General features: G+C 39.5%; 1 protein-coding gene across 1 annotated transcript; it reads left to right on the top strand.

The window, feature by feature from the left end:
- The first annotated feature begins 21,479 nt into the window (after positions 1 to 21,479).
- On the top strand, positions 21,480 to 107,965 carry epb41l4a (erythrocyte membrane protein band 4.1 like 4A). The gene is made up of 7 exons (XM_052019712.1): positions 21,480 to 21,673; positions 22,125 to 22,561; positions 79,556 to 79,660; positions 81,870 to 81,921; positions 99,957 to 100,035; positions 105,445 to 105,542; positions 107,841 to 107,965. Exons 2-7 carry the CDS (start codon positions 22,463 to 22,465, stop codon positions 107,963 to 107,965), a joined length of 558 nt encoding a protein of 185 aa, XP_051875672.1. The 5' UTR covers positions 21,480 to 21,673; positions 22,125 to 22,462.
- Positions 107,966 to 136,303: the final 28,338 nt, after the last annotated feature.

A 136,303-nucleotide genomic window follows, 5' to 3' on the forward strand; every position in this document is an offset into this window, starting at 1 on the left:
CAATCTTAATCAACTTTTTAAATATATGAAAGTACTAAAAAAGAATAGAACATGCAAATGATTAAGGTAGAAGTTGATATATTATAAATAAACATTTTTTAAAAATCCATTATATTTTGAAATACTTACCTGAGGGAATTTCAATACAGATGCATAAAATAAGTTATTTAAGAGCAGAGAGTTTGCAAACCACAGTCATGTCTTAATATACCATAGAAAACTCACTTAGTCCTCATGAACAAACTATGAGTTTTTCGGGTTATCTTACACAAGACCAGTTCACTTAAAGTTATTTTTCTAGATTCTGGTGGAGAAGACTGAGAACTTTGCAGTAGGGCTGAATAAATTTTGGGATTTTGCATTAAAATTATATATTTGTAGAAATCGCAAAGTTGCTGTCAATTTCATGGAGCAACGACAGTGAATGCTGATGGAATTATTGTCATATTCCCTGCAAAGTCTGGACCTTTATAAATAGCCTATTGGGACGTCAGAAGTTTTCTTCAAGAAAGACGTGTTTTTAAATCCTCTTTTTATCTCCATAATTCGTCCAGCCCTATAACCCTCCACAAAAGATGCACACCTTTAATTCTTCCTGTGTGCTCATCTCGAAATTACTGACCCATTGATGACAGTGCCTTTAGCTGCCAAGGCCCTCAGCCTCTCTGCCTTTCTATCCCTTTCCTCCTTTAAGACATTCCTTAATGCCTACTGCTTTAACTGAGCTTATGATAATTTGCTTATTATCTCGTTATGTGGCTCAATTTTCATTTGCTATTGCTCCTGTAAAGTCCCTTGGGATATTTCTGCTATGTTATTGGCAAAACATAAAAGTAAGTTTTTGTTTTTGTTGATTTTTGGCTGGAAAGGAGGAATGCCTCTGAAGCTCCCGAAGCCTGCCAAAGACATTAAAAGTCTGGACCTCCACTGACCAAAAAACAACCAGAAGACGAGTCTCACAATGGGCCCCTCCAAGCACCTAACCTGCAATGTGTCAACCTGCAGATTTTCAGTATTTGTAGCCCAGGATCTCCTCCAGTTTTTAAATAAACCATACCATAGTAACCTCCATCTGGAGTTTAAAATGAATTTTCTGTATCTTCTGTTTTGAATACACATGACGAACAACCCCCCCCCCCACTGCACCTACAATTTAAAATTCTTATCTTTGCATTTGAAACTTCATTGGCTTTCTGTAATTATCTCCAATCTCCAAACCCTTTTGCCATAACCCTTTGCTCATCTGACTTTAATATCTTGTTGATCACTGCCTCCTTTTGGCTCACTATTGGCAAATGCTTTTAGCCAGCTAAACATCATGTTCTAGATTTCGCTCCTAAACTTTGCTGGAACTAGTTGTAACTGGGAATAAACAGTCCGGAACTTTGGTACAGGCTTTGAAAAGACATTTCTGCCCACACTTAAGCCACAAAGGAAACATTCCTGGAGGACATTAGAGGATATGAATACTGCTAAATTTTCATTGCTAGGATGGGACTTGTTTTCTTCTTATTAATGCTTTTTATATTTGACTTATTTTGTATTTTTGTTTTAGAAATACAGAGTACAAAATATATTTCTAAATTAATGTACAATATTGGATGAGAAATTATTCTTTGATCATCTGGCTGAACAAACATTTAAATATTGGCTGCCATTTGTACTTTTCTATATTTGACTCCATTGAGTTGGATGGAACTGAAAAGGTCCAGCATTTCTTACTCACACTTGTGGACAAAGATTACTTTTTCCTCAATAAACATACATATTTCCTGGAGGAATTCATACACTCTGGTGGTAGATTCTAAATGCATTACCTCAAAGGATACAACCTACAAAATAAACAGTACAACTCACCAAGTCTACTTCCACAGTACTTCACAAAACCTTGATCTGTATCACCCAGAAGGAAAATGGCAGCAGGTGCAGGGGATTGCTGCTGTTTGCAAATTTTTCTTTGAATCTCAGAACATCTTGACCTGGGAGATTCATCATTCTAAAGGGTCTGCCAATCCTCCAACAGCCGTCTAAACATGATGTTCTGAAATTTTTTTGCTTTTTCACTACTGTCCTTTAAGATGATCCTTAAAGCCTACCTCTTTGACTAACTTTCTTCTTCGACTCACCTTCCATCTTTGTCTGAATATATCTCAGTGAATGTCACAGGATACTTTTCTACTTTATATTATGTAAATGCTGGTCCTTCCCAATGTTTAAAAACTGATGAAGCAAATGTTTGAAATACTTTGGTGAAAATTTTACAAAGGCTGCAAGATACCATTGGATAATCTAATTAGACTTCATTACAATATATCATTAAATATGCTGAAACAGCATGGCCAATGCTTCAAGAAGTCATCCAGGAGATTCTAAATTTTGCAATGCAACTATTCACGTTGGTCATATCAAGTTCTTTGATTACATCTTAAGTGTATATCCATCTTCTACAGCAAAAAAATTAAGAATACAATAAAATTAAACATTTGCTGAACATGTGCCGCTCTATAAATTAATGTAGATTCTTTTTTTTATTCTTTCGTTCTTTGCATTTTTATCGCTTTCAAAGATGCTAAATCTATTAGTACTTTCTATTTTACTCTGGTTAGCCAGTTCAATAGTTTGTATTTACCAGCAACCCATCCCTCTTTTGTGAAGAAAGCTTCCAAGTGTTCATTAGGAACCTTACTCACATCCTCTACCTTCATGAATATGTTAAACTTTTTTGGTCACTAATAGCCCTACTTTTTCCCTAATTATCCATCTGCTCTTATGTACTTATAAGACATTTTTTTTGATTCCTTTAAATTTTTCTTACCAGTATTTTAATATATCCTCTTGTTGCTTTCATAGTTTCGCTCATAATTTCACTTCTACACTTAAAGTAGCTGTTTTATGTCCCCTTTTGCTAATTCACTTCTCAGTCTAGTTAATTTAGCCTTACCCGAGTTTAGCCCCTTCCTTCCCATTTTATCTCTGTCCTTTTCCTTAACCACATTAAAATTAATCAAATAATGACCACAATCACAAAAATGCTCTCCCATCGATACTCCTCCATCTGCCCAGTTTCATTCTCTGAAACTAAATCCAGATTTGCTTCATCCTCTAATTGGGCTTGCTGCATGCTGGCTAAGAAATTCTCCTGAATGCAGTTTTGGAATTCTATGCCGTCTATACCTTTCACACTGACTGTATCCCATTTAATAACAGAGTAATTGAAATCCATCATTATTACTACCCTACTGCTTTTTCAGTTGTCTGAAATTTGCTCTTCTAGTTCCCTCAGACTTCTTAGAGGCCCACAGTATACACTCAACAGTGTGCTTGCCCCATTTTTGTTCTTTGGTTCAACCCAGAATACCTCATTTGATGATCCTTCTAACATATCTCTTCCACAGATAAGATTATATATTAACCAATATTGCCACTAACCCCTTTGCCTGAAAACCAGGTTCAGTTCGGTTCAATTCCTGTAAGGAGTTTGTACATTCTCCCCATGACTGCGTGGGTTTCCTCCGGGTGCTCCGGTTTCCTCTCACATTCCAAAGGCGTACGGGTTAGTAGTTCAACATGGGTGTAATTGGGCAGCACGGGCTTGTTGGGCCAGAAGGGCCTGTTACCGTGCTGTATAAATAAAGTTTAATAAAGTTTAAAATATTAAATTAGTAATTGCCAGTCCTCCTTTTGAACTTGCGTTTCAGAAATAGCTAAAATATTATATTTCGAAGTGTCTATATGGATTCTGCTAACCTGCTCTGTTCAAAACTTTCTGCATTTAGATATTTCTGCACAGCCAGATGCCTTTCTTCTGAGTAATTTTTTAAATATTGTTGCTCTGCCTCCCAAGCTCCTTCACTCATTTTAACCTTGCATTACCATTTCTGCTTTCCTCCCTTCTGGGTGAATGCTCAGCTTCACATTCCCTACCCAAGCTTCTTTAAACTTTTACAGCAGCACCAGCAAACTGACCTGTGCAGATAGCAGCCTGTTACCATGCAAACTATCTGATCTGTATGGTCTTATAACAGATCCCAATGCCCCAAGAATCTAAAGCTCTTCCACCTGCATCATCTTTTCAGGAATCCCTATAACTATTGTTCTCCTGACCTTTCTCCTCACTCCCTGTACAGTGGTGCCATTCACGATACTGTGTTCAGAATTCTGGCTGCACTCCCCAGTAGAAACCTCCCCCCTATCAATATTCAGAACTGATTACTGACTAGAGAGCAAGTTGCCCTCAGGGATCTCCTGAACGAGCTCCCTTTTTTGTGTATTTGGCACTTACTCAGTTGCTGTCTGCCTGCACTGGCTTTCTGGAGCCGCTAAGTGAAACTTGCTATTTATAAAACACTCAGCCTCACGGATGAGAGCTGCAGCGATGCCATTTGTCACTCAGTTCCAAAACTTGGAGCTCTGTCTCCTCCAGCTGATGATACTTTCTGCATCTTTGGCAGTCTGGGGCACAGGCAGTATCCTGAGATTCTCACATGACACTGGATATGTATTCCATGCATCTGAGATGGTTTGCCACACCTCTATTTATTAGAATGATTTGCCAAGCAGATAAAAGTATCAGAGCAGCACGTCTTCCCCTCGCTGCACCAAATTTCTGCACTAATCAAATTCCTGAATTGTGTTCTCTGTAGAAGCAGTACTCCATGGAACAGGACTCTGTTTCACTCTCCATGTCATTCCTCTTGCCTCTGAGAAATGTAAATCATAGGGATTCCCTCCCACAGATACAGTGGATGCAAATTCATTAAGCACATTCAAACAGAGGTAGATTGAGTTTTAGACTTCGGGGAAATCAAGGATTATATGGATTAGACAGGAAAGTAGAGTTGAGGCCAAAGATCAGGTCAGTTCTATTGAATGGCAAAACGGGCTCGAGAGGCTGCATGGCTGCTCCTGCTCCTATTTCTTATCTTCTGTTCTTAAATGATTTCTTTATGCCTTAGGTATAGGATCTGATAATAATCTTGAAGGTTCAGTCTAACCAATGTAGTATATGGTTTCATTATTTTATCATTTCAAGTTTTCATTCAAGTGGCAATATAAATTTCATAATTCTGTTTGTGATGTCAATTACAGCTTTTCAGTGATTGAACATGTTAAATCTTGAGTCTCTTCCCTTTTGTGCCTCTCCCAACCCTGCCCTAACCAGTTTCAAGCTGTCATGTCAAAGTCAGCGGTGGTGAGTTTCATCTGTTGTTAGACATAAGCTATTGCTAACTTGCAGAATGGAAAGTTTGATGGATATGTAATTTTGGATCTCTGACAAGCATATAAATTTTGGAGATTTCCAATGGGCAAAAAGTAGTGCAAAAGAAAATTAAGGTGAAGCCTGAATACAATGGGTTCAGTATTCCCAGTCAGGAGCTGGAGGAAATTCAGGGTTAACAATATTTGATCTCAGACAAGCGCTCAAGTATCAAAGAGGCTGTCAGTGGATTATCAGAAATGTTAAAGAAGTAGAGCTAGTTTCCTTGGCATGCATGTCAAAGTAGATCTACATGTGTACATCATGCTGCAGAGACACAATAAGTAAATCAGAAAATGGAGAAATTAAATCCAAACCCTTGGGGAACACAGGAGGTGAAAGTATGAGAACAGGAAGAGAGGTTCTGGCTGTGTACAGCAGGTAGCAATTGAACCATGAAATATAATGCTAAAGTTTAAAATAAGCAGCATTGAGAAAGAATTGGATGGTGAAATGTATTGCATTATATGTGTGATTTGTGGACATTGTGGATATCCCACACAATGGTTGAAACTATTTTGATGCTGTGAGGGGGCGGACTGCTTATACCAGATTGAAGAGACTCAAATAAGGATTTTGAGAAAAAGATGAACATTGACTTAGGAGCTAATGATGTACTTGAGGCACTTAAAAAAATAAGGGAAGTTCTGGGTGGGCAGTCGTTTGGTGTGAGCAAAGAGCCATGGCTGTTCTTGAATGAATGGTTCAATGAAACTTTACAAGGATAGTGGATAGTGCCTGGGGAGAGGGAACGATTGATAATACTCATTTATACTGAGGTCAGGGAGGAAAAAAGCATGGTCAGGAGCTGGATGAAAAGAGGATCAAGAAATTCAAATGAGCTGGACTTGGGTCTTATTGGCAAGATAACTTAGAAGTTTGCAATGACTGACAGAGAGAGAGAGGGAGAGAGAGAGAGAGACGAGGGACCACACAGACTGGATGTCAAAGGAGGAATGATGGAGGAATGGTTTGGTGTTGAATATTATTGAGTTTTTATGTGATGCAGAGGATATGGAGTTAGAAGCTCAGCCTGCATTCAGTTAGGATGTTGCAGTTGGAAACAGCCACGTTCGATCTGAGTTTGTTAGAGGGATGAAATTGATGGCAAAGCTAGAGTTTGTGCCATGATCCAAAGTTAATTCTTTCAGTCTTCCAATACTGAATTATAAAATCTTCAGCTTTTTCAAGTCTTTATATTGAACAAGCAAGATGACAACACTGATACAGTAGAAAAGTCAAGTGGTGTGATGGTGAGATAGAGCTGGTTATGATCAGTATATATATGGAAGCCATCAAAACAAAAGCAACCAATAATAAATTCTTAAGGATCTCCTTTAGTTAAGGTCTGTTATCTTTCTCGACATCTCCAATTCATCTTGGCAGCAGCCACATTCAGATTTTAAATCCTTTGGGTATGCTAAATTGATATGATGTTGATTCAAATTTCTCATGGGTATGACTCTTCTATTGGCCCATACATTCTATATTGCTAAAATAATGTACACCATTGTCCTGGTGTTCCTCAATACATCATTTATTGTGCATATCCTGGCCTTATTAATCCTCCCAAATCTGTCATTTCACACTTTTCAAGATTAAATTCCATCTGCCGTCTTTCTGGCCATCTTAACAACTGATCAGTATCACTTTATACCCAAAGACCACCTTCCTCGTTACCAACAAAACTAACAATCTTGTGTCATCTGCGAAGTTACTAATCATACCTCCTACATTCACATCCAGATCATTAAAGGTCAAATCACCAATTCCAATGGTGCATCACTGCCACAGACTAAAACAACCTTTCAATAAACCATTTTTGGATCCAATTTGCCAAATTGCCCTGAATCCCATGGGTTCTTATTTTTTGGACCAGTCTCCCAGATGGGACCTTGTCAAAGGCCTTACTGAAGTCCATTGGACTATATCAACTGGTCTGTTCTCATCAATGCATTTAGTCACCTCCTCATAAATTTCATTTAAATTAATCAGCGAGAACCTCCCCTTAGCAAGCTATGCTGACTATCCCTGATCAATCTCTGCCTCTCAAAGTATAGATTAATCCTGTCCCTCAGAATTTTTTCAGACATCAGCATGTAATTATCTATTGTATTCCTACAGCCCTCATTTAATAAAGGTGTAATACTCATTGTTATCTAGTCATTTGGTAGCTCTTCTGTGACTAGAAAAGATTGATTCATGGAGATAGAGGATGAGGATGGGTTGGGTAAGATTGGCCAGTACTTGCTGGTGTTTAGAAGACTGAGAAATTCAAGATTCTGAGGGCAACTTATCAAGTGGATGCTCGGTGGGAGCATAAACTCAGGATGAGAGGTCAGCTGTTTGAGACTAAGGAGAAATATCACTGTTCAAGTGTTTATAAATCTTTGGAATTCTCTACCCCAGAAAGCTTTAAATTAAAGGAATGAAGAAATATGGGAATCAAGCAGGAAAGAAGATGAGATATAAGATTGGTATTGGTTTATTATTGTCACTTGTACCGAGGTACAGTGAAAAACTTGTCTTGCATACCGATCGTACAGGTCAATTCATTACACATTGCAGTTACATTGGGTTAGTACAGAGTGCATTGATGTAGTACAGGTAAAAACAACAGTACAGAGTAAAGTGTCACAGCTACAGAGAAAGTGCAGTGCAATAAGGTGCAAGGTCACAACAAGGTAGATCGTGAGGTCATAGTCCATCTGATTGTATAAAGGAACCGTTCAACAGTCTTATCACAGTGGGGTAGAAGCTGTCCTTAAGTCTGGTGGTACATGCCCTCAGGGTCTTGTATCTTCTCCCCGATGAAAGAGGAGAGAAGAGAGAATGACTCGGGTGGGTGGGGCCTTCGACTATGCTGGCTGCTTCACCAAGGCAGCGAGAGGTAAATACAGAGTCCAAGGAGGGGAGGCTGGTGTCCGTGATGCGCTGGGCAGTGTCCACAACTCTCTGCAGTTTCTTGCGGTCCTGGGCAGAGCAGTTGCCATACCAATCTGTGATGCATCCAGATAGGGTGTTTTCTATGGTGCATTGATAAAAGTTGGCGAGAGTCAAAGGGGACAAACCGAATTTCTTTAGTCTCCTGAGGAAGTAGAGGCGCTGGTGAGCTTTCTTGGCTGTGGCATCTACGTGATTTGACCAGGACAGGCTGTTGCTGATGTTCACTCCCAGGAACTTGAAGCTCTCAACCCTCTCGACCTCAGCACCGTTGATGTAGACAGGTGCATGTACATCGCCCCCTTTCCTGATCAGCTATGATCTTGTTGAATGATAGACAAAACTCGAGGAACAGTAAAGCATTGTTCTGCTTCTATTTCCGACAGAAGTCTTTTCAAAACCTCTTATATTTCTTATCTTTGCTTCCTTTGCAATACCAGTCCTATTGGGTGCTCAACCAATGACCTTACTGTACCCAACCAAACTATTTCTAATAAATAAAACAAATTCACCTCATAAATTGCCCACTCTGTTCTTCGGGAACAATTTGAAGTTTGCACATTGTAATTACCTCCATCTTTAAGGGTTAACGATGTTTCTGAAATTCTTATTACCTTAGAGTTTCCAATTGCCTTAACAAGCTCAAGCTCAGTCATCGTGTTACAAATGCTCCTGGCATTCATACAGATGCATCTGATATAGTTAAGGTAATCCTTCTTAACATTCCATTCTTAATTGATCTTTCTGCTTTTGATGCCAAATCTAATTTCCTTTCAATTTGGTGTGCTTTGTTTGCCATCACACTTCACCCCATGCCCAAAAGGAGGTGATTTAGAAGGAGCCTCACAGAAGTGCTCATTTTACATGCACATGCATTCCAGCAGGAACACTGGCTATTCTTCCCAATCTGAGGAAATCGTGGGCTATAGTGACTTTCCTATGCCGTCCTGTCAATAACTGAGCATGTAACTCCAGACTTGCATGGATCAACAACCCAGTGCTTTAAGTTGCTTAGCCAGCTGGGCATCCTTATTTAAAACATCTGATTTGATAGCTGGTTCCAAAACAAAGGTTTGATATTTTTCTTGCAAGGAATTACTAATTATTTAAAATGATAGGCTGTGTCCCAGTGACTCAGAAGCACACCTTCTATCTCTAGGGCTACCAAGATCAGGAAAATGCCCTTATAGCCTCTAAGGTATGGAAGAGGTAATACACCCAAGGTCCCACTCCTAAGTACTATACAGTGACTGAAACTGTTTATTTGAACACCTTTGTTGAAGATATGACAATGTCTTCTATAGCTGGATAGCCAAAATATATAGAAGAGGAATTGTCAGTTGGGAAAAGGTACTGGAATAGGGTCACTGCTCATCAAATTGTACATCACTGTGGAAATTCATGCCTATGCAGAGGACAAAAGTACAAAGTCATTAATGTAGTAAAGCTCATGGCAGAGGCAGTACTGAGCAGGTGTGTATCATTCAAAAGGCACGGTTTTAAGTGAACAAACTTGTGTCACTATAATATCCAAATAATGCTGAACATGATTAAATAAGTAATTTATTTCAATTTCTAATAATTTTCATTGTTGAACAAGCAACTCTAGTTATAATTACATTCTGAACATATTTGCTTCTGATAAAAAATGCATATGACTCACTATTGTCAGTTGCGTTTTCATAATTTTCGTTCAAATTTCGAATATATGTTATATAACCTTTTCAAAGGCATATGAATAGGACTTTGTACTGACTGTTGTTAAAGTCCAGGCATCAAATAATTCAAAGCTTGGATATGCATCAGCATATAATTTAAGCATTGGTATGTTGAAATTATTAACTAGTGTTTTATAGCAGCGGTTCCACCTTTAGAAAGTTTTGTTACTGAGTACTGTCTATGATGTCATTAGTGTATTGAAGGAAAGAAATACTTTGAGATTGTTGCTAGGGTTTGTATTCTAATAAACACCTGAAAATCATTTGAGCCATTAAAGCAGAGCTCCCAGCTTGACAGGTCAAGATGATGCAGTGTGATTGTTAAGGCTGTAGCCTTTTCAGAATTTTGTGCCTAGGGATAAGGGACATTTACAAGTAAAATGCAACCTTTCAAAGGCTTGCCATGGACACCAAAAGATTTAACAAAATATGTCACATACAGAGAAAAGATGCTTGGGTAGTTGCTAGTGAGAAGGTCAGAGAGGTCTAGAGGTTGTATTGAGTTCTGTCTGAAAGGTTAATGTAATCATAAAGTACTGTGTAATAAAACTCTAACATGGAATTTTATTGCAAGCAATTTCTATTACACATTCATTATTAATGAATATTTAAAGATTTTTTTTCATCCACGTCATGGTAAATAAAATTTCCCACACATTTCTAAACACATTAGGAAAGATATTGCAGTTTAGATCTGTTCATGAAACTGGATACACTTTTATTTGGATAAATGCCACTCATCAATACTTTGTTCAAACTGCAGCTGAAAATTAGCAATTGGGCAGAATTTATTGATGATCTACAATTAAATTGTCCGTTTGGAATTGAATTTCTCTTTTCTTGATGGATGTAGAGAAGCAGCTGTGAAATGGTGTGATTTGAATCTCCATGACATAAATTACCTCCTTCCTTCCTGCCTCCTTTTCTGTTTTGGACAAACCACAACATTTTATCAGGATGGTATACTGAACTGAACTGAACTGTAAATGAAATTCATGAAAAGACAAAGGATTAAAGCAACTTTCAATTAATTTGATGTTATCAAATTAACGTAACATTTCTGTTAGCATGCAGGATGCTGCGGAGTCTGACGGAGACCAACTCCAGAACAGAAGCTTCTTCAGAGGTCACTTGAATGTGCCATAGAAACTAATGTTGATGCCTGAACATATGTGCCAGAGCGTAAGATCAACTTTTTGAATAGTGGCATATATCGAAGTAAGGTAGGTGAAAATCCCATCTTCAGTGAAATACATTGATAATACATTTGGGAATTTCCCAGTTGTTACTTTGAAAGATAAGCACAGATAGGGAAAAAGGCTAAAAACAATACACTCAATTAACACTAAAATAAATTGATGAGGGTTTTTGAGTGGTCAGGTATATAAAATCTGAAGATATCTCCTAATATACTTACTGAGATTTCAGTGTTTGCTGCAACTCTGATATAGAATATAATTACCAGCTATGGAGGCAGTTTGGTGATACAACATGTTGAAACACAAAACATGCCAGTATGGCTAATAGACTGAAGGGCAAAAACATAAGAAAACAATAAAATGAAATCAGATGACATTTCTGCCTTCTAAATATAATTATAGGCTTGAAATCCACTTCAATCTATGCTATAGTCTATTAAAGATATGATTTGTTTGCAACTTACTTCCAGGGAGATTTTTTAGTTTTACACTGAGTCCGAAAGCCATGGGTCAAGCTCTACTCCAGAGACTTAAGCATAAACTGGATGGACACTTCAGTGTTTTGCTGAGAGAGTAATGATTTGTCGGAGAAGCCATTTGTCAGCCAGGATGTTAAACAGAAGGCCTGTCTATCCACTAAGACATACAAAAGAGATCCCAGGGCCTAATATGAGGAAAGTAGGAATACTTCCAGTGTTCTGGCCAGCAATTTTCCTTCATAAAAAGATAAGTGATTAATTAATTACATTTGCCTTTGGGACTTTGCTGCATTGGATTTAGTTACTATGCCTACAAAATAACAGCGAGTACATTTCAGATCTTTTAATTAAGGGTGGAATATTTGACATGTTTTTAGGACTTGAAAGGAACTGTATAAATGGAAACTCTTTTCTATCTTATACCAGTAGTGGATATCACAAAGTAATGTGTCAATAAGCTTTCTCTTTTAAGGATACAGTTGGGACAAAACCTACTATTGTGCTACATGATTTGAACATGAGTGTTCATTCAGTAACCTGAACAGTAATTATGTTATATTATATTTTTCTTCTTGTTGCATGCCACATTGTATTTTGTACATGCAGTATAGCAGTAGATTAAAAATAGGCTATTACTGGCTATATTGAAATGGAATGTTAACATTGTTAAAATTAATTTGGTTTGAATGGTAGTAAAGAAACAAAAAATGCTGGAAATCAGTCAGTAGCTAGAGAGAAGAAAACAATTTAACATTTCAAGCACAACCCTTCAACAGAGCTGAAAGCAGAAAAATAAGCAAGCATTTTAGATAAATTGAAAAAAAGTATAAATAACTTATAATTCAATTACATAGAAGTAAATATTTTGAATAGCTTGCAATAGATGGTCCCAGTAAGCCAAAGTAAAAGCATGAAAGAAACAAAATAATACATAATCAATGAAAATACAAGGGACAGACAACTTCTGACACCAAGGTTTAGTTCCAAATGTTAAGGGTTTCTTAAGGTTTGCAGTGAACTTGGCTGAAGATTTGTAGATTATATGAGACTGCAGTTGGTATGGGAATGAAAGGAGGAATTAATATGATAAACTGCAAATGATGAAATTCATATTTGGAACAAAAGAAAATAAAACAATCAGTCTGAGTTTGGGTTCCTGACTGTCAAGATCATATTGTGAGCAAGAATACAAAATACATACAGCTTGAATCTTTTGCTTTTTTAAAAATTCTTGGCTCTGTTGGATTTTTTCATATTACTTTTGTTTGGCAAGATTGGATACATTTAATGATTAAAAGGAAAATTCAGTGAAGGATACATTACCTATGTTTATATAATGTGTAACTAAATTGGCAATAATGATCACACATGCATATTAAGAGTTATGTCTAATTCATTGCTTGCACCCTGGCATCTTTTTTTTTGCTATTACTTCCTATTAAAATATACACATAATAATGTCAACAGCAAATAAAATATACACATGATAAAATACTTTTAATAGGTCATATCATATGTTTTGAATGTGTCTGCAGATAATGATGTTACTTGTGGTCACTAATGATGTGAATTTGAAAGAATATGCAGAATCAGAATCACAACATGATTACAGCATGGAAGGAGACCATTTGGCCTGTAGAGTCCATACTATCAAAAAAGTCCATACTATCTCTCTGTAAGTATAAAGCAGCTAGACCCACTCTTCCTGCGCTCCATATTTGCACTGGCTATGGGTGGTGCCAACCACATTAAGAGTTATTATCTAATCCAGACTATTGTGCTCACTGTCCTTTCGAGTACACTGGTAGTGTAACATCTAGAAATGTAGGGGTTGGAGTGAGCATGTATTCCACGTACTGGATCTGTGGCATTTCATGATCTTCTTCCAATGCAAAACAGTTAGAGATCAAACTGTAAATATCAAAAGTTCAGGAAAATTGCCTCCAACAAGAAGGAGATTAACCTAAAACAAATCTTCTTTCTGAAATTGCAACGCTTTGTCTTATTCCAGCTTGCCCCTTGTAAACATTGAACAGAAAATGACTTAAAAGACATCCAAGCCTTTGAAAAATATTAAATGGTTGGGAATTTGGCAGAACAAAGTTTCAAATCCAATAAAACTATTTAAAGATTTCTGTTGAAGTATGTTTTTATATTAACTCTTATTATGGCATAAGCCTGATGAATGTGGGTTACTTTCAAGGCTTTGATTGATTTTGGTTAGAGGCTTTTGCCACAAACATAAGCTGGAAGAATAAAAAAAATTCACTTGTACAGTCTGAGAGAACTTGCTCCAGAGGCTGTATCGCCTGCCAGGTATTTCACAAAAGGTACCCAGTTTTCACCCCAACAATTTACAGCCTTGGTAAAGGAAAACCAGCAAGTCATTGTAACTGGCAGGATCATTTTCAGTTCTTAGCTTGTTTGCAGATACAAAATAGAATCACTTCAGCTTGGGTGCATTTTTAAATAAACCACCGGTATAATCAATGTAATCCATTATCCCTTTGAAACAAGCAAAATTATTTTTTAGCCTTTTTTCATTGTCAAACAAGTGGCAGGGTACATGAATTAACCTAAAATCAGAGTAAGTAGGTTTCAAATTATGGAACTACTTTCTGATAGTCACATCTGTACTGTTCCAGAAATTGAAGGTAGAGGTTTCAATTTATGCTAAAAATATTGCAATCGTTCAATGAGATCTTACGTGATAATTTTTCTGGAAACCACTAAAATGGCAACTCTCCATTATTTTCCTTCACATAATTGTAAATACCTTTCATTTTTTTTGCATTATTTCTGCTTAACTCTTTAGTCTGCTGACTTTTTTCCCCAAGTTACCATGGTCAGGTCACTTTTCAACATACCCTGCAAACAAATGGGATTGGTCAGAAGTCCATTTATTGCAATATCCACATTTGGGAAGCCGTATGAAGTAAACTTTTAAAAAAATGTATGAAAATCTAAATTCTGCAAGGTTGACATTTATTGTTGGTTGAGAGTTTTATCAGTGAAAAAAAGTGATTTTCCTAAGTAGCTCTTCTGGGATGTATTTTTATTTTTTGTTTAAAAATGAAAAATTAAAGCTTTAAATATATTAGAAATGGGCCCTGGCTGAAGATTTATGCTCTAAAACCAGCTTTGGCTCTACCTAAACTGTTCCAGCACAGATAAAATGTTGGCACCTGCCTAACAAAATTAAAAATTTCCTGAACATGTCATCTCCACAAAAATAAGGATGAATCCATCCAAAGTAATTATCGTCCCATCAACATACACTCGTTCTTTTGCAAAATAATGGACAGGGTCATTGAGAGTGCTAACAAGTGGCACTTATCAACAATCTGTTCACCAATACTAAATTTCAGCTCCATTAAAAGCAGCTGTCTCCAGACATCATTATATCCTTGTAACAAAAAAAAACAAAAGAGCCACATTCCAGGGGAAAAAAAAAACAAAGTGCTGGGGGAACTCAACAGGTCAAGCAGCAACCATGGAGGCAAAGGGATGATCAACATTTCAGGTCGAGAGTGTGCATCAGGACTGAGAGTGAACACTAGTACTCAATAGTAATTCTGCTCAGTTCAGGAGGGACCACAGGTTCGGACATTTGATATATGTACTTGGCTGAGGAGCCAATGGTGTGAAGCTACCATTCACGGGATTATGACCGAACACCTCTAAGTCAGAATCTCACCTAAACGTGATGATACGTACACTCTGTCCTGATGCACTGTCTCGACCCAAAACATCAACCATCTCTTTGCCTCCACAGATGCTGCTTGACCCGTTGAACTTTTCCAGTAGTTTGTTTTTTTGCTCCAGACTCTAGCAGCTGCAGTCTCTTGTGTCTCCAACCACATTCTAGAGGTGGGTTGAGAATGACTGCCTCCATATTAAGGCAGGATTTGTCTGAGTGTGACACTGAGAAGAAGTGTTGGTAAAGTTAAAGGGAACTGGGGAAAAATCTCCAATGACAAGGTCATACTCAGCACAAAGGAAGATGGCTTTGAATTTTGGAAAAGAATCACCTCAATTCCAGGCCATTGTTGCAGGATTGTCCTAATCCAAGCATCTTCAGCTGAGCTTTCCTCTATCACAAAAAGTTGGAATGCTCTCTGATGTTCTCACCTCCTGACACCCTCAAACCCTTTCCACCATCTATAAGTCAGGAGCACGATGACATTCTCTCTAACTGTTTAGAAGAGTGCAGCTCCAACAACTCAAGAAGCTCAACACCATCCAGGACAAAGCAGGCCTCTTGACTGGCACCACATTCATTAAATATTCATTCCCTCCACTACTGCCCTATTGTGTCTACAGGGTCTATCAGCTAGGCCATCCTGATGGTACTTCCCAAGCCTGAAAGCTCTACCATTCAAGAAGGACATGGATTTTAGGTACATGGGAATAGTGGGCGACACGGTAGCGTAGAGTGGGTGGCATGGTAGCGTAGCAGTTAGTGCGACATTATTACAGCGCCAGCGATCGGGGTTCGATTCCTGTCGCTGTCTGTAAGGAGTTTGTACATTCTCCCGTGTCTGTGTGGGTTTTCTCCGGGTGCTCCGGTTTCGTCCCACATTCCACAGACGTACGGGTAGGTTAATGTGGGTTTAAGATGGGCGGCGTGGACTCATTGGGCCGGAAGGGCCTGTTACCATGCAGTAAATAAAAAAAAAATTTAAAACTACCTTCAGGTTCCCTTTCAGATCCTGGTGTAGAAGTATTTCACTGGTCTTTTATCATTACTCAGTAAATCATGGATCTCCCTACCCAATGGCACTGTGGGAGTACTTTCACCAGGTGAACTACAGAAGTTCAAGAAAGAGGCTCATCACCATTTTATCAATGCCAGTTAGGATAGGTAATATTTTCTGGTCTTGGTAACAATGCCCAGATCTCAACCACTGAACAATGTGTAGTTTCATTCATAATTCTTCAACCCGCAGCAGAGCCTAGAAAACATTCAGAATTTATGTTCCTGCTGCACATCTGCCAGGCAGTGTCAACTCGAAGGAAAGTAAGTTTAACTGTCACCTTTGACATTCAGTGACATTACTATTGCTGAATCCTAACTATTACCATTTACCATGAAGCGACCAGCCAGCCACATACCTTCCCCATCTCCCCCGGCTCCATTTCCTCCTGTTTTTTTGTCTGCCTCCATCTACCATGTCTCCCTACTCCACCCCTCCCCCTCCCCTACATGGATCAATCTGCCCACCCCCCCTCAGTCCACCAATCACCTCTGGCCTCTGTCTCACCACTCTCCTCCTCTTTGTACTAGGTATCTCCCCTCTCCACTCTCAGACCTGATGCAGGGTTTTGACCTGAAACCAACGATTCCTTTCCTTCCCAGAGATGGTTGAGTTCCTCCAGCAGATTGTTTGTTGCTCCAGATTCCAGCATCTGCAGTCTTTTGTGTCTCCAGCCACATAAATGCTGGAGCTACAAAAACAGGCCAGAGGCTGAGAAATCGGTGATGGGTGACTCATCTTCTGACTTCCCATTTCCTCTCCATCTTTGTACAAGTCAAGAGTGTGATGGAATATTCACCTCGTAGTGAATCTCCAACACCCTGCAACAAACACCTGAGAAATTTGACACTATCTAGGAAAAAGCAGCCTGCTTGATTGCCACCAACTTTCATTACCCTAAGTATTATTTCCTTCCACTGCAACCCACCATGTTTGCAATTTATAACATTTACAATACATCCAGCAGTAACTCACCAGGATCCTTCAACAGAACTTCACAAACCCATGACCTACCACCAAGAAGGACATGGGTAGCAGAATATGGGCCTGCTACTTCCAATAAATTCCCCTACAATTCACACTCAATGTTTTAAGGCCAGGACAAATATCCTCATGTATGTATACATAAAATTATAAAAATAAATGGGATAAAATACTTTTAAATTGGTGTCTTAGAAGGCAGCTGTGTGGTGTGATGATATGGGAAAAGATTTATAAGCAGTTTATGCTTCTCAAATTACATTTTATAAAATTATTTGGGGTTTTACAGAAGTAAATCATCTAGTCCAACTCAACAATGCCCCTCTCTGTGCTCTACCAAGCTTACTCTTACTTCATTTAATGGAATAATAGAAATTTATGGCACTGAAAGAGACCATTTGGCCTATTGTGTCCAGTTGTATGTTTGCATGAGTTACTTTAATGAAAGCAGACATTCTTGCATTTTGATCTGAAGAAAGCGCAATTTACACTATGAAAAGAACTGACAGCTGATACAGTTGACGTCAAGCTCATGGAATGTAGGAAACTATATACATACAGTATATACATAGGAGTGTGCTGCAGGTTCTACTTTGAATCATGTTCTTCTTTAATCCCTATTTACACCCCACTGCATTTTATGTTTAATTTACAGATAAATAATGAAGTGAATTTAAATGTATTCTGAATTTATCTTCAGCAAACCTTTCATTTCATATTTAATTTGGTTCTAGATGAAACAGCTGCCCTTCATCACCCGACCTACTGGTCCATTGATACCGTCTCTTCTGTACTCATAACAATATTAGATAAGAAACACCAAGGGTGCAGTCTTATCCCTGCATAAACTATTAGCATGCATCAGGCACTCTTGCTGAACTACTTTCTGTGGGGTTTTGCTTTATTTAAGATAAGATATTTTTATTAGTCACATGTACATTGAAACACAGTGAAATGCATCTTTTGCGTAGAGTGTTCTGGGGGCAGTCTGCAAGTGATGCCACACTTCCGGCGGCAACATAACATGCCCACAACTTCCTAACCCATACGTCTTTGGAAGGTGGGAGGAAACTGGAGCACCCGGAGGAAACCCACGCAGTCAAGGGGAGAACGTACAAACTCCTTACAGTCAGCGGCTGGAATTGAACCCGGGTCGCTGGTGCTGTAATAGCGTTAATTACAGCTTTGTGGTATACTGAGCCATACCATATAATTTCTCCATTGCAAAATAATCCGTTTACCTTGGAAATAAAGTATGTAAATGTTTTAGCACCTTTTGCATTGTAAGAATTTGTTTGAATGATCTTGCCAAATTATTTTATCCATGAGCTGTACAATTCCTTTAAGAATTCCAGCATTAAGACCTTGTCAGTTGCCTCTGGTGCAATCTTTGCATCCATCCCCCACCCCCATACACTCCATTTGACTAAGCCAAAGCCTTACCATGACTTCACCTGGGCCAGTTCCCCAAACTGGAATTTTCTACAGTTTCTTTATAACTCCCCTTGATCCCTTTCAGAGACCATCCTGTCTGTGAGAGCCAACTCCAACAGCTGTGTCCTCAATCACACCTCATCAATCACACAATTTATCTTTGCTGGCCCATCTGCAAGCTGTCATTGTTGTCCCTCTCAATGTTGTGTCCAACAAGAGACTGCAGATGCTGAAATCCGGAGCAACAAACAATCTGCTGGAGAAACTGATGCAGTGTTTTGACCCGAAATATCGACAATTCCTTTCCTTCCACAGATGCTGCTCGGCCCACTGGCTTCCTCCAGCAGATTGTGTGTGCCCAACTATCCCAAAACTCCATATCTGGATTTCTCCTATCAAATCCTTGCCCTGTTATTGCATGGAAGTGGTTTAAATAAAATTCAGAAGTAACATCCTCTGTGACTGGGATAGTGACTTTGTCCCTCATAACGGCACAATATCACATTCAACCAATTATTCTTCTGTCTATTTGCAGTCAGAGCATCTCCAACTAAGGTCTTCTTTCCCATGCAAACTACCTATTCTTAACCCCCTTCTCTTTCTCAGCTGTATACTATCCTTGAACAATATGATTTGAAGACATGGTGTTAAATTCTACATATACGGTAGTTGAACCAACTGCCACCCTCTTCACTACTCTCAATCTTCTTACTGCTCTCTGTTGGCAGATTGCGAAGAAACATGGAATAGACAATTCAATCTATTGAGTCTGTTTCACCTTTCAATTGTTTCACGTCTGATTGTTTCAACATCCAGTTTTAGATGAGCTATAATTCCTTCCAGATAAACACAGGGAAGGCCAAACTCATCACTCTTCAGTCACAAACTCCATATCCTCACTATGGATTTCGTCACCATTCCTTTTGGATGAACCAGACAATTTGCAATGTTGCCACACTCCCGGATGGATGTGGAGGACAAGAGGGTGCAGAAGAGGTTCGCCAGGATGTTGCCTGAATTGGACTGTATTAACTATAAGGAGAGGTTGGACAAACTTGGATTGTCTTCTCTGGAGTGTCTGTAGCTGAGTGAGTGACCTGATAGAAGCATATAAAATGACGAGAGGGTAGATAGAGTTTTTTTCCCAGGGTGGAAATGTCAAATACTAGATAGCATAGCTTTAAGGTGGGGGGAGGGGGAAAGAGGGTAACTGGAGATTTATGAAGTAAGTTTTTTTACGCAGAGAGTGGAGGGTGCCTGAAGCATGCTGCCGGGGGAAGGAGATGAGCAGATATGATGGCAATGTTTAAGGGGCATTTAGACAGGTACGTGAAGAGGCAGGCGATGGAGGGATATGGACCATGTGCAGGCAGTTGGGATTAGTTTGGATTGGCATCATAGGTGGCACAGACACCTCGGGCCGAAAGGCCTGTTCCTATGCTGTACTGTTCTATGTTCTACTTATGTAATGTTGCCCATCTGCCTTTGAAACTTTCATTCATATTCTTTTCTCCTCAGACATGATAATCCCAAAACTCTCTTCGTCAGTCTCCTTCCATAAATCCATCCAAAACTTTGCTCTTTGTTTCCTATTCTGGACCAAGTTCCCATTCGCTGACATAAGTTGGCTCCAAGCTGCACAATAGTTCATTCTTGAGTAAACCCACCTAAAAAGCTCCTTGTCTGACGTGTTTGATTTCAACATTAATACTCATGTGAATCACAGGAAGATGTTTTTGAATGTAAAACTGTCACATAACAGGACGTGGTTGCCGTCAGTTTAAATAAACCGAAAACAAATACAATATTGTCTCCAGCTCCCCCTCAGCACTTCAAACACGTTACACATATCCAGTGTTTGTTTTCTCTAATACACGGAATCCATCAGAGTTTCGAGTCAGTTTTTCGAGGGCACTGTTCTGTTACGAACCATCAATGTGGATCAGGCTAGTTTACCATCAGCACATCACCTTGAGACTATTGCCGCTAAATAAGCGTTGCAGTTCCTACCTGCAGTAAGTGCTCCTCCATGTTTGTTTTGTTTTCAATGCCTAGATTTTCTCATTCAAATGTTGACGTACTTATGTTTGATTCTCATCAATATTAATGAAGGAAAACTGGGCATTGAATAGGTTGGCAAGTTCATCACAAATCCCGTGGTGTTTTTGAAGGACAGTGGCTTACAATCAGACTCGTTCTCCGGCTGTCAACGTTTTAAACGCTGTTGGTTATTTTTATTTGTAGATTGAAAAGTATGACGGCCCCCAAAGTTGAAATGTTAAGAAACTACCGCCTCACATCAATCAGAATGTAATTATTGTGCGGTGAGGGTAACGGTGAAGGTTGAAAGAAATGCTTGCAAGCTGCAGGTCGGAAGCACCCATCCTGAAAGGATCACCTTTCGCCCCGCGGAAGATTGTTTTGCAGTTGTCACATCTGCAAAGTTTTTGCTGCCGTATCCGCCGACGATACCTTCTGCATGCAATAAAAAAATAACGCAGGGGTAATTGATGACCGATGATAAGCAGCAGCCTTTTGTCTAACAAAGGCTGCGAGCTCCGGGCTGCCGAGCGGTGCCGGGGCGCGCCCCCGCGGCTGCGGGTGAAAGGTGAAGGGTGGCGGCGTCTCCCCGGTTACCGGAGCAGCGCTGGGGTCAGGCGGGAGGAGGAGACAGTGCGGGCGGCGCAGGGAGGCGGGGGCAGCAGCGAGCCATCGCCCACGGCCCAGGGGAAAGGAATCGACCGAGGGCGCGGGGCGGGCTCTCCAAACATGTGAGAAGTGGGGGCAGAAAGCGCCCGGGAGACGCCGTCCGGCCGCCGACCCCGAGCTCCGGGACCATGGGCGGGATGTTGGCTGCCTCCCCGGCTGGTGTTTGAAGCCGCACTTCCACCGAAGGAGGTGGAAGGTGAGGTCCTGCCGAACGGTACAAGTCGGGCAGGACCGGGCTAGACATCCCCTGCGGTTCACCATCTGTTGTCTCAAGGACAGCGACGGTCGCGGGGCAGGTTAATGTCCCGGAGTGGTGTTTAAAAAATTATCAGCGACGTTAAATAACGTGTTAACGATCGGTGTTTGCGGTCGCTGTCTATACAAACGTGTTTGTTTCTTTACGAGCAAACATTAAATTTACGCTTTTGCTATTGTGAAGAAGGGGCGTCTGCGGATCGTGGCTCAGTCGTAAATTCAGACAATTGAATAATTTGTATGAAATTATCTATCTATACCCGTAACGACCTGGAAAAGATCGTGATTTGCTTTTGGTCCTTGTACTGTTCACGAAAACTCTAGAATATTATACTTGTGGTATGTAAAGTGTGGAATTATTTAACTAAAGGCTGCTTTTGTTCTTCTTTCAGATCACCCACCCCATCGTTCCACTTCCAAGAACCAGCTCGCCGAACTTATCTGTTGCCGGGCTTTACTTTTGCAGCATTCATTTTGAAGGATACAACAGTTTGTATTGTATTTGTTGTGGTTTTTTCATCAGAAGAGAGGGAGGATATTCTGCACCTGGTGTTTCATATTACCAGTTGGTACATTTTCTCTTGTTTAGATATGACGAAGCGGCACAGTGCAATGGTATCCTCATCAATGCTCGCTTAACTGGACTTTCAACTCGATGTTTTAAAATCACGGGCATTCAGTGGACTTTATATCAGATTTCATCTCCACTTATCCTGGTTTCAATGCAGCAATGGGTTGCTTCTGCACTACACAGGAAGAATTTTATTGCGAGGTATTACTTTTGGATGAAACCAAGCTTACCCTAACCACTCAACAACAAGGAATAAAAGTAAGTTGATCCCAACACAGTCTTCATGGCACCTGCTGATTTACTCTAATACATTAATATTTGCAGCTTGATTAATTTATTGTGTTAAATTCTTTCTTAATGTGATTCTATTTATAATATTCATACTCGCTTTACTGGAGATCCAGGGATATGGTAGGAAATGGTTGACCGTCTTTATATGTGTTGTATGTATATTTGAAGACTCTTGTACACGATTGTTACATTTTCTGAACCAGGATAGAAATCACTTGGTGTTATCTTGCTTTTTATCACCTAGGGAATAGATTATGAATAAAACATTTCTTTGTTTATGACAGTTTTCATGCAAAGAACTTGTAACCATGGCTGACTTGTGGGCAGTTAATCATGATTAGTGACTGGGTGCATACTTTGCATTAATTAAAGCTTTTTACTTATTGCCCCTTTACCTATGTTTTCAGCAAAGTTTTGTAGGTAGTGACATCTCTGTATGTTAAAGTGATTATTTCTAACAATGCAGCAAGAGTATTATTGCCCTATTTGCACTGAATTGATCTAGGGAAAAATACTCCTGGATTTATAAAAATATATCCCATCCTCATGGAAACGAATTTCATGCAAGTCAGTTTGCATATTAGCACCAGCAGAGTGTAACCAAGTACACCTCGTCTTAGATACGATCAAGGTAACTGATCTCTCTTTCATTTGTTTCCAAGCAGCCGGATATACCAGTGTGGTAACTTTGAGTCATGCTAATGATCCTATTCCATATCTGTGCTATGATATGAATGCATATTTTGTGGTATTGCTTAGAGTAAGGTTGCTGCTTATGAATTAAAATAAGATGCTAATTGATTGTGATTTTTTTTTAAAACAAAATAATTTGTGGGATGTATGTGCTGTGGCAATTCCTAATTTCCCTTTAACCAATGGAGTCCACGTGGTCTAAGTACTCCCATGGTGCTGTCAGGTTTGTAATTCTAGTATTCTGACCCAGCAACTGTGGAGGAATAGTGAAATATTTCTAAGTCAGGATGGTGAGTTTTGTAAGCCAGCAGTGCACAGAGTAAACGTTGATAGGGTTCCAATTACACATGTTGCATTTTCCCGGAGGGTATTGAGCTTTTTTCAAGTTTTTGGAATAGAATGTGTCTGGAGATGGGGAGTATTGTTGGAGATGAGGCCAAGTCTCTGTTATTCAGATCTTGCTGCCTATAGACATAAACTATTGTATTATCTGAAGATTTATAACGGGAACTGTCCAATCATAATGGAACACTCCCACTTCTGACCAAGGCTGTTAATGAAGCCCTGAAGATGATTGTCCAAGGGCTGAGGTGCCATCCAACAACCACAACCATCTTACTTTGAGGAAAGTGTGACCAAGAATTTTCTCCTTGATTACCATATACTTTGATTTTGTTCACAAATGGCAGCCACTAACTTTGATAAACTTTCAGGGCAATTAAAAAGGAAAGGATATGAAAATAGCACACCATCCTAATCACTGTGAAATCAGGGTTCTTTTCAGTTGTTATGATTATTTGCCTGCTCAGACCATGTTGTGCTGTTCCTTATTTTGCATTGCTTTTGTTCTATGAAAATAATAATGTTCATATCATTGGAGTATTATTAGTGTACAACAATATAAGCACTCTGTGTATTATGTTAAAGCATGATAGTGCATCTCAATTTGGTATAAATTAAGAATTAAATCTAAAATAAAGTAAAATGGTTCAGGAATTCTTGTTGTTGATAAGGAAGCAGAATCTGCAAAGATTGGTATTGATTTAGTTATGTATCACCTGGCTGAACATGGGAAATCATGCAATATTTTTACCACAAGGAATCATTTAATTTGTTGGCCTGAAGTACATTTTTGGATTAAGCAATTGACATAATATCTTGTGAGAAACTAAATAAGGTAAAGATTACTGTTGCCAATATTGTCATAGAATTGCTTCCTGGATTGATATCAGCGTAAATTTTATGCTTGTAGGGGATTTGCTCAGTTGGAACATGAATCAGAGAATCAGGCATGCAGGTTTGTGCATTTAATTCATTGATTGTGGTTTCCAGTAATTAAGACTAATAATCTAGAGAATTGGGATGGGCACAGATTGGGTTGTCTAATTGGTGTGCCCAGTTCTCTGAGCAATACTTTTGTCAAATGAGATTGTACACCAGAGCATAAGCTTCCTGAATTTAGCCTCAAATTCCTCTTCACTTGTTTAACAGATGAACGATTCTATTATGAGTAGAATTTGGTGTGAGTGTAATTAAGTGTTTATGCACAATGTGGTTGTCAGTTTACATCCTGTTATGCGCTGAATCCATCATTAGGGTGAGTTTTGTACAAACAGAGGTTTTATTTTGAGAAAAGAACTTTGTACACATGTTGGAATTTTGCACCTTTTAAAATACATAAAACATTTATTTACCTATTGTTTTTTATTCACCCAATGCTGTTGATCACTTGCCACTAAAATATTATGGACATTCTGTTTCCGCACCTCCTCTTCTGTCTTGTAATTGGTGTCTAAAAGTTTTATGAAAATAGGTTGGACAGAAGGCTCATTTTCTTTTCTCATTATGGTATGCATGGTATCTGTTCACTGTACCCTTCTTGATGTGATAAGACCAAATACTATAGAAAGTCAGCAGTATTGTTTCTTTATGTACAGTAGCATAGAGTGATCCGGACCATGTGCTTAGATTTTGTTTTATTCTACCCTCTTCAAATGTCAAAGAATTCATTAGCTATTGTAACAACCCTATAGTGGTTGAAAGAAAACTATACTAACCAGTGTGTTTTAACATGATTCCAATTTTATAGAGTTGTAGTAATACAGCACAGAAACAGGCCCTTTGGCCCAACTTGTCCATGCCGACCAAGATGCCCATCTATGCCTGTCCCGTGTTTGGCCCGTATACCTCTAAACCTTTCTTGTCCGTGTACCTGTCCAAATGTATATATTAAATTTTGTTTTGTCTCACTCAATTATTCCAAATATATCTTGGATGAGTAGGATCCACTGATGTTCCCAATAGAAATAGTGGTCTGAATTTGTTAAATCTATATACTGGTGGATCTCCTCAGCCATTACTTGCAGTAAGGCAGAGAAACACTGCATCAAAGCAGGAATTTTGTTACAAGTACTGTGTTCTATATTGCTTAAGGTTGTTCAGTGCTGAGAGGCTTTCAGTGATAGTCAATTCTGCTGGAGAATCAGGGCTATGGTGTTGAGGTACTTTTAAACTCAGTGAAGCAGCGGTTACTCATTTGGCGTATGGGAGGTGGAATTAACCTCTACAAATTTTTCAATCAAATTCTTTGTGATTTTTTTTTTTTGCACTGGTTTTGAAGAGAAAAATGATAAATACTGGTGGCATTTCGTAAGGTGAATAATTGCATAAATACAGGGATTTAATACCGCTGTAAGGTGAGAATGGAACAAACATAATGAGAATGTATACAACTCTAGCAAAGTATTAAAGGGCAGTGAAATGTATATTGCTGACTGACAGAGAGGCTAACAAAAAGGGCATTATATAATTCACAGTTGTTGATGTTAAGATTTGAAGGAACAGCTGATATTAGGTGAAGCTTGTGGAAAGAGAGTTGTTAGGCATTTAAATAGACAATTGCTCCACTGTTTTACGGGGATGTACAATCTCATAAATTGGTATTCAAGAAAGTGCAGTATTACAGTAATCTGGTGCTGCTGATACTAAATTTATCACTTTTTTTTCATCTATTTTGTTGAGACATCATGGTGATTCCCTTTTGCATGCAATGTGATTTTTCTTCCCAGAATTTGTGTTCCAGGAATTGCTTACGCTGAGAGAATTAGTAGCATCAAAAACCAGTGGAAAATCAATCATCTGAGGATTGAATTATTTGTGAGTGTCAGTTCTCCAATCATTGTAATGTTTCTTCTGTTGCTGACTGTGGTGGTGAAATGGAGGACTTGCAGCAGAGGTCAAAACATTTTCCTGAAGTTACTTGGGTACTAATGGAAAGTAAAGGCTGTATTTTGAATGTATGCACTCCTTAAAACACAGAAGACTAACAAGATTTTATAGACATTTTAAAATTATGAAAAATGTAAAAAGTTTTCCTTTATTTACCCAAATACCAGTAACTAAGCCCTCTGGTTAATGTAATTGGCAAAATAACCAGAGATATATGAGGAAATGTTTTTCCTCACCTGTTTAGGTTTTAGAATGCATTCCCCTATGGGACAGGATATAAATGTTCTATCCCAGCTATCAGGTGGAAATTAAATAAATGCCTTCCCATTTATTTATTTATTTCCCATCTGATGGGTAGTGTAGAATATTTGTCTCCTGCACTATGAGGCAATACATTCCAAAGTGAAATGGGAAAGGAAGATGGAATTGGGACCATTTAGATAGTTTTTCAACAAAGCTGACACTGACTTGCTGAATAACTTCCTTCAGTAGTAAAATAAAAATGCTGGAAGTACTTAGCAGATTAGGAAACATCTGTGGAAGAGAGAAACAGAGTTAACATTTCAGATTGATGAACTTTCAACATCTTGCACTTGGTGTCCTTTAGTGCCATGTTTTTGTATGATTTTTGTTTTATAATCCTCTGGTTAGGACTGGTGAAATGTGATGTTTGATCTGGTTTAATGTACATTTTAAAAAAAACAAAGAAAGTTGCTGCTTTTCTGTCATTCAGATACTTCCATCCTATGATGATTGCATGCTTACATATAAAATGGCTTTTTTATAATACCTATAATTTTTTTTGTAGCTTAGGATGTGTAATATTTGACAGAGTTAAAATTGCATACAGAAAGGGAAATGATAAAAACAGACATCTGAAAAGGTTCAGGAAAAGTTTGTGACCGTTGAGAATGAAGCAATCAAGCAACAAGTTTTTTTTTGCAATCATATTACTGATAGCAACAAGGTAGGCAAACTGATTCATATTTCACATTTGGTAGAGCCAAGTCTTTCAGCACAATTTCCCTTTCCAAACATGTTTGAAAATTACAGTCAGAGTATCTTTCACTACTTTTGTCAAAACCCTTAATTGTATGATTACATTGACAAATTAGTTTATGACATATGTCTTAGTGTGTTGGGCTTGGGATTCGGTCATCTATTTGTATTGTCACCTTTAATAACCTACGCACACTGATGATGATGGAATGGCAAAGATACTAAATGAGTGCATTGTTACACTTCGCAGAGGGGGTGGATCATAGAAACAACAGAAGTGTGTGTATAATGGACAATGGGTTTCACAATCAAAAAGGAAATTGTACGCAAGATAGTTAACTTTAAAAGAGATAAACCAGAGGGACATTAAGTTACAACCGACAATCCTAAGGGAAAGAAAGGAAGCAATTAAGCTCTGTGCTCTGTCTGCAATGGCCATCTCAAGCTTCAGGTTGCTTGTCATTTTAACTCTTCTTTCCACTCCCACACTGACCTGTCTGTCCTCAGCTGCCTTCATTGCAAATTGGAAGAACAACATCTCGTATTCAATTTGGATAGTTTGCAACCCAATGGTATGAATATTGAAATGTCCAGTTTCGGGTAACCCACAATGCCAGTGCTCCCCTCCCATACACGCTCACTTGTCCATTTAGTTTTCTTCTCCCCTTTGTTCATCCCTCCCCCTCCCTGGTTTTCCCCTTGAAACTTTATCAGGAGACCAGATCCAGTTCTCTCTACCACATTGAGTACAAGCCAAGTGTGATGTTTGAGGTCATCCTCAATTGAATATTTTATATCAATGGACTCTGTCCTGGGGTCAGCTCAAGTCTAGTGACAAGCTATAAATGAGGGCTCTGGTGTAATTGGCTGATGTGCATTTGAAGAATTGAGGCTTCCTTGCCCTGCCTGCTTCAGGCACTGAGCTACCAATTGCAAAAAATAAGATTTTATTTGGAAAGGACAATAAAGAGTTAAATAGCCATAAGAAATGCTGTTCAAATTTGCCTCTGTTTCATGGTCAGTCTTTCAAATCCCAGGAAATCCTTGCAAAGTTTGGAGCCAAGTCAAAAATAATTTAAGGAGTGTTTTAAACTCTCCTAAGGACATTAATTGCACAAGTAAGTACTTGTCCACATTCAACTATTAGTTTCTCAACTTAGGCGTTTTGGTTATTCGCTGGCATCCAAAAAGAGCTTTGTTAAACTTGGAATTGGGGCTTTGGAGCAGGGTTGTGAACCCACTCCAAAAATCCCAGAATTTCACCTACTCCCCAACCCATGAGTTCTTGAGGATTGGAATTCTGACCTATGTTACCTGAATTTTCAATTCATCAAATCATATAGCACATAAGGAAACCACATATATTTTACCACTTTGAAAGAGTTATCCAATGCTTCCTTTTTGCATACTCTTTCTCCATGTCCCACAATTCTTTCTTTTTATAGGATATATCCAATTGGCTTTTTGATAGTTACTGTTGAATCGTTTTCCACGTACTTCTGAGGCAGATTATTTGAAATTGTAGCAACTCATTCATTTTGTTTCTAAAAACATTTTGGTTCTTTTCCTTATAACCTTAATTTTCTGTTCTCTGTTTATTGACCCTCTTATCTCTATCTACTCTGTGGGGAAAGAAAATCAGAGAAGGTTTCTGGTTGAAGATACTTTGTCTCTTTGTTTCTCTTTCCATAGATGCTGCTTTACCTCAGAATCAGGTTTAATATCACTGGTACATATCGTGAAATTTGTTTTGCGGCAACAGTACTGTGCAAGACATAATGACATAAAAATTACTATAAGTTATAAAATAGTACAAAAGAGGAATAATGAGGTAGTGTTCATGGACCATTCGGAAATCTGATGGCAGAGGGGAAGAAGCTGTTCCTGAAATGATGAGTGTGGGTCTTCAGGCTCCTGTACCACCTCCCTGAAGGTAGTAACATGAAGAGGGCATACCCTGGGAGGTGAGGGTTCTTAATGATGGATACTGCCTCCTTGAGGCACTGCCTCTTGAAGATATCCTCAATGGCAGGGAGGGTTGTGCCTGTCATGAAGCTGGTTGAATCTACAACCCTCTGCAGCCTCTTTCAATCCTGCACATTGGAGCCACCATACCAGGCGGTGATGCAACTAGTTAGAATGCTCTCCACTGTACATCTGTAGAAATTTGCAAGAATCTTTGACATACCAAATCTCCTTAAACTCCTAATGAAGTAGAGCTGCTGGCGCGCCTTCTTCGTGATTGCATCAATGTGTTGGGTCCAAGCTAGATCCTCTGAGATGTTCACGCCCAGGAACTTGAAGCTGTTCACTCTTTTGGCTGACTCCTCAATGAAGACTGGTATGTGTTCTCCCAACTTCCCCCTTCTTGAAGTCCATGAAGTTGTTGTTGTGACACCACTCAACCAGCTGATCTATCTCACTCCTGTATGCCTGCTGAATGTTTCCAGCATGTTCTGTGTTTGTTGGTATATCCTGCTTTGTTGTAATATTACAATTGTAATGAAAATGTAGCTAGAATTCTTGAATTCATTGAACCTTAACTGAAATGTATAAACATTTTAGAACTGCTGATATATATTAGTAGTTAAACAATGATGAAAGCATACAAAAAAAATTTGAGGAACCTGTAAGTATATATCCACTTTGATCAATACAAAACAAAGCCATAAATTTGCAAAGTGTTTAGTCAGTAACTTGATATCGTATAAAATAAATTTTAGAATTGTAAAACGTAGTTATTTTTGTGGGACCAAATGGTGCTTCAGCATCACTTATGTCTACATCTGGTGAGAGGAAACAACATTGAAAGATAAATTGTGATTCAGAATGTAATCTGAGCACAATCCCTAATATAACAAAGATTTTCTTTGCTTTGTGCTTTAAGAATTATACACTATAGATTGTTATCATTTATCTTCCATCTTGAGGCAGGTAATTTTCAGGTTTGGAGATATATGATCTTGGTTTTGACACAGCACATGAATTCTTCTATCCTTTGTTTTACCAACAGTCACTTTGGTCTTTTATTCTAAACATCTATGAGTTCTTACTATCATTTTTTTTATCAGTCGTGTTTTTCAGATTGAATGTGCTCCCTTCAATAACAAACTGTGACTACTTTTTGTCCAAAATAAGTTATTTTTATTGATTGGTGAACAGATGTATGTTTCATATGCATCCTAACTATCAATGCATTCCAAAGTTTGTTACGAAAAATTATATTTTTCTTATTTAATTTCTGAGGTGGTTCCTTTTCTTTGCCCTAATGTACATCGTCATTTGGTCAAGTGCAATATCACATTTAACTTGTTTTGAGTTTGTAACCTTACTTATAATTCTTGAACAGTGTGGCTGGTTAATGATGAAAGGGAGTGAGATTTAAATACAGGACTAGTGATTCAGAGGCCCGCATCGATGATCTCTAGGTATGGGTTTGAATGGAGTCTTGGCAGCAGGACTTCTAAATTCAGTTAATTTTATAATTTTGAATAAAAAAGGTGGTATAAGCAATAGTGAGGAATCTCTTTGAGAAGAAATTTACAATCCTGTCATTCCTAAGTGGCATACTCCTAATTTTGAGACTGTGACCCCTTGTTCTAGACTCCTGAACCAGTGGAATCCCCCAGCATCTACCCCATAGACACTTCTATGAATTTTTTTTCACTGAGGTCTCTCATTCTTTTGAACTCCAGAGAATAGAAGCCCTGCTAATTTCATCTCTCCTCGTGACAGATCTCTGGGACCAGTCTAGTGTATCTTTGTTGCACTTCTTTATGGCTGATCTTCCCCAGGCCTCAACTCCCTGCTGTGCCAGTTCCATATAGTCCTCAAATCTCTGATCTTTTAAAGGTGTATCCACCTTCATTTTAAATGCCTCCAATGATCTAGCCTACAAACCCTCTGGGGGAGAGAATTCCAGCGATTTGCCACACTCTATAAGAAGAAATTCCCACACACCTCAGTTTCAAATGACTGTCTTTATTTGTGACTTTGTGCCTTGTTTAAGACTCTCATACTAGTTGAAACACCTATCCTGCAATGCCCCCTATATGTTTGAAAAGAGTTCTAAACTCCAAAGAATAAAGTTTTTAGCTGTTTGTGAAATGACAACCCTCTAGTCCCAGGGAATAGCTTAGTAAATCTTTTCTGGATTACCTCCAGTGCTATTATAGGAGAAGTTTGTTGGTATACCAAACATATTTTCTTCACTCTTCCCTTTTCCAGTGATCCATAGAGACTGTCCCCTTTTGTGATACACCTTTACACTTCCCAAACATCACCAGCACCTTTTTGTTTATTAACTCACCTTCCAGTATAATTGTAGAAGATATAACACCTGCCCTTTTCTGTTCCCAATGGGCAGAGCACTTGATTTAGTATACTGTATTTGCTGCTGGTTGTGCAGTAATACAGTAGTATACTGTATTTGCTGCAAAACCTTTTGCAGCACTTTATTGAACACAAACTCAAGAAGCTAGGAGCAGGAGTAAGCTACCTGGCTCTGTGGGCTTCCTTCCCCCACCATTCGGTATGATCATGGTTGATCTGTTCTAGACCTCAACTTTATTAAGCTAGGTCCCCATAGTCCTCAATTACCTGATCTTTCAAAAATTTATCTACCTCCCCTTTAAAATACCTCCTGTGTACTAGCATCCACAATCTTCTGGGCTAGACTATTCCAGAGATTCATGATCCTCAGAAGAAATTTCCACACAGCTCAATTTTACATGACCATCCCCTGACCTGGTAATCTCATTTGAGACTCTCCCAACAGCAGGAAGATCTCTGTGTACCTTGTCATCCCCCCTTACGACCTCGCATGTTTTAATAAGATCACCCCTCATTCTAACTGTTTTAACCATTTATGATAGGACAACTCTTTATCCCAAGAATTAGGCTAGTGAATCTCTTCTTGACTGCCTCCATTGTCAATTCATTCATTCTTAAATCTCGAGGTGCAGCCTCACAAGTGCAATAGTATTTTAAAAATCCAACACCATGGCAATAAATGCCAATATGCCATTTGTCTTCCTACTACTTGTTGCAACTGCACGCTAATATTTTGTGTTTCATGCATAAAAACACCGAGATCTCTCTGTATTCCACCCATTTGCAATCTCTCAATTTTGATAATAGTCTGCATTTGGTTCAACCTACGAAAGTGCATGACCTCACACAATCCTTCATTAAACTCCATTTGCCAAGTTTTTGTCCACTCACTCAACCTATCCATAATCTGTTGCAGAGTGTAAATACCCTCACTGCAGCATATCCTCCTACCTATTTTCATGTCGTTAGCAAACCTAGATGCCCTGCTCCTACCCCAATTCCTTAGTATAGACAGTACATGATTGAGGGCCAAGAACTGATCCTTGCAGCACTCTACTAGTCACATTCTTCCAGTCTGATATAGATACTTTCATTCTGATTCTGTCTTCTGTGTGATAATCTGGCTTTAATCCATGTGAACGCACTTTCCCCTAATACAGTGAGCTTTTATCTTGTGCATTGGCTTTTTACTTGGTACCTTATCAAATGCCTTCTGGAAATACAAATAAACTATATCTACAGAGTTCTTTCTATTGATGCTGTTTGTTACATCTTCGAAGAATTATGGCAAATTTGTCCAATATGATTTTCCTTTCATAACATCCTGTTAACTTGGTTTGATGGCATTAAATTTCTCCAAATGATTAGTTATCACTTCCTTACTTATTGACTCCAGCATCTTCCCAACAACAGTTATTGAGCTAACTGACCTGTAATTTCCCATTATTTGTCTCCCTCCCTTCTTGAACAAGGATATTCTTCTGGAACTCATTAAGTTTTGAAGAACTTCAACCAATGGCTCTACTAACTGCAGCCACTTCCTTTGAAACCCTTGGATGCAGATCAGTTGGCCCTGGTGACTTATCTGCTTTTAGTCCCCTTAATTTTTCCAATATCTTTTCCCTCCTGATTGGGACTACTTCAAGTTCTTCCATGCTGTTGGAAACTGGCCCATCTGTTATCTCTGGAATATTTGAAGTGTCCTCCACTGAAAAGTGATGGAAAATATTGGTTTAAATTATCTGCCATTTCCCTGTTTCCTCTTGCAATTCCCCATTCTCTCTCTCCAGGTGTCCTGCACTTCCATTATCTATCCTCTTGCTTTTTATATATCCATAGAACCCTTGTTGCTTTCTTGACATTATTTGCCACTTTCCTCTCATGATCAACTTTGTCCTTCATTATTAGCTCTTTAGGTTTTAGCTGCTGATTCCTGAAAAATCCCAATCTTTTGCTACTTTGTATGCACTAGTGTTTGAATTAATATTTTCCTTAACCACAGAAGGTTCATCATTCTTATTGAGCCCCTCTTTCTGATTGGGATAAACTTCTAGTGAGCATTATGAAATAGCTGCTTAAATATCTTCCACTGCTTGTCCACTGACCTTTAATCCAAATTCTCAGTCCTTGCTAGACAATTCTTCCTTTGTACTTTTGTAATTGCCCTTATTTAAATTCAGGACACTGATTTTGCACCTAAGGTGTTCACTTTAAACTGTGTCTGGAATTCTACCATGCTGTGATTACTACTCCTTAACTACAAGATCTTTTCTTAATTCTGTCTGATCACACATGACCAAATCAAAAATAGCATGTTCCCAGTTAGGTTCTGTTACACCTGGCTCAAAGAAACAATCCCTGATGTACCCCATAAAGTACGCTTCCAGAGTACGTTTGCCAGTTTGATTAGTCCAATCAATGTTCTGATTTTTAAAATGCCCATGATAATTCAACTCCCTTCTTACATGCCTTTTCATATTTCCCTCTTTATGCTTTGTCTTATCATGAGGCAGCATTTTGGGTGCCAGTAGACCATTCCCACACCTGTCTTTTTTCCCTTGCTATTCCTAATTTCTACCCAAATCCATTCACAATCACGTTCCACTGCATCTATATCAATACTCGCTACTGTATTGACGCCTTCCTTGATTAACAATGCTGCCCCACTTCCTTCCCCTTTCTTGTTTATTCTTCTGGAACATCAGATAACCTGGAATATTGAGTTGGCATTCCTGGTTACCCTGCAACCGTCTCCATAATAACTATTAATTCAAACTCCGTTTGTTTCTATTTGTGCTGTCAACTCATCTATCTTGTAACAAATGCAGTGTGCATTCAAATAAAAAGCCTTTGATTTTCGACACATTACGATTTTTACTTGTTCCAGTTGCATTTTCTGCCACACTCTTTTGCTTATATTTTCTGTCCCTTGTCACATTTGATTTTCATCCTCCCCTTCATTATCCTGTGCCGCTGCTGTCTCGTTTGTTTTTATTTATTAACCTTCCTGTGACTCAAACCCTCCACTTCTAGTGAACTTAAAGACCCGTCTCTGACCCTATTTATGCAGTTTGCCTGGACGTTGATCCCAGCATGGTGCAAATGAAGCCTGTTCTAATGGAACAGCTCTCTCTTTCACCAGTATTTGTATCAGTTCACCATGAATCAGAACCCATTTCTCCTCCACAAATCTTTAGGCCAGACATGTGCTTCTCTAATCTTATTTGCCCTCTGCCAATTTGCACATGACTCATGTTATTTGGAGGTTATCACTCTTGTGCTTCTTTCTAATTTTGCCCCAAATGGTTCATAGTCCCTCAACAGAACCTCCATTTCAGTCCTACCTATGCCTACTCAGGCCATGACAACTGGATTGTCCCACTCCCATTCCAGTTTTATTGTCCTGCCCACGAGATGCTCGTCGGCCCAGCACCAGCCAGGCAATGCAATATATAGGACTCTTTTTTTTCTGCAGAGTGTTAGTGCCTGTTCCCCTAATGATATTGTCCCCTTTGACTACTATTTTTGTCTTTTCTCCCTTCATTTGAATGGCTTCCTGTGGCATGGACAGCTTGCACTTCCTCCCTCTAGACCCCACTCTCATCCACACAAGGAGTAAGAACCACATGCAGGTTAGACAGGGGTAGGGCTGAGGCTCCTCCAGAATTACCCCCTGGATCCCTCTGACTGCACTTTTTTTTTGACAGTCACACCATCCTATCACTGATCAAATTTGAGATAATTAACCTAAGGGGTATGACTACCTTGGACTCTGGCTCATTGAACCTGATCTGAAGTTCCTCGAACAGTCAACATTTGCTGCAAATATGGTCACTACAAACAACAATGGAGTTCACCATTTCCCACATGTTGCAGCTACAGTACATCTCTGTTCTATTTAATTAACTAGATTTGATTTAATTCTTTTAAACATGCACTCTTTAGCTATACTGATGTCCGCTGATTTAAATCTCTTGGCCAATCAGAAGACACTTTCCCACAGGTTTTCCTTCTTTTTGAATTTGGGAATACCAAGGCCAAAAGATTACCCAAGCATATCAATAACATCAATATTGTTTTGTAAATGGTTCAGAATGGAGTTTATTGTTTAAAATTGCCCTCAATAAAAAGGTGATACTTTAAAGAAACTGCATCCTTTGTATGGTTCTCACCTCCTTGAATTCAACTTGCCACATTGTTCCTTCTTAATCATTTCTGATATAGGTGAAGCCTCTGTGCAGACATTCAGGAAGCTTATCTTCAAATTAACCCAGCCTACACCGAATGTGCAGATTAAATCATGTCATGTATGGATGTGTGCTTAGAATACATGGAAACAGAAAATAAACATTGAAATTAGTTTATCACAAACAAATTCAAAAAACATAACTTTTAAGATGGACACATCTACTTGATACTGTGGTATTTCCAACATCAGCTCAATTGGAGTGACAGGCTTTTGCAACTAGTAGAGCTATTGCCTTCTAGCTCCAGTGACTTGGTTTCAACCCTGATCTTTGGTATTGCCCGTCTGGAGTTTGCACATTCTTCCTGTGATTGAGTGGGTTTCCTCTGGGTGCTCCCAACATCGCAAAGATGTAGGTTGGTAGATTAATTAGTCACTGTAAATTGCCCCTAGTGGTGGTAGAATCTGGGGAAGTTGTTGGGAATGTGGGGAGGACTAAATGGGATTAGTGTAGGATTAATATGGGCAAGTATTTGGTTGGTATGGACTCAATGGTATATCTCTGTGATTTTTAATTCTAATCGACTACTGATGCGGGAGAAGGTGGAGCTTATGCTATCCCAACATATGTATTTTTCCTCTTCTATTTTGTAATTGCAGATGGTTTTCTATGATTTATAAGACTTCCATTCACTTATGTGGACAGCAATGTTAACTGTATATATGTAATGCTATTATTTTACTCTTAGCATCATATTAAATATTCTGGTTAAATGTGGTTATTGCCAGCTTCTGATAGGCCATTCACTTTTGGTTTGAAATCCCAAAATATTTAATGCTGTTGATCAAGTAACTAACTGCCAATATTTATCCAGGTCAATGTTACTGAAAGCAGTAACTGGAAATGAGAACCTTTGCTGTTTGTGGGAATGTGCTATGTACAAGTTGTTTCCTGCAGTATGACAGGGAACCAAAAAAATACAGCATCCTCTATAAAGTCCTTAGGGATTTAATCAAAGGGATGTGAAAGATGCTTCATAAATGCATGTCTTGTCATTAACGATGAATTGTCATATTTACTTAACCCAATTAAAGATTTGACAGTACAATGGCTGCATTGCAAGCAATATCCCCTTCCTTTGACTCAGAAGTTGATGTAACTTATTTAATCCTCCCTGATGATCTTGGGTCTTTGGTGCAACACAACAAAATGAATTGAGCAAACTTAGTAAATGAGGAAGAAGTAAGGGTTCAATTCTGGCCGCTGTCTGTAAGGAGTTTGTATGTTCTCCCCGTGTCTGATGGGTTTTCTCTGAGTGTTCTGGTTTCCTCCCACATTCCAAAGATGTACGGGTTAGGAAGTTGTGGGCATGCTATGTTGGCGCCGGAAGAGTGTCAACACTTGCGGGCTGCCCCCAGAACACTCTACACAAAAGATGCATTTCACTGTGTGTTCTGATGTACATGTGACTAATAAGAGTGCTTGTAAGATACCTTTAAGTTGTTTTTTCCAGTGAGATCAGAATATAGTCTATTAAGGAAGGGTTAGAAGATTACCGGAAGAAACTGTGAGGGATAAATTAGTCAGAGTTCTTTCAGGGTTAAATGATAAAAGAAGTTGTTTTGTAAAGGCTTCAAAAGTTACCAGTTGTTTGCCTAGAAATTCCAAGTTTCACAATGATTTCACGTACACTTCTGGAATTTGGGAAAAGATTGTTCATCAACAGAATATAAATCAGTGGTTGACAACATGATGTGTTTATAACAATGCTGCCTTCATAAATAACTGGGGGCATTTTAAAAGTAAATATTTCGGCTTGCACCTAAATCAGATAGGAATGAGAGAACATACGAAAGGCATTGAGTTAGGAGTTGAGAATAATGTAAGAGAGATGAAAACTGGACCTTGGATGCAAAGAAATTGAATAGCAAAAAATGGCAGATGCTGGATATCTGGAAAAAAGCAAAGTTCTGGAAATACTCCTTGGGTCAGGCAGTATCTATGGAGAGACTTCAAGTCAATGTTTCAGGTTCTGATAAAGGAACATTGACCAGAAACATTAACTCTGTTTCTCTCTCCACAGATGTTGCCTGACCTGCTGAGTATTTCCAGTATTTTCTGTTTTATCCAAGAGGAAAATTGCATGAGAGAAAGAAGTTGATTGTGGATAAATAGGAGGTGTCAGTATATTTGAATGCCAAAACATTAGAAATAAGATTTCACAATTTGTTGCTTTTTGGCAGAAGAGAAAATTGAATTAATAGGAAAAATAGAAGGATGCCTCAATCCAGAGGATGGAAAGTAATTTTACATTCCAGGTGTGCACTTTTCAGAAAATAGAGCAATTAAAGAAAGTTGTGTAATCCTATGTGTCAGGTGTTGTGACTGTGAATGAGCCACACAGAAACTGGAGCTGTAGTTTGTAAAAAGTCTTCATTCAGCACAAGCAGACATTCAGGGTGAGACCTGGTGAAAGATTCTCTCCTGGAAGAAACTCTGTAGAATCTCCCTAAACTCGTTGAGGTTTTTATACACCTGAGGACAAAGATAACAGCAGGTGATGAATTTTAATTTCAATAGTTACAGTTGTAGAGTTTTCTGCAATGCTTCGAGTAAAGACAAGAGTTTTTTTAAATTGAATTAACTTTTAAAAAAAAAATACTTTTTCCTTGCATTGGGAGCACTCTAACTGACAAGACACGTCTGAATATTCATATACCTTTACTGAGATACAGTAATTCACATGGACAGTCTAAAAGTTTCTGAAGAAACATACCCCAGGCACTCGAAATTAATGTTATGGGGGCTGATTCTCTGGATATACAAATGCTCCTAATTATTGATTGATGGAATAAATATCCCTATGGCCATGTTTTGATATAAGTGGTCTCAGTCACAGTGGTGCAAGATAATTCAGCTGAAGATGCCTGATGCCTGGTTTGATGTAGGCCAATTAACATTGCCCCATTTTCTTGCATTTGGCCAGTGCATATCAGGATATCTCAAGGTCATGTCTGTTTACAAATCATTTCTCTTAAGCAGCCTTCTGCTGTGAGCCCATAGCCAGCTCTCTTCAGATAGTGGTGCTTAGTCATGCAGTTGTGCTCTTAATTTCAAAACTTAGTACTGCTTGTAGTTTATATTTTGAAATAGTTCATGAAGACTGGTTCTCATTTGTATTAATGGCTACTATATCCTAAAGTTTATACTTTGACTGTGGTTGCTATGCCTGAATATCTGGTTGATTCTATGGGAAGAGCACAAAAAATTAATTTGGTTAGCTGTGTCATAGACAAAAAAATTCAAGTTTGCACTATGAATACCCTTGATTGTCAATATAAGTAATAGTTTGCTCTACCACACAAGAAATTGGGTATGTGAAATCAAGATTATCTTGATGAAAAACTTTAATTAACTAAAATGGGAAAACTCCTATTGGTTTAGATTCAGAACAGGTAAATCAAAGCACAACTGCTTCATGGTCCAGCATGCCAATGAAGTCACAAGAAGCAGACTCATTTTGACTTTATATTTATTGAAGGCCCAGTTAACAAAAAATAATAAAGGCACAGTGACCACAGAATGTTCTCAATCAGCATTATCTAGGAACCCAAAATACCCTGTTAGAAAAGACCAAAAGGCCAAATTCAAAAGAATGGAACAATAAAACAAATGGATTGTGATATTTTCAGACAAGAATTTGCTGCAGGATAAATGGAATAATACACAGAAAGGAAACATTTGAGAGATGATTGAGATCTGTAAAAGAGATGAAAAATGTAAATATGCAGTACTTTAAGAGCATAAGGCAAGGGGACATTGGTGCAAGGTGAATGTAAGTGGTCACTGGGTGATGATCAGGAATGAGAATGCTGTATGACTTATTGCTCCAGGGTGCCAATTGTAGCATCCCCAAATGCCACACAACTGAAGTTGGCTAACTTGGCAGACACTGGGGATAAAAACTCTAACATAATGATCTGCAGGGGCTGTATGGTCTTTGCTAATTGAGGCATTAGGACTTGCACTATTTTGAAACAGGATTGAGTTTTCGGTGTCAGTGAATTGAGCTAGTGTTTTAGATTTTGGTTTGTAAGTAACCAATAGGAAATCTTGTAATTTGCTTGTCAAAACTTAAATGTTGTAAAGTGATATTAAATGATGTGTACATGATAGCTTCTCAACTTGCGAGTTTAAAAACAACAAAGATGCAAAACAATATGGGTTTAAAGTTTGTGGCTTTAAAATCTGATGAGCTAATTCAGTTAGAAATGTTAGAGCAAAACAGATGCTGGGGTGCCACCCTGATCCCCATGCCAAATTTTAGGAATAAAGACCATTTGCAAGTTTGATCTGCAAAGTCAATGTTTGTGAGGTTACAGGAAAGGATGAGTAAAATGTAAATTGTTTAAGGTTTCAGCTTCTCAGTGAGCTGTTTGAACACGTCCTTTCAGTTTAAAGTTTTGGGGCTTTAGCGAACTGCAGGTTCTCTATTATCAAATTTTTACTAACCTCATCTTGAATAGGCATGTCTTTTTGGGGAGACTGTGTGCACCAATACAAGTAGAAAAAAATATATTTTAATGTAATCTGTTTTAGGGACTCTTAAACATGGTGGTATGTTTCTTTCTCCCCTTCTATGTTCCCAGCTGTACTTTTTGTTCTCAAGCCGCCGTCTTTAAGTTAATCAGTAAGTTATTATTAAACAGTAGTAACCATAGAGTTAAGAGTTGTGTTCCCTTGTCCCTTTGCCCTTCCTCCTTTTAGATTAGAACCATTGAATGTTGAAAGTTACTAATTAGACTCACTGGATACAGATTCAAAGATTAAAGTTTTCTGCAGTTGGTATTTGAAATAACCAGAATTCTTGGATCCTGAACTATTTGTTTGTTCTTTGTACTGACCTTAAGATTTGAGAATGTGCAGAATAAACACTGATCCCTCCCCCCAGCTCCCCACAACATAGCTGGGTAAGCATACTTCGCATGCCTTTGCTGACACCATGTTATTAGTTTACTATGATGAGGTATCTATTCAAACAATGGAATTTAATTTTCTTTCTTATGATAAAATCCAGAGTGAAATCTAATTTTTCCTCCCAATTGGATGAGGAGATCTGAAATCTGAGTTCATTATTTGTGTGCTACTGCATTTTTGGAACATTTCAATTTATTTGAAATGTACCAAAAATGTAGTAGTACACAGATTTGGTGGTACTGCTTTTTTCTATATATGTGTGCGTGTGTGTATATATATATATATATATAACAAATGCCAGGTAGAGGTACTAACAAAACATCTTTTGTTGAAGACAATTAACAACATTGGCTGGTGTAACAATGCGTCAAGTCATACCAAATGGTGCACACAATTCTTAAGCATACAGTAATTCTCATGTATGCTCAATGCTTCCCCTCAGAAAAAGTTAAAAAGCCAGACAAGCTATCAACTCTTTAAGACCATTAGTTAACTGTTTACGGATATGCAATTACATACTTATTTACAGATATAGTTTTAAATCCAACAAGACCTATGTTTAATCAGTCTCTCTTACTCTTCCCAATAACAAAACTTTCCAATTATGACCAGTATTTAACACCTCTGAAGTTTCCACCTCAGGCTGTGGTGGTTCCATTTGATCACTTCTCAATGCTGTAAGTATAACAGGAAATGGTGTGTTGCATGGTACTCCCACAATGCTGTTGTGTAGGAAATTCTACCCAGTGATGATGAAGGAATGTCAATAGTGTATATTTCCAGGATGGTGCATGACTTGGAGGGAAACCTGCAAGTAATGATGATTCTGTGTGCCCATGTCCTTGATGGTGAAGGTTAGCATTTGGGAGATACTGGTGGAATGCTTAAGTGATGAGCTGCCCTAGTATCTCACTACCACATAATGAAATGTTTGTTTTACTTACTGGCCTGGAGAGAAATAGACCATGCTGGCAGAGACACAAAAGGCCAATCCATGGAGTTCAAAAAATGCTCTTAATAATCTCTTTGTTATCGTGAAAGGGATTTTTCTTGTGGTCCTTGTGGTTACTGACCCACTTCTTTGGATATCACGTTATAATTCTTCATCATATGGTTCCACCACAGCCCCTGGCTCTATAATGTTTGCTCTGTTTTTGATCTCCATAGCATGATTGATCCAACTTCTGACTTACCTACTCACAGGAATTATTGTGTTTAGTTGTAAACTTGCCTTTTATCCTAAACTTCACATTCTTCTTCAGGTGGACTGTCATCAAATTTCTTTTGTGCTGGTGCATCGCTGTTCATACCTTGATTGCCACACATACCCTCTGGAGAGAGCTGGCTATCTTTGCAGCGCTCTTTTCTTGTGTTATACCTACTCTTGCTGTGGTGGTAGCCATAAATTGCACCACATTTTGTAGATGGAACACTCTGCATCCACTATGCATTGGTGGTGGAGGGAATGAATGACTTGAATGGTTAATGGGGTGCCAATCTTTCTTCTGGATGGCACTGAACTTCTTCAGTGTTGTTAGAGCTGCACTGATCCAGCAAAGTGGAAAGTATTTCTACACACTCCTGACTTATGCCTTTTTAGGTAAGTCACTTGTTGGTAGATTCTTGGCCTTTGAACTGCAGCAACTGTATTTATTTTCTAGTCAATGGTGACCTGCCAGGATATTGATGGTGGACAACTCAGCAACAGTAATGCCATTGAATGTTAAGGGTAGGTGGGTAGATTTTTTCTTGTGGAGATGGTCATTGTACCTTCATGGTGTGAATGTTCCTTACCACTTATCAGCTCATGGTTGATTGTTGTCTAGATCTTGCTGCATTGAAGCATGGACAGCTTCAGTTACTGAGGAGTTGTGAGACTTCTGAGCCAATCAACTCTTTCACATCCCCTTCTGCCTTGAAGTCAAGAGCAGTATGCTGACCTTGCCTCTGGAATTCAGCTTCATATCTGTATTCCTTTATATCTGGGGCACATCTTTGCCTGCAGTTATCTTTTTTTGGGAACTTGCATCCCCATTCACTGCATCCTACCCTATAACATTTGGGCCATTCTGAACAAGCATTCTGAAGCATCTTTTGACCCACATGACTTTTAACCTTGCTGCTATTTACACCCATGTGACCTGCTGGTTTTTCCACTAAGCTGTCTTGCAGTATCCAATAACTTGTCCATGATGACGAAGGCTAAGCCATCATTACCACTCTGTGAACTTGCACCTGGAAGCTGTGCCCTGAGTAAAACTGCTTCACAGTTTTAGTGCTGTCTCCATCCTGGTGGCTATCCTGTGCATTCCCTCAAATCTTAAATCCAGCATGTTGAATAGTTTTGTCTGATTTTTTTTTTCCATTTGCCAGTCCCCACATTAAGTGATGTTGTTGGGTGCCTGATTTTAAAAAAGGTCTGGAAATTCTAGTGCCTTTAGCCTAATCACATATTTGCCAGTTATATCATCTAGTTCTTCTTTGCAAATGCTAAACATGTAATTCAGAATCTCTGAAGACACTGAATTAAGAAGATCCTTCTAGGTTTTTACAATATCCTGCTAAAAAATCTCATCTATAATTTGTGGTACTAGTGGACTCACCAATGCCTCCAGCCTTATTACCAGCAGCAACATTTTCTAACTCTTGTATAGAACAGTACAGCACAAGAACAGGCCTTTTGACCCATGATGTCTGTGCCGACCATGATACCAATCCAAACTAATCCCATTTGCCTGCACGTGGTCTATATCCCTCTATTCTCTGCCTCTTCATGTGCCTGTCTAAATGCGTCTTAAATGTTGCTGTTGTATCTGCTTCCATCATTTCCCCTGGCAGTGCACTGCAGGCATCTACTGCTTTCTGTGTAAAAAAAAAACTTGCTTTGTAGATCTCCTTTAAACTTGCCCCCTCTCTCCTCAAAGCTATGCCTTCTAGTATTTGAAGGGAAAAGGACTCTGACTATCTACCCTATCTTTCCCTCTCATAACTTTATATACTTCTATCATGTTGCTCCTTAGGCTCTGCTTCAGGAAAAAAAATCCAGGTTTGTCCAACCTCTACTTATAGCTAATACTTGCTCATCCAGGTAACGTCCTAGTGAACCTCCTCTGCATCTTCTCCAAAGGTTCCACGTCTTTCCTGTAGTGCGGTGACCAGAACTGCACACAGTACTCCAAATGTGACCTAATCAAAGTTTTATGCTGCAATAAAACTTCCCAACTTTTATACTCAACAACCCAACCAATGAAGGCAAGTATGCCCTACACCACCTTCACCATCCTATCTACCTTTGTTGCCACTTTCAGGGAGCTATGGACTTGAACCCCAAGTTCACTTTTTATAATTAATGCTCCTAAGGGTCCTGCCATTTACTGTATATTTTCTTCTTACATTTGATTTCCCAAAGTGCAATCCCTCGCACTTGTCCAGAGTAAACTCCATCTGCCATTTCCCTGAACACATTTCCAACTGTTCTATATCCTGCCGAATCCTTTGACAACCTTCCTCGCTCTCCACAACTCCTTCAATTTTTCTGTTGTTTGCAAACTTACAAATCAGCCCACCTATTTGTCTGTTGAAATAATATACTGTATCACCAACAACAAAGGACCCAGCACTGATTCTTGTGGAACACTACTGGTCACAGACCTCCAGTCAGAATAACACCCCTCTACCGTTATCCTCTCTCTTTTATGGCCAAGCCAATTTTGAATCCAATCTACCAAGGATCCCGTGTGCCTTAATCTTCTGGACCAGCCTAACATGAGGGTTCTTGTTGAAAGCTTTACTAACGTCCATGTATACAGGCTCTGGCGCCCTGCCCTCATCAGTCATCTTTGTCACCTCAAAGGAAAACTCAATCAAGTTTATAAGATATGACCTTGCCTGCACAGAGCCATGCTGACTATCCCTAATAAGTCTATGCTTTACCAGAAACAAGTATATATTATCCCTAAGAATCTTCTTCAATAATTTCTGTCCTACTGATGCAAGGCTTATTGGCTTATAATTTCTTGGTTTGACTCTATTGCCCTTCTTAAACAGAGTGGCAACTTTAGGTAGAACGCAATCCTCTGGGATTTCACCTGTGGATAAAGAGGATACACAGATCTCTGTCAAGGCCCTGGCAACTTACTCTATTTCCTTTCTAAATAACCTGGGATAGATCCTGTCAGGGCCTGGGGACTTATCCACCTTAATGTTCTCAAGAGCCCCAATACCTTCTCCTTGCTATCATCATGCCTTAGAATATTAACCTACTCCTTTCTGATCTTGCTATCTTCCATGTCCTCCTTGGTAAATACTGATGTGAAGTACATATTTAGTATTTATTTGCCACTAGGAATATTTCCATTTGTTGCACTACGGGAAAAATGGCTGAGGTTAGTTGTATTTCTGGAAGTCATGGACATGTTATGTTCACTGCCTGCCATCAACACTTCTATTCTGAGGGAACCTTGTTCCCTGTTAAGTTCAACCCTACTACTCCCTTGAGCAATAATATCCAAAGCTCATCATCAATGTACCATTTGTAAGCTCTCTGGTTATGGAATCATACAGCATAGAAACAGGCCCTTTGGCCCACTTGTCCATGCCAGCCATCAAGCACCTTACTTTACTATTACTATTTTCCAGCACTCGTTCTGTAGACTTCTGTGTTGTATGCCATGGTGCTTTAAGTGCTCATCTAAATACTTCTTAAATATTGTGAGATTATCTGCTTCCACCGCCCCCCTCAGGCAGTGTATTCTAGATTTCAAACACACTCTGGCTAAAAAAAAATTCTTCAAATCCCATCTACTACTCCTACTCTTTACCTTACACTTAAGTCCTCTCATCACAGATACTTCTGCTCATGGAAAAATATTCTCACTATCTTCCTTGTATGTGATCTTCAAAATATTGCATACGTCAGTCAAGTCCTCCCATGGCCTTCTCTATTCCAAGAAACACAAACCTGGTCTCTCCTGATAGCTGAAACACTCCATGCCAGGCAAATTCCTGGTGAATCTCCACTGCACCATCTCCAATGTAAATACATCCTTCCAATAGTGTGGCAACCGGAACTACACACAATATCCAGCTATGACCTAACTAATGTCTTGTATAACTGTACCATAACCTCCCTGCTCCTGTATTCTAGCTCCAGCTCATAAAGGCAGGTATCCCTTATGCTTTCTTTGACCACCTTATCGATCACTGCTGCTGCCTTCAGGGAACACTGGGCAAGTACAAGTCCTCAGTCATCCTCTAGGGTTCTTCTATTCATTGTGTAAACACTACACATTGTGTCATACTTGTCCTTTCAAAATGCATCATTCGGCAATAAACTCCTTCTGGTATTGCTCTGCACATCTTACCAACTGATCAATAATGCTCTGTAGCCAACGACTACCCTCCTCACTATCAAGAATACTATCAATTTTCATGTCATCTTGTACTTTCTAATCATACCTCTTGCATTCACATCCAGATTGTTAATGTACGTAACAACAAGAGGTCCAGCACTGATCCCATTGGTAACAGGCTTCCAATTGGAAAAACTACCTTGGATCATCACTCTCTGCTTCCTATCACCAAACCAACTTCAATCCGATTTGGTAACTTACCCAGCATCCCATAGGTTCTCAGCCTTTGGATGAGTCTCCCATGTGGAACCTCTCAAAGGTGTTATTGAAGTCCATGTGGACTACCTCAATTGCACAACCATCATCCACACACTTAGTTATCTCTTAGAAAATTTCAATCAAATTAATTAGACAGGAGCTCCCCTGAACAAACCCATTCTTCATGAATCCCTGTCTATCCAAGTGCAGATTAATCCTGTACTTCAGAATTATTTCCAATAGTTTTCCTATCATTTATTTAGACTCACTGGCCTGCAATTATAGGTTTTCCCCAGTTTATGAACTCCCAACTTATGTACAGCCCGTAGATGCAAACAAGTATTTGGGAGACCAGTAGGATGGATTTGCTGGCTGCTGTGGGGCTGCAGGCATCTTTTGCCAGGTGGGAACTTTTTGAACAGTTCTCAGGAATGGAAATCTATCATAACCTGCCATGGACCTGTACCTGGTTATCCCTGCTTCCTCCAGTCATCCTGCACTCTTCAGTGGCAGGAGAAGATTTGAAAATTTGTCAAAGTCCAACATTCTCTTCCTTTACCTCCAGCGGGTGCTGCTGTTTACTAAAGTACAGAGATAATGCTGACAATAAAAAAATCCTTTATTGAGGATTATCTGCTCCCAGCTAACACCAATGGCAAGTAGAACAAAATATCAAAAGTCATTTAATGTAGTACATTCAGTTCTTAAGGGTACAGTACCCTAATATATACTGCACACACTTGTTTTGCCATTTGTGATTTAGGTGGAGAATGTTCTATATTCCATATTATTTTTGATTTTTTTTTAATGAAACTGTTAAGGGGAGTAAAGCACCCATCAACAACCTCCACTTTTCTCCTAACTCCTGGTGGATGCTCAGTTTTATTTTTTCCGCTTATACTGAGTTAACCAAGCTCAGTCAGCAATTGAGGGCAGAGGGGTGGTTGGGGGTGATAGCACAGAGAACAATAATATTTAGAGGCATGAAGTCTTGGTTTCAGTTGAGAATGCTCTGGCTTTGGCAATGTGGCAACCAGAGGAAAATATTTTGTGGTTCAGACTTGCACAGTAAAAATGAATTTTGGGCAGTGCATGTACTGGCTGACCAAACTTGTGCAACTTAACTCCAGACTGTTTGAACTGTTTTTTGGAGAGGAAATGGAGAAGGAGAAAATACAGTTTTGAATCTTTTTTCAACTTTTCTGGTTGTTAACTGGTTTCTAAAGGATATGGAAATGTTGAAGATGTGTTTTTACAAAGTGATTCATTGTGTTTTAAGGAATAAGATATCTGTTGTATTTCCACAAAACCCTCTGTCATGGAAGGGACAACAATTCAGCCGAATGAAACGTAGCCAAAAGGACAATAACATGTTGTGCATGCCCTGTTCCAAATGAAGCATAGCCAGAAGCATCAAAAGGATGTGTGCACAGCCTGTTCTGAATGAAGCATGACCAAAAGTGGCAATAGGATGTTGTGCAGTTTGTTCAAATGCACCTTTTGAAAAGCGGTTGCAGCTGAGAGCTATTTTGCCCACACTGATGGCAAGTTCTCACTGGCAGGTCTGGTACTCTGCCCCAGTGTCTTTTTGCAGTTGCAGTCAAACTGTGATAAAGCAGCCTCATGGAACATTAAACTTTATTCAATCAGTACTGTCCTTGATAAAATATAAATAAAATCCAGTGTTACCGTAGTTTAAATTGTATGATTCAATTTCTGGAGCTTGTCATCTGTTACTGTTGACCATAACTTCTACCTTCAGAAAATCTATTCCGAACCAAGCAAAATACTCTGCGAGCTACACCTGTGTGAATTGTATTTAATAGCATGACACAACATATTGTGAGAGCTATATGACTTTGCTTCTTATGATTCACTGTTATCGTTCAATGTCAGCTAATATCTTGATGTATGTTGCTTTAATATAAATGTTGCTATATTTCCTTGTACTAACTAACAAAATGAGGACCCACACAATTTATGACCTTATCATGTATGTAATGAAGAAAAAGCTGATTAACTGCTCTGGTGATGTGGCTATTTATCTTTTAACAATTGGAGTAAATTCTACTGCATTTCTTTAATACACTTGAGGAGTCCTGGGATGGTGGGCTTTACTCCATTAGGTTTAGAATTGAAAAAGCACAGTAATGCAATGCAAATTTGCAGACTGAAATTTTGAATGTAGTTTTTATTTTTGAGTACACTATTGAAAGAAATATACTGTCCTTGGCAAAAGTCCAAGCTGTTTACCATCATAATGTCTGTTGTAGAAGGACTGAAATATGGTGAGAGATGTGAAATTTGGTACCTAGGTTTATATTGCTTAGATTTTGTAACATAAACACCAGCTTGAACTGTTTCTCTCTTCAACATAAGTCAGACCTAATCTTTCCATATCTACATTCACTTTTCCTTCGAGCAGTTAGCATTTTATATATATATATTAAAAAATTGACATGGCCACAATATTCACTAAGCTATCCATTCAGTCTCGTGGGAAACTGGGAGTGAGGTGAGAAGTTATAGAGGGGATTTCCTGGAATCTAAACTTACTGATGTCTTACAGTTTAAAATTATTTTCCTAGCTTTGCAGCCTGACAGCCAATGTGATTAACATATTGATTTCTGTTCAGTAAAGAGATCTTTAGCCGTGCTGGACCAATAGGCCAGTAGTCATTTTATTGGAGGATGGAATTAGATGGGGGAGAATTGGCTTAAAGAGTGCAGATCAATACTATGTACAGAAAAAAAATCAATATTGCACATTGAGGTAATCTGTTACATTTTAAATAATGCAAAGTTGGGTATACAGGTTATTTATTTTGGCACAAAGTCAATCCTCATCAGAGTTACAGTTCAAGAATTCCACGTCGTGAAACCGCTGATTCAAGTTTTCACATCAGTGCTATTAATATATTGTAAGTGGATTATAAACCATTACTTGTTTAGAATATTTTCAACAATAATTGCAGGGCTCTTAACTGTTTGCAGTTTGAAAAGGAAATCAGTCAAATAGTGGTGCCTTGTTTAGCAGATTTAACTTTTATATGAAATCAAAGTTAGCATCTTTGATATTGGATCAGGTCAGATCAAACTTGAGGGCTCAATTTCCATATTTCCTTACAACATAGAAGCCTGTTGAATCTATGCTGGCTCACAGACTAATCCCATTTTCCCCCAGTAATTGTCCCTGTAACCTATTCTCCTACACTAAGGGCAATTTTTACAGTGGACAATTGACCTACCAACTAGTGTATAACAGATTTTTTTTAAATGGGACTTTTTCTTTTCCTTCTTTTACCTCCCCTAAGTGCCTGTCCCCATGAGGTCAATGGGCCACTTATTCATGGACTCAGCTCATCACTTGGAATTGCTGTATGCTGCACTTGCCTTTGAGATCTTGAAACCAACTGTTCCCTGCCCCAACCAGAGCCAGATGGGGATGTCTGAATTCATTGACCCTCTGCTACCTAGAGCTATGCAGTGAATGCATCTCAGACAGCACATGGCTGAGGCCCCAGCCACAGGAGTACTTTGACATGCTCTGATGGCAGAGAAAGCTGGAGGTGGAGCTGTGGCTTTTTCAATGTTGTGCGGCCTCTTGTGTCTTTACATCACCTCCCCTCCGCTGCTTCTACCTCCATCTACCCTGTCTCCACTTGCCTCCATCTTCCATTCTTTTCTCTCTATCTGTTTCTAACAATCACCCACCAACCACTGTTTCCCAACTCCACCCTTCTCCCTCCTACTCAATGGTTCCATCTGCCCATCATCTCCCTCCTCACCTGGTTCTACCTATCACCTGCCAGCCCCTGCCTCACCCCTCCTTCTCACCTCTTTATACTGGCTATCTCCCCTCTACACTCTCGGTCCAAATGCAGGGCCTTGACCCGAATATTGACCACGCCCTCTGCCATCATATATGCTGCATGACCCACTGAGTTGCTCAGTAGTTTGGTTTTTGCTCCAGAAATTGTAGCATCTGCAGTATCTTGTGTCAGCATCTAGCCTCTGCATGATCCCTTCCTATGAAGACATTTAGGCTGATAAGTGTGAGTGGTCATACACGTGAGCTAATATCTGACCTAATTTTTATCTTTGGTGTGAGACTATTGCTGACTAAGAAGAAGTATGTACTGCTGAGAAGACTCATTTTGGTCACCCACGGTTTGGCTCCATACTGGGAATGTTCAATCTAGGGTAAAACTCTCTCTGATCTACCCAGATGCATCTATGAACGTGATTTGTTTAACACTTCTAGAGTAATATCCAATGCCTATTTAGTGCTGGGAATTTTTTTATCATGCTCCAAGGCCATTTAAAAAATAAATGTCTCATTTTTCGGTGGAATGTGTTGGTTCTTGCTGATACTGTAGGAATAAATACACTATTTATTAAATAGATTTAATAAGACCCTGTACCACTAAATGAGCAACTCACTCAGACTGTTTTCTTTTCAAAATATGTAAAGTTGAACTGATACTTTATATTTTAAAAGTCCACGTTGAGTTTGCTGAGCAACGAAATACATTTAACAAAAAATAAGAAAATAAGAATGTAAGAATAATTACTTTTATCGAGGTTTGATTCTAATGGGTGCTTTTATTGAGGAATGACTGATACAGATGAAAATCTCAGAGTCTTCTCTTCTTGCCCCTACATTACTACTTCAAGAATTTATTCTTGGCTTCCTCCTCTTATTCCACGTGCCCTACCTGAGTCACTTCATCTAAAAACACGGGGTAGATGTTTCTCACTGTCTTCCGTTACTTGTATTCATACCCTGGTCCAGTTAAACAGTTGGTCATTGGTGATCCTCAGGATATTGTTAGTTTTGTTGCTGAATGTTAAAGGGTGATGGTGACTGTGTGGTATTTATGTAAAACAAATGTTAGTTACCACTTAATTAGCGCAAGCCCAGATGTAGTTTATTACTTGATGCATGTGGGTATAAACAGTTTCATTATCTGAGGAACACACACAAACTGCTGGAGGAACTCAGCAGGTCAGGCAGCATCTATGGAGAGAAATAAACAGTCGACGTTTCAGTTCGAGGCCCTTCACCATGCCAGAAATGTCGACTGTTTATTTCTCTCCATAGATGTTGCCTGACCTCCTGAGTTCTTCCAGCATTTTGTGTGTGTTGCTCCAGATTCCAGCATCTGCAGAATCTCTTATGCCTCATTATCTGAGGAGTTGCAGATTAAGGTGAATATTGCGATTGGAATTGGTTTGTGCATTCATCAGCAAGTATTGCTGTTTCTGACATGCTGGAATTCCATTGTAGTTAATGGAACTGAATGTCAGGAAGTGAGTACAGCCTATGGCCAATACTTTCAACCACCCTAGCAACCAAACACAAAGTTCGCCCCTGTTTGTCATTATTGATTGTTTCATTGCATGCCTTGGAACTTTGTGGTCTCTTTAAAGTTTAACTTAATGTTCTAAGTAATCTAAATAAATCCTAAACTGTCTTTTCTATTAATTCATGAGTCAGCTAATTATAATTTATTCACCAACAAGTTAAAGGTATAGCACTCTGCAAACTTCTAGGCCCAAAATATTAAACAAGACAAAAGAGTGATACAAAATAGAAGAGTAAATGAAATTCAGTTGACTTCACTTACTTAGTAGAATGATTTTAGGGCTAACAGTCTGAATGGAACACACAACAATGTTTGGATATTCAAAATTACACTACTCTGAACTGTTTTCACAATGATATTAAGCTGTGCCCTTGCCCTAGTGGCATTACCACACTGACTTGAAATCAGGAATTCTTTCAGAATATCTAAAAACAGGTATCATTGAGGTATCATTCGAGTTAGTGTACTTACACTCCGAATCATACAGTGAATTTAGGTATAATATTTAGCTCCCAAATATAGCTGAATTAAACAGCATGTTATTGGGAGAAGACTCTGAGATTTTTCAATGGGGGAAGAGGAAATCGGAAAGACTGATTTGCAGGTAACCTCGGTAATTGTTGGCAGCTTTGGACCATATTGTGACCCTGCATCCCACTCACTAAATGACAAAAGTGTTTTGGGGGGGGGGGAGGGAGGGGGGGGGTGGAAATAGCAGAAAATTAAAAGAAGTAAGTTGTTTTCCTGGGAAACCAATAGAGAAGAAAACAGGGCACAGCTATGTAGCACATCAGTATGACATGATTTCCGTTCCTGTTATAAGATCTTACAATTTCTCCTAAAATACTTGCTCATACTTCAGTGTTTTATTGAAGCAATTATGCACATAATTTTTATGATTATTGCTACATCTAGTGTCGTGAGGAACTTGCACCTGAGGGACTTTGGTGGTAAATCAGGGTTTGATTTCCCTGTATATGGAAATATTTTACAACAATTGTTCATTCCTAGCTGGGGTCTGAAATTTTTTGATATTTGCTCATTAATGCTTGATGAATGTGAAAGAATTATCGTAAGAGATTGTCAAAACCAAAATACTTGTACTGAAAATTTAATGCTAGGAATACACAACAGGACAGAGAGCAAGTATGAAGAGTAGATCTGAGTGAACATTTCCAATTGGTAACTTTTCAAGAGAACTGGAAAATATTAGGATTAGTTTTAAGATGCAGAGAAGGGAGAAGAAGAATTATGGTGCAATATGAAAGGGAATGGCAATCAGACATTAAAGAAATAAAGATTAATTTGAGGAGAGGTCTAATATGAATTGTAGAACCATTATTTGAAATTGTTTGATTCACATTTGTACAGATGCCTGTAAAGTGCTTCGTTGAAATATTAGGTCATGTCACATGATCTTCCATTGAATAACATAGGAGGCTAAGGATAGAGAGACTAAAAAGTGTTAGGCTGGAAAATTAAAATGACAGGTGTATAAATGCTTGAGGTAATGTTTGGGGACTGAAAAGGGATGTTTCTCAAAGTGGTCAATGAATCTGCATTTGCCTCACCCCTTCCTCCTGTGAAGTCAGTAATGAAATTGGTAAGACGAGAAAGGAGGTTTTCCTGAGGGATTATGAGCAGTTGCAACAAAACTGAAAAGCAGAAACACCATGTGCAAATTGCCAAAGTGGCTCAAAGATTGTGATAGAAATGGGTAGATTGGATACAGCGAAACATAGATCAGCTAGAAAGTTGGGTGGAGCAGTGGCAGGTGAATTTAATCCACACAAAAGTGAAGTAAATACTCTATGGAAAGTCAAATTCTGGTAGGGCACATAGGGTAAATGGCAGCGACCTTAGGAACGTTGATATAGAGACAGACCTTGGGATGCAAGTGCATAGTTCACTGAAAGTGGTGAGATAGGTGATAGAAGGCATTTTGTATGCTTGGCTTCATGGGCTGATGCATTGAGTGTGAAAGTCGGGATGTCATATTGCAACTGTGCAAAACATTTGGATTATTATGGACAGTTCTGGTCACCATGTTACAGAAAGGATGTGGTAGAAATAGAGTGCATTAGAGATTTACCAGGATGTTGCCCGGAATTGAGGGCTGTAAGTTACAAGGAAAGATTGGATAGGCTGGTTTTGTTCTCATTGGAACCTAAGAGGCTGAGAGTTGACCTTCTAGAGGTTTATAAAATTAAGAGGGGCATGGACAGGATAGATAGTCGAAGTCTTTTTCCCAGAGTAGGGGAGTCTAGAACTAGAGGGCACAGGTTTAAGGTGAGAGAGGAGAAATTTAAAGGAAATCTGAAGGGTAGGTTTTTCACACAGAGGGTGGTGGGTGTATGGAACAAGCTGCCAGAGGAATTGGCAGAGGTGGGTACAATTATGATGCTCAAAATACATTTGTTCAGGTTTGTGGATAGGAAAGGTTTAGAGGGATATGGACCCAATGTAGGGGAATAGGTCTAGCTCAGTAAGGCACCTTGGATGAGTTGGGTGAAAGGGCCTATTTCCATGTTGTAGAACTCTGACTTCAATACAGTAAGTGCTGGGACCCTTACTGTATTTCATATACATTGACGATTTGGATATGAATGTAGGAAATATTGATTAGTAAGTTTACAGTCGACACAACAATTGATGGTGTTATTGATAGTGAGGAGGATAGTCTTAGGTTACAGGAATGGAGGGTTTCAGTTACAAGGAGAGATTGGGTAGGCTAGGTTCGTTCTCACTGAAGCACAGGAAGCTGAGGTGTGACTTTATAGAGGTTCATAAAATGATAAAACAATAGGGTAGATTGTCAGTTTTTTTCCCTAGGGTAGGGGAGTCTAAAGCTTGAGGGCATAAGTTTGTGAGAGGGAAGAGATTTAAAGGAGATCAGAGGGGCAGGTTGTTCAAATAGAGGGTGGTGGTAACATGGAATGAGTTGCCAGAGGAGATAATAGAGGCTGATACAATTACAAAATTTAAAAGACATTTGGAGTAGAGAAATACAGGTCTAATGCAGGCAAATAGGATTAGTGTAGTTAGGGATCATGGTTGGCATGGATGAGGTGGGCCAAAGGGCCCATTTCTGTGCTTTACAGCTCTGTGACTCTATGATTATGAGCACTTAAAATGTCAAGACGAAGAAGATTATGGACAGAGAACTGATAAATGGGGATTCATGGTTGTGTGGACACGGTGAGCCAAATGGCTTGTGAACCTCCTTAGGAATGAACTACTTTAGATTTACTCATGTATAACGATGTAGGATTAATAAGAGATTTTATGGATTAAGAATCCTCTAGGGAGTGGTAGTCACAGATTGGTAAAATTTCAGAGACAATTTGAGGGTGAACATCTTTGGTGCAAAACCAGTGTCCTCAACTTAAGTGAAAATGTATTAAGTCAAAATAAGTGCAAATGCAGAGATATGAAGAAAGAGTTGTCTAGAGTGAACTGGAAAAACAGGCTTAAGGAAAGGTCAGTCGATGAGCAGTGGCAGATGTTTGAGCAGTTATTTTGTAATGCTCACCAGAAATTTATCCCAAATAGAGCAGCTCTGAGAAAGATGATTCTTCGGTGGTTAACAAAGGAGATGCTAAAAAGAAACTACAGTATACAAAGTGGCAAAAGCTAGTAGTATACCAGAGGATTGGGAATTTTTCAGGAACCAGCATAAACTGGAGGACTGAAAAGTCAATAAGGAGGGAGAAAATTGATTATGAGAGTAAATTGGCAATTAATATGAAAAGAAACACAAAGAGCTTCTGTGGATCTATAAAAAGGAAAGGGTTGCTAAAGTAAATGTGGGACCCCTGGAGAGTGAGAGTAGGGAATTAATAACACAAAATAAGGAGATGGCAGATAGCTTAAACCAATACACTCTTTATGATGAATGGCACTGCAAATATCCCAAACATAACAGATGGGCTAGTTTCAAATAGGAGGGAAGAGTTTGTGTCGGTGGACAAAATATTAGGAAAAAATCTCGTGGCGCTAAAGGCAGACAAGTTGCCTGGACCTGATGGTTTGTATCCAATGGTATTAAAGGAAGTGGCTGGAAAGATAGCAAAGCCATTGCTTGAAGTTTTTCAAAGCTCACTGAGTTCCCGGAGGGTACCAATGGATTGGAAAGCTGCAGATGTGACATCCTTTTCCAAGAAGGGAGGGACTCAAAACCAAGAAACTGTAGGCTTATTAGCTTAACATCTATTATTGGAAAGGTGCTGGAATGTACGATCAAGCAAGAAATAGCTTGTCATTTAGAGAAGCTTTGTCATGTGTGGCAAATTTGCAGGAGTTCTTTGAGGATATGCCAAGCAGACTCCACAGAGAGGAACTTGCAGATATGATATTTTTGGATTTCTTTTAAGTCATTTGACAAGATGATTTTACTGAAACATATAATATCCTAAGGGGGCATGTCAGGGTAGATGTTGAGCTGCTTCCACTATTGGGAAAGTCTTGAACAAGGTTACAAGGTAAGGGAGTAGCTATTTGGAATGGTGTTGCATAGAAATTTCTTCTCTGAGGTTGGTGAATCTTTGGAATCCTCTACCTTAGAGGGCTGTGGGTGCTAGTTCGTGGAGGTATTTGAATTCGAGTGGATAAATTTTTGAAAGATTTGGGAACTGAAAGCTTTGCAGATCTGTCTCAGAAAAGGAGTTGAAGTTGAGGGCACTTCAACCATGATTATATTGATTGGTGGGGAAGCTTGCAGGGCCAGGTGGCCACCTCCTTCTCCTATTTCCCCTTATTCCTGAGGGAATAGCCTTTTTGGATCACTGGAAAGGGAAGGGAGAGGATGTATTTGGTGGTGGCATTACATCAGAGAGATCAAAATATAAAATATTTTGAATTTAAAAGCTGGTGGGGGTAGCAGATGATTCAAGGGGAACCCTGTTGTGTTTCTGAGAGGAAGAGTCATGGAAGGGATATGAATGATTATCTGTGAAGTATTTTAGAGTTGAATCTTTGACAAGAGGAAGATAAATTGCTAGTAAAACAGAACATGTTGGAAATAGCAACTTGGGCGGCATCTGTGGAAAGAAAACAGACTTAATGTTTCGGGGGGAAACCATTTGTCAGAATTGAGAAAAGGAGATAAAAAGGTGGTTTTAAATTGCGGAGAAGAGGCCATCAACTCTGCAACTTGAAACCAGCCTTTTTAATCTCTTGTTTCCAGCATTTTCTGTTTTTATTTCAGATTTCTAGCATCTGAAACTTTTTTTTACCTTTTTTAATTTCCCATAATATTGGTGTTCACACCTGCACATTTTTCAAGCATAGGTCATGAGATAGTGATAACGATTGGATGATTTTTCTGTACTGCGGACTGGGGTAAAGGACTAATTATAGTACCTTTACAAAGGCTTGATGCTTTCAGCTAAGTTAACAAAGAACAGGGACCAAACTTTCATCCTTCCAGATCTGCATGACTCAATTTGTATTTATCCATTAAATTGCTTCAAAAGCCTTATTTTTTTCTTGCCCTTTTTGAGCCCTTCTGTAGACAAAACTTGCCTTTGTGAAAGCTTTTTTGAAAGGTAAAATGCTGTTACATTTCAAAGGGTTCAGCTCTTTGTCTTAAGGGTATTAAAATAGATGTAATTACAGCTTACAAATTTTTGCTTAGTTTTATGCCAACATTTTTTTTTGTTTTAAAAAAAGAAGCCCTCAAGGATGAAGACAAAATCAACCAAGATTCAACAAAACTGAACACATATCTGGCAACACAATAGAATAAGGGATTACCGGTCTAGGTGTAACAAAGTCTTGATGCTCCTCTGAAAGTGGTATCATGGTATCAAGCCTAGTGGTTAGCTACATGCCTGTAAGCTAATGTCTTCAAGTCATGTGTTTCACAACTTTAACATTCTGAGATCATACAAAGGATAAAGCTGCAAAGCAATTTATCAGTGTTCTAAAGGTTGCACTCAGCGCACATCTGCTGCCTTCAATTCCCGTATTTTTGAACATCTGAAAAATTGTATCAGATTGAGATTTTGGCAGAATAATTTCATTGTTGCATTTATGAACATATTAAAGAACTATTTGTCACTATTGTCAGTGATATCTTTATTTACAATGTTGGATTAGTTTCTGAGCAAGTTGACCAGGCAAACGTACATAAAATTTTAAAAAGGAAAACAAATGAAAAGAATTAATGATTTGAAGAAAGAAATTAGCTAGGAAAGATTGTTGAAAAGTATCTCAGTGGGGGAGAAAATAACAACAAAATCAAGTTGAAAATCCATTGAAAATGTATATGCACAGAATACATTCCATGAAATAAATAAACAAGTGAATTCAAAATGAAAACATAAGGAAAGCAAACTATATATAACTTAGTGAAGAAAAAAAAGAGAACATTTTGGGAGTTTAGGAAATTGTAAAACAGGTTAAAATTGATATTGGAGTTGGATAGAGGATCTTAGAAGCAATTGGAGGTGTCAACATATCTTCTATTAATTTCAAAAGACTGGTTAGAAGGGAAATTGGAATCTAAAAGTTAAAAGTAGCAATAAAATTCAGAACATTAATCAGTTCAATTATTAATTGAGTAGATATTTAGAACTTTTGTGAGGGTGATACTGGATTGTTCTCTAATTTGTGTAATGCACACAATATCTTTAAAGCATGACCTGGAAGTAGTATGCAGCTGCATGTAAATATTCTTTGCTGGAAAGTGAAATTCTACGCAGCCTATACAGTGCTGGTTGGAAAGGGGAATATTAAAGTGACAAACAATATTGGAAGCCTCTTTAGTTTTGAGGTTATAAATAAAATTGCCACATTAGGCAACTCAAAAGTATCACAAATACTCATTGTAATTTGTTTGAAATGGAACACACGTATCTTTTTCACAGTCATGAAATTAACTTAAAAAGCTTAAGAGATTTAATAAATTTTCTGATTAATTGTCAAGAATATTTTAATTATCCTTCAATGCAGGTGAGTGCTAAACTAATATTCACAGTTGGATAGCCCCTGACATTTATTGTCAACACTCAAACATAAGTGCTATTTACTTATATTAGTTACTGTAGAGTGACAAGTTTCTCTGGAACTACAGCATAACAGGAGAATTAATGTCTTTATGAGAGAGAGAGAGAAATGGGGGAAGAGTAACTGAGAAGAAAGAAATTGTTTGAAAGGTCTTTGTTTTGGATATGGTTTTATGGGGACTAGAAATCCTTCAATACCTTATCATGTAGCAATTTTTCATGTATGGAAACTATGGACAATATGGATGAGCACACTCCTCTCCTCCTGCACTCTCCATTCATTCACAATTTCAGAACACTGAACAATGTATATGGAGCTTGTGTACCCATTGCCTCATTCCAGGGTGCAATGGCCAATTTTACCACTTTGACATGTATAAAAAGACCTCAGCATGCACATAAGTCAAACCTGCACTCATCCTGCACTTCACAGGTTAATTCTCCAGCATGTACTATCTCTGCAGGGACCCTTTTTTAAAATGTTTTTATAGAACTTTTTATAACTATAACTTGTATAAACATAGTTAGTAACCATAAAAGCAAAATCAAAATACTACAGATGTCAGAAACCTGAAATAAAAACAACAAAATACTCAGCACGATTAGCAGCGTCTATGGAGAAAGAAATAGAGTTGCATTTCAGGTTGATACTTTTCATCAGGACTTAAGTTCTGGAATTTGGTACTTTAATCATTTTCTGTTTTTATTTTAGACCAAAAGGTGACCTGACTATGAAAATGGAAGACATGCACACAGTTTTTAATGAATACCTTGTATCTGTACCCACAAAAGTAGGGGATGGTGCAGTGATTGTAGTTCAGAACCAGTGTGAAATATTAATGGGACAAACATAGTGAGAGAGGAAATATTAAGACCGCTGGAAAATTTTTAAAATGAGCAGCCCTAAGAAATGTATCCCATACTGTTGAAGGGAGAAAATAGCAGAGGGTCTGGCTGTCATTTTCCAATACTGATTGGGTGCAGCATTAGTGCCAGAGGACTGTAAGGCTACTAATCTTATACCATACCAAAGGGAAACGGGTGGGTAGATAGATATATTAGCTTTGTACTATACATGGCCAAATTGTTGGGAGATATTGAGGTATTGTTTAGTGATATTCAAAAAGGTACAGATCAATCAATGACAATCAGCGTGAATTTCTTAAGGAAAGATATTGAGGAGATAATAAGGAGTGAAGATGAAGGTAGTTCTTTTGATAGAGAGACAACATTTTGATATTGTCCCATGTGATAGACTGATAAAGGAAAAGCCCATAGGATCTAAAGAGAAGTGCCAACCTGATGACCTATCAGAACTGTAAGCAGTTAGTCATAGTTATACATCATGGAAACACACAGTTCAGCCAATCAAGTTTGTACCAACTATCAACCACTCATTTACACTAATTCCCACTAATTGTTCTCCCAACTTTCCCATCCTCCAGATTTTAGCACTCATCAATGCACTAGGAGCAATTTACAATGGCCAATTAACCTATCTTTAACATGGGAGGAAACTGGAGCATCTAGAGGAAACCCACATAGCCACAAGGAGAACATGCAAACTTCACACAGACAGCATCCGAAATATGGATCAAACCCAAGTTGTTGTGGATGTGAGGCACTGTGTCATGCTAAAAATTAGAAATTCTTAATGTAGTGTTATTTAGATTCATTTGAAATCTCAATGAAAATGCTACACAAATGTATGCTATAATTTCAAAGTAGTGAAATTTTCTCTTGTGAATGCTCTGCTCAATGTCAGAGAATTTATGAAGTATTTGTATCCATTTAGTGATTGAAGTGCAACATGAATGAAGAAGCTGTGGTATGCCACGCCAGTCCCTATAAATCTTGCCATTCAATTAGGTTTTTCAGTGAACGGTGATTAAATTGCATCTGTATAAAAAGGATGACATTGTGTTACAGTAAAATTGGATCAAGTTTGCAGAAGTATGCTGATGACACTGTTTGAGGGTGGCTACTCACAAAGGAAACTATTCTATTGGGTTAATGCAAGATTTCAAATTCTGCCAAATAACTTGTATGTCTAACTTCAGTATAATTAATACATCTATCACTCTTTGGAGTATACAGAGCTTCATTTCTGATTCACAAACCAAATTATGAGTCATAGATGAATTTCTGAATAGATACCAGTGTAAAATTTTTGAAATATAAACCATATCAATTAAGACTCTTGGGCATAACCATGTGACAACTTCCTCCTCCAGAAATTGATTTACCAGTAAAATCCTTTCAGCAACTTGACTGTGAAAACAATGCATGGAATCTTAAGCTTAGTGCATGACAAGGCAATTTAAATGTCAACCAATTAATGTTAGTTATGGCTACTGGATTTGGATTAATAGTGGAGAACCTTTAATTCCATTAATCAGATTTTAGTTTATCTCCAGATCTTGTAACTTACAGTATGTCTAGAGTATGGAATAGTTAGATTTTTATTAGCTTTCTCACAATGAATAATGGTTTTTCTTGAAATGCATCAGAAAATAAAGTTGGGCAATATACCTATTCAACATTAATCAGTAAAACCACATAAACAAATAAAATTCACGTGGAATTTTGAATAAGACTACATAATGATTGCAAGTCTTGGTTGAGTTTCCAAATAATTCAATTTGCCAATTTTGTATCTGTAGAGTTCGTTCAATTTTGTTTCAGCATTTTAGATAAATTTTGAAATACTTTATAGTTGTAATGAGAGGTTAAATTGGCAGAAAGGAGGCTGTAGGCACATTTGAATAGGTAAAATAGGTAAGAGGGGTACCATTGAGCCATGCTGATATAGCATTTTGAAACTCTGAGAAGATCTTGAAATTTTGAAAATCTTTCATTTGTGTCTTGACAAAATCCTTCTGACCCATGCTGGAAGATTCAGTGTACTACACATATTCAGACTGCACTGTCCAGGGAATTATCAGCATGGAATGAAGGATATCAACAGTGATCCCAGGCTATTGAAACTCCTAGTTTCAAATATAAAGTGAAATGTGCCATTTTTATAATATTTGGTTTGCTTGAAATCTAATTTATATCATAAGCATCTCAGTAATTGTCTTACAACCCAATACAAAAAACTTTACAGCCGAAAACTTGTAGCCTCAGTAGTTTATTTATCTGTACTGTACAATAAATCTTTGCATTTATTTGCTATTGAGGTTTCTGTAAAGTATTAAAGCATTTTGTGCAGTGATTTACTTTAAGATGTTATGTTGCTTGAGGCTTCATCTATGTATTTTTTTAATGTTCTAAATCAGACAAGATTGAGATGATTAGAGTTATGCATGACCAGATTAAGTAATTGCCCGTGACGGGCATCTGGATGCACATGTTAAAAGAATCACCACCATATGATCCATATTTGTACATGCAGTTGCTTTTTTTATATCTGTAAAAATCCATCAGTGAATGAACAATGTATCTCAAAGTTTCTCTGAAGTGTAATTTTCCTCTTTAAGTATGTGAGTGCTAAGCACATATTGGATGTTGTCAATTGGCTTTTCACCATACATTTCCATAGCAATGGAAGTGAAGATGAAATGTAAAGAAAATGAAATTAATAGGTTTTTTTTCCGAGCAGCGTATAAAAGGGAGGCGGGCTCCAGTGGAGCATCCATTTTGGAGTGGCCATTGTGAGGTGGAAGTGTGAGGCTTTCTCGTAGAAGGTTCAAAAGAAGGACCTCAAGGGTTTCTCGCAAGAGGCTTCAGTGAGAAGGCTGAGGAGTGGTAAGGTCAGATCTTTTACTTTCCTCTGTAGTCTTGGTGGTTTAAAGATGGCAGTTATTTGCTTCTTCTGCAGGATCTGGGAGATCAGGGAAACTTCCAGTGTCCCTGTTAACTATACCTGTGGGAAGTGTGTCCAGCTATAGCTCCTGACTGACCATATTGAGCGGCTGGAGCTGCAGTTAGACTCGCTCGAGCATCCATAATGCTGAGAACATCATAGATAGGAGCTTTAGTGAGACATCACACCAAAGGTGCAGGCAGCAGGTAGTTGGGTGACCATGAGAAAAAGTAGAGGGGGTAGACAGGGAGTGCAGGACTCTTCTGTAGTCATTCCCTTCAGTAACGCTTGTATAATTTTGGATATTGTTGGGGTGGGGGTGGTGGAAGAGGATGGCCTTTCAGGGGAGAGCAACAGCAGTAGCAGCCAGGTCTGTGGCACTACAAACAGCCCTGATGCACAACAGGGGAGGGTAGAGTCAAGGAGAGCTATAGTGATAGGAGGCTCAAGAGGAGATTCTGTGGTCGTGAAGGAGACTCCAGGATGGTACGTTACCTCCCAAGAGCCAGGGTTAAGGATGTCTCTGAGCACTTGCAGAATATTCCCATGGGGGAGGGTGAGCAGCTGGAGGTCATTGTACACATTGATCCAATGACTTGGATAGAAAAGGGGATGAGGCCCTGCAGTGTGAATTTAAGGAGTTAGGCAGAAGATTAAAAAGCAGGACCTCAAGGGTTGTAAGCTCTTGATTGCTCCTGGTACCATGCACTCCCGAGGGTAGGAATAAGAGGATGGGGCAGATGAATGCGAGGCTGAGGAGCTGGTTCAGGAGGGAGGAATTCAGGTTCTTGGACCATTGGGATTTCTTCTGGGGCAGAGGTGACCTATACCATAAAACCATAAGACATAGGAGCAGAATTGGGTTATTCGGCTCATCAAATCTGCTCCGCCATCAATCATGTCTGATTTATTTTTCCCTCTCAACCCCATAACCTTCTGCCTTCTCCCCATAACCTTTGACGCCCTTATTAATCAAGAACCTATCAACCTTCATGATATACATTAACGATTTGGAAGAGGGGACCAAGTGTAGCTTATCCAAGTTTGCTGCTGCTGCTAAATTGAGTGGGCAAGCAAATTGTGTAGAGGATGCGGAGAGTCTGCAGAGAGATTGAGATAGATTAAGTGAGTGGGCAAGGGTCTGGCAGATGGAGTACAATGTTTGTAAATGTGAGGTCATCCAGTTTGGAAGGAAAAATAGAAGATCAGATTATTATTTAAATGGTGAAAGATTGCAGCATGCTGTTGTGCAGAGGGACTTGGGAGTGCTTGTGCATGAATCGCAAAAGGTTGGTTTGCAGGTGCAACATGTTATCAAGCAGGCAAATGGAATGCTGGCCTTCTTTGATAGAGGGATTGAATTTAAGAGCAGAGCAGTTACGCTGAAACTGTACAGGGTACTGGTGAGGCTGCACCTGGAGTACTTGGTGCAGTTCTGGTCTCCTTACTTGAGGAAAGATATACTGGCTTTGGAGGCGGTGCAGGGGAGGTTCACCAGATTGATTCTGGAGATGAGGGGGTTAGCCTTTGAGTAGAGATTGAATCACCTGGGACTATACTGGAAACGTATACAATTATGAAAATAGATAAGACAGAGGCAGGAAGGTTGTTTCCACTGGTAGGTGAGTCTAGAACTAGGTGACATAGCTTCAAGGTTCGGGGGAAATAGATTTAGGATGGAGATGAGGAGAAACTGCTTTTCCCCAGAGAGTAGTGAATCTATGGAATTCTCTGCCCGGGGAGCCCAGGGAAGCAGTAGAGTCTACCTCATTAAATATATTTAAGACACAGATTTTTGCATAGTAGGGGAATTAAGGGTTATGGGGAAAAGACTGGTAGGTGGATCTGAGTCTACAGCCAGATCAGCCATGATCTTATTGAATGGTGGAGCAGGCTCGATGGGGAAAATGGCCTACTCCTGCTTTTATTTCTTATGTTCTTAAGTTCTTATGATTTCTGAATTCACTCTCCGTTTAGAAAATAGTCTGCGCCCTTATTCCTTCTACCATACACTTCCCACGCTGTCTTCCATCTGCCACTTATTTGCACATTCTTCCAACCTGTCCAAGTCCTACTGCAGACTCCCTGCTTCCTCAACACTCCTGCTCCTCCACCTATCTTTATATCATCTGGAAACTTGGCCACAAAGCCATCAATTCTGTCATCCGGATCATTGACATATAATATTAAAAAGTAGTGAACCCAACACTGACCCCTGAAGAACACCACGAGTCACCGGCAGCCAACCAGAAAAGGCCCCCTTTTTCACTCTTTGCCTTCTGCCAGTCAGCCAATCTTCTGTCCATGCTTGTACCTTTCCTGTAATACCATGGACTCCTATCTTGTTTAGCAGCCTCTTGTGTGGCATCTTGTCAAAGGCCTTCTGAAAATCTAAGTGAACAACATCCACTGACTCTCCTTTGTCTATCCTGCCTGTTACTTCCTCAAAGAATTCCGACAAATTTATCAGGCAAGATTTCCCCTTAAGGAAACCATGCTGACTTCGGCATATTTTGTCATGTGCTTCCAAATACCCCGAAACCTCATCCTTACTAATGGACTCTAACATCTTACCAACCACTGAAGTCAGCTAACTAGCCTATAATTTCCTGTTCTTTGCCTCCCTCCCTTCTTAAAGAGTGGAGTGACATTTGTGATTTTCCAGTCCTCCGGAACCATTCCTGAATCTAGTGATTCTTGAAAGATCACTACTAATGTCTCAACAATCTCTTTTCGGCTACCTCTTTCAGAATCCTGGGGTGGCGTCCATCCGGTCCAGGTGACTTATCCACCTTCAGACGTTTCAGCTTCCCAAGCACCTTCTCCTTAGTAATAGTGACTACATTCACTTCTGCCCCCTGACCCTCTCAAATTTATGGCATGTTGCTGGTGTCTTCCACAGTGAAGACTGATGTAAAATACCTATTCAGTTCATCCACCATTTCTTTTTTCCCCATTACTACCTCTCCAGCGTCATTTTCCAGTGGTCTGATGTCCATTTTTGCCTCTCTTTTACTCTTTTCATATATTTGAAAAGCTTTTGGTATTCTCTTTTGTATTATTGGCTAGCTTATGAAGGTAAGCTAGCCAATAATATAAAAGAGGATACTAAAAGCTTTTCTCCCCGCATTGCTATTTCAGTTGCCTTCTGTTGGTTTTCAAAAGCTTCCCAATCCTCAAGCTTCCCACTAATTTTTGCAATATTGTATGCCCTCTCTTTTGCTCTTATGCTGTCTTTGACTTCCCATGTCAGCCACGGTTGCCTCATCCTCCCTTTTAGAATGCTGCTGCTTCTTTGGGATGAAATGATCCTGTGTCTTCCAAATTACTCCCAGAAAACTCCTGCCATTGCTGCTCTTCTGTCATTCCTGCTAGGGTCCCCTTCCAATCAACTGTGGCCAGATCCTCTCCCATGCCTCCGTTACCTTTACTGTAATACTGATCATCTGATTTTAAGATATTTTAAAGATATTTATTTATTAGTCACAGGTACATCAAAACACAGTGAAATATGTCTTTTTGCAGTACTGAGAATGTGCTGGGGGCAGCCTGCAAGTGTCGCCACTCTTCTGGCACCAACATAGCATGTCCACAACTCCTAACCTGTATGTCTTTGGAATATGGGAGGAACTGGAGCACCTGGAGGAAACTCACTCAAACACATGGGGAGAACGTACAAACTCCTTACAGACAGCGGTGAGAATTGAACCCGGGTTGCTGGCACTGTAATAGCATTACGCTAACTGCTACACTGCTGTGCCGCCTGCTACACTTATCATGCCACCCTTCCTCTCAAACTATCATGGTAGATCATGGCCTCCTAAGGGTTCCTTTACCTTAAGATCCCTAATCAAATCTGGTTCATTGCACAACACCAAATCCAGAATTGCCTTTTCCCTAGTGGGCTCGACCACAAGCTGCTCTAAAATGCCATCTTGTAGGCATTCTACAAATTCCTTCTCTTGGGATCCAGTGTCAACTTGATTTTCCCAATCTACCTGCATATTGAAATTCCCCATTACCACCGTCACATTGCACTTTTCACATGCCATTTCTATCTCCCGTTGTAATTTGTACCCCACATCCTGGCTACTATTTGGAGGCCTGTATACAATTCCCATCAGGGTCTTTTTACCCTTGCAGTTTCTTAACTCTACCCACATGGATTCTACATCTTCTGATCCTATGTCATTTCTTGCTGAGGATTTGATTTCATTTTTTACCATTAGAGCTACCCCGTCCTCTCTGCCCACCTGCCTGTCTTTTCGATAGAATGTGTATCCTTGGATGTTTAGCTCCCAGCTGTGATCTTCTTTCAACCACAACTCTGTGATGCCCACAACGTTATACCTGCCAATTTCTAACTGTGCTATAAGCTCATCTACCTTATTTTGTATACTCTGTGCATTCAAATATAACAACTTCAGTCCTGTATTCACCACCCTTCTCAAATTTGTCTCCATGTTGCCTGAAGTTAAATTCCGACCCCTTTCCAAACTTTGTCTTATTCTTTATTCTGGAGACTTCAGTAACCTCTCCCGCACTTTCCTTCCCTTTTACTTTATCCATACTTTTCCAATCTTTTGAACCCACCCCCCTACTATTTACTATTTAGTTTGCTATCCACAGCCCTGGTTATGCTATTCTAGGGGAAGGGTTCCACCTAAACTGGAGGGAGACCAATATCCTGGCAGGGAGATTTGCTGGAACTACTCAGGAAGGTTTAAACTAGTCTGGCAGGGGCTGGGACCCAAAGTATTAGTGTGACAGATGAGAAAGTTGAGGCAAATATAGAAATTAAAGCGAGCAAGTGCAGTTGGCAGGACAGGGGCAAGGAAGGCTTAAACTGCATTAATTTGAATGCAAGATGCCTGACAGGTAAGATATTTGAGCTCAGGGTATGGATAGGCATATGGGATTGTGATATAGCTATTACAGAAATGTGGTTGAGGGATGGGTAGGAATAGCAGCTTGATGCTGCAGGGTACAGATGCTATAGGCACGATAGAGGTGGAGGGAAGGGAGGAAGGAGAGTTGTGTTTTGATTAGGGAGAACATCATGGCAGTTCTTTGAGAGGACATTCCAGGGGGAGTGTCCAGAGAGACTCAATGGGTAGAACTTGGAAATAAGAAGGGGGTGATCACTTTGGGAGTATATTAAAGGCCTCCCAATAGTCGGTGGGAATTAGAGGAGCAAATATGAAGGGGGATCCAGCTAGCTATAGGAATAATAAGGTTGAAAGAGTGGGTGATTTTAATTTCCTGAAGATTGACTGGAACTGGTAGAGTGCTAAGGGATTAGATGGGGCATAATTTGTTAAGTGTGGCCAGGAAAGCATTCTCAATATATAGATGGCCCTACTAGAGAGGAAGCAAAACTCAACTTCTTGAAAAATGAGGCTGAGCAAGTGGCTAAAGTGTCAGTTGGGAAACACTTTGGAACCAGTGACCATAATTCTATTAGTTTTAAAATAGTTATGGAAAAAGAAAGGACTGGTCCACAAGTTAAAGTCCTAAATTGGGGCAAGGCAAATTTTGATGGCATTAGACAGGAATTTGCAAAGGGTGATTGGGAGAGGCTGTTATCAGGTAAAGGGCAAGTGAAGGGCAAGGCTGGGAGGATTACGGAACCCTTGCTGGTGAGGGATATTGAGGCTGTAGTCAGGAAAAAGGAGGCATTTGTCAGGTATGGAGAGCTGGGATCAAGTGAATCCCTTGTGGAGTGTAAGAGATATCAAAGAACACACAAGGAAATCAGGAGGGTGAAAAAGGGGACTTCCTTGGCAGATAAAGTAAAGGAGAATCCTAACATATTCTGTAAGTATATTACGAGCAAAAGGGTAACTGGGGAGAAAATAGTTCCCCTTAATGATCAGTGTGGTCATCTACAGGGGATGGGTGAGGTCTTAAATGAATACTTCACGTTTCTATTTACCGTGGAGAAGGTCATGAAAGCTAGGGAATTCGGGCAAAAGAACAATGATGTCCTGAAACATATTGATATTACAAAAGAGGAGGTGTTTACAGTCATGAGGTGTATAAAGGTGAATAAATCCCTGGGGCCTGACCAAGTGTACCCTCAGACTTTGTGGGAAGCAAGGAAAGAAATTACTGGGGCCTTGTCAGAGATTTTTGTATCTTCCTTAACCACAAGTGAGGTATTAGAATACTGGAGGGTGGCTCGTGTTGTACCTTTATTTAAGAAGGGTTGCAAGGAGTCCACAACCTGGTGAGCCAAACATCAATGGTGAGAAGGTTACTGGTGGGAATTCTGAGAAACAGGATCTTATCTGCATTTGGAAAGACAAGGACTGATTAGGGATGGTCTCCAAGGCTTCGTTTGTGGGAAATCATGTCTCACGAATTTGATTGAGTCTTTTGAAGAGGTGACCGAGAGGATTGATGAGGGCAGGGTGCTAGATGTTGTCTACGTGGATGAGTAAGGGTCCTCGTGGTAGGCTGGTCCAGAAGGATAGATGACATGGGATCCAGGGTCAGCTAGCCAATTGCATACAAAAGGTTTTGTGGAATGAAGCAGAGGGTAATAGTGGAGGATTATTTTTCAGATTGGAGGCCAGTGATAATTGGTGTGCCACCAGGATCAGTACTGGATCCTCTATTGTTTGTCATATGTATTAACGATTTGGATGAGAATGTAGCTGGCATAATTAGTAAGTTTGCGGATGACACCAAAATTGCTGGTGTGTTGGACAGTGAAGAAGGTTGTCAAAGGTTACAGCAGGATCCAGATCAACTGGGAAATTGGAGAGGCAGATGGAATTTAACTCCAACAAGTGCAAAGTGATGCATTTTGGGAAGTTAAACCTGGGCAGGACATGCATTGTAAATGACAGGGCCCTGGGAGTTTTGTAGAACAGAGAGATCTTGGGCTACAAGTATGTAGTTCCCTGAAAATGGTGACACAGGTAGACAAGGTGGTGAAGAAGGTGTATGGCATTCTTGCCTTAATTGGACAGGGTAATGAGTTGGGACGTCACATTACAGCTGTACAAGAGTCTGCACATGGAGTATTAAGTGCAGTTTTGGTCACCACGCTTTAGGAAGGATGTGATTAAGCTAGAGTGGATGAAGAAAAGTTTCACAAGGATGTTGCCTGGATTGGCCGACTTGAAATATAAGGAGAGACTGGATAGGCTGGGACTGATTTTCCTGGAGCGAAGGAGACTGAGGGGTGACCTTACAGAGGTTTATAAATTCATGAGGGGCAAGGATAAGGTAGATAATCACTGTCTTTTTCCCAGGGTAGGGGAGTCTAAAACTAGAGGGTATAGGTTTGAGGTGAGAGGGGAAAGATTTAAAGAGGACCTGGGGGGGCAAGATTTTCAGTGTTGTGGTTATATGGAACAAGCTGCCAGGGGAAGTGGTAGAGGCGAGAACAATTATAACTTTTAGCAGACGTTTGGACAGATACATGGATAGGATAGGTTTAGAGGGATATGGGCCAGATGGAGGCAAATGGGACTAGATCAGGAAGGCAAGATGCATGGATGAGTTGGGTGAAGGGCCTTTTTCCATGCTGTCAAACTAATATTTTCATTGAAAGATGGATGATTCCCTGAAATGAAAGATTGTGATTTATTTGTGATTTCAAGATATCTGTCAAATTTTGAAGGTAGAAGTACTGCATTATTAGGCACATTCCAAAGAAACTGTTGGTCAATGGCGACATGATTTATTGTATGCTTCACAGATTTCTGAATTGTAGTCTTTTACATTTATGAAGTAATAGCTAATACCAAATTATGATTTATCCACCACAATCTGTTTTAGCTTTGTTATTTTAAGCTTACACTGGGTGTGTAAGCTAACCATTTCCACATAGTGTAATCCATTGCATGGAGGGGCAAAGTTTACATTTTGTACTGCACTACTCTCGCCTCTTGCAGTGAAGGACATGAAAATTTAAGAAACAGGAGCAGGTATAGGTCTTATGCCCCCTCAAGACCAGCCATAAGGTAATGATTCATCAGGTTTTTGGCTTCAGCTCCGCTTTTCTGCCTGATCCCATAACCCTTCACTGTAGCCCAAACAGCTGTTCGTTTTGGCTTTGAATATACAATGAGTTATTTTCCACAGAATCACAACTTCTCTGAGAAGAAATTCCTCATCACCACCTTAAACGGGTGAAGCTTTACTCTAAATTTATTTCCCTTTAGTTTGCATTTCCTCACAAGGGGAAACTTCCTCTTGACATCTAACCTATTGTATTCCCTCAGAACTTTATGCATTGCAATAAGCTTACCTCCTGTTCAAAGAAATCTCATAAATTCATCATTTCCTCCTTAGATAAAACCAAACGGGCCTTTTGATTGTATTATTTTCTAAATACCCTGCTACTAAATCCTTGATAATGGATTTTAGTGTTTTTTCCAATAACAGATTTAAGGCTTATTGGCCTAAAGGTTCCTATTTTCAGTCTCTCTCTTGAATAGGTACGTTACATTCACAATTTTTTTCTGTGGTAGTAACTTTCTTGCGGGGCTTCATTTTTAATTATTTATTTTCTGTCCTACAGTATGGCCACTGTAATGAGGCCTACAGACTACTCAAACCAGTGACTTCTTTCTTTTGCTATTTCTTATCTTCTCCTAAACTGATTCTACAAGATCTTCTGAGCCAGTATCATATCAATATCGTACCATTCTCAGTCTTTATGAACAGAACTACCATACCTACTTTTCCTTTCTGTCTATGTCTCTAAATGTCCATTCAACCATGTCTCTGAAATGACTATTAGATCATATCTATTTATTTCTGTGTCTTCAGTTCATCTAATTTGCAGGCAATCGGATAAAGAGCCTTTAATTTGTTTATTTTATAATTTTTCTCAATACTGACACTGTTTGCAGGTACATATGTTTTATGCTCTATCCCTTCCTTTTTATATTAGAAAAGAGGTGGTGCTGAAACTTTTGGAAAACATCGTTAGATAAGTCGCCGGGACCTGATGAGATGTACCCCAGGTTGCTGTGGGAGGCGAGGGAGGAGATTGCGGAACCTCTGACGATGATCTTTGTGTCGTCCATGGAGACGGGAGAGGTTCCGGAAGATTGGAGGGTTGCGGATGTTGTTCCCTTATTCAAGAAGGGGAGTAGGGATAGCCCAGGGAATTATAGACCAGTGAGTCTCACCTCAGTGGTTGGTAAGCTGATGGAGAAGATCCTGAGAGGCAGGATTTATGAACATTTGGAGAGGTATAATATGATTAGGAATAGGCAGCATGGCTTTGTCAAGGGCAGGTCCTGCTTTACGAGCCTGATTGAATTTTTTGAGGATGTGACTAAACACATCGATGAAGGGAGAGCAGTAGATGTAGTGTATATGGATTTCAGCAAAGCGTTTGATAAGGTACCCCATGCAAGGCTTATGGAGAAAGTAAGGAGGCATGGGATCCAAGGGGACATTGCAACGTGAATCCAGAACTGGCTGGCCCACAGAAGGCAAAGTGTAGTTGTTAAAGGGTCGTATTCTGCATGGAGGTTGGTGACCAGTGGTGTACCTCAGGGATCTCTTCTGGGACCCTTAGTCTTTGTGATTTTTATAAACGACCTGGATGAGGAAGTGGAGGGATGGGTTAGTAAGTTTGCCGATGACACAAAGTTTGGAGATGTTGTGGATAGTATAGAGGGCTGTCAGGGGTTACAGCAGGACATAGATAGGATTCAAAGTTGGGCTGAGAAGTGGCAGATGCAGTTCAACCCAGATAAGAGTGAAGTGGTTCATTTTGGTAGGTCAAATATGTTGGTGGAATATAGTATTAATGGTAGGACTCTCGGCAGTGTGGAGGATCAGAGGGATCTTGGGGTCCGAGCCCATAGGACGCTCAAAGCGGCTGCGCAGGTTGACTCTGTCATATGGTGTATTGTCCTTCGTCAATCGGGGAATTGAATTTAGGAGCCGTGAGGTATTGTTGCAGCTATATAGGTCCCTGGTCAGACCCCACTTGGAGTATTGTGCTCAGTTCTGGTCGCCTCACTGCAGGAAAGATGTGGAAGCCATAGAGAGGGTGCAGAGGAGATTTACAAGGATGCTGCCTGGAATGTGGAGCATGCGTTATGAAAGCAGGTTGAGGGAACTCAGCCTTTTCTCCTTGGAGAGACGGAGAATGAGGGGGGACCTGATAGAGGTGTATAAGATGATGAGAGGTATTGATAGGGTAGATAGAGGCTTTTCCCCAGAGCTGAATTGGTGGCCACAAGAGGACATAGGTTTAAGGTGCTGGGGAGTAGATATAGAGGAGATGTCAGGGGTAAGTTTTTCACTCAGAGTGGTGAGTGTGTGGAATGGGCTGCCGGAAACGGTGGTGGAGGCTGATACGATAAGGTCTTTCAAGAGACTGTTAGATAGGTATATGGAGCTGAGCAAAATAGAGGGCTATGGCTAAGCCTAGTAATTTCTAGGGTAGGGACATGTTCGGCACAGCTTTGTGGGCCGAAGGGCCTGAATTGTGCTGTAATTGTTCTATGTTCTAATATTGCCTGTCTTGCTACCTGCACTATTGCCTCGTCCTTTCATTTTACCATTTCTAAATTTCCTCTCACATGAACCAACCCATGCACTCTTTAAATTAAAGAAAAAAGATGCATTACTCAACAGCCAATTACTTTCCTTCCTTCCTATGATGTTCTGTGATTCTGTTACCACCTTCTTAAACTCTTAATTGGGGTTGCTGCTGTTGGTGCTGCTCTTAGCTCAAGTGGTATCTTCCCCCTACCTATGCTGTTCAATTAGCTTTAAAATTCAAAAATAGTCCTTACTTTCTCCATTTCACCTAAATCCTCCACTCACCAAAATCCTGAGTTTCATACTCTGTAGGGTTAGTACTTTGCAGCACTGGATTCCATGCTATTTACTTCTGTGTTTATTCTATCTAAAATTCCAAAGCTCTGAGTCAGTCCATGTTGACTGTAATTATCAGTGCAGTTTGCTTCGTACATAAAAATGTTAATCTTACAGAATGCTAAATGTGATAGATGGCTTCAGCCTGTAAATTATGGTCTGTTCAGTAACAACTTCTATGGAAACTTTTCTTGCTGAATGTTTCCAAGTATTTTCAAAGCGAACTTTCCAAAATTTATAACCATTTTGGAGTTCAGGATAGGGTTAGCCTTGAATGGTTCAGTGCAAGTCAAAACTAGTCACCTGTAGAATAAACGTAAGTTTATAAGACATTTCATTTGTGTAATTTTTTAGCTTCACACACAACCTTGGCTTTGGGCAGGGAGCTATCTTCACATATATGCAGTTCTCTGTCAAATGAAAGTTTAAAGGAAATGCCTGGAAGGATATTGTGCTGGGATGAATGTAAGAATCCTTTGCAGCTGTGCACAGAAATAAAACTCATTTAATTCAGCGAGCAGATTTTGCTTTGGATTGGGGGAAAGGAACGTGGTAAGGAAGACCATTTAAGCAATAAGGTGAAAGGAAATGTGACCATCACCAAACCTGCTGTTCCCTTACCAGGATGTGGATGGTCTTTAGAGATGGGTATAAAGACTATATCATATGTTGGTTTTCATTAGAGATTCGTAGGTTAGCTTTAGGGAAAGTTGGATCTCCCTTATTATTCTGATATGATCAGAATATTTGATGAAAATCCAATTGGTATTGCATTTCATGAATTTCGCAAGGCATTTCATAAATTGCCTCATAGATGCCATATTGCGAGGACATAACCTCGTGTATTTGAAACACAACCTAGCTCCTTGATAATTGGTGATTGTCTAATGTCAGTGATAGCCAGCTGAGAGGGCACAAATCTGTCACGCTTCATCTGGTCCCTAAGTTTATAGTATTACATAACTATTACACAATTTTTTTCTGCATATACAGTTAAATGACAAAGAATTCAAGACCATTCCATTATAGTGAAACAAAGCCTCACACTTTGCTGCCAAAAAGCTAGTATCTCAGTCTGATGTAGGTACATAATCAATATTCTTTTGAATAAAAAGTTGGTGGTGCTCGAGCCTTGACTTTCTACTATTTATATGAATAACTTGGATAAAGCCACCAAAGGTATGGTTGCTCAATTTGCTGTTGCCACAAAGGTGGGTAGCAAAATAAGTTGTGAAGATGATGCAAGGAGACCTTAAAGTAATTATAGCTTGGTTAAATGAGTAGGCAAACGGAATATAATGTGGGAAAATGTGAAACTGGAAAAATAAAAAGCGAATTGTCTAAATGATGAGAGATTGTGGGGTGGCACAATGACATAGCAGTTAGTGTTGTTGCTTGAGAGCACCAGGAACCTGGATTTGATCCTGACCATGGGCGCTTCCAATCTGGAGTTTGCATATTTTCCCTGAGCCAGATGTTCTAATTTCCTCCCATGTACCAAAGTTTTGCTGGTAGGCTAATTGGCTACTTTCTTGCCCCTTAGTGTAGGTAAGTGGGGAAAAAAGAATCAAAGGGGAGTTGATGAGCATTTTAGAGAGAGAACTTGCAGTGCTGCATGGAAATAATCAGGATTGATGAGATTGGTCTGCTGGGATTCAGCTTGGACCCGCTAGTGGAATGGCCTCCTTCTGTGTCATAAAAAGTAAGTAAGCTCCGAGATGCAGAAGGATTTGGGTATCCTAGCACATGATTTATAAAAGGTGGGTATATAGGTGCAGCATGTAATGAGAGAATGTATTGTGTAGTGCAAAGGGTATTGAATACAAGGTTTTGTTTCGGTAATATCAAACATTGGTGAGAATACATCTGCAGTACTATGTACAGTATTGGTTTCCTTGTTTAAGGATGGATATAAATGTATTCAAAGCAGTTCACAAAAGATCTATATAGAAACATAAAGTTAGGAACAGTGCTAAGCTAAAGGGCCCTTTAACTCTGTGCCACCATTCAATATAGTTATGACTGATCATCCAAATTCAGTACCCTGTTCCTGCTTTCTCCACATATCCCTTGATCCTTTTATCCCTAAAAGCTATATCTAACACTTTCTTGAACATGCTTAATGATTTGGTTTCAACTGCTTACTGTGGTAGAGAATTCCACAGGTTTAGCACTCTTGGTAAAGAAATTTCTCTTCATCCCATTCCCTGATGGCTTAGCCCTTAACCAAAGATGATAATCCCAGGTCCTAGCCTCCCTCTATTGGGAACATCCTTCCTGCATCTAGTCTATTCAGTCCTGTTAGAATTTTGTAAGTTTCTGTGAAATTCTGTCTCATTCTTCTAAACTCCCACTAAATATAAGCCCAACCGACCCAATCACTTTTCATATGTCAGGCCAGTTATCCCAGGAATCAATCTGATGAACCATTGCTGCACCTCCTGCAGAGCAAGAATATTTTTTCTCAGATGAGGAGACCAAAATAATACACGAGATGTGGTCTAACCAGGGCCCGTCGTAAGGGTCTTGACAGGATGGATGAGGAAAGGATGCTTCTTCTTGAGGGAGAATCTAGAACTTGGGGATACTGCTTAACTATACCGCATCCATTCAAGACATATGAGGTGAATTTTTTCCCTCGGAGGATCGTGAACCTTTGGAACTCTTTTCCACAAAGGGCGGGAAAGCTGTCTTTAAATATTTTTAAGGCAAAGATGGGTATATACTTGATAAACAAGAAGGTGAAAGGAATGTGATTTTGAATTATGCATGCGTGAACCATGGATGGTGTAGGTCACCAATGGGGCATTATTTGTCCCAGCTAAAAGGGGCCCTGACTGAGCAAGATCCAGGCCTTGGGGTTTCAGCTATGGGAACATGCCTTTTGCCTTTAAAATCTTACCTGGTGTGATGGTTCTCTCTTCAGCCCCCAGTGCCTGGCCAGTTGTGACCCTCATTCCTTCCTCCTGCTTGCAACCTTTTACTTACCCTGCCCACCTCTTGCCAAAGGTCCACTGTTGACTCGCCTTCCCTCCCCACCATGTCCACCAATCTGCTACCTGACACCTTCATGCTAGCATAGTCTGCTGCCTAAATCTCTCCTCCCACTGATATCAATCCCCCATTTGATCTCCACCTTGCTCTTCACTTCAATGTACCTTAAACATCATGTATAAAACATTGGTCCCAAGACATAGGTAAGCATATTGACAACATGGCTAAGCTGCAGAGTTGTTGAGTTCTTAACTCTGACAATATACTTCAAATGCTATGTCAGCACCTATATGTCTTCAAAAATTAAGATTTTCACAATGATGCAAGTGTTGAAGACAGTTCAACCAACCAGATTACTGCATTTGAAATAGGAATGTTTAAAATAGCAACCAGCCCTATAAAATCCAAAAGAAAGACAGGATTAGACGTCAGCAAATATTCCTTTCCACATGCATTGCTTTGTGGAATGGTCAATCAGACACAGTAAATTTTTATTTAATAATCTGTGCAAAGATTTCTTAAATCTGATGAACAAAGTTGTTCTTGAAAGGCAGATTGTAAGTTCTGTTGCACGAATTCAAAGTCTTTTTTGATTAGTTGTTTGCTTAACCCTCTTATGAACTGTTTTCTGAATGTTGTGCTGTTTATTGTGTTTCCAGTGCTCTTGATTTTTGTGTATAATTCTCTTTATAAATAAACCAGTATAATAACCAAGTGTTTTACTGATAACATTTAAGAAGGTGGATTATATCAGTTATGCAGCATTGTATAATTTTGTATATTGCCTAGTAGCAAATCTATATTCTGTGAAATGCTAAATCCCATATACTTAATGGGTAAGATTAAGTGTCATTTCACAGAAGATCACTAGAAGCAGCAAATATAGGCTTGGTTATAGAATTCAATGTAGGCTAGATTGAACAAGGAAAACAGGCTCTAAGGCAAGGAATGAAAATGCTAAGCATTGAGTTCTAAAAATAAACAGTCAAAATCCATCTAAGGTCTCACTTTTTTTTTTCCAAACATATAACACCCCATATTCAGGGCAAGCTATAGTATATGCATTATACTAATATTTTAGATCAGATGTGAAGAAGTAGAAGAATAATTGTCACACTTTTAATCCTACATTTCCTCTATGGAAATGCATGTTTAGAGGAGGTACAGAACAGGGAAAAGACACTTTGCCACAGGAAACTGAGGAGGGGATGAGCTTCCCCTTCGATCATTACCACCACAGGAAAATCTCCGATTATTTGCGACCCAACCGTTTGGAAATCGTGATGTTTCAAAATCTGGTTCGCCAGATGATATTTGCCGCGTTCCCCTTCCACTCATTGGGGTCCTGTTTCCCACATTTCATGTCCACTGGCCAGGTCCCCAGTTTCTGTGCTCCCTTTAACTTACTAGGAACCTGGGTCTTCATTCCCTTTAAACCACCTAGTTTTTTTGGCTGTGCTCCTTTGAAACTTGATATGTTTATAGATTCACTGGAATGTTATTATGTAACATCTTTAAAAAAAAAGTGATATAAAAGTATGTTTGAGTATTAGAGTCATGGAAATGTACAGCTCAGAAAAGGAGCCCTTTGGTCCATCATGTCCATGTTGACCTTTATGCCCATTTACGTCATCCTTTCTGCCTGCATTAGGACCATATCCTTCGATGTCTTGTCTATTCAAATGCCTGTTTAAATGCTTCTTAAACATAGTGATCATATCTGATTCTATCACCTCCTCTGGCAGCTCATTCTGGATATAAACCACTCTCTGTAGAGAGAATTAGTGAGATAACATGTGACAATCCAGAACATTTGCTAGTCCAGCTCTACCAAGATCCCAAACATACTGGATTAGTGGAGTTCTACTGTACTGAGATAACCAAGGCAGGCCGAAAAGCATGAAATACTTTGTTATGCCCATGTTTTGATTAATCCCTGTAATGTCATCAAGATAGCTAAGTATTCAGATACAACTTAGCAGTATTTGAACTTTACAAGTTCAAACAATATTTTCAGTGCATGATGTATGAGAGCAAGATGTAATTGTTATCCCTTTTTGTGTAGAAAAACTTGCTGTATTTTCAAAACATGCTAAGATTTTGGTTTAAAGACACACTAAACATTTGAACAGACTTTAATCTCACACTTCAGAGGAATATTACGAACATGTTGGACTTTCAAAAGGATTGCCTTTTAAATAAGAAATTCTAGGCCACATTTGAACACAATGATAGATCGTAAAGATCGTATTTGTTTCCTTCCCCAATATTTATCTTTCAACATCAAAATAGATTTTGATAAGAGACTTGCAATCATGTGGTGGCTTTACCATGTTGTAATGCATTTTGGGACTTGCAATCAGGTATTTTCAAAGTGTGGTCACAAATATAATGTGTTTCAGCACTACATACATGTGTAAATTTTTTTGTTTTCAATGCATCATATCTTATATGCCAAATATATAATCTATTTTAGATGCATTGATTTGAAATTATGTATAGTTAGCAACTTATGGCAATTTGGAAAGCACAGAAATACAGCAGGTTATATATTTAGGTGGTCAGATTGAGAAACTGGGAGACTCAAAACTGAGGTACTGCATTACCACAGCTGACAGGATATTATATTCACAATATAAAAGATTTACGCAGCTCACTTTTATAATAAAAGTAGACAAAGAATATTTTAAATTGAAGAACATATGAATGCCAGTGTAAGATGTTTTATCATAAAGTCATGTGTCTGCTTGTTTGTCATAAATACTGTGCCATGAATTTTGCTACATTTATGTCATATCTTTAATAATTGTTTTGCCTATGGTATAATAAAACTGTAATGGTTTGTTCATGCAGAAAGTGTTTTTTTTCCTGAAACAGTGCCTTTGAACTCTCCCACAGAAATCTACCAAGGGGTCTGTTGTCCTGGATTATGTCTTTCGACACGTAAACCTGATGGAGACAGAATACTTTGGTTTGCGCTATTGTGACAGGAGTCATCAAACTGTAAGTACTAGAGAAAGGTGAAATAGGATAAAGGGTTTCGCAAATAGGTCTGCCGTAAATTACCTTAAAAAGTGTGATAGGTAACATCTGTTTCTAAACTATCTTCAGTTTTTAATGTTGAATACCAAGTGTACTCCCTACTTTGAAAAATGTGAAATCATCTTGCACTTTTCACATGTACATGGTGGAAGAAACTATAAATTAGAAAATATTACAGATAAATATGCTATTAGAACAGTAAGATTTTAACAGCAGAACAGTTAAAAGGGAATCAGTGCATGTCATGTAGATTTCCAAATAAACAAGAAATTAGGTGCCATACACATTTATTATGGAGAATTGCGGTTCATGGGATTTGTGATATTAGCATGGTCTGAGAATTGGTTAACAGACAAGAAAATGAAGCAGGAATAGGTGTCATTTTCAAGTTGGTGGGCTGTGAAATATTGCAAGGATCAGTACATGGGCCTTAGGGAGGCAGAGGATGGATTGGAAGGATGTTTTTCTGATTGGAAGACTGTGACTAGTGGTGTTGTGTAGGGATCTGTGCTGGGACCTTTTAGTATGTGATATAAATGACTTGGATAGGAATGTAGGGAGTATGATTAATAAGTTTGTGGATGACATGAAAATTGGTGGTGGTGTGGCATAGAATATGAGAGTAGGGACATAATGTTACAACTTTATAAAACATTGGTTAGGCCAATTCTATGCAGTCCTGTGCCACACTATAGGAAGGATGTGATTGCGCTGGAGAGAGTGCTAAGGAGATTTACCTGTATGTTTACTGGATTGGAGGACTTTAGTTATGGGGGGAGATTGGTTTGACTAGACTTGTTTTCCCTGGAGTGAAGGGAAACCTAATAGAAGTATATAATAGGGTAGATAGTCAAAATCTTTTTCCCAGGATAGCAAGAACAATGCGGCATAAGTTTCAGGTGAGAGGAAGTATTCAAGGGGATGTGGGAGTAAGTTTTTCTCTACAGAGAGTATTTTTTATCTGAAACTCACTGCCAGGGGAGAGTGAGGAATCAGTTGCAATTACTACATTTGAAAGGCATTTAGACACTTACAGAGGCAAACTGTGGAAAGATACAGTCCTAATGTAAGGCACAGGGGATTGGTGTAGATGTGGTGGGCCAAAGGGACTGTTTCTGTGCTGTATAACTTTATGACTCTGTGACTGCTCAAAATGGAGAAGGAGCATTGAGCTCATTGAGTCCATTCATCAGAGCACAGAGATGAATCAGCATAAATGACGGAAGGAGTACATTACCTTCCAAACTACCCGTCCGTCCATCACCTCCTGTTCCACTTATGGCAAAGTTTGCAGATCCCATATTGGCCTCCTCAGCCATCTTAGAACCCACATAACCGGAGTGGAAGCAAGTCACCCACTGCCACCAAAGTTTTGCCTAAAAATATGTTATATTTATTTTGTTCTGACTGTAAGTCTTCTTGAAGCTATAGTGCAAAAATGTATTCGCAACATCTAATCTATGAATTTTATTATTTCATATTTCATAATGATTACCTCTTGAAAAAAGCTGATTTACTGGCAGTTTACCAATATTACTGAAAAGATTCCCAAGGCTCAAGGCTCAAGATCAGGGTTGTTGGGTCTCAATGTCCAGGCATGTGGATGGTATACTACTCTCCTGTTCCTTGCACCCCTCCCTTCCTCTCCTCTACCCATACCCCAAACCACCCTGCTCTCATGAATTCTTGAGCAGGACTTTTAACTCCTGTTAATAAAGAAAGCTATGAGAAGAAGAAAATAAAAATGTTAATTACCCACTCTCCCATTAAAGACATTGCATTTATTTACATGAAAATACTTCAAATCTAAACAAATCAGGGTATGTGATAATTCTGAAGAGTTTGCCTAAAAGCTTTCAGGTGTTCTTGCTATAAAACATGTCATGTCAAGTCAAATTTATTTTCATATGCACAAGTACATATATGCACAGGTGGAATGGAAAAACTTGCTTGCAGCAGCATCACAGGCACTTAGCATTAGAGAGATAATGTTCAAAAAGAAAAAAAATTAAACATAAGTTATCCATAAATAATACAAAAATTATACAAGAGAGAACAATTAGAACAAATAAACAAATTATATATTTCTGAACATATTATTGGTTTTGTAAGAATCCGCATAAAAATACATGAGTAATTTGTTCTCGTATTAACCATTTCTTTTAAACAGTACTGGCTGGATCCCATGAAAACCCTTGCTGAACACAAGGATCTCATAAACAGTGAGTAATGCTTTCAATGAACTCTCAAAATGTGCATTTTCTGCTTTACAGGCCCAGTAAAACTGAATGGGTAGCTTGGGACATGCAGTTTTGTGTATTTTTGAGTTTCCTTCAGGACATGGCCAAAACAATGCAGATCACCTTTTCTCTTGCATGCAGACAGGTGAACTGAAAAGCTGGGCTTCAATGAAATGTGAAAAATTATATCTTAGTATTCTGGAGAAAATGAAGTCGATTTTGTTTTATAAATCCAAGCCAGTCAAATTATTTTGCTTAAGTGTTACAGGCTTGGGCCTAATAGAGGCCTAATCAGGATCAGTTATCAGTTTTTCCCACAACATTTTGGCTGTCTTTTGTGGGAGTAGCCAGAAACTGCACTCTTTATTTGCCCTTTTGGTGTGACATTAACATGTACTATTTAATTATTCCCAAAAGTGAACCAAGTAATACTCAAATGAGAGAAACCCAGATACTTTTTTATATATAGCTGCTTCTTTCACAGTAAGGTGAACATGCAATTTGGGTATCATGATCAAACATATGTAATTCAATATATACAATTTATCTGTGTAATAATATCAAGTAAGAAACCTACTACGTATCAGTGGGATATCCTGATTGACTTAAACAAGACTTTAAGTGATCCTTTAGTGCTTGTGATCATTTTATGTTAGGAAAAATGCATACAGTTTTCTTTCAAAAATCCTAACTAACTTGATCCCCTATTAACTTCAATCAATCAATGTCCAAAGCGTGTATTTTTTCCTCAGTGTTTCAACAACCAGATAACATGCATTGTTATTTACGTTCCATATTATTACAATATCAACACTAACAGTTGGGTATCTTTCCCACCATTCCTGTCAGATCTTTGCTTCTGGGATTTTTTAAAAATTGTGCAATGTTATTGTGCATGAGAAGGGTGATGTTTGCTTCCGTTGCATGTACTTAGGAAAAATGTTGTCAAATATGCAATAAATTGTACTTGGCACATCTGTGTGAAATGCATGCATGACATTTGGTACATGGGATACACAACATATCTATGTATAGTTATGAGCACAAGTGGACCATTCAACCTCTTGACTACATTTAGCAATTTCCAAAAAAATCTCAACTGTGCATTCTGGTCTACCTGCAGAAGCCTTTCATGCATTATTTATCAAGCATTACCCATCTTGCCTTTAAAATATTCAATGACCCTGCCTCCACCACCCCTTGTAGAAAAGTTCCAAAGACTCTCAAACCCCTGAGAGAAAAAACAATCATCCTATTTCTGTCTTAATTTTAAACAGTGACATCTGGTTCTAGATTCTCTAACAAGAGGAAATATCCTTTCCACATCCACCCTGTGAAGGTCCCTCAGGATCTTTGTATTACAATCCCCTCTTACTCTTGTAAACTCAGCAGATAAAAGCCAGTCCTGCTCAACTTGTCCTGATGAAACAACCTGCCCATTATGCTAGTAAACCTTCTCTGAGTTGCTTCCAATACATTACTATTAAGGAGACTAGTAATGTACACAATACTCCAAATGTCTCACCAAAGCCATGTATAACTGAAGCATATTTTACCTACTTTTGTATTAATTTCCCCGTGCAATAAAGTGTATTCAATTCCCCTAGCAATTAATGATGCAATGATTGTTTGGAACATTCTCAACTGTATATGTCTTTTTTCATTGTGGTGCACTCATTCTCATTCATAGCAGCCAAACTAATTAAAAGGTAACAGCCACATTTCACTTGATTTTGTGGTAAGCCACACAAAGCTGTGGGATTGGCATTGCCTTTTGGCTTTGAGATGCCCATCACTACCTGAGTAACAAAGATGTGCTTCAGGTTCCACTGAAAGTCCTGCGTATGAAATCTCCCCACATGGAATACATGCCTCTCATCTACTCTCCAAAACTCTCATGATACCAGTATCTGAGCTGGTGCTTGGGTGGTGTTAGACAGAAAGATGTCAACTCATGTCCTCCTCTCCCTCTTCCTCCTTCTCCTCCTCATGGCATGAGTCTTCTTCCTGGATATAAGCTGGGGTTATTAGGTGGTATTTAGATAGACAGATCATTCAACCTGGAGGGTCCAAGGGCATGGTAGTTATGTGCATAGCTTCTCCACCTGTGATATTCTTAGCTCCTGCGGAGTAACACTCCAGGTAACTTTGACCCCCATAATTATAGCACTGCTACTGCAACCTGCTGAGTGTTTGGTTCAGTAAGGATGACATTTCTACCTGCTACCAGAGGTGATGGTTTCTCAGAATTCCATCCTTGTTATCTGGTGGAGAGAATGTTTGTGGGGGGAGCAGAGGGCTTCAGAATGGGGAGGGGTATCTGTTGCAGTGAAGGAAGGAGTGGGCCGAATAACAGGGTGGAAGAGGAAGGGAGGTTGGGAAGAGATTCAGGAATGGGGAGATTGTAGGGTGAGAGGGAGGAGTTGCTGCAACTGGAGCCCACCTGTAACTCTGGGCAAGTGCACACTTGCTGGTAGGTGCCTCAGTGTGCGGTCACTTGTATTCATGTGTATGCTAATGTCCATGAAGCAGAGCCTGGACCCAGTTGTCTTGAACCCTCTTGCCACTGGATCAAGACCTTGTTCTCTCTTGACTATGTGGAGGCTGGTGTGCATCCATTCCTCAATATGAAGTTCAGGAGCTTGGATGTCAGGACCCTCATGGACAGTCCAACAACCACAGAGCTGAACATCACTCTGCTATCATAGTCTGGGAATGCAGGCACTTTGATATTTACATCTCTGTCTTGAATGAGACATAATAGGCAAGAAATGACCAGCTCAAAGAAAGATGATGGGTACTCCTTTCTTCTGAAATTGTAGATTGGAAAACAAACATGATTTTTTTTGGGGGGGATGAGGGTAGGGGTTTGTTCTCAAGAATGAGCGTGCCTGGTGAATCAATGACTCAGCCTTTGGAATAAGTGAACCTGCAGCTCATAACACAGAACTAGGGCACGATGATCACCTGTTCATATGCCCAAATCCTGGGAGTGACAGGTGAACCTAAGGAGGATTTCGACCTGCCTACATCGAAAAGCAAGACAACTGATCCTTCTGAGTGCTTTCATATCGGTCAGAAAAGATGCAATCTTCTGGCAATGTGTAATTGGCCAGAAGGCTATAAGGAGAACTAACTTCAACTGAGTGTTCCTCCTGACAAAATACTTTGAGGAAAGTGTTGTCATAACCAAAATCCTGTTTTGTCAGAGAGACGAGCACAAATTCTCATGGCAACAACCTGATCCAGGTACTTGGCACCTGTTAGACTGTATCAATGACTGAATGTGTGACCACAGCAGATACTGATGATTGTCATCTGATCTGTTCTGATAATCTCCATCTGCCAGCCCCAAAACAATGGTGACAATAGAAATATTGCTGGAATAAAGTCAATATTGAAACTTTCAAGGATCTTGCAAAGGTAGCATTTTGCATGCAGTACCTCACAGACAACCTGACAATCCCCAGGAGACACAGAGCATTCACAGCATCTGTACAGCCCTGAAGTCCACCGTAATTAGCAACTCTGAAGAAACCCATGACTTCTCCAGCAGAAAACACCAGGACTGGTTGATGAGATGCACCAGAAGAGCTAGTAAACCACAAATACAAGGTATTTTCAGTTTGCAAGCTCCACCATGCCTTGAATGAAAAGAAATGGCTCTAAAGGCATCAAAGACTGAGGTCCAAAAGAAAATCTGTGTCCAAAGAGGAGATGGTGGGTGGAAGGAACACTAGAGTTCCTCAATGCTAATAACCACAATATGCATGGATTCTTCAGTGCTGTCAAGACTACATATGGACCAAGCAAGCAAGAGCCCAACCTGTAGAGAGTGAAGAATGGTAAGCTTATCAAAGATAGAGAGAGACAGTCAACACCTGCTGAATGGAACAGTTTTAAAAACAAAAGTCCTCTGGGAAGAGTAACACATGCCTGAGAATCTGTGGTGCTGTAATTGTAATGTATTCAAGAAAAGAGACACATTGGATTGCAGTAACTGCAGAGGGGTCTCCCTACTATCTACAAAAGGGGGGATTATTGCATGGTCCTCCTCAGTCACCTGCTCCCAACATCCAAAGAGCTGCTCCACAAAGTGTCCATTTTTTACCATGTTTATTGCATATGCTAATAGGAAACAATTGTATCAGAGTTTCCTTGCCAACTAGCCAAGAACAACCGTGACTCCCGCCACTGCACCAACACCCACAACTAGATCAAGAACCCTGCTTCCTATTGGATCCTCCCCAACACTCGTGTCCAACCCCCTGCACCCCTCCCTCTCATTTCCTGTTGCCATTTCCATGTTCTTTTACCCCATCAGTGAACCCGATGTATCACCCCAAAAACTCTTAATGACAGTGATGGAAGAATCTATCTGACCCTGGTCTACCAATAAACGGGGCTAGATGTAACAGGAATAAAACTAGGAAATGCTGGTAACGTTGAGCAGGTCAGACAGCATCTGTGGAAAGTGAAACAGGGTTATTGCTTCAAGTCAAAGAACCTTTGTCAGAACTGCTGGTAACAGGCCTTAGATCCTTCCTGCTGCCATGCGATCTACAGAATAGCAAGAGTACTGGAGGATGAATGAGAGGTGGAAGGAGGGAGAAGGAGAGTGACTGAGAGGGGATAAGTGGAGGTGAGTGAGGGAGGCAGCAAGTGAATGAAGGGTGAGTGAGAGAAGATGAAACAGTAGTTATAGCATGTTTTGTTCACCCACATAGATGCTATGGCCAAGAAAGCTCACTAGCGCCTCTGCTTCCTCAGGAGGCTAAAGAAATTCGGTTTGTCCCCTTTGATGCACCACAGAAACCATCCTATCCGGATGTATCACGACTTGGTACGGCAACTGCTCTGCCCAGGACTGCAAGAAACTGCAGAGAGTTGTGGATGCAACCCAGCGCATCACGGACACCAGCCTCCCCTCCTTGGACTCTGTCTTTACCTCTCATTGTCTTGGTGAAGCAGCCAGCATAATCAAAGACCCCACCCACCTGAGTCATTCTCTCTTCTCTCCCCTTCCATCGGGTAGAAGATACAGGAGCCTGAGGGCACGTACCACCAGACTTAAGGACAGCTTCTACTCCACTGTGATAAGACTTTTGAACAGTTTCCTTGTACAATGAGATGGACTACCTGTTGTGACCTTGCATCTTGTTGCACTACACTTTCTCTGTAGCTGTGACACTTTACTCTGTACTGTTATTGTTTTTATCTGTACTACATCAATGCACTCTGTACTGACTCAATGTAACTGCACTGTGTAATGAATTGACCTGTACGATCGGTTTGTAAGACAAGCTTTTCACTGTACCTCGGTACAAGTGACAATAATAAACCAATACCGATACCATTTTAGGGCACGTTAATTTCTAGCTCAGAGTGCTTTAACAACACTGTTCTGGTTACCACGTTGCCTCATCAATCCCACAAAATCCACAGAATTGAAATGAAAGCAAATCAGCCTCAATATCAAAGGGCTGCCTGAGAAGAAGAAAAACTCTTTTTCATATCCTTTCTAAGGAAAAATGGTCAAATAATCTGAAACATGACAAGAAAACTAGTATTGTGTCATTAAAAAGAAGGGACCATTGCTGCTAATAGTAAGATTGAGAGAAATTGTGCATTTCACATGATTCCAAGAAATGCATTAAATTAAGGAAGTCATTCAGGCCATTTGATCTTATCCTTCTGTAAAATCAACATTCGTATCTATCTAGGTTCTTCTTAAAACAAATTTATACTCCTGTCTCAACGATTCTTGGCAACCCATTTCCTTGCTGTGCAAACAAAATTCCTGCTCATGTTTCTCCTCACAGACCTGAAGCTGTTCATTCTGGAATTGCTTTATACTTTTGTCATCTTATTAATTAATTTGTGGGAAGTGAAATTTGACTTGGTCGGGTAAGCAAAATGAACATCACATCTGTGGTCCAAAATTTAATTCCATTTTACATCTCTGTTCAAATCAAAATTCACCTCTACATAATTTTGAAGTTGAAAGATTTCTATCTGGGTAATAAATACAAATCTCTCATTCTTTCCTTTAGTCAAATTTCCATGTTTACTAAAAACTTATTGATTGGAATTCCTGGACCACTTTAAAAATCTAATGTTGAGTTCCATCATTTGCTGGTATTAATTTCAATTTTACACTCTACTTTTCTGAAAGTTGCTGAAAACTAGAGTTTACTGAGCTACAATCACTAATAATGAGCAATATTATGTACTGGAATCTAAGTCATGGAACATGATTTCAGTTAAAATACAATTAAAGTTAAAATTTTAATCCTGGTTGTGGTTTTGTCCTATCTCAACAGAAGACCAAATGCTTGCTCAAAGTAGTAATTTGCGAAGCATTGAGGGAGGAAGGTAGAGAGTCAGAGTGGTTTAGGGAGAAAATTCCAGACCTTAGGGTCTTGGCAGATGAAAGCATAACACCAGTGGTTCAGGAATAGGTAAGAGAGCAGAACTGAAGGAATCCCTACAGTCTGGGGATTGTGGAGCTATAGGAGATAACAGAAATAAGGAGAGCTAAGTTTGTGGAGGGATATGAAGGATAAGTATTCTAGAAACAGGATTTGCTTAACTGGGAGCCACAGTCAGCCACATGGTAATGGGCGAATGGGAAGGATGCAAATTCAGAAGTAGACACCAAGAGTTCTGAATTACTTTGTTTGCAGAGCAAGATAAAGAAGGCCAGTCAGAACTAGCCTTGAAATATCATGTTAAGTGGTAACAAAAGCATGGATTACTAAGCAAAGATTCAGTTGATCTCTGAACTTTTAGTCACAATTTTAACTCTCAATTAACAAGTTGATGCAAATCCTAATGCTGAAGATATCAATTAAGGTAGACTCTTGCAAGATTAGTTGGAATGAAGAAGTGTACCACATAAAACCCTCTTTGACACTGTAATGTCTGAAAAATTAAATATGTATTGGAACAGGTCATTCCATGTGGTAGGTAAATACTTTGAAACTAAAGGATTACTGCTACTTCACAAAAATAAATCTTTTGTAAACAGTAATTTAACAGCTTTCAGTTTCTAAGCCTGGAAAAGTCAATGTACATGATGTCAAGAACAAAGTTTCAATTGGCCATTAAATTGGCTGGCTAGAGGGGCTGAGTACAGTGGCTAAATTAAAACTGAACACCCATGTTAAATTTTATAAAACTTTAGGTAGGCCACATCTAGAATATTGTGTGCAATTCTTTCTCCCACACTTTCAAAATGGTACAAATGCATGGGATCAAATGCAGATGTTGATGGAGTCTTAGAGACAGAGCATGGAAATCGGCCCTTTGGCCAACCATGTTGATCATCAACCACCTATTTACACCTATATTAACCCCACTTCTTTTATGCTCCTCACATCACATTGTCTTCAGCCCCTACACACTAAGAACAATTTACATTGGCCAATTAACCTACCAACCCACAAGTCTGGCATGTGGGAGGAAACCAGAGCGCCTGGAGAAAATCCATATGGTCACAGGGAGAAATTCCACACAAACAGTACTGGAGGTTAGGATTGAACCTGGGTCTCTGCCCTGGATACTAGCTGCACCACCGTGCCACCCCCAAGTTTACTTGGATGCTACCTAGTATGGAGTGTTTCAGTTTTAAGGAGAGACTGGATAGGCTGAGTTTGTTTTCCTTGGAGCGGAGGAGACTAACAGGTGCTTGAGAGAGGTATACAAAATTATGAGGAGCATAGTTTAGGATACTCAACAAAAGACTGAGAAAGTGAGATAATTAGATCAGGAATTTTTTTCTCTATTTCAAAAGTGTCTAAACCCAGAGAGCACAGGTTTAAGGTAGAATGCAGGAGGTTTAGAAGAGATCCAAGGAAGAATTCCTTTACTCAGATGGTGTTTGGAATCCGGAAGACACTGTCTGAGGGGATGGTGAAGGCAGAGGCTCTCACAAAACTTGAGTATCTAGATGAGCACTTGAATCGCCAAGGCATAGGAAGCTATGGGCCAAATGCTGAAAATGTGATTAGCATTAGATGAATACTTGCATAGAAATGGTGGATGAAGAGCCTGTTTTGTAATCAATGGCTTTCTAATTAATTTGTGTAGAAGCTCTTAAGATAAGGTAAGATATCTTTATTAGTCACATGTACATTGAAACACACAGTGAAATGCATCTTTGGCGTAGAGTGTTCTGGGGGCAGCCTGCAAGTGTCGCCACGCTTCTGGCACCAACATAGCATGCCCACAACTTCCTAAACCGTACGTCTTTGGAACGTGGGAGGAAACTGGAGCATCCGGAGGAAACCCACGCGGGCACAGGGAGAACGTACAAACTCCTAACAGAGTGGCCGGAATTGAACTCGGGTCGCTGGTGCTGTAATGGCATTACACTAACTGCTACACTACCATGCCTGCCTTACTGTACATAATTGATTTCTTTAATTCCTGATCTAATTACCACACTTTCCCAGTCTTTTTTAAATTTCTTCGACAGAGCTTTTCTTAACTTGAACAACTTTGATCATGATCACTCTCAGGCAATATCTTTCCAATGTGAATTTCTGTCCTCATAACTGAATGATAGACTCCTTGGCCCAAGCACTTTTGTTGATTTTCAGTCTTTTCAGGATTTCATGCAATGACGTTTTAATTCTAATCTCTCAGTGAAGTCTTCTACAAAATATTTTGAATTTCCAATGTGATTGGAGCCTCTCTGCTAGGAGTGGGTGCTAAAAGTACCATAGGCACCTTTATCTAATGCTTCAGATAAACTCAGCAATGCCTCTGACTGAAATCTGAGCTTCATAACAGAATAAAAAAGATTAATACATTGGACTTGATCCTTGAACTCCTTACTGATATCGAAAATAACTTTATATTTGAATTGCACATGAAATACTATGGATTTGAATGCGGTGGGTTAAAACATATTCATGATACACCATAAGGATTTTAATTTTCAAAGTCTATATTTTCTATTTGCAATTATTAGAACATAGAACAGTACAGGAACAGGACCTTTGGCCCATGATGCTGTGCCGAACTAATTAAGCTAATGGTACCCAATCCCTTCTGCCTGCACATGGTCCATATCCCTTCGTACTCTGTATATTCATGTGCCTAAGAGCCTTTAAGTCACTTCTATCCACCACCACCCCTGGCATTGCATTCCAGGCACCCACCACTCTCTCAATTGGAAAAAAAACCTGTCCTGCATATCTCCTTTGAACTTTGCCCTTCTCTCCTTAATTGCATGCCCTCTAGCATTAGACATTTCAACCCTAGGAAAAAGATACCAGCTGTCTTCTCTATCTATTGCCTCTCATAATTTTATAAACTTCTATCAGGTCTTCCCTCAGCCTCTCCGCTGCAGAGAAAAAAACCCTAATTTGTCCAACCTCTCCTTATAGCGCATGCCCTCTAATCCAGATGCATCCTGGTAAACCTCTTATGAACCCTCTCCATAGCTTCCACATCCTTCCTATAATGGGGCAACCAGAATTGAATACAATACTCCAAATGCAGCCTAACCAGAGTTCTATAAAGCTGCAACATAACTTCCCGACTCTTGAATTCAATGCCTCGACTAATAAAGGTAGGCATGTCATATGCCTTCTTTACCACCCTATTGACTTGTGTGGCCACTTTCAGGGAGCTATGGACTTGGACACCGAGATTCCTCTGTACGTCAATGCCGTTAAGGGTCCTGTGTACTTTCCCTTTACGTTTTATCTCCAAAGTGCAACGCCTCACACTTATCTGGATTAAACTCCATCTACCATTTCTCTGCCCATACCTGCAACTGACCTACATCCCACTGCATCAATTGGCAACCTTCTACACTGTCCACAACACTACCAATCTTTCTTGTTTTCATCTGCAAACTTACAAAACCAACCATCCATGTTTTCATTCAAGTCACCTCTGTTATATCACAAACAGCAGAGATCCCAGTACTGATCCCCGCGGAACACCACTAGTCATGGACCTCCAGCCAGAATAAGTGCCATCAACCACTACCCTCTGGGCAAGCCAATTCTGAATCCAAGTGGCTAAGTCACCATCAATCACCTTGGCCACCTCACTCGAAAAACTAGTCAAGTTAGTAAGACGTGACCTGCTCCACACAAAGCCATGCTGACTGTCCCGAATTAGGCCATGCTTTTCCAAATTCTCATAAATCCTATCCCTATGAATCCTCTCCAATAAGTTCCCTACCACTCACAATTTCCAGGATTATGCCTATTTCTCTTCTTGAAAAACATTAGCTACTTGCCAGTTCTCTGGGGCCTCACCTGTGGCTAGAGAGGACGCAAAATTCTTGGTCAAGGCCCAAGCAATCTCATCTCTTACCTCTCTCAATAATCTGGGGCATATTGCATCAGGCCCTGGCCCTTATCCACCTTAATGTTCTTCAAGAGACCCAACACCACCTTTCCTTTATCTTAAAATGCCCTAGCATATAATCATGCTCCACAGCGATCTCACTATCCTCCGTGTCCTTCTCCTTGGTGAATACCAATGCAAAGTACTCATTTAGGACCTCACCCATATCCTCCACCTCTAGCACATGTTCTCACCTTTATCCTTGAGTGGTCCTACCCTCTCCCGAGTTATTCTCTTGCTCATGATGTATGTATAGAATGCCTTGGGATTCTCTTTAATCCTACTTGCCAAACACTTTTCATGGTCCTTCCTAGCTCTCCTAATTCCCTTCTAGAGATCTTTTCTGGCTTCTTTATGTTCCTCAAGGGCCTTGTTCAATTTTAGCTTCCAAAACCTTACATATGCTTCCTTTTGCTTCTTGACTAAATTCATAACCTCTCTTGTCATCCAAGGTTCCCTTACCTTTCAATCCTTGTCCTTCCTTCTTACTGGAATATATCTGTCCTGTACTCTATGCCATTAGTCTTTAAACAACCTCCATATGGCAGATGTGGACTTGCCCAAAAACAGCAGTTCCCAATTAACTCTCCCTAGTTCCTGCCTAATACTCTCATAATTTGCCCTCCCCCAATTTAATACTTTCCCACAAGGTCTATTTTCATCCTTATTCATAGCTATCTAAAAGTTAAGGAGTTGTGATCACTGTTTCCTAAATGTTCCCCCACTGAAAGGTCAATCACCTGGCCAGGCTCCATTCCCAATGCAAGGTCCAGTATGGTCCCTCCTCTAGTTGGACTATCCACATACTGCTTTAAGAAACTCCCCTGGGTGCACCAAACAAATCCCACCCCACCTAACCCTCTTGCACTAAGGAGGTCCCAGACTATATTGCAGAAGTTGAAGTCCCTCACCTCGACAACTCTGTTTTTGCACCTTTCCTTAATCTGCCTCCTTATCTGTTCCTCAATGTCCCAGTGGCTACTGGGGGGGGGGGGGGGGGTCTATAGTATAATCCCATCAGAGTGATTGCACCTTTCTTATTTTTGAATTCTATCCATATAGACTCAGTGGATGAACCCTCCCTTATGTCCCCTCTGAGTGCAGCTGTGATACTGTCCCTGATTAGTAGTGCAACTCCTCCCCCTCTTTTACCTCCCTCTCTATTCTGAAAGATTGAAACCCTGGAACATTAAACAGCCAGTCCTGTCCCTCTCTCAACCAAGTCTCTGTAATGGCCACAACATCATAGTTTCATGTATTGATCCATGCTGTAAGTTCGTCTTTTATTGCTTCATCAAGATAATTAGTCATCTTTAAAAATCAAATGGTTCTTGACTATAGATTTTAAACTAAATTGTATTATCACCTTGGTTTGCTCTATTTTGTTCTTTGAAAATGGGTGCTGCATCAATAAACCTTGTACATTCTATCCAGACGTTCCACCATTTTTCACCATTTTGTTCAGCATGCTAGGGTGTAAATTTCATTATGTCTGCCACTTTATCATTACTTGATTTCTTTTACTATTCTCTACTATCTCATGGTGTTAAGGAAAGATAAATATTTTGTTTCTTGACTTTAAGTGTTATACCTGACTTTGTTTTCTCTGTGATTTAGAAAATGTATGCACAGTCTTTTGTTCTCCATCCATTACCTCTTTTGCTGTATGCTCTTTCTTTGAGAACATTTTTCCTTATCCTCATTGGGTGTCTGAACAACTTGTTGTATCATAATGTAAAGCAAGATTGCTCGGATCCATGTTACATGTCTGATGACTTAGTTTCTCATTTCCATGACTCCTTCAATGTGTCACTTTGGCTGTCACTACTTTCCTTTCACACTGTGGATATTGTTCTCTTTTATGATCATTTCTGTTTTTTTCAATATTTATTCACTTATTGTTGTCTTCATGTACTTATGTCATTGATCTTCATTATTTGCAATCAAAATTTCAACATCATCAAGAAGGAACAAATTTGTTGTGATGTTTTCTTCTGTGAGACCATTATGTGGAGGTGCTTGGTTCTTCCCAAAAACTTTCATGGTTCTTCCTAACAACTTTGAACCTTTCTCCTCATCAAATGTTATCAATTGCAGATGATGTTAACTTGTGCAATAAATAGGAAATGATAAAACACATCCTTGTAATGCAGATTAAGCTGAAAATTTTGGCAAATTTGGGCCTTTGTTCTTGCAATACATTCAGCCCATTTGAGAGAAGTGGAACATTTGCGACTTAATCATCACGAACCATGATTTGACTTTGTTGACTCAAAAGCCTTTTATTGGTCAACAAAAGTCATGAGGAGGCATTTGTCATATTTTATGTAGCTTTTAATGGGCTGCCTATTGTTAAGGCTGGCATTTGTGCAACTGCTATCTCCTCAAAATCCTTCTGTGCCTCAGCAATTGTGGTACTATCATAGGTTGAATTTGTGTTTCTACTACCTTGGCATACAATTTTCTTATGGTACTCAGAAGTCCAATGCCCAATCTAATTTCTTTTATTTCCCTTATTATTATGACAACAGAGGCCATTTGGAAGATTCTATGGAAATATGTTTCCATGCTGCAGATTTTTTTTGATCTTGCAGTAAAGGGGTTTGTTCCTTGCTGATTGTTTGACCTCACGTTTGACTTCTGAAAAAGCTTGAGACTGGAGATACTTGGCATGTTATTTAGCTTGTTTTTGTGGATCTAACCTCCATGTACGTATCTATCCATTCTTCTTTCATGGGTATTTGAATTTTGATTGTCTATCGTTCCTCATCTTCTCTGTGTAGAACCAAGGTGATTTGGTGGTTAATTAAAGTACACATTTCATCTTTCCTGCAGCTTTATCATTATATCTCATTAATTCAAGACAATTGTTTTTTTTCAGTTCAGTAGTATCCATAACTCCTCTTCAAATTGAGTTCACTCTCCTGTAGAATTTCTAGCTTCTGCCCTCTCTTCATTCACAAGCATATTTCCAAAATCAACCGAGGTTTGTTGTTTTTGTTGATTTATCAAATGTTTTGTTTCTTGTCTTGCTAATCACTAGATATGATCTTGATCATCTTTGGACATCACCCATTTCAGGTTTTTTTTGTTTGTTTTGCCTTTATTCTTTAATGTTGCTGTAGTGTGCTTTTGAAATTTATTTTCCTTGTAGCACAAGCTTTTGATGCCAGGCTGAGAATAGCAGGCTTAACTATTCTCACTCCTCCTCATGGAGTTCCTTGCATTTGGTATTCTCACAGAGATTTTTAGATGCCTGATTAATTTGATATTTCACTGATTCTTTACTAAGTGATTTCTTTTATTCCTTGATCTCCAAATGCACTTACAGTATAGTGAGAGACACCATCTTGTGGTCAATGTTGTTAACCACATTTGCTGCTCTGACATCAGTATTACAGCGGCTATCCTTCTGTCCTGTTGGGATGTATAAGGATGATTCAGCTTTTATAATCCAGGTTGTTCCACTTGTACTGAGAGAATACTTATGTGTCTCTAAAGGAACAATATGTGGGGTGCATGGGGGTTGTGTTGGGCACACGTTTCTGGTACTCTTCTCCATTATCATTTTGCCTGGTATTCTTGACATCATATAGAACCATAGAACACTGCAGCACAGAAAGCAGGCCATTCTGCCCTTCTAGTCTGTGCCAAAACTTTATTCCGCTAGTCCCATTGACCTGCACCCAGTCCATAACCCTCCAGACTGCTCCCATCCATGTATCTATCCAATTTATTCTTAAAACTTAGGAGTGAGCCCGCATTTACCACATCTGATGGCAGCTCGTTCCACACTCTCACCACTATCATCAGATCTATTCTTCAGACTGCCTTTAATCTGTCCCAATTCTTCCATTAAAGTCTTCCATCAAAAAAAAGCTTATCTAAAGGAGCAACTTTTGTTGCTCTTTGTTGAATTTATCAAAATATTTTTCCTTGTCTTTGAAAATCTATCATTATATGGGGCTTGCGGTGTGCCGCAAGGGTCGGTGTTGGGGCCTCTCCTTTTTACCTTGTACATCAATGATTTGGATGATGGAATAAATGGTTGTGTGGCTAAGTTTGCGGATGACACCAAGATAAGTGGAGGAGTAGGGAGCATAGAGGAAATAGAAAGAATGCAGAGGGACCTAGACAGTTTAGGAGAATGGGCAAGAAAATGGCAGATGAGATTCAATGTTGAGAAATGTGCAGTTGTACACTTTGGAAGTAGAAATAAGCGGGTAGATTATTATCTAGAAGGAGAGAAGATTGATAGTGCGGTAGTACAAAGGGACTTGGGGGTACTTATACAAGATACCTTAAAAGTTAACCACCAGGTTGGATCGGTGGTTAAGAAAGCGAATGCTATGTTGGCATTCATCTCGAGAGGTATAGTGTATAAAAGTAAGGAAGTGTTGATGAGGCTCTACGGGGCGCTAGTGAGGCCTCATTTGGAATACTGTGCGCAGTTTTGGGCCCCGCATCTTAGGAAGGATGTGCTGACGTTGGAGAGGGTTCAGAGGAGATTTACGAGAATGATTCCAGGAATGAAAGGGCTTAAGTACGATGAGCGTTTGTCGGCTCTTGGACTGTACTCGCTGGAGTACAGAAGGATGAGAGGGGACCTCGTAGCGACATTTAAAATGTTGACAGGTAAGGATAGAGTAGATGTGGCTAGGCTGTTTCCCTTGGTGGGCGTGTCCAGGACCAGAGGGCACAATCTTAGAATTAGAGGGTACAGTTTCAAGACAGAGATGAGGAGAAGTTTCTTTACCCAGAGGGTGGTGAAATTGTGGAACTCCTTGCCACGCACAGCAGTGGAGGCCAGATCAGTGGGGGTGTTCAAGGAGGAGATAGACAGATATCTAAATAGTCAGGGTATCAAGGGATATGGGGATAAGGCTGGCAAATGGGATTAGAATAGTTTTTTTTTTCTCTCTCTTTTTTTCCCACCCCATTTCTTTTTCCCTTTTCCTTGGAGCAGACTCGATGGGCCGAATGGCCTGCTTCTGCTCCCTTATCTTGTGATCTTGTGATCTTGTGATCTCTGTCTTATGTCTTTTCTCCACTCTGAGTATGACGTTTTTCACAGGTGCCAGTCACTTCTAGAATATTGATGACTATCTCTGGAACTATAATGAAACCAAATCTATTTTTGTTCTTTCTATAGGTGTTACTTCAAAGGAGATCATTATATAATCTTCATGCACCTCCTTTTTCCTGTTCAATCTTGTGTCAGCCAGGCCCAGTATTTGCATAGTGAGACACCTATACTCCAGCACCCTAGGATCTTTGGTAGTGCGGGACCAGCAGATTTTCAGATTATTGGGTGTTACCCAAACAGACTTCTATTTTACTCTTTTTTCATGTTACATCGTAATTTAGTGAATGTTCCCATGAATCCGATAAGTTTAAAGAAAGCACAAAATATACAAGAACTCTGGACCCTGGCTCCAACATCAAACTTACCCATGTTCCTGACTCCAGATCTTCCAGACCCTGACCCTCTCTCCAGTAGTACAGTCCACTCATGGTCCAGACTCTAGCCCCCTGGCTCTGGTATGCAACCCACTTGGACTCTGGACCCGTGGACTAATGAGTGAATCAGATGCCGAACCATCAAGATTTCCAAGCAGTCAGATGCTGGAGTTTTGGAGCTTTACTGTACATTAATTTTCTTCTTCATATTAGCTTTTCATTTTATCTCCCATTTTATCTCATCATCCTTGATAGTCCCTTTTTTTTCCATCTATTGGATTATTTGTTGCAATATAAAATCCTTCAATGACTTGGTAGACCCATGTGAGTTTACCAGAATTCCATCAACCGTGCACTTCATTGTTTGATCTAAGTTGCCATAAAGATTATGTTCCATTTACTACAGTGCAGACGAGTTGACAAATATCTGTAAGATTCCTCTTTACTAATTGGAGCACTTTGCTTTTGGTTCTTCATGATTTATTCTCCAACTCCTAAACTCTATTTTTATGTCACTAATACCAAGTAATTATTAAGCACCTCTGCCAGTTTCCATTTATACAGGAAGTCCCCGGATTACGAACGAGTTCAGTTTTTGAGTCTGTTCGTAAGTCGAACTTGTATGTAAGTCAGAACAGTTACGTACAGTTCACATCTAGCATCAATTAGTCAAATGTTTGTCTTAGTATATAGTATATATTTTACCTAAAACATCATAAATATAACAATGCAGTAATAATAATAATAAATGTAACTACAGTATAGTATTTATAATTGAGAGAGAGGGTGTGTGTGTGTGAATAGGTATAAAAAACATTAAAGAAACATTTCTTAAACTGTTTAGATAGAAAAGAAAAGATAATGATTAAAGGTTAACACTTACTCTCGTTCCAATTGATGTCTTGCATACCGGAAGGAGCCTTAATTAACAATTTCTTAAAGTAAACATCAAGGGTGGCTTGAACAGAGCTTTTCTTTTTCTCATTATAAATGGCCTTGTAACAGCTGAGGCCGTTGGTAACTATCCAGTAAACTTTGTTGAACCTCTCTGCGTTAGGATCTTGCTCCTCTAACTTTGCCATCCCTGCTTCAATGAGACGAAAGGCTTCAGCTAACTCCTTCGTCAAAAACTCCATTACTCTCCCCTTGTCCTATATAATTGTCCCGATCATTGACTGACTATAGCCTAATGCTTTTCCAATGTTTGTTGGCGTTTCACCTCTCTCTGAACGCTTTATTATTTCCACTTTCATTTCAGTCGTGATCGTTTTCCTTTTCTTCGATGCATCACCATCACTTGCATCAGATTTACGCTTCGAAGCCATGATTACGCGGTGGCATTGTTCTCCCTCAGGCCGACGAACCGCTTAAAATGCGCAGTGTTTTGAGCGTCGCGCAAAGTAGTCCGCCTGTTCGTTAGTACGAACCATTGTGTGTAACTCGATTTTTTAAAATAATAGGCCTTACGGAGATCAGTTCGAAAGTACGGGCGTTCATAAGTCAGGAGTTCGTAACCCGGGGACTTCCTGTACCATTGTAACTCAATACCTCCTCTGGGTTATCAGCACATAAAACAATTCTCTATTTATTGGTAGATTTCTTAGCTGCCTTTTTACTTTAGATATTTGTCATTCCCTCCTATTTTCCTTGCTTTACTGATCTTTCTCATAACCCCTTATTTTTCATATTCTCTTTTACTTTTTCAAGTATTTTATAATATTTCTTAAATTTCAGTTTGTTTATAGCAGTTTATTCATTGATTGCATCCTGAATTTTGAGGTGTTGTCCATTTTAAGTGCAGAGAGTTATTGGGTCCTGTTATGCTTATTAAAAACAGTGGTGAATGTGATCTCATTATTAAAAGGATAAAGAAAAATAAAAGAATGTGGCAAAGGGGAGGGGAAATCAGACTAAGATAACCAAAGTTGTAAAGATCAGATAACCAGTCTTCTCTGTTGTAAAATTCCATTAGTTTATACCTTGATATAATTTTGAATGCTATGATTCATCATTTTGTTAATTTGTCTGCTTCATCTGATGTGGAATTTCACATTGAAAACTGTCTTTTACGGTTAATCTGAATATTTGAGATTGGTTAATTAAACTATATATGTAAGTCTTTAACTATTGTTGTTAAACGTTCAATATATAAATCGCATTCTATGTTAATGTTTCTTCTTTTGTAGCTGGCCCACCCTATACATTATATTTTGGTGTAAAGTTCTATGCAGAAGATCCTTGTAAACTTAAGGAAGAAATAACAAGGTAACAGAGTGTAAATATTAACTTTGCTACCTGAGTCATATGTTACTGAACATTGCCATTTTCTGACCAGTCAGCTTTATGGAATCCTGTAAGGCCAGCTTGATGATATTTATATTATTTTGCAAATATTTTCAAATGAATGGAGTGCAAAATTATAATAGTTAATACATTTATGTGGACGGTAGCATTTCACAAAGTTACAAGTAAATATGGTTTGGCTGATGGCAGGGTGTTAAATTACCAGTCTAATAACCCAGTAGCCTGGACCAAGCAATCCGAAGATGTAATTCAAATCCCACCATGGCAGCTGTGGAATTTAAATTCAAGTCAAAAAATTATTTGGAATATTAAAAAAAAACTCGTCTTAGTAATGGTCACTGTGAAATGACTAGATTGTTGTTAAAAAAACAACTGGTTCACCAATGTCTTCCAGAGTCCACATAAATATGGCTGCCCTCTGAAGTGGCTCAGCAAGCCACTCAGTTGTGTCATAACTGCTATATTAAAACAGAAAATGGATGAAACTGGATGAATCACCTAGTGTTGACATAGACGACAAATTCGGATATGGCAAAGTTGATCCAGCTCAGTTAACCTCGCAAAGGCCTCCCAATGAACACCCAGGGACAGGTGTGAGATTAGCATAGCTGTTCCCAGACCAGTGTCACAATCACCTGACACAAAATCATACCTCTCAGACTACATTCCAGAATCCTTCTCCTCAATCCCTGAATCCCTGGGATAGACCACCAAATGTGGCAATAAAGAGTTTTACAAGCACAAGTGAGTAGTCAGGGAGTCATGAAGGACATAGCTGCCAAACTGGGTCTGCAGAAGATAGTGAGCAAACCAACTTGAGGGTTAAAACTGATTGCCAGTCAACCTGTGGACATCTTTTTGTGGGTCCAGACTCCATGACAGCTTTGGTAGGAATGATCACAGCAGAGACCCTGTGGAGACAAAATTCTATCTTCACGTTAACGGCACCTTCCAAAATGTTGTGCCTCACTGCCATCACCCTGAATAAGAACAAAACTGGCACCTCAAAGATGTGTCCAGCAGCAGCATTAGTGTAGACCACCACATAGCCTGGCATATTCCTCTTTCTACCATTACAATCAACAAGAGGATCATCCCTGGTTCAGTGAGGAGTGTAGAAAGACATGCAGGAGCAAATCAGGTGCCACCCTCTAGAAGCTGCAACACAGGTCTACATGCGTGCTATACAGCAAAATCAGTACGCAATAGACAGATCAAACCTCTCCAGTCCTACTACATCTAGTCATGAATGATAGTGGACAATTAACCAACTAATGGGAGAAGAAAGAGGCTGCAAGAATATTCCCATCCTCAAAGATGGTGGGGAGGAACAAGGCTGAAATATTTGCAACCACATTTAGCCAGAAGTGCCGCATAGTTGCCCCTTCTTCCCTTCCTCTTGAGACCCCCATCACCATAGAAGCCGGTCTTCAGCCAATTCATTTCATTTCTCTTGATAACAAGAAATGGTTAAGTGTACTGGATATAGCAAAGACTTCGGGACAGCAAGTTATTCCAAAATAGTTGCAACAATAATATCTACTCAACAAAGTGGAAAATTGTGCACAAAAGCAGGCCCACTTAAATCTAAGTAATTCCCAGTCAACTCTCAGTCATCCGCAAAGCGATGGGCAATGTTGTTGATGATGCTATCAATCAGCCAATAAGATGCTCACAGATGCCCACTTTCTGTTTCGGCAAGACTGCTCAGCTCCAAACTTTACCATAATCTTGTTGCAAACATGAATCAAAGAACTGAATTTCGGAGTTGGGGTGAGAGTGATTACACTTGGCATTCAGTTGTCACCTGACTGAGTACAGCATCAAGGACTCTTGGTGAAACTTACCTCAGTGGGCTTCAAGGGGAAAATACTCAATTGGTTGGAGTCACCCATAATACAAAGAAAGCTGGTTATAGTTCTTGGACGTATATCATCAGAGCCCCAGTATGTCAGTCTAGCAATTCCTCCAGGCTGTTTCCTAAGCCCAGTCTTGTGGCATCTATGCCGTAAAAGTGCCAGACGATGACTGTTTCCAACAAGAGAGCACCTAACCACCTACCGTTGATGTTCAATGGCATGACCATTGGCTAGTTCCCCACCATAAACATCCTGAGGGGTATTATTGACCAGAAATTCAACTTGACCAACCACATAAATATTGTGGCCATGAGAGCAGGTCAGAGGATGGGTATGCTGTAGTGAGTGATTCCCAAATCTTTTCATCGTCTACAAGCCACAAGTTAAAGTCAGAATGAAATACTTGCCACTTGCCTGGGTGGTTGCAGCCCCAACAATACATTGGAAGCTCAATGCCATCCAGGACAAGGTAATCCAGTTGATTGACACTCACTTCCCCACCCTAGACATTCATTCCTTTTATCACCAGGACACCATGATTGCAGTGTGTGCTACATACATTTTCTTAGGCATCTCCCAAACCTTAAACATCTATAATCAGAAAGGACAAGAGCAGGAAGTGCATGGGAATACCACCATCTGAAGATGCTCCTTCAACTAGGGCACCATCTTAAAGATCTACCCAAGCTGTGTGAAGGGAGGAATGATAATTTAGCATATTGCAACACTGAGTAGCAAATTTATTTTAATTTCAGTTACTGTTCATGAATTTGCCAGTTAAATCTCACACTAAAGCCTGCATTACTAAAGGTAACCATTTGTGACAAGAGAGTGGGTGAGGAAGAAAAGTCAAGCAGAAATATTTTTGATCTAAATATTCATTTGTGCTAAACAAAGTAAATCCAAAATTTAAGACAATTAAAGATTGATGCAAAAAGATTGTATGAAAAATTGGGATTATTAATGTCTATTTTTGGGGTGCTACAAATGCTCTCAAAACTCCATAATGTTATTGAATGCATGTGTCCACACTTGCGCGATGATGGTGGGGACATTAGTCTGTGAACGTCTGGCAAATGAATGGAGGGCAGCCAGATCAAGATATCTTTCAGTATGCAATGGTGACTTAACAATAGCAGTGTCATTTGAGAACTCAACGCCCTAGCTAACTCTTTGTCTTAAACTTGCATGGCTGAAGGTACATATAGCTGTGGGAAAGACCTGTCCATCAGCGCTATTTAAAGGGATTATCAATTTCAAGTTTTCTGGTTGATTCTTCAGGCTACTGCTCCAATTGTATATGATGCTTTCTAAAGTTACTGCACGTTATGGAAGTCTAAAGCAGGCACAGAAAGTCTTTTTGCTGCTTTGATCTCCCCTAATCTTCCATTAAAATCTTCCATCACATAAAGCTTAACCTGTGAATCACCTTTTGCTTGATCATTGTTGAGTTACATAAAGTAGTTATCTTTCTCTTTGGCTCTAGATGGGGCATGGCTTGCATCAAGGGTTCTGCCTCATCCTTATTTTTGTGCGCTGTGATATAATTCTTTCGAAGATCTTATTTGCTTCCAGAATATTGTTGACTATTTGCATGTTTATAGTGAAAGCGAGTCTGATTTTTGCTCTTTCCATGGCCTTACTTCTGAGTAGATAAGTATGTTAACTTTATACACTTTCTTTGTTTGTCCTCTTCAGGCTAGGATCAGTATGGTCCTGATTTTGTTTATTTATCTTCTTCATGGTATCAGCTGGACTTTCCATTTTTGATTCCCAACTCAGTTTATAAATTGAGCCAACTACATTTGATCTTATCTGATCATCCAGCCAATAAATAGTGTGATTAGTACAGGGTGAACTCTGAAATCATTCAGATGAGCAAGTACACTTGCTTCCTGCATACATTATACAAGTACAAGTTACTTTATATTGCAATCATTTCACTTTTTTGGAGTGAGAGGAGCTATCTAATTTAGCCTTCATCACGTTGAATTTCTGCTCTTTTCCTTGGCTGCTCCCGGGTGGAGGTTGTGAGAATCGTCCTTGTGCCTCTGGATTGGCTCCAGTGAAATTTGATTTTTTTGGTCTGAGGTGGACCGAATATTCAATATTTGTTCCCTAATTTTTTTATTCAGTGGTTGGGCAGCTCTTGATTGGTGACCAGTGCTGGGTCATACTAAATAAACTGAACCACTCCCATCTGAGAGCAGTGGAGATCACACTGCGGTAGATACCTGCTAGTGAAATACTGTCATAGAACCATTTCAGTGTAAACGGAGGCCATTCACCCCATCAAATCCATGTCAATGCTTTGAGGAGCAATCAATTCTATTCCATTCCCTTTTCCCACCCCATGGTGTGGGAATTATTCTGCCTCAAGAGCCTTATAGGCATAGAGTTCCATGATCACTTTGTCTAAAGAAAAAATTTCCTTGCACACGTATCTGTATCTTTTGCCCATCATCTTGAATCTGTGTCTCCAGATGTTGAAGCATCTGCTAATGGGAACAGCTTCTCTCTACTTAACCTATCTAAGCCCATCATGATCTTGCATACCTGCATCAACTCCTACCTCAATCTTCTGAGCTTCCAACTTATCCAATATAACCTGCAGCTAAAATCCCCATTCTGGAACTGTTCTTGTAAATCTCATCCGTATCCTGGCTTGGTCATCATGTCTTCCTAAACATGTTGCAATTGGAGCAAGACATCATATTCCAGAGTATGACCCAACCAGTGTTATATGAAAGTTCAGCATAACCTCACTGATTTTGTACTTTTCACCTCAATTTATGAAGATAAACCAAACTGTCACTATGTCCTGCCATTTTCAAAAAAATATGCACGTATATGCCCAGATTCTGTGATTGTACACGCTTTAGAACTGTGGTCTTTAGATAATATTGCTCTCATTGTTCTTTCTGTTGAAATGTATGGCTTTACATTTCATCTAGTATCTGTCTGCCTATTCTGGTCTCATGCCTATCCTTTGCATTTATTATCATCCTCCTTACTGTATTCTGCACATCCCAGTTTCGTGTCACCTATAGATTTTGAAATTCTGTGTACCCATGTCTAAGTCATTTATATATAATTTTCCTAGCACTGACCCCCTAGGGAATAGCACTGTTTACCATCCTCCAGTCTGAAAAACACTAGCTTATGCTTTCTATTTTTGAGGGTTTTTTAAACTCGTTCTGTCACTGGGCCTCAGTCTTTTTATGTTGGGCTATGTTAAATGCCTTCTGCAAATTCATGTAGACAGTTAGTGTTGGAACTCCAGTAAATACCATTTGGAAATAAAAAGTGCTTCACAAAGATCACTATGGATAGCATAATGGAATAGGAACATTGAAAAGTGTACACAAAAGTGCATGTTTTTGTGAATTTCATTTGTAAGATGCCTGACGTAGTTCCGGTTAGATTATAACCTGATGTTTTTTAAAAAAAGATGCACTGAATGGGTCCAGTACTGCATTTATCTAAATGCTAATATATTTTCTTATTTTAGATACCAGTTTTTTCTACAGGTCAAACGGGATGTCCTTCAAGGTAGATTGCCTTGCCCTTTAAACATTGCCGCACAATTGGGTGCATATGCTATCCAGTGTAAGTGAATTTGTTCTTTTCCAGCAGCTTAATGATTTTATGTTATATGATACATTAACTAAGTGTACTGTTGTAGTGACCGTACTATGGACATTGTGACAGTTTAAAAATCATTTCTATTTGGAAGTAAATGTGGTATATCTGTTGAATAGAAATGGTTAGAAACATTAACTTCAATGTTTTTGATACACTCGTGACTTTCAGTCTCAGTATTTTTACATACTGGGAGCACATTCTGTGCCATTTCTCCATTGCCTTCAATTCCCCACTCTTTCAAAGATTTATCTACCTCCACTGTAATTATTTCTAATGATCTTTTCTCCATAGAGGATTCATCACAGTGAAGAAACTTGAAACTATTTAGAAAAAAAACGCACTGAGAACAATTCAGATTAACAAGGAAAATGTGAATTTAAAATCAAATTAATTGGCTCATTTTTGTAAGGGTTTTTTACACTCTGCAAATGTGTGAAACTTCAGTTTTTTATCTTTTCTGTCCTTGTGTAAGTGCATAGTAGATCAAGAGATTTACATGTCTCCATACCGTTACTGTTCATTAAGATATGTTTCCTTGCTGAAAAGTGATTTGAATAAGTGTATGTTCTGATTGAACGTAGGAACCTAAGAAGTAGAAGCAGGAGTTTGCCAGACTCTAGCATGCTTCCCAGTTATTATGATCATAGCTGAACCTGAGCCTCATTCATTGTGTTGGCCAATCCCTTGATACTCTAAGTGTCCAAAAATATATTGTTCTCTGCTTTGAATATATCCAGTGACTGAATTTCCACAGGCCATTGTGTATTCCAAAGACTTACACCCCTCTGTGTAAAGAAGTTGCTTCCTTTTCTCAGACTGAGAGATGGCTTCTAGTTCTAGATTTTCCAGCTAGAGGAAACAGCCTCTTGGCATCTAACCTGTCATCTCCATTAAAATCTTGTATGTCCCAATGAGATCACATCTCATTCTTTTAAACTGCAGTGAGTTTAGGCCAATTTTACTCAATCTCTCTTCATAGGACAAACCCCTCATCCCAGGAATCTAATGAATCGACGCTGCACTGACTCCAAGGCAAGTATGTCATTCCTTGGATATGGAGACCAATGCTATGCACAGCACTGCAATAAATGTTATCAAATCCATGTAGAATCTCAACAAATACTCCAAATCTCCTTGCAAAGAGGCCAGCATACAATTTGCCTTCCTGATCGCTTACTGAATGTGCATATTTAATTTTTGCATTTCTTGACTGGCACATCAAGATCCTTCCGTATGTCAATATTAACTTGTTTTAAAAGAATCTGTTTTTTTTATTCTTCCCATCCAAGTGAATAACCTCACATTTTCCTATATTTATACTTCTACTACTTTCCTACCCTTTCACTTAACCTGGATGTATATATTTGCAGACTCTTGCATCTTCCTGATACCTCTATTTCCCACCCAGCTTTGTATCATTAGCAATCCTGGATGTATTACTCTGTCTTGTTATCCAAGTCATTGCTATAAATTATTAACCCTTTTGTTAACTTGCACCATGGCCTATGCTAGTACTGCAGGTATTGATGAAGATTGTCATGCTCTGTCTAACTTTCCCAATGGCCATAAGAACTTCTAGCAAGTTTATATTTGGATTGCAACTGGCTGCACAAATCCACATCTTAAAAGTTGATGCTGTTTTATATATTTTGTGCTGGGCATTTTCCACATATAAACCTGCAATTTTTCCACCAGTCATTTAAATGAAATGGGGGAAATTGTTACTAGAAGAAGCAAACCCCAGTCCATACACATGAGGACAAGTATTCTTAAAACTAAGCTTGTCTTTCATTTTGCCAAAGAATATTTTGTAAATATATTTATACAATAAACTCTTGTTCGCTCCAGGTGGAAAGGATAATAATTGGCATAGAATTTCTGAGTGTAGGCCTGTTTGTATTCCAAGCCCCATTCCAGTACCTTCAAATTACATATTTGACGGAAGTAAGAATGAACATTATCACTATAAGGTAGAAGGAAATGAACAAGCATGACAGTTTCACCAAACGTTGACAGTAAGCATGACACATAAAGCAACACTTTCATTTCAGCATAGACAAATTATGTCTCCCTGCATTTTTGATAAGATCAGTATCATAGCATGAGGTAGTAAATATTTTTATTTTAAAATTAGAAAGCCTAGGTGAAGATTCAGGGTTCACAATTTATGTACTTGTGCTTATAAAAAATGAGTCAGGCCTGTTGATTAAATGAATCATAAATATGATGGTGAAATTATGATTTTGTTTTCTCTCTCTTCAGCCGAACTTGGAGACTATGATCCTTTTAAGCACACAGCCAACTACGTATCTGAATATCGCTTTGTTCCTGATCAGAAGGAGGATCTTGAAGAAGCAATAGAACAATTTCATAAAGCTTTACTGTAAGGACTTTCAGTTTTTCTCATTAAGCAGAAAAAGCTACCAAAAGTATTAACTAATTTCATAATCTAAATTTGATATCCCTGAAATAAGCTAGAATAAAAAAGTAACAGTATATTTTCTCACATTCTCGAGTGCGATTGCTTATATTAATTATGTGAAGAATTTAATTGATAAAAATCCATGCTCAGATAGCCCAGCTGAATTCCTTAACACTTCTAACAGAAATGAAGGCATGCATTTCTTGAGTGCACAAATAATCTGCTCCCCCGGACAACTAGCATTCTTTGCAATGATATGACATGACCTGACTTCATGTTTTATGCTAATTCTGTTAGGTTTTTGGCAAATACAGTATAATATGCAGATAATGTATAATGCTAGAATGCCTTGTGTCTGAATTTTTGGTTCATTCAGAGGTATATTATCCCCTGTAATATATTTCCACATCTCAGTTGCTGAAGAAAAAGTTAAAAGGGTTAAACATTTACACTGGGTAAACAATCTGCTGGAGGAACTGCGACCCAAAACATCGACAGTTCCTTTACTCCCACAGCTGCTGCTTGACCTGCTGAGTTTCTCCAGCAGATTGTTTGCTGCTCCAACAGGTTGTTTGCTGCTCCAGATTCCAGCATCTGCTGTCTCTTGTGTCTCCATTTATAATGGGTATAGCTGTGCTCTCAATCTTAACAAAGCTTACAATGATAACAGACCCACCACTACCTCAGAAATACCTAGTTATACCTTATGAAGTACATTTGCAATGTAGTCACTTTTGAATTATAGAGAAAATTCCCAAACAATTTGTGCACAAGGTCCCACAAACATCAATAAGATAATGACCACACAGACTTCTTTATATTTGATTAAGGAATAAATATTGGCCAAGCATACTCCTTTGCCCTTGAGACTTTTTACATTAACCTGAATAGACAGGGACTCAGTTTAATATTTTACTGAAAAATGGTACTTTTTCAGCTGCTGTGGAATTGAAGGATCACACTAGAGTTTTAGCTCAGGATCACAACTAGTGCTATGAATATATAAGATCAGAAATAAGAATGCACTGATTGAACCAAAGTTGAGATTCAATTGAATAAACTCAGTTGTGTAAATATTCAGTGGCACATATTACTGAAAAGGTCAAGGCCACATTTTGCTTTGTAATTATTTAAGAGAACAAATTTTTCATTAAAAGCATGTCAACAATTATTTACAATGCAAGCATGAACTACAGAATTAGTTTATTCAAGGTGATTCCATAAAATTGTTAATAATTCTTCATTTAAAACCTGTCTGCCTACTGAATTGCACTTTGTGATCTGTTCCTCATTGATATGAGCGGCGGAGGCTGAGGGAGTATCTGTTGGAAGTGTATAAAATTATGAGGGGCATAGATAGGGTGGACAAGCAATATCTTTTTCCCATTATTGAGTGATCCAATACCAGAGGGCATGCATTTAAGGTGAGAGGGGGCAGGTTCAGAACAGACGTAAGGGGTACGTTTTTTACTGAGAGAGTGGTGGATGCCTAGAATGCATTGCCTGATAGGGTGGTGGAGGCAAATTCACTGGGGGCTTTTAGGAGCAGCTTGGATGGGCACACGAATGAGGGAAAAATAGAGGGATATGGGCATTCTGTAGGTAGGAGGGATTAGCTATGTTGGCACAACATTGTGGACCGCAGGGCCTGTTCTGTGCTGTACTGTTCTATGTTCTATCTATGCTGCTTCAAACTGATACCTGAGCTGATGATGTAAATTTTATGCTGAGTTGCTGGTGAAATATTGGTGCATGTGATAAATTCAAACAAACTAACTGAGCATCCAGTATGCATGGTAAGTTGGGGAATGGCATCAACAGAAATAAAGCTTTATAATGCTTGGTCCATTGATTGAATAAACTCAGTTGTGTAAATATTCAGTGGCAACAGGTTGCCTGAAAGGTTGCTTTGGTAGGTCAACAAATGCTGCATTGAAATGTGTTGTGTGTTCATGTTTGTCTTCTTGCAGTTTTAGATAAGTTCAACCAAATGCTTCTTAGGTGGCATCATAGGTTTCTCTTTCAAAGCTTACTGAATCTTCTCACAAATGATGGTGAATTTCTGGAATTTTCTGCCCCTGAGAGTTGTAGAGAATAGCTCATTAGAAGTATTTAAAATGAAGGTAGATAAATTTTTGGAAAATCGCGGGATTGAGGGTTATATGGATTGGCACAGGGAAGGAGTTGAGGCCTGGGGTAGATCAGTCATAAGGCAGAGCATGCTTGAGGGACTAGTTGGCCTACTCCTTTCACCTTGAATCTTTTTGAGAAGGTATTACCAATAGTTTAGAGCACATTCCATTTGGACTACAGTCTTAGTCTCTTTAAATGTGAGAGTTTGGGACTTAGTAAGTTGTCGATGTAGAGTTAAGCAGACTTGCTTTCTGTTTTCTAATAGCAGATATTCAGATGCTGAAATCTAGTCAGTTTGTTCATGTCTTTGTTGTTCCAAAAGTGTTTTAGAAGCAGCCAAAAACTTGTTTTGAAATTTTCCCAGAATTGGACTAATCAAGTTGATCATATTCACAACAACATTCAACTACTCCTTTGGTTTTGCACAAGTGCCAAAATCCTTTATGTGAGTGATGTTGAAGAGAGGTTCATCATTTGATTTTGCATAATAGATCTTTTTAGAGTGTAATTTGAGCTTGTCTGCAAGCCTGTGTCTGGTTGTCCCCTGGCTTTGGCATCTTTTCTTTACTTCTCAAGTATGCTTTCTAAGACAATCATTTTGACATATTGATTGAAATAAGAATGGACAACAGTTTGTTCAAGAAAAGGCATGTCATTATTCAGCATCTGCTCTCAAATTCAATTGATAAAATGCAGATCATGATGAACATGTTCTCTGATGTATGCACTAGATTTGGCATGGTGGTTGGTATCAAGAAAACAGTTGTCATGAAACCAGGTACCAGTATCCCACCCAAAACCTATGTCAGTAATAAGGTTCTGTACAATGTGAATCATTTATGCATTCGTAGCTCAACACTTACCAGATCAATTAGACTCGACAGACAACTTGATTTTAATCTTGATAAAGCCTCAGTCGCCTTTGGCAAATCTATCTTTTCTATATGGATTAACAAGCTGCTAACCCTGATCTTTAAAGTTGTCTTTTCATCATGTTTTTGTCTTTAGTACTGTTCTTTATGGCTGTGAACAATGTATTAGGCACTCCAGTAGGGAGTGGAGATTGAACAACTTCAACCTTTGCTGTCTCATAACTAACCTTGGAATCACTTGAGACCATTAGAGGGAACTGGCCTTTGTCAATGTAAACTACACAGAGTTCTTGCATGTTTCACTGGCTGGAGCACATACCACAAAATTGTCTGCTGAAGGCTGTGCTCCATGGGTAGTTCAAGCTGTCTGAATGAAGAGAAGGGCCAAAGCTCTGAAATGCTGATGAGGTCAGTGAGTGTCTCAAGAAATTCAGCATTCCCACAGATATCTGGGAGAACCCTGCTCACCATAGAAAGCGCCCTATCTGGATATGGCAAATGCTCTGCCTGGGACCACAAGAAACTGCAGAGAGTTGTGGACACAGCTCAGCATATCACGGAAACCAGCCTCCCGTCATGAACTCTGTCTATACCTCTCGCTGCCTTGGTGAAGCAGCCAACATAATCAAAGACCCCACCCACCTGGGTCATTCTCTCTTCTCCCCTCTCCCATCAGGCAGAAGGTACAGGAGCCTGAGGGCACATACCACCAGGCTCAAGGACAGCTTCTATACCACTGTGATAAGACTATTGAACGGCATCGACCGTATACAATGAGATGGACTCTTGACCTCACAATCTACCTTGTTAAGACCTTGCACCTTATTGTCTACCTACAATGTACTTTCCTGTAGCTGTGACATTTTACTTTGTATTCTGTTATTGTTTTTACCCTGTACTACCTCAATGCACTGTGTAATGAATTGATCTCTACGAACGGTATGCAAGACAAGTTTTTCATTGTACCAAGTGTCAATAATAAACCAATAATAAGACAATAAATACTCCAACCTGGAGAAGTCGGATCAAGACTCATGTAATCACTAAAGAAGTTCTCCAGAGAAACTAGGCTAAGGCCATGGACAAGCCAGGAAGCAAAGTGTGTTTCAACCTGCATTGACACGTGAACGTAGACTTTTGAGAAAGTTTACTACTCGGTCATTAGGTTTCTCTTTCTCACCACTGCGAAGCACCAATGCCTAAATGACTTTCTTATACCCTCTTTCATCTATCATGATGTTAGATAGTCTTCCATTATTTTTCCAACTTAACACTCTCTTCAAGTGTGGTATCAATAATTTTATCCTTGCAAGTAGGTTTAAACACCCAGTATATACTCAAACAAATGTTGCTTACAGCATTCAATTCAATATATTACACAAACACAAGGTAACTTACATAACTGCCAGAGCCTCTTAAGATTTGAAACATGTTTGTTTTTAAAAAATGTAAACTACTTATTGATTGAGAAATTGAAAAATACATTTTGAAACTTTAAGACACAAATGCAACATTTCCCAGCCCAGTTATTGTTTACTCTCCCCTAGCCCTGTATTCCAATCTTCAATGCCCTGGTCCTTCTCATTGCCCTGGTCCCCTCATCTCTGTATCTCCCTCTCCCCCCATTCACTTCATAGGGTAGTTTTATTTACTTGTAATTTTAAATAAAAAGTGAATTGATTGGAAGGCATTATGTAGAACTCTTGCTTTGTATCTGAGGCCACATTGCACCTCTTGAGTATATCCAGTGGCTACCAATAGCAAAGTATGATTACCAGTAATTTTTCTGGAGGGTCACCTAATCATCACCAAAACAACAGAAGATGATGAAAATTCACCATATTAATGATCATTTCAACTTGTACTAGCTGGACTGCTAAGACATCTCAATGATGTGTTAGTAATTGCACATATGTAATATTTTTGTGTCATATAATTTATTTTTAAGTAGCAGAAACTCCAGCAACTTGGGATGCAGTAAAGTTAGTTGGCATACAGGTGCTGGCACTGTTAAAGAAGCTGGCATATATTAAGTATGAATGATACAGTGACATCATTGAAGGAAGAGTATAATTATATCAACAAGTCAACAAATGCACTTTCCATTACAAATAGGGACAAAGTAATTCATAATGGGAAGTGTCAATAATAGTTTATAGAAAATGCATCCAGTCCTAACATATTGTTTATGAATAAGAGGTAATTTCAGTTGGACGTGCTATTGTGATATCAAACCTTGAAACATGCTGAAATATTTGTAAAGTTAAACAATACGCAATAATAAGCATTGCAAAACACTTTGGAGTTGATTATAATGATTCCATATTTAAAGTGCATTTCATCAAAACGAATCCATTAGCTAAAAATTATTTTAGACTTGATAGGTATCAACCTGCTCTTCCTTTCTTTCTGGTCTATTCCTGAAAACTGCGGCTGGATAAGCAACTCTTCTGCTAGCCTTTATGTGAATATTTCAGCTGCCATGGCTAAACAATGCTGACTATCAGTTCAATTTAAGTACTTTTTTCTCGTTCTTGCAAGCCCCACCTGTTTGATGCAATTGGTGCTATATCCCACTTCTGATAGCATTATTGTTGCCACATTTATGTCTCTTTGACAACAAACAGGGGCTGCTGTCATTGGTAAATCTGCAAAGTAAATGGGATCTCAGATCTACTTCTTGATGTTTAATCTGGAAGTGACCCTGCAGTAGAAAGTCTGTTAACTAACTAGTAACATAATATGTGTACCACACATTATTAGACATGTTAATTATGAAAGGTCAAACATCCATGTCTTGCCTCAGGGACTGGAGCACAATGCTACCTTCTTGCTTGCTAAATTAAAAAGTTTTTTTCAGCTTTTGCACGTGATAGGTTTTCCACCTGTTCCAATAAGTAAAATCACTTTTGATGAAAGATGTATCTACTGTGATAGATAAAAGAGCTGTTAAAAGATTGGTACAATACCAAAAGGAGTTCTTTTAAAATTGCCAAAAATGAATAAACAATCTATACAAACGTCATGTAAATATATTTACATTAGGAGTGAAATTTGTTTTGCATTGGTAATCTTAAACTATATTTTAAATTGGCACAAAGGAGGTTTTGTTTCTTATCATGATAAGCCAGCTAAGAATTCCTGTAATATGGATTTGAATCCTGTGAAGCTCCTTTGATGTTTTCTTGACAGTTGTCGAGGACTGGAGAGTTCTAGTCTGTGGCTTCTTTTCTCCCAGTTTTCCTTAACATGCAGATATCCTGGACTTTGCTGTATTCCTTATTTCTATTTGCTAATCATATTAAACCAGGTGAATTTTGATAAAGGGGTAGGATGTAAAAAGGAGCTGGGGTTTGTGGGTGAGAACATGTTAAATGGAATATAATGTTTAAAAAAAGGTGATCCACAAGAAAAATATTAAATAGTGAGTGATTAGATAGTGTTGATGTTCAAATGAACATGGGCATGCTTGAACATCAATCACTGAAGGCCAACGTGCAGGTGCAGCAGGTGATGTTAGCCTTTATAGGAAGATAGTTTGAATGCAGGAGAAAGGAAGTCTTATTGCAATTATATGGGGCTTTAATGAAATAGCACCTGAAGTATCACATACAGGTTTGATCTCCTTATCTGAGAAAGGATGTACTTGCCTTTAAGGGAATGCAGTAAGATTCACTCGACTATTTTGGGGAAGGCAGGTTTGCCGTATGAGGAAAGATTGAATGGACTGAGACTGTATTCTCAATGAATGAAAAGAAATCTCATTGAAACTTATAAGATAGTTAAAGGCTTGGCAGGCTACATGCAGGGAGAATGTTTCCCCTGACTCAGACATCTAGGATGGGGAGGTGGGGATGCACAGTTTGAGAATAAGGCTGTTTAGACTGAGATGAGGAAATTTTTTTTATTCAGAGAGTGGTGAACCTTGAAATTCTCCACCCCATCATGATGTTCATTCAAAGCAGAGAATGATGGATTTCTGGAAATTAAGGGAATCAAGCAATCAGATGATATGGCTCGAACATGGTGCTGAAATGGCAGAGCAGACTCAATGGGCCAGATGGCTCACTCTTATGCCTACACCTTATGTTCTTGTGTCTTTCTGTTTCCAACTTGTAATAGAAATATTCACGAAGAAATCTAAATATTGACTGGCATTAAATTATGCGGTTGCAAAAGGTAACATGGCTGAGCACCAATTTTATTCTCACCACTTGAAGCTGGGTGCTACTGATTGCAGGTCAAAGGAGATTATTGCAAAAGTGAATATACCTATTAATGAGATCATCACTGTTGTGCTGGCATTGAATCTATATTCTATTTGACTGATTAGGCCCTTGCTCATATAAGTATCTAAAGCAGAATTCAGCTTCTGTCTTTTTAAATTAATCTACTTGTGCTAAGCAGCTGGATTCCCTGAATTCTAGTATCCTTGTTACCTAATTATCCATTAGTCATTGAAGCACAAAGATAAGTGTGGTTATCTTTCAAAAAGCACTGAAAACATTTGAGCCCATAGTGTAATCACAAATGGAATGCAGAATGCAGCTTGACATGGAAACAGAAAAGTAGTTTTCTGGATATAAATGAATAAACATCAAATAGTTTAAATCTATTTGATTGCTTTTAGCAAAATATTGGATACAGTGAGAGATCTTAGAATGTATTGGACTTGATCCATTTATAATTGTCCATAACTTCATGTTTTTCAAAGTGCATCACTACCCTTGCATAGAGTTCACTCCACCCAAGCAAATGTAATTGGAAACCATAAAAACAAAATTCCTGTGCTTTTTGTTATGAACTGATCAGAGCATTAATAGCTGTGGTATGTTCTAGTTTTCTAGAATGGGATTGTGAGTAAATTTAGTGCACAATATTACATTCATTTTGAGATGAGGGACAGCCTAGTGCAAAAGCTTAACATAGTTTACACATAATTTCCTTAACTGTGCATTTCTCACAGGTGATTTGTGTTTCCCAACCTGATAATTCTGAAACACTGGAACTTAATACATTTGGATGTATACAGACTTGACATTTGTCTCTGCAATGCTTAATTTAAATATATGTTCTAGATAAAAACAATTTACAGATATTTAATGCCATTAATATGAAAAAAGTAGCTCAAAGTCCTTCAAAGGTGGATAACAGTAAAATAGGTTCTGAATAAGGAAGTGATTGGATTGAGAAGTCACTGGAGACTTGGTGACAGGCAACCGGAAGCTCTGGGTCACCCTAATGGACTCAAAGAAGATTTGCTCTGCAAAGCAATCATCGTATCTGCTTTTGGTTTCTTGGATATAAAGGAGACTACATTGTGAGCATCCAGCACAAAAGACTAGATTGGAGGATGTGCAACTAAGTCCCTGTATCAGCTGAAAGGACTGTTTGGGCCTTGGATGGTGGAGGAAGGGATGAGATTAAAAAAACAGGTGTTGCATCTTCTGTTGTTGCATGGGAAGTATCCTGAGAAGGGATGTGATTGGTGGGGATGATAGAGCAGACGAGGAAGTCACCAAGTGAATAGCTCCTTTGGAATGCTCAAAGGAGAGGGAAGGAGAATAGAACGTAGAACAGTACAGCACAGAACAAGCCCTTCAGCCCACAATGTTGTGCCAACATAGCTAATCCTCCTTACCTACAGAATGCCCATATCCCTCCATTTTCCTCTTATTCATGTGCCCATCCAAGCCCCTCTTAAAAGCTCCCAATGAATTTTCCTCCACCACCCTATCAGGCAATGCATTTCCAGGCATCCACCACTCTAAGTAAAAAAACTTACCTCTCACATCTGTTCTAAACCTACCCCTTCCCCCCCCCCCCCCTCACCTTAAATGCATGCCCTCTGGTATTGGATCGCTTAATGTGTGTCTGGTGTCAAATATGTATCTTGTGGTGGAAACTTGTTGAAGGTGGTGAAAATCATGAAAGATGATCCATTGAATGCAGAGGCTGGTAGGGTGGAAGGTGAAAACTGGGGAACTCTATCCTTCTCTCCCTGATAGGAGGGGGGAGGGTGAAGCAGAGGAGAGGAAATAGATGAGATGTGGCCAAAGGCTCTGTCAACTGAGTTCTTGGCTATTTCAGGTATGAAGGTGGTAGTGTGACCATGACACACACTTGTACTGGGAAATCTGAGGCAGGCAGAAGTTGGGCTTTGGGCCTCATTAATATAAACTACTGCCTCCTGTGGTCCTCCAGAGGCATCACATCTGCTGAACAAAATTAATAATGGACCACATGTTTGGCCAGTAACACCCCTAAAATTAGTCCTGCAGTCTGAGGATTGGCAATGGAGGGATTGTGGGTTAGATGTTCTTTTCCTGACGACATTGTAAGTTATTGCCTATTGTTGCCAGATGTCGCTTGGGCTATGTCAATAGCCTTGGAAGAATCTGGGCAAAGCAAAGCTAAGTTTATTGGAGAATGAAGTGAATGGTTAAGTGAGTGGGAACAGATCTGGCCAATGGAGAATAATGTTGAAAAATGTAATAACGTCGACTTTGGAAAGAAAAATAAGAAAAAAAGCACATAATATTGATGGTGAGAGGGTATCTTTGTACTTGATACACAAAAGGCCAATACACTGGCACAGCAAATACTAAAGAAGACTAGCAGTATGTTAGTTTATTGCAAAGGAACTGAATACAAAAATGTGAAGGTTATTTTTCAGTTATGTAGGGCATTGGTGAGACCACATCTGGAACGCTGTGTACATTATTGGTCCCCTTATTCAAAAATGGCTTGGAAGTAGTTCAGCAAAGGTTTATTACACTACTGCCTGGACTTGGTGGTTGTTTTATGAGGAAAGGTGGGACATGCTAGGCTTCTATCCACTGGAGTTTAGAAGAGTGAGAGGGGACTTTATTGAAACAAATAAGATCCTAAGGAGTCTTGACACGATGGATATGGAGAGGATATTTTGTCTGTTAGAGAATCTAGAACTAGGAGTCACTGTTCAGAAATGTGAATGCACAATATTACCTCTTTCCACAGTAATGGAAAAATACCACCAATGTTGTCACTGCACATTCCTCCAAGTTCACTGAAAGGATGTGAACCAACTTCATTGTCCTTTCCTAGGCCCATGTACCCCGCATTGAGGCCCAAGGTACACCCAGTTGAGTCCATTGAGCAGACACATCGTTCACATGCCCAAAACCAGATGCCTGAAACAGACACATTACTCCAAGCTCTGATGTGGTCTGACCTTATCAGGCAGACAGAGGAAAAGGATGTGGTCAAAGCCTCCCTGAAGAAGTGAAGCACCTCACTGACTTCTGGGAATCTCTGGCCCATGAGTGTTCAAAGTGGAGAAGGAACATGGGAGATGGTGTTGAGAACGTCAGGTCCATACATCAGGAGCACACAGAACCCTCACAAACTACTAACCCGCTTGTCTGTCAGGCATCTCTTGCCCCATCTGTGGAAAGTCTGCATTCCCACATTGGCCTCATTATTCATCTCAGAATCCACTAATCTAGAGTGGAAGCATCTCGACCTTGATCCCGAGAGACTGCCTAAGAAGAAGAAGAATGTCAAAGGTGCTATCCTTCAGATGAAATGTAAATCCTTGCTGGTGCACTTAATAGATCAATGGCACTGTGCAAGGAAGATCAGAGGAATTCTTGTATTCTTCGTGGGAGAGCAGGAATGAGGGAGAGGCGTGTGTAGGGAAGGCAGGGGGAGGGAAAGGAAGCATAAGATGGGTTTGGAGAAGGAAATAGAGGAGTTCAGGGGAGGGAGGGAGAGGAAAGGTGGGGCCAAGGAAGCATGTGAGACCAAGGGTATGTATGTTTGTGTCCATATGAGTGTGTGTGGCTGCACATGTTTTGTGTGTGTGTGAATGCGCTAAGTCCGTCCAGCGGACCTAGTTCTGAGTTATCTTGGATTTCCTTGATATTGAACCAAGTCCTCACACTATCAAGATTTTTTCATAGCTGTTGTGCAATGGCTGGACCTCATTAGAAGAAATCACGAATGGGTATGTTCAGCTCAGGAGAGGAAGCAAGTTGCCTTGAGGAACTGACTGAGGAGAAGAAGGTCCCTCAGACAATGTTATTATAGTAAATGATATAGACATTAACATGTTGTTTGTGGACCTTGCTCGACATAGGTTAGCTATTTCAACACTTCAAATACTTTATCAGCTAAGGTTATTGTGAAATTGTGAAAAGCACTTCGTAAGTACCAGTCTGTTCCATAATCAGTTGTGATATAAATGGTTGTAATGGCTGAATAAATTTGATGTAGTAATTTCATTTTTGTGATTTCTCCTTAGGGGTCAAGTTCCTGCTGAGGCAGAACTCAATTACTTACAAGTTGCCAAACTGTTAGAGATGTATGGAGTTGATCTCCATCCTGTTTTTGTAAGTGAATAATGTTCTTGAACATTTTGTTTTTCATTTCTTCTTTTATTGCTGAAATGGGTTAAAGATCTGATTCTATTGGTTATATCAATCTATTCTGAATACTCAGATTTGGAGCCAAACCTTATCTTGTCCTTGGCCAGTATCAGTTCATGTACCTTTAGAAAAGGGCCATCTGATAATAATGAGACTGGCTATTGCACTACCACCACTTTGTTGGTTAAAATAAAGTAATACCTCAATAATCTAGTAAGGAATTTAAGAGAACATTTTATATGCAGAGATTGGTCAAAGTATTTATTTTTTGGGTATCACAGGCAAGACCAGCATTTCCTATCCTTGGGAAGGTGCTGATGACCAAGCTTTCTGAACCTCTGCCATCTTCTGGTGAAGATATTCCCACAGTGCTGTTAGGGAGTAATTTCCCAAAGTTAGATCCAATGATGATGGAGGAACTGTGATATATTTCCAAGTTAGGTCTATGTGCAACTTGGCAGAGATCTTGCACATGGTAATGTTTCCATGGGCCTGCTGTTCTTGTTCTTCATGGAAGAAGCTGAGGATTCAGGAGATGTCAGAGTAATCTATGGATATAACTGTAGTGCACTTTATAAATGGTGCACTTTGTAGCTATGATGCACTGATACTGAAAAGAATGAATGTTCAGGATGGTGGATGGGACACCAAACAAAGGGGCTCATTTGTTCTGGATAGTGCTGAGCTTCCTGAGTGTTAGAACTGCACGTATCCAGGCATGTGGAGAGCCATCATGCTCTTGCCTTACACTTTCCAGATGATAGAAAGGCTTTAGGAAATCAGGAGGTGAATCAATACCATCACGCTGATCCACTATCTCAATATTTTATGTCCACTCTCTTCCCATACTCTTTGATGCCCTTTGTGTTTAGAAAACAGTCCATCTCCCATAAATATACAATTGACTTGGCCTTCACAGTCTTCTTTGGTAGAGAAATCCACAGGTTCACCACACTCCAAGTGAAGAAATTTCTGCTCATCTTAGTCCTAAATGTCTTACCTTGTATCCTGAGACTGTGACACCTGGATCTCGACCTCAGGCCAGGGGAAACATGCTTCCTGCATTCAGCCTCTCAAACCCTCTAAGAATTTTTTGTGTTTCAATGAGTTTCCTCTTCTTGTTCTAAATTCTAAACGTAGACAGATCTGATGAAGGTTATAGAGAAATGTTGATAATTGAAATATTACACAACTAAAAACAGTAACAGGAAATAAGAAAATCACAGTAATATGAATATTTTTAAGTAATATCTGCAAATGAAACCTCTGATTGAATTTCAGGGAGAAAACCAAACTGAATATTTTTTAGGTTTAACACCAGTTGGAGTTGTTGTCTACAAGAACAAAATACAAGTTGGAAAGTATTTCTGGTAGGTGACCTACAATGTAAACTCATTTTTGTTTTCTTTCATTATTGATCTTCATTTTAACTTAAAAGGCTCTCTGTTTGATAACAGGCCAAGAATTACCAAGGTGAACTTCAGAGAAACCCAGTTTGAGCTAAGGGTGCTGGGCAAAGATGTAAGTTTCACACCATCATCATTTTTCCACCTCCCTTGACATCAATCCTTAACCTCTCTATAAACTTATTATTTATAGTTTCAATTAAGTTTTGTGCTATTGAGTAAGAACTGAGTTAATATTTTCCAAGTATGTCACAGAAAGTGATCATTCAATCCAACAAGTCCGTATCAGTGTAAACCTGCAGAGAGAAACTAAGAAGGTCATTAGGAAAGAAAAGATGAATTATGAAAGGAAGCTGGTGGATAACATTCGAAAGGATACTATGAGTTTTTTTAAATACATAAGGAGTAAAAGAGAGACACGGGTTGATACAGGACCAATTGATAATGGTGCAGGAGCTATTATAATGGACGATAGAGAGATGGCAGAGGAATTGAATGAATATTTTGCATCGGTCTTCACTGTGGAGGACATCAGCAATGTGCCGGTTAGTCAGGAGTCTCACGAAATGGAACTGAGTTCAGTTAAGATTACTAGGGAGAAGGTGCTAGAAAAACTAAATGGGCTAAAGACTGATAAGTCTCCCGGACTGGATGAGGTGCATCCCCGGGTTCTGAAGGAGGTGGCTTTAGAGATAGCGGAGGCATTGGTGATAATTTTCCAGGAATCAATAGATTCCGGCATGGTTCCGGAGGACTGGAGGGTCGCAAATGTAGTTCCGCTGTTTAAGAAAGGAGGGAGGCAGCATAAAGGAAATTACAGACCTATTAGTCTGATGTCAGTGGTGGGAAAGTTATTGGAATCGATCCTCAAGGATGGGGTTACGGAATACCTAGAGGCGCAAGGCAAGATAGGTCCTAGCCAACATGGTTTTGTGAAGGGAAGATCCTGCCTGACCAACCTATTGGAGTTTTTTGAAGAAATCACAGGTAGGGTGGATAAGGGAGAGGCGGTAGGTGTTGTGTATTTAGACTTTCAAAAGGCCTTCGATAAGGTGCCTCATAAGAGACTGATTAATAAGATGAAAGGTCATGGAATTACGGGTAGGATAACAGAATGAGTGGAGCATTGGCTGGTTGGCAGGAAGCAAAGAGTGGAAATAAAAGGATCTTGTTCTGGTTGGCTACTGGTTACTAGTGGTGTGCCGCAGGGGTCGGTGTTGGGGCCGCTCCTTTTTACCTTGTACATTAACGATTTGGATGATGGAATAAATGGTTTCGTGGCTAAGTTTGCGGATGACACCAAGATAGGTGGAGGAGTAGGGAGTATTGAGGAGACAGGAATGTTGCAGAGAGACCTAGACAGTTTAGGAGAATGGGCAAGGAAATGGCAGATGAGATTCAATGTTGAGAAATGTGCAGTTGTACACTGTGGAAGCAGAAATAAGTGGGCAGATTATTATCTAGAAGGAGAGAAAATTCAAAGTACGGAAGCACAAAGGGACTTGGGGGTACTTGTGCAGGATACCTTAAAGGTTAACCACCAGGTCAGATCGGTGGTAAAGAAAGCGAATGCTATGTTGGCATTCATTTCGAGAAGTATAGTGTATATAAGTAAGGAAGTGTTGATGAGGCTCTACGGGGCACTAGTGAGGCCTCATTTGGAATACTGTGCGCAGTTTTGGGCCCCACATCTTAGGAAGGATGTGCTGACGTTGGAGAGGGTTCAGAGGAGATTTACGAGGATGATTCCAGTATGATGAGCGTTTGTCGGCTCTTGGACTGTACTCACTGGAGTACAGAAGCATGAGAGGGGACCTCAAAGCGACATTTAAAATGTTGATAGGAAAGGACAGAGTAGATGTGGCTAGGCTGTTTCCCTTGGTGGGTGAGTCCAGGACCAGAGGGCACAATCTTAGAATTAGAGGGTACAGTTTCAAAACAGAGATGAGGAGAAATTTCTTTAGCCAGAGGGTGGTGAATTTGTGGAACTCCTTGCCATGTACAGTAGTGGAGGCCAGATCAGTGGGGGCGTTCAAGGAGGAGATAGATAGGTATCTAAATAGTCAGGGTATCAAGGGATATGGGGATAAGGCCAGAAATTGGGATTAGAATAGGTTCCCCCCCCCCCCCCCCATTCCCCATTTCTCATTTCTTTTTTCCCTTTACCTTGGAGCAGACACGATGGGCCGAATGGCCTGCTTCTGCTCCCTTGTCTTGTGATCTTGTGATGTTCCATTGAGCTTCCTCCTGTCACTGCTCATCTAAATCTCTTGGCATAATCCTGTATTCCCTTCCCCCTTGTATTTTAGTTAGGATCAGCTATCTTTCAGATCTTGAATGTATTCCAAATGTAAACAAAACATGTGGTCTAACTGTGTGTATCTGCTCCCTATGGTACATTCATTTTGAATAGACCAATTAGTCATGTTGAAAGTGAATTTTCAAAACTCGTCATACATTCTTACAATAGGACTGAATTCCATAGCATCTCATTTCTGTCCACTTAAAGTAATAGATATGAAGCTAGCCTGGATATGAGGATCAGTGCTCCCTGCCTGCAAAACCTGATTTGGGGAATGTAATCATAACTCATATTGATGCATATATTGGACCATATTTATCGCACATCTGTGCTCGGAGTATTTCATAGGGAAGACAGAGAAATCTGGAACAACTCTTTGATTTCTTTATTTATATAGATAATTTTGTGCAAGTCTATTGCTTGTGGGACAGCTCTCTCAACAGAATTGATTTTTATTGTACTTCAGAAGATGATAGGCATCAATGTTGTGTGGTTATGGAGTCATAGTGTCTGGGTTGGCAGACTTTATTGATGAAGTTTAGTGAATTGGAAGCTTTAAGGCTGGTGCAATGAATCTTGTGTTCTCTTCCCTTCTCAACTTTTTCTCTTTTACTTCCCTTCTCTCTTTTCTCCACCTTTTTTCTCTTTTCCTGTCTTCTTTCCTCTCTTGTTTTCTCTCTCATTTTCTCTTTGGTCTCTATTCCTCAGTTTTTTTCCCCCTATTCTTACAATCTACAGATGTTGCAACCATACCCACAGTGGCACCTTTGGCTGTGGTATCAATGCAGTTTCTTGGATGAATTATCCTTATGAACTTAACAGTTTGGTTCCCGTTTGTGCTGCTTTACATACTGTGTGTTATATTTGAACACATGATTAGATAGGATGTACAGCACAGAAAGACACATTTCACCTTACCATGGCTGCATTTTTGCTCCACTTGAGCCTCCTCCTGTCTTTCCTTATTGAAACCCATCAGTATGTTCCCTTCTTCCTCATATCCTTGTCCAGAGACCTCTTAAATGCATCTATATTATTGTTCTCAACCACTCCATGTGATAGCGAGTTCTGAGAACAGCAGTGGTCCCAATACCCACCTTCTTCCATTTTGAATAGATACCCTTTATTTCCCCCTCTGCTTTTGTCATCTAGCATCCTCCTAGATCTGCTAATTGTCCCCTAAATCTGACTTTATTTATTTGTATATTATGGGTTGCCTTATCAAATTATACTTACTGCATTACCATTGTCTACCCTGTTACCCCTTCAAAAAATTCAATAAGGTTGATGAAACGTATTTTTCTCTTTTGAAATCCAGACTGGATATTCATTATTATACGTCTCGAGATGTTTTTCCATTTTTTTCCTTTAAGTATGGATTCCCACCATTTGTGTTAAACTGACAGGTCTATAATTCCTGGGACATGTTATATTTCCCTTCTTAAATATATAGCATTAGTCCCCTGGCACCACACTTTCTTTCTAGAGAAATATTAAATATATGAAGTTACGAGTGCTGTCTTTTCCCTAAATCCTTGTAAAAATTATGGATGGAATCCATCCAGGCAGGGCTTTTTATCCTCTTTGAATTTATTAGTTCATTTAATCTATCCCCTTTTTCTATTGTAATTGCACTTAACACATTTTTATCTCATCATCCAATGTTATTTCCATCATTTCTATCACCCTGATAAATACCAAAGCAAAATAGTAATTTAATATTGCTGCCAGCTCCCTGTCATCACCTGTGGTATTGTTCTTTTTCACCTCGGGCCTTATTCCCATCCCAACCTTTTGTTTTTTTGTTGATATGCCAGTAAAATGTGGATAATTCAATTTCATAGTTCTTTGCTTTTCTAATTATTTACTTAACCTCTTCTCGTAGTTTAATATTCTCTCCTATCATACATTCCTATAATGCCCATGTACTTTATATTTGTTTGTTTCTTTACCCTGAATTGTTATTTTCTGTTGTTTTTCATCCTTGAATTCTCATGAGTCTTTAGTTTGTTATTTTGTTTTAAAGGAATATTTTAAAGTTTTAAACATTTTTCATTGTTTGTCAATATTGTTACCCAGTTTATCTTCTCAAATTCTATTCTCAGCCTCTCAAATTTTTTTAATACATTCTTTTTTGAGATCTTGACATCCTCAGCAAGAGTAGTATTTGTTGTCCATTCCTAATTGCCTTTGAGAAGGCAGTAATTAGCTGCCTCCTTGAACAACTGTAGTCCGTCTGGTGAAGGTATTGTCGAGCAGGGAATTCCAGAATTTAGACACAACGATGATTAAAGGCCAACAATATTTCCAAGTCAGGAATTTGCACCACTTGGAGAGGAACTTATGGTTGGTGGTGTTCCCATGTGCCCACAATCCTTGTCCTTCTTGATGGTAGAGGTCGAGGATTTGGGAGGTGCTGTTGGCTCAGCTTGGGAAAGCAACTGCAGAGCACTTTGTAGGTGGACCACAATGAAGCCACTGTATGCTGGTGGGAAAGGGAATGAATGCCTAGATGGGATGCCAATTAAGCGAGTGCAGTCATAGAGCTGCAGATTCATAGAGCACGGAAACATGCCCTTCAGTCCACCATATCCACAATGATCAACTACTTATCTATACTAATCCCATTTACCACAAGTTGGTCTGTAGGCTTCTATTTGTTGGTGATTCAAGTGCTCATCTAAATATTCAGATGAGCACTTGAATCACTACTAAATAGTGTTATGAGAATATTCACCTCCACCACCTACTCAGGCAGCGCATTCCAGATTCCAACCATCCGCTGGGTGAAAAAGGTTTTTCCTCAGATCCCCTCTAAACTTTTCACTCCTTACCCTAAAACTATGCCCTCAGTTTCAGACACCTCTTCTGTGGGGAAAAATTTCTGACTATCTATTCTATCTATGAATAATTTTGTCTACTTCTGTCAGGTCTCTTCTTGGCCACCTTGCCTATCCAGTCTCTTCTCATTACCAAAGTAGTCCATCCCAAGCAACATCTTGGTGAATCTCCTTGGCACTCTCTCCAGTGCAATCATGCTGTTTCTTTTGTATGGTGACCACAACTGTACATAGTATTTCAGCTGTGACCTAACCAATGTTTTATAACATTGTACCATAACTTCCCTGCTCTTATATTCTATGCTTTAGCTAATGAAGGCAAATGATGTTCCTTCACATTTACTTCTTTTATTTGGTCTGGTTTATTCTCTGTTAGTAGAATCAATACCAAATCCTCCCTTGTTGAGCTCTCTACATACTGGTTTAGAAAAGAATCTTAAGTACATTATAGGATCTCCATGCCTTTATTTCTCTACCAACCTCTTCTGTCTAATTAACACTGGGGTGGTTAAAATGCACCATGCTTATTATTCTATATTTTTCTCTCATTAATTTGTCTGCATATTTCTTCTTCCACCTTCCTGCCACTATTAGGTGATCTGTAAATGATGCCTGTTAAAGTGGTTGATCTTTTTGTTCTTTTATCTCTATCCATATGAATTCTATTTATGTCTTCCTTAACACAGTGCCCTTTTTCCCTACGGCTGTTATGCTAATTCTAATAGCTGTCACTCCTCCAACCCCCCCCCCTTTTTAGCATCTGTTATATCCTATGCTGAAGTTTCATACCTATGCTTATTTCCCATGTTAATAATTTAAGAACATTTAATTATTACATATAGAATCAGTTATTTGGACTACAGCTCTAATGCATAATTAAAATATGTTGTTCTATCATTCTGGAGCTTTGACTGAGACAGCTCCGGGAAGGAAAATATTTAGTCCCCATTGAAATATTATACAGATGGCACATCATTAAGTTGCAAAATTTATGCTCTATAATGCTTTTTCCCTGCATGTGTAATAGGTAAAGATGATAATTCACAAATAACACTGTTCCCTTTTAGTAAACCATTTGTTGTTTTTCTCTTTAAAAATACACTTGGAGTTAAAGCCCACAGCATGGGAGGAAACTATGGGATTCCTCGTCTGCCTAGACTTGGAAATCTATTTCCTGTCAATACTAGGGTTTTTAATTTTGTGTGATGAAGGAATCACCAGACCAGCATGTAGATAGAAGTACCTCTCTATCAATGAACTTAGCAACAGATGTTAAGTCTACTTCTGAATTGAGGATTCTTTTTGAACAGGATCATTCCAGGCTGCTACTGATTTCACAGTTTGTTCCTCAATGCTGCGTTATGGAGGTCACCCTAACTCCTTAGTCAAGGATGAGAGATTACATCTACTTTTTCTTCAGTCTGCAGGAACCAGAAGAATAGGTGCAAGCATTTGCCTGGACTTTAGTATTCCCAAGCTGCATACGTTCTTAGACTGCACTTGTTCTTATAGAGAGCTCCCTGGCAACTTCTGCCAAGAGTGCCTGGCTGTATTCCTAGAAATCTTAATGGTGTAACACACACAAGGAACATGTCTCATGAGGACATTGTTCTTCCCCAACCTGTCCATGCTACCTTGACCCCTTGGAAACATTCTTGTACTCCTCTCCCATCTTTCAGCATTAATTTCAGCATCCCTGTAACTGGAAGAGTGTTGCATGTGTTATGGTATGTCACTTTAAGAGCTCATGCAGAGATTGGAACTGCTGTGCTACATACTGAGATCTAAAACCACCAACCCATCTTTCTGGCACCTCCAGAATCTTACTCCCTGTGCACTGCAGTTGCTTAAGTCCCAGATGCTGATTGCTTGATCTGCCACTCTGTGATTTCCCCTCTCGTTTACCCTACCATGTGAAGTTGCCTGCTTTCAGATCCCACCACCATTATCCAAACTTTGCAGATATTCCAATTATTTCATCCCCACCCCCCCACTCGCTGCTCCCCATAGTGTCCCACCCCAATTGGGCCTTTGACCACTAGGCATCTTAAACCCAGCCTCTGGAGAAGAATATAATTTTTGATGTGTCAGTTGTAACCAAGATCGTATGCACAATTAAATTCGTTGATACCCAACTGTTGCTCCATTTGATGTACACTTTATGGTGCACTAGCATTTGCATTCAATTGAGTCATTCATGACGTTATGATGTTCCAGAGTATTTCGCAATAATGGCAACGTTTAAAGTGAAAGCACAGTTGTGATGAAGGTAAAGTGACAGCAAATTTGTGAACTACCAGGTTCCACAGATGACAATGTGACATTGGCCAGGTATTCTGCTTTTGCTGATGTTGGTTGAAGGATGTATTTCAGGCTGTGCACTGGAGCCAATTTTAGGGGTTTTTTTTGCACTGATTTTCAGTGTATTTTGATTCATGTCAATGCACTGGAAACATTTCAGACTTGCAGTGGTACACAGGAATTTTCTGGAAAAAACTCAATGAGCCACTGAGGTTTCTGACTCCGTAATTGGGATAGAAAAGGATTTCTGGAGGAAGGTGGGGTGGATCTTGGGGATGTGGCTGGGATACGTTCAGTGTTGCCTTTTTATTAGATAGACCCTTAGGATTGAAGATGACTTCCTTCCATTCCATTTTCAGGGTTACTGAAGTGGCTAATGAGGCCAAAGTGGGAACCACAGACACTTCCACAGATGGGGAAAGAAGTGGCTAATGGAGAAGGCAGGAAGTTTATAGAACATAGAACAGTACATCACAGAACAGGCCCTTCAGCCCACAATGTAGTACCGACATAGCTATTCCCTCCTATTTACAGAATGCCCATATCCCTCCATTTTCCTCTCATTCATGTGCTCATCCAAGCCCCTCTTAAAAGCCCACAATGAATTTGCCTCCACCACCCTATCAGGCAACACATTCCAGGCATCCACCACTCTCTGAGTAAAAAATGTACTCCTCACGTCTGTTCTGAACCTACCCCCTCTCACCTTAAATGCATGCCCTCTGGTATTGGATCGCTCAATAATGGGAAAAAGATATTGCTTGTCCACCCTATCTGTGCCCCTCATAATTTTATACACTTCCAACAGATCACCCCTCAGCCTCCGCCGCTCCAGAGAAAAGAGCCCAATTTGTCCAGCCTCTCCTGATAGCACATGCCCTCTAATCCAGGCAGCATCCTGGTAAATCTCCTCTGCACCCCCTCTAAAGCCTCGACATCCTTCCTATAGTGAGGTGACCAGAATTGCACACAATACTCTAAATGTGGCCTAACCAGAGTTCTATAGAGATCCATCATAACTTTTTGATTGCTATAATACCTTGATTAATGAAAGCAAGCATTCCATAAGCCGCCTTAACCATCCTATCTACCTGTGTAGTCACTTTCAATGAGCCACGGACTTGCACCAAGGTCTCTCTACTCTTCAACACTGTTAAGGGTCTTGCCCTTAAGAGTGTACTGCCTTTTGACATTAGTCCTACCAAGGTGCAACACCGGGTAAAACTCCATCTGCCATTTCTCTTTCCACATTTGCAACTGATCTATATCACGCTGTATCCGTCGCCAGTCTTCTACACTATTCACAACTCCATCAATCTTGGTATCATCTGCAAACTTACTAACCCACCCATCAGCATACTCATCCAGGTCATTTATGTACATCACAAACAGCAGAGGCCCCAGTACAGATCCCTGCGGAACACCACTAGTCACAGGCCTCCAGCCTAAATAAGTCCTTCCAACCACCACTCTCTGCCTTCTGTGGGCAAGCCAGTTCTGGATCCACACAGCCAATTCTTCACTGACCCCATGCATCCGAACTTTCTTGATTAACCTATTATGTGGGACCTTGTCAAATGCCTTACTGAAGTCCATATAGATGACATCCACAGCTCTACCTTCATCAATATCTCTCGTCACCTTGTCAAAAAACTCAACCAGGTTAGTAAGACACGACTTGCCCCGCACAAAGCCATGCTGGCTTTCCCTAATCAAGCTGTTGGATTCCAGATGCTCGTATATCCTATCTCCAAGGATTTTCTCCAGCAATTTCCCTACAACTGACGTGAGACTCACCAGTCTATAGTTCCCCGGATTTTCCCTTGTTCCTCTCTTAAATACAGGAACAACATTAGCCACTCGCCAGTCCTCTGGGACCTCACCCGTGGTCAAAGAGGACACAAAGATACTGGTCAAGACCCCAGCAATTTCCTCTCTCGCCTCCCTCAGTAACCTGGGGTATATCCTGTCGGGCCCTGGGGACTATCCACCTTAATACTGTTGAGGAGACCTGACACTACCTCCTCCTTGACCTCTAAATGCCCTAACATGTTTATGCCCTCAGTTCCAGTTTCTGCGTCCTGCATGTCCCTTTCCTGGGTAAATACTGAAGAGAAATACTCATTCAGAACCTCACCCACATCCTCTGCATCCAAACATAGATTCCCTTCTTTATCCTTGTGGCCCTACCCTTTCCCTCGTTATCCTCTTATTCCTTACTTAGGTATAGAATGCCTTTGGATTCTCCCTAATCCTACTTGCTAAGGACTTTTCATGGACCCTTTTGGCTTTCCTTATTCCTTTCTTGAGTTGATTTCTAGCTTCTTTATAGTCCTCATGTAATCTGTCTGATCCTAACTTCAGAAGCTCTACATATTTGTCCTTTTCCTTCTTGATTAACTTCATCACTTCTCTGGACATCCAAGTTTCACTTATTTTGCCATTCATGTCCTTCCTTCTAATCGGGAATTTGTACCCTTTGTCTTTGATCCTTAAACACTTTCCACATGCTCAACGCGGACTTGCCAACAAAAAGGTGTTCCCAGTTTACTCTACCTAGTTCCTGCCTTATGCCTTCATAATTAGCCCTGCTCCAATTTAAAACTCTCCCGCTAGCCCCATACCTATCCTTATCTATAGCTACCCTGAAAGTTAATGAGCTGTGAGGAGCCATACTCCTTCTACTGCTTACACAAGGCTACAATATGCTCCTAAATATTCTCAATGCCACCCTGAATGCTTCTTCTCCACTTTGAGTGATCACGAGCCACAGGTTCTCAGGAGTCGCAGGGAATGTTGCATTTCTTCAAGGAATCTTTAAGCACATCCTTGAATCTTTTGTTCTGTCTTCTTGGTCATCTACTCCCACAACATAGCTCAGAATAGATTTTCTATTTTGGTGTCTAGTGTCACGCATCCAGATAATGCAGCCAGCCCAATGTAGTCGACTGAGGGTGACTGGAGGCTCTGCTGGGGATGCTGGTCTGAGAGGGGACTCTGACATTGGTTCACCCATCTGTCCAATGATTTTTCAGTATTTGAATGGTGAGACTCAAAGTGCAGCCAAAATTTGGCCTCTAAGCTGGTTTCAGTCTTGTAGGCTTGCATTGAATACCAGCTGGCAAAGAGTCAGCCAAGATTGGACCATTGCCAGATTCAGGTAAGTGAAGAAGAGTGATTGTGAGTTAGGAAGTGAGGGTTTAGTTGGAGGGTTGTGGGCTGTGTGAAAAATGTGAAATAGGATACCAACAAGCAAGCATAATGCTAAAAAGGAGAACTGCAGGCTGGATCAAGGCGGGGAATTGGAAGTTAGAGATCAGGAGAGGGAACATAAGTAAGACATAGGAGATCAGCTATCAGAAGGTAAGAAAAGATAGCATTGAAGTGAGTAATTAGTGGTCTTTGATCTTCTGAATTCATATTCGGGGAGTAAATTTTAAACAATCAGCATTTTTTGGTAGGCTGCAGACCCAAGGCGTCACTTCAAGGCATTTTTTTGTCTTTCACTAAAAGCAGCCAGTGCATTTTTGGCGGAAATGAACTTGGGCTTCTTATCTGCCACATTTAGAGCTCAGTAGGCCAGCCAAGAGGAAAAAATGGGAGCTTTGTGGTCATCCTTGCAGGCCATTAGGTTTTGAATATTTCAGTGTGTCCAGATTTCATTTTGACATTGATTAAAGAGAAGCAGGATGTGGAAATCACAAATTTATTACTGTTAACAAATCCCTGATACTAAGTAATAAAAGTAAAACATGTAACACTGGCACTTTCAGTTACCTCTGCCCAATTTATTTTTCATTAAAATGCTTTCAGACTTCTGAAGGAGATTATTTATTAAGATATGTTCATGAGAAATGATGGGATAAAGCTACACAAAAAAATTGGCAACAGTTTTTTCCTTGTTAATTATTTTAGTTTGTGGTTTACTCTCCCAGTAAGCTTTCCAATTAAATGTTTGCAGCAGGATTCATGTATCGGCTTCCTTACTGTGAACCACAAAGTGGTTTTCAAAGTTCAATATTAAATAACATTAAATAATTCCCCCTTGGCCCTGAGACTTTAAAAGGGAAAGGGGAGTTTTCATTCAGGATGAAGGTGGTGAAGTTTAGAGGTTCCAGGCTTAAAGCCAACAAGATCATTTCAAAAGTGACCTCAGTCCACTTGAACTGTTAAATGATATATATCTTTGTTTTCCTATGTGTCATCTACAGTCAGCTAGATCTTACTGACCCAGTCCTTTTGCCTGGAATCTCTACTCTCCCATGCTCATGCTTGCTCAGGTTAAATATTGATTAGGCCACAGCTTGGAGCACTGTGCAGTTCTGGTTGAAACCCTACGGGAAAAATGTGATGGGCACTAGAGAGAATGCAGACAAGATTCATCAGGACGTTGCCTGGGATACAGCCTTTCAGCGGTGAGGAGAGTGGATAAATTGGGGTCTGTTTTCCTTGTAGCAGTGGTGGGTGAAGGAAGGACCCTCATTGAGGTACACAAAAATATAAGGGTCATTGTTAGGGTAGATAGTAGGAGGCTTTCCCCATTGCAGAGGGATCTAAAACTAGAGGGCATAGGTTTAGCATAAGAGATAAGAGGCTGAGAGGGGATCTGAGGAAGAATTTTTTCACCCAGAGGGTGGTGGGTATCTAGATTGCACTGCCTGAGTGGTTGGTGGAAGCAGAGGTTTTCACAACATTTAAGAAGTTTCTAGTCAAACACTTGAACCACAACACATAGAATGCTGTGGACCAGGTGTTGGTAAATGGAATTAGTACAGATGGGTACTCCATCGTAGCATGAACATTGTGGGCTGAAGGGCCTGTGTCTATGCTGTATAATTCTATGATATACTTAGTCTGGTTGTAGGAGGTTGATCCTGGATTCCAGGGGCATGGTCTGAACAGCAGTGGGATTTCCAGTGGTGAAGTGGGGAAGTCCTGCCACACTCCACTTTGTCAGCTGTAAAAACTGAGAGTGATTTTTAACATTATTAAATTACTTCAGCATTGAGACATTAAAAAATTATTAACATGGAAGTAAACAATTAAACAAATAAACACCATTAACAATTAAATACATAATTCAAAAATAAGAATTAAAATGTAAAAAAAATAATTAAAATACTTAAGATAGTTATTGAAGTGTCTTAAGTTGCAAAGCTAGTAACATATCTTCCCCTTTGCTTTCTAATCCATAGTCCCATGATTCCCTTCAAAATCAGTAGGGTGTCTGATCCTGCAGCAGCAAATGTGATATTGTAGCGGTTGCTACCGCGGAATAAAACAAGACTCTACTCGGAGGATTGCCAAACAGAACTGGTTTATTTTCCCGCCTTGCGCGGGCCCTTTAAGGGAGACTGTTCCCGCCCAAAACAACCGGCAATGACGTAAGTCCTACGTCATCAGGACTTTCCCGCGCGCGGGTTCTCCCCGTCGCTCGGAAAGACGAGGCCCACCGCCATCTTGGGCCTCGTCGCTCCGACGCCGCGCGACCCAACTGCCGAGCCGGTTAGCCCGACTAGACGGTGAGTCGCCACAATATCCCTAATCTGTCATTGTCAGAGTTCCATCAAAAGCTATATAAACCACTGGAAGATGATTAAGGACAGAGAAAAATAGATGAAGATATTGCCCTATGGCCCAGAGAATATTAACATGGATGTCCTGAAACAAAAAAGGTGGATTGTATGAATTGCTTTCCTTTGTCTTTACTAGTTTGTGAGATACAGGTATTGTTCAATCAGAATGGAATGGTGTTAACATGCTTCCAATTTAAGTGTTTAATTAGGCTGAACTGAGTGAATATAGATCTATTAGTTTGACTTAAATAATAGGTAACGTGCTTGAAGATTCAGATGTGTCATGAATGACCATTTAGATGGAGACAGCTTTATTGGGGAGAAAATAACATGATTTCTCGAAAAGATGCGCCTCATCTCTGTTTTAAATGGGCGGCCCCTTTGTTTTAAACAGTGATGTTTGCTTCTAGAGTCTCCCATTAGAGGAAGCCATCCTCTCCACACCCACCTTGTCAAGACCCCTTAGGACTTTATATGTTTCAGAAGTGTACCCTCTCATCCTTGTAAACTCAGCCAGCTTGGTCAGTGGTCTTATCATCAAGCTACTCAATGATGGACTTTGAATCCCTTACCAGGAATACATTCGATGCTCTTCCAAGTGTTGTACAACAAAGAAGAGGACTGATTCATCAGCTAAGAGTAGAAGGTGTGTGGTAATCAAGAGAAAGTTTCCAAGGTTGTGTTTATCTGAAACCATAAAACTTTACATGGTCTGAAGTTAATATTGAAGACTCCCATTTTTCACATCTGGTGGGTCTGCTCTGTTGGTGGAACAGGATGATTCCAGGGATTGTGACTGGGGATTTGGCATGATGTCTATAAGTTAGGAGTACATCTGTCTCAGGCTGTTGTTTGATTTGCCTGTGAGATAGTTCTTCCTTCTTCTGACGTCAGTGCCCAGATGTTTATGAGAAGAATTTTACAAGGCTAACTGGGCTGGGACTGACTTTGATGTATTTGTATATTCTGGCTTGGGTTGAGACAACTGAGTGGCTTGCTAGGTTTTTTCAGAGGGGATTTAAGAGTCAACTACATTGCTGCAGGTCTTGAGTTATGTTTAGGCCAGGCCAAGTAAGGTAAGCAGAACTCTTTTCCTGAAAGGCATCAGTGAGGCAGATGAGTTTTTATGAAAATCCTATTTCCTGATTATCTTTACCATGACTAATTTTAAAAAAATAACTCCAGGTTATTAACTGAAGTTAATTTCCACAGGTGGAAATTAAATTTTCTGGGTTGTTAATCCAAACCTCTAGATTATTTGTCTAATAACATAATTGTGTCATCAACATTCAACTATATTCATATAAAGCCACATCATTGAAATTGATTGCATGACACTGACACATTTCTCTCACTCACAAGCCAAACTGGCACACAACTGGATGCAGCAGTGGTTAAATGGAGGGGCATAGGTACACCCGTATGTCCTGATACTCATGGAGAAGACATTACAATGGAAATATAAATCAAGAAACTGAAAATAGTTAACAGGTCAGGCAATATCTGCATAGAGACCCAGCAACCAGAAATATTAATTATTTGTCTCTCCACAGAGCCTTCCTGACCTGCTGAGAATTTTTAAAATTTTATTTCAGATTTCCAGCTTCTGAGTTTTTATTCTTGTTTTATTGGAATGGGAATTGCTTGAGCCTACGGCCAGAAACCAGGCTTGAATATTTGATCACAACAGTATTTTCATATGCCATCCTCCTCACATTCGACTTCCTCACCTTCCACAATCTCTTCTCACCTCCAAGCTACAGATAGTAGCTTAGATGAGGACTTTGCTGAGGCAGCCTAGAAAAGTAAGCTGTATGTGCACAATGAAATGCTGGCCAGGAAGTCTGTGCTTAGTGCCAAGGAGTATGGAGAAATCTGGCACCAACTTGAGATAGTACTTTGCAAAGCTTGGAGCCTGTTTGTTCCAGATAGGTTGACAACATCATTAGAATACGTATGAACCCAACTATGACTTCAATTGCAGCATTAGCAGCTTCCATCAGAAGTACGAGTGTTGCAATGGGAACTCAGAGTTCTGCCACATAAAGTCAGTTTGCTCTCTTGCAGGAGATGTTACTGGTATTGCTGAGGTTGTGTTCCATGGAGAATGAATGCTCTATCCTCTATTGTGATAACAGTAATTATGTTTCCACCTCTGTCACTATGCCGGTGGACTGACACGGACCATTGATGTTACTGTGATGTTAGCCGCTATTTGCCCTCAATTCTTACCATCAATAAAAATTGTTGAAAATTAACCCCAATCTTTTATTGCAATTATTGGAAATGAAACTGGCGCTTTGACTTAGCAAATAGTGTTAATAGACATTTTTGCCTCATGCCTGATCTGCTTCTGAAACTTCCCTCTTATTCTTTGTGATGAAGACTTTCAAAACATTTATTTAAAGAGAGAAAATGTTGAAGGCTCCACATCAAAAGGCCAGGGGAACCAATTCAGGAAAATG

This window comes from Pristis pectinata, chromosome 7 (genome assembly GCF_009764475.1).
Source record: "Pristis pectinata isolate sPriPec2 chromosome 7, sPriPec2.1.pri, whole genome shotgun sequence".
Classification (NCBI taxonomy): Eukaryota; Metazoa; Chordata; class Chondrichthyes; order Rhinopristiformes; family Pristidae; genus Pristis; species Pristis pectinata.

Excerpts from the sequence above, each read along its gene's own strand:
- epb41l4a (XM_052019712.1), top strand. The coding sequence starts at position 22,463 with ATGGGTTGCTTCTGCACTACACAGGAAGAATTTTATTGCGAGGTATTA. Across the intron at positions 22,562-79,555 it reads CTCAACAACAAGGAATAAAA|AAATCTACCAAGGGGTCTGT; the intron begins GTAAGTTGATCC and ends ACTCTCCCACAG. Across the intron at positions 105,543-107,840 it reads GGGTGCATATGCTATCCAGT|CCGAACTTGGAGACTATGAT; the intron begins GTAAGTGAATTT and ends CTCTCTCTTCAG.